The sequence below is a fragment of the Capricornis sumatraensis genome, chromosome 5, assembly GCF_032405125.1.
Source record: "Capricornis sumatraensis isolate serow.1 chromosome 5, serow.2, whole genome shotgun sequence".
NCBI lineage: Eukaryota > Metazoa > Chordata > Mammalia > Artiodactyla > Bovidae > Capricornis > Capricornis sumatraensis.
In genome coordinates, this window is record NC_091073.1 from 33,147,493 (window position 1) to 33,291,671 (window position 144,179).

Here is a 144,179-nt window from a genome sequence, read left to right on the forward strand (position 1 = left end):
TCTCATAGATTTCTTTTTCCTGTCTGTAATAATGTACGATATGAGGAAACATGTATGTGCGGTTTTTGTTTTTGAAGAGTGTGAGTAAAATGTACCTGCTAAAACTGTCTTGTTGAAAGCCTGACCTTTTCCAATTCTTATGCAATTACTGCCCCCTCCCCCAGGACATTTCCTGAGGGCAGGAGATTTTACAGTCCACAGGCCTTGTGAGTTTTAAGCGTCCCTGAACCCTCCTAGTTTTATAGTTGTTACACAACATGGCCACAAGGCGGCAGCATTTCTTTGAGCTTCACTGTTTCTTCAGGAACCACAGCGGAGTGTAAGTGCTGTTCCTGGGCTGTAACTGGACATGGGACGTGAGTTTGTTTGCTTTTAGGAAATGAGTTACTTTCTGGCACATTTTAGATTCCACCTATCAGTGCTACTATAAATTTATCTTCCTCTATCTGACTTAATTCAAATGGCATTATTTCATGGTTTTGATGGCTGACTAACCTTCCATTGCATATGTGCGCCACATCTACTTTTTCCTTTCAACTCTCCAAACCATTCTGGTTGCTTCCAAGTCTTGGATCTTGGAAACTGTGCTACAGAAGGTTTGGGTACATGTGTCGTCTCCAACAGTAGTCTGATCTGGATGTGGCCCTAGTGTGGGAATCCTGGGTTATAGGATATCTGCGTCTTCAGGGTTTTAAGGACCCTCCATGCTGTGCTCCGCAGTGTCTGCAGTAACTTCCGTTCCCAGCACTGCTGGGGGAGGATTCCCTTTTCTGAAGGCCCTCTCCATCCCTGACTGTTTGCAGACTTTTTGATGATGGCCATTGTGATGGGTGGAAGGGCATATGTCTCATTGTAGATTTCATTTTCCTTTCTCTGATAATGTGCGATATGAAGAATTTTGCATGTGCATTATTTGTTTTTAAAGAGTGTGTGAAAAATGTACCTGATGAAACGGCTTTCTGAAGGCCTGCTTGTTTTCATATGCTTATTCGATTTTCACCCCAAAATTGTTTCTTGAGGGCAGGAGTCATTTACAGTCCCTAGGGCGTTGTGAAGGCGATGGCACCCACTCTAGTACTCTTGCCTGGAAAATCCCATGGATGGAGGAGCCTGGTAGGCTGCAGTCCATGGGGTCGCTAAGAGTCGGACACGACTGAGCGACTTCACTTTGACTTTTCACTTTTATGCATTGGAGAAGGAAATGGCAACCCACTCCAGTATTCTTGCCTAGAGAATCCCAGGGACGAGGGAGCCTGGTGGGCTGCCGTCTATGTGGTCGCACAGGGTCGGACACGACTGAAGCGACTTAGCAGCAGCAGCGTGTTGTGAGTGTAAAGTTCCTTTGAGCCCTAGTTTTAGAGTTGTTACACAAAATGGCCACAAGGCGGCAGCATTTCTGTGTGCCCCACTCTGGCTCTTGGGGCAACAAAGCTGAGGGCAAGTCCTGTTCTTGGGTTGTAAATGGTTGTGGAATGTGCCGGAACAGACTCCTGGGGCTTGTGCCTCATTACTTCTTCATCATTCTTCACTTCCCCACCTCAAACAAATCCCAAGCCCTGCAAGTCCTTCCTGGGATGACTCTAAGGAAGGAGGGTGAAGGTAAGCGCCCTAGCACCGCGAGATGCACAAGCCCTATGACTATTCAAAGGCCTTCCAGCCCAGAGTGTCCACCCTCCTTTGTGCACTAGGCCTGCAGTAGCTGGACGGGGACAGCCAGGTTCTCGAGAATGTGGTTTCATCCAGAGGGGACAAACCCTTCAGGTCCAGTGGGGAACCATCAGCTGGCACATCATTCGCAGCTCACTCATCCCAGGAGACTTCAGCCATGGGCTCGGAGACTGCTCAGGCTCCAGTTTGCAATAGGAGCTTGGGTCACTGAGAGCAGAGGGTGATATAGCTGTTCTTTCATTTTATTTGAAAAATTAATGTTTATTTTCTCGTGGCATATAGTTGATTTCCAATGTTGAGTTTGTTGCAGGGATCCAGCAACTTGGTTCAGGTATATATAGATGAATAGCCAATCTTTCTCGGGAGCTTTGCCCCTGTAAGATTTTACAGTGTTGAGTAGGGTCCCCTGTGCTATGCACTGGGTCCTTGTTGATGGTGTAGGTTCATATACTGAACTGTGCATATGTTAATCCCAGTGTCCTCACTGAAGCCTTCCTCCTGATATGACCTCTTTTGTAATACAAAGTGGCTTTTCATTGTCTGAGATTGTTTTTGTTTTGGAAATGAGTTCCCTTGTGTCACTACCTGGATTCAGGTTATCAGTGATCCTATATTATTTCTCTTCTTCTTTCTGACTTACTTCCCTTAGTATGATCGTGGCTAGGTCCTTTTGTCTTGCTGCAAATGACATCATTTTATGCTTTTTGATGGCTGAGTAACATTCCCTCCAATACGTGTGCCTCGTTTTCCTTTCATCTGTCTGTGGACATCCTGGTTGTTTCCATATCTTGGCTCTTAGAAACAGTGCTTCAGTGAAGGTTGGGGTGCACATGTCTTTATCACTATTGTTTGATCTGGATGTGTGCCCATGAGTGGGATTTCTGGATCACAGGGTAATGCATCTTCAGGTTTTTAAGGAACCTCCATGCTCAACTCCAGCTGGCTGTTAGCAATTCCTTGACCAGCACCTACATGGGACGGTTTCCTTCTCTGTAGCATTGACTGTTTCTATACTTTTTGACTATGACCACTGTGATGGGTGGAGGATGCTATATCTCGTAGATTTCATTCTCCATTCTATAAAATGTACGATAAGAGTATCTTTATAGGAAGGTTCTTGTTTTTAAAGAGTGTGAGTAAAAGGTACCTTCTGAAATGATTTTGTGAACGTCTGTCTGTTTTCAATCTCTTATTCCATTCCCCAGCCCAGGGCTATTTCCTGAGGGCAGAGGTCATTTACAGCTCCCCAGGCCCTGTGAGTGTTAATTTCTTCTGAGCCTGTTTTACAGTTGTTTTTACATGAAACAGCCAGAAAGCAGCAGCATTTCTGTATGCCCCACTCTGGTTCTTTGGGCAACAAAGCTAGGTGCAATTTCTGTTCCTGGGTTGTAGATGGGCATGGTATGTGTCAGAATAGGCCCATAGACTTGTGTCTCAATACTTCTTCCCCATCATTCTTCCCTTTCCCACTGGAAAAAAATCTCAAGCCCTCCATATCTGCCCTAACTAGGGTGCTCTCATCTGCAAGTGTAGTTCAGCCTCTAAGTCATATCCCACTCAATGTGACCTAATGAACTACAGCACACCAGGCTTGCCTGTCCTTCATTTCTCTCCCAGAGTTTGCTCAAGCTTATGTCCGTTGAGTCAGTGTTGCCATCCAACCGTCTTATCCTCTGTTACCTGCTTCTCCTCCCGCCTTCAATCTTTCCCCAGTATCAGGGTCTTTTCCAGTGAGTCAGCTCCTCACATCAGGTGGCCAAACTACTGGACCTTCAGCTTCAGCATCAGTCCTTCCAGTGAATATCCATGGTTGATTTTCTTTAGGATGAACTGGTTTGATCTCCTTGCAGTCCAAAGGACTCTCAACAGTCTTCTCCAGCACCACAGTTCAAAAGCATCTGTTCTTTAGCACTCAGCCTTCTTTATGGTCCAAATATCACAACTGTATATGACTACTGGGAAAACCATAGATTTGACTATATGGACATTTGTCTGCAATGTGATGTCTCTGCTTTCTAATATGCTGCCTAGGTTAGCCATAGCTTTCCTTCCAAGAAACAAGCATCTTTTAATTTGATGCAGTCACTATAGTGATTTTGGAGCAAAGGAAGTAAAACCTGTCCCTGCTTCCACTTTTTCCCCTTCTATTTGCCACGAAGTGATGGGATGGATGCCATGATCTTAGTTTTCTGAATGTTGAGTTTTAGGCCAGCTATTTCACTCTCCTCTATCACCCTCATAAAGAGGCTCTTTGCCTTCTGCCATTAGCGTTGCATCAGCTGCATATCTGAGGTTATTTCTCCCAGCAGTTTTATTTCTCACCAGCAGGCTGGTGAGTCATCCAGCCTGGCATTTTGCATGATGTTCTCTGCATATAAGTTAAATTAGCAGAGTGACAATATACAGCCTTGATATACTGCTTTCTGAATTTTGAACCAGTACATGTTCTATGTTCGATTCTAACTGTTGCTTCTTATCCTGTATTCAGGTTTCTCAGGAGACAGGTAAGGTGGTCTGGTATTCTAATTTCTTTAACAATTTTCCATAGTTTGTTGTGATCCAAACAGAGGCTTTAGCATAGTCAGTGAAGCAGAAATAGATATATTTTTGGAATTCTCTTGCTTTTCTATGATCCAGCAAATGTTGGTTCTTTGATCTCTGGTTCCTCTGCCTTTTATAAATCAAGCTTAGCTTATATATTTGCAAGTTCTGGGTTCAGTCTTGAGGCTAGCCTGAAATATTTTGAACATTACCTTGTTGGCATGTGAGATGAATGCAATTGTGCAGCAGTTTGAGCATTCTTTGGCATTGCCTTTCTTTGGGATTGTAATGAAAACTGACCTTTTCCAGTCTTGTGCCACTGCTGAGTTTTCCAAATTTGCTGGCATATTGAGTGCGACATTTTAACAGCATCATCTTTTAGGATTTTAAATAGATCACCTGGAATTCCATTACCCGAACTAGCTTTATTCATAGTGATGCTTCCTAAGGCCCAGTTGACTTCGCACTCCAGGATGTCTGGCTCTAGGTGACTGACCACACCATTGTGGTTATCTGGGACATTAAGACCTTTTTTGTACAGATCTTCTGTGTATTCTTGCCACCTCTTCTTAGTCTCTTCTGCTTCTGTTGGGTTCTTGAACCCTGTTTATCCTTTATTGTGCATATCTTTATATGAAATGTTCCCTTGGTATCTCTAATTTTCTTGCAGAGGTCTCTAGTCTTTCCAATTCTATTCTTTTCCTCTCTTTCTCTACATTGCTCACTTAAGGCTCTCTTGCCTCTCCTTGCTATTCTCAGAAACTCTGCATTAGTTGGGTGTATCCTTCCCTTTCTCCTTTGGCCTTTTGCTTCTCCTCTCTTCTCAACTGTTTGTGAGGCCCTCCTCAGACAACCACTTTGCCTTGCATTTGTTTTTCTTGAAGTTTTGGTCACCACCTCCTGTACAATGTTATGAATGTCTGTCCATTGTTCTTCAACCACTCTGTCTACCAGATCTAATCCCTTGAGTCTCATCATCACCTCCACGATATGATCATAAGGGGTTTGATCTAGGTCATATCTGAATGGTCTCATTGTTTTCCCTACTTTCTTCAATTTAAGCCTGAATTTTGCAATAAGGAGATCATGTCTGAGCCACAGTCAGATCCAAGTCTTATTTTTGTGACTGTATAGAGCTTCTTCACTCTCCTCTTTCACTTTCATCACGAGGCTTTTGAGTTCCTCTTCACTTTCTGCCATAAGGGTGGTGTCATCTGCATATCTGAGGCTATTCATATTTCTCCCAGCAATCTTGATTCCAGCTTATGCTTTCTCCAGCCCAGCGTTTCTCATGATACAGTCTGCATATAAATTAAATAAGCAGGGTGACAATATGCAGCCTTGACGTACTCCTCTTCCTATTTGGAACCAGTCTGTTGTTCCATGTTCAGTTCTAATTGTTGCTGCCTGACCTGCATGTAGGTTTCTCAAGAGGCAGGTCAGGTGGTCTGGTATTCCTATCTCCTTCAGAATTTTCCACAGTTTATTGTGATCCACACAGTCAAAGGCTTTGGCATAGTCAACAAGGCAGAAATAGATGTTTTTCTGGAACTCTCTGGGTTGTTTGATCATCTTACGGATGTTGGCAATTTGATCTCTGGTTCTTCTGCCTTTTCTAAAACCAGCTTGAACATCTGGAAGTTCATGGTTCACGTACTGCTGAAGCCTGGCTTGGATAATTTTGAGCATTACTTTACTAGCATGTGAGACTAAAAAGTTTCTTGATGAAAGTGAAAGAGGAGACTGAAAAAGTTGGCTTAAAGCTCAACATTCAGAAAACGAAGATCATGGCATCCGGTCCCATCTCTTCATGGCAAATACATGGGGAAAGAGTGGAAACAGTGTCAGACTTTTGGGTTCCAAAATCACTGCAGATGGTGATTGTAGCCATGAAATTAAAAGATGCTTCCTCCTTGGAAGGAAAGTTATGACCAACCTAGATAGCATATTCAAAAGCAGAGACATTGCTTTGCCAACAAAGGTCCATCTAGTCAAGGCGATGGTTTTTCCAGTGGTCATGTATGGATGTGAGAGTTGGACTGTGAAGAAAGCTAAGCGCCAAAGGATTGATGCTTTTGAATTGTGGTGTTGGAGAAGACTCCTGAGAGTCCCTTGGACCGCAAGGAGATCCAACCAGTCCATTCTAAAGGAGATCAGTCCTGGGTGTTCTTTGGAAGGAATGATGCTAAAGCTGAAACTCCAGTACTTAGGCCACCTCATGCGAAGAGTTGACTCATTGGAAAAGACTCTGATGCTGGGAGGGATTGGGGGCAAGAGGAGAAGGGGACAACAGAGGATAAGATGGCTGGATGGCATTACTGACTTGATGGACATGAGTTTGAGTGAACTCCGGGAGTTGGTGATGGACAGGGAGGCCTGGCGTGCTGCAATTCATGGGGTCGCAAAGAGTCGGACACGACTGAGCAACTGAACTGAACTGAACTGAGAGGTTCTCCATCTTTGGCTGTAAAGAATATAATCGATCTGATTTTGGTATTGACCATCTGGTTATGTCCATGTGTAGAGTCATCTCTTGTGTTGCTGGAAGAGGGTTTGACTGCTATGACCATTGCGTACACTTGGCAACCCTTTGTTAGCCTTTGCCCTGCTTCATTTTGTACTCCAAGGCCAAAGTTGCCTATTACTCCAGGTATTTCTTGACTTCCTACTTTTGCATCCAATCCAAGATGATGAAAAGGACATCTTTTTTTGATGTTAGTTCTAGAAGGTCTTGTAGGTCTTCATAGGATCATTCAACTTCAGCTTCTTCAGCATTCATGGTTGGGGCATTGATTTGCATTACTGTGATATTGAATGATTTGCCCTGGAAACCAATGGAGATCACTCTGTTCTTTTTGAGATTGTACCCAAGTACTGCATAGCAACCCACTCCAATATTCTTGCCTGGAAAATCCCTTGGACAGAGGTGCCTGGCAGGCTATAGTCCATGGGGTTGCAAGAGTCGGACACAACTTAGAGAGTAAACCACCACTGCATTTTAGAGTCTTTTGTTGACTATGAGGGCTATTCCATGTCTTCTAAGGGATTCTTGCCCATAGTAGTAGATATAATGGTCATCTGAATTAAATTCACCCACAGCCATACATTTAAGTTCATTGATTTGTAAAATGTCAATGTTCCCTCTTGCCATCTCTTGCTTGACCACTTCCAATTTACCTTGATTCATGGACCTAACATTCCAGGTTCCTATGCAGTATTGTCCTTTATAACATCGGAGTTTACTTTTACCACCAGATACATCCACAACTGGCTCCATTTTCGTTTTGGCTCAACCTCTTCACTCCGTCTAGAGCTATTTCTCTGCTCTTCCCCAGTAGCATTTGGACACATGCTGACCTGGGGGGGGGTCATCTTTCAGTGTCATATCTTTTTGCCTTTTAATACTGTGCATGGGCTTTTTGAGGCAAGAATACTGAAATGGTTTGTCATTCCCTTCTCCAGTGGACGTTTTGTCAGGTGGGGCAACTCTAAAAATCAGGTCTAGAGGTAAGCACCCCAGCCCTGGGAGACATGCCGATATGATGACTTTTCACAGGTCCTCCAGCCCAAAAGGAACCCCTTCTTGTGAGCACTAGGCTTGCTGGAGCTCTGCAGGGATGCCAGGGTCTAGAGAATGCAGTTGGTCCATAGGGGACAAACACTCCAGGTCCTGTGGGGGCCCACCTGCTGGCACATCTTCTTAGCTCCCTCATCCCCATGACAATCCGGCTATGGGACCCAAGGCTCCAGTTTGCAAGAGGAGTCCCAGTCACTGAGCACGGAAGGGAATAGAGCAGTTATTTCATTTGAAAAATTAATGTTTGTTTTCTGTTAGTGTATAGCAGACTTCCAGTGTTGAGTTTGTTACAGGTGTCCAGCCACTTGATTCAGGCATGTGTGGATGAATATCCAGTCTTTATGGGAGCTTTACCTCTATAGGGTTTTACAGAGTGTTCAGTAGGTTTCCTATGCTATGCAGAAGGTCCATTTGGATGCTCTAGTTTTCTGTATTGAAGAATGGATATGTAAATTGCAGCATCCTGAGTTAACCATTTCTCCTGATGTTACCCCTTCTGTAACACTAAGTGGCCCTTCTAAATCTGAGTCTGTTACCATTCGGGAGATGAGTTCCTTTGTGTCCCTTTTATTTTCCACCTAAAATCTGTGTTACTTTTTAGATTCTACTTATCAATGATATTGCATATTTGTCTTCTTCTTTCTGACTTACTTCACCTAATACAATCATGGCTAAGTTCTTCTATGTTCCTGCAAATGGAATCATTTGCTTCTTTTTGATGGCTGAGTTACATTCCCTTCAATATTCCCTTCAAAAAGTGTACCTCGTTTCCTCTTGTCTTTCCCTGGACATTCTGGTTTCTTCCATGTCTTGGCTCTTGGAAACGGTGACACAGGTTTGTGCATGTGTGTCTTCTCCAACAACAGTCTGACTTGGATGTGGCCCTGGTGTGGGACTGCTGGGTCATAGGCTATCTGCAGCTTCAGGGCTTTAAGGAGCCTCCAGCTGTGCTCCAGTATCTGCAGTAACTTATATTCTCAGTACTGCTGGCGGAGGATTCCCTTTTCTGAATTTCATTGACTGTTCACCTTTCCATGATGGCCATTGTGATGTGTGAGGGTGATACGCTGTAAATTTTCATTTCTCTAATAACGTGATATGAGGCTCTTTGTATATGTGGTTGTTGTTGTTGTTTTTGTATTTTAAAGACTGTGTATACAATATACCTGCTGAAACTGATGACTGGAAAGCTTGCCTGATTTCAAATCCGTATTAAGTCACCCACTCCAAGGTTATTTCTTGAAGGCAGGAGTCCTTTACAGGCTGCTGGGCCTTGTGAGTTTGAAGTGCACCTGAACACCAGTCTTACAGCTGCTGTTACGTGAATGGCCACAAAACAGTAGCATTTCTGTATGTCCCACTCTGGTTTTGAGGGCCAAAGGCCGACTGAAAGTTGTTTTCTTGGGTTGTAAGTGGGCATGGAATGTGCCAGAACAGACACCTGTAGGCTTGTCTCGATATTTCTTTCCCATCTTTCTTCACTCCTCCGCCCTAGACAAGTCCCAGGCAGCCCTCCACCTCAGTCGTGCCTGGGTTGCTGTCATCTGCAGGTAGGGCAACTCTGAGGAAGGAGACTGGAAGTAAGCACCCCAGCGTCAGGCAGTCTGCAGGATCCCGTGACTTTTCAAGGATCTTCCAGCCGAAAGGGAACGCCCCCTCCTCGTGTGCACGACACTTGCAGGAGCTGTGCAGGGGCAGCCAGGCTCTCAAGACTGTGGTTTGATCTAGGAGGGGACAGATGCTTCAGGTCCAGTGGGGACCATCTGCTGGCGCATCCTTCTCAGCTCATCCCCCAGACGATCCAGACGTGGTCCCCAAGGCTGCTCAGTCTCCAGCTTTGCAACAGGAGCCCTGGCCACCAGGAGCATAGGGAATATAGCAGTTATTTCATTTTAGTTGGAAAATTAATGTTTATTTTCTATTGGTGTATAGTTGAATTTCAGTGCTGAATTTCTTGCAGGTGTTCAGCAACTTGATTCAGGTATATATAGATGAATATCCAGTCTTTTCAAGAGCTTTGCCCCTATAAGCGTTTACAGAGTGTCGAGTAGCTTTCCTTGTGCTTAATGATGCTCTAGGTTTATGTATTAAAGAATGTGTATGTTAATCCCAGCATCCTGATCTAACTTCTCTTGATGTGACCCAGTCTGTAGCCCTAAGTGACTTTTCAAAGTTTGTGAATCTGTTTCCTCTTTGGAAATGAGTTCCTTTCTGGCACTTTTTAGATTCCACTTATCAGTGATACTATACGATATGTGTCTTCCTCTGTCTGACTTAATTCACCTTCTATGATCATGGCTAGGTCCTGCTGCTGCTGCTGCTGCTAAGTTGCTTCAGTCGTGTCCGACTCTGTGTGACCCCATCAACAGCAGCCCACCAGGCTCCTCCATCCCTGGGATTCTCCAGGCAAGAACACTGGAGTGGGGGTGCCATTGCCTTCTCCAATGCATGAAAGTGAAAAGTGAAAGGGAAGTCGCTCAGTCGTGTCCAACCCTTAGCATGGACTGTGGCCCGCCAGGCTCCCTCGTCCCTGGGATTCTCCAGGTGAGAGTGCTGGAGTGGGGTGCCATCGCCTTCTCTGCTAGGTCCTTCTATGCTGCTGCAAAGGGCAATTCCCTTCTGTTTGGCGGCTGAGGAACATTCCCTTCCTTATGTGTGCCTCATCTACTTTTCCCTTTCATCTCTCCAAGAACTTTCTGGTTGCTTCCATGTCTTGGCTTGGAAATAGTGCTGCAGTGAAGGTTGGGGTTCACGTGCCTTCTCCAACTACAGTTTGATCTGGATGTAGCCCTAGTGTGGGATCACTGGGTCACAGGATAGCTGCATCTTCAGGATTTTAAGGAACCTCCATTCTGTGCTCCTCAGTGTCTGTAGCAATTGCCATTCCCCGCACTGGCAGAGGAGGGTTCCCTTTTCTCCAGGCCCTCTCCGGCACTGACTGTTTAGACTTTTTGATGATCACTGTGGTGGGTGGAAGGGGATCTGTCTCATTTCAGATTTCATTTTCCTTTTTCTAATAATGTGCAATTGAGGAAATGTGTGTCCGCACTATTTGTTTTTAGAGCGTGTATACAATGTACCTGGGAGAAGGCAATGGCCCCCCACTCCAGTACTCTTGCCTAGAAAATCCCATGGATGGAGGAGCCTGGTAGGCTGCAGTCCATGGGGTCGCTAAGAGTCGGAGATGACTGAGCAACTTCCCTTTCACTTTTCACTTTCATGCACTGGAGAAGGAAATGGCAACCCACTCCAGTGTTCTTGCCTGGAGAATCCCAGGGACGGGGGAGTCTGGTAGGGTGCCATCTATGGGGTCGCACAGAGTTGGACACGACTGAAGTGACTTAGCAGCAGCAAAATGTACCTGCTGAAATGGCTTCTGGTAGGCCTGCCTGTTCTCAGATTCTTTTTCGATTACTCACCCCAAAGCTATTTCTTGAAGGCAGCAGTGGTTTACATTCCCTAGGTCCTTGTGTGTGTAAAATTCCTCTGAAAGTGAAAGTCTCTCAGTTCAGTTCAGTCGCTCAGTCATGTCTGACTCTTTGCGACCCCATGAACCACAACAGGCCAGGCCTCCCTTTCCATCACCAACTCCAGGTGTTTACCCAAACTCATGTCCATTGAGTCAGTGATGCCATCCAACCATCTCATCCTCTGTCGTCCCCTTCTTCTCTTGCCCTCAATCTTTCCTAGCATCAGGGTCTTTTCAAATGAGTCAGCTCTTCTCATCAGGTGGCCAGAGGATTGGAGTTTCAGCTTCAGCATCAGTCCTTCCAATGAACACCCAGGATTGATCTCCTTTAGAATGGACTGGTTGGATCTCCTTGCAGTCCAAGGGACTCTTAAGAGTCTTCTCCAACACCACAGTTCAAAAGCATCAATTCTTCCGCGCTCAGCTTTCTTCACAGTCCAACTCTCACACTCATACATAACTACTGGAAAAACCATAGCCTTGACTAGATGGACTTTGTTGGCAAAGTAATGTCTCTGCTTTTCAATCTGCTATCTAGGTTGTTCATAACTTTCCTTCCAAGGAGCAAGCATCTTTTAATTTCATGGCTGCAGTCACCATCTGCAGTGATTTTGGAGACCAAAGTCAGCCACTCTTTCCCCATGTATTTGCCATGAAGAGATGGGACCGGATGCCATGATCTTCGTTTTCTGAATGTTGAGCTTTAAGCCAACTTTTTCACTCTCCTCTTTAACTTTCATCAAGAGGCTTTTGAGTTCCTCTTCACTTTCTGCCATAAGGGTGGTGTCATCTGCATATCTGAGGCTATTCATATTTCTCCCAGCAATCTTGATTCCAGCTTGTGCTTCTTCCAGCCCAGCGTTTCTCATGATGTACTCTGCATAGAAGTTAAATAAGCAGGGTGACAATATACAGCCTTGATGTACTCCTTTTCCTATTTGGAACCAGTCTGTTGTTCCATGTCCAGTTCTAACTGTTGCTTCCTGACCTGCATATAGGTTTCCCAAGAGGCAGGTTAGGTGGTCTGGTATTCCCATCTCTTTCAGAATTTTCCACAGTTGATTGTGATCCACACAGTCAAAGGCTTTGACATAGTCCATAAAGCAGAAATAGATGTTTTTCTGGAACTCTCTTGCTTTTTTTTGATGATCCAGCAGATGCTGGCAATTTGATCTCTGGTTCTTCTGCCTTTTCTGAAACCAGCTTGAACATCTGGAAGTTCACGGTTCACATATTACTGAAGCCTGGCTTGGAGAATTTTGAGCATTACTTTACTAACATGTGAGATGACTGCAATTGTGCAGTAGTTTGAGCATTCTTTGGCATGGCCTTTCTTTGGGATTGGAATGAAAACTGACCTTTTCCAGTCCTTTCATCTGTGTTCAACTGTTTGTGACCCCACGGACTATACAGTCCATGGCGTTCTCCAGGCCAGAATACTGGAGTGGGTAGCCTTTCCCTTCTCCAGGGGATCTTCCCAACCCAGGAATCAAACCCAGGTATCCTGCATTGCAGGAGGATTATTTACCAGCTGAGCCACAAGGAAAGCCCTAGAATACTGGAGTGGGCAGTCTATCCCTTCTCTGACCCAGGAATCGAACCAGGGTCTCCTGCATTGCAGGCGGATTCTTGATTCCCTGAGCTATCAGGGAAGCCCGAAGTTCCTCTGAACCCCAGTTGAAGAGTTGTTGTTACACAGAATGACCACCAGGCAGCAGCATTTCTGTATGCCCCACTCTGATTCTTGGGGCAACAAAGCTGAGTGCAAGTCCTGTGCCTGGATTGTAGATGGATATGGAATCTGCCAGAACAGATACCCAGGGCTTGTGTCTCATTATTTCTTCATCATTCTTCACTTCCCCACCCCAAACAAATCCCAGGTCCTCCAGATCAGCCCTCCCTTGGGTGCTGTCATCTGCACGTGGGTCGAATCTGAGGCAGGAGGCTGGAGGTAAGCACTGCAGCACTGGGAGGCCTGCAGGATCCTGTGACCCTTCACATGTCTTCCAGCCCGTAGTGTCCACCCTCCTTGTGTGCACTAGACTTGCTGTAGCTGTGCGGGAATGGCCAGGGTCTCGAAAATGCAATTTGATCCAGAGGGGACAAACACTTCAGGTCCTGTGGGGGCCCATCTGCTGGCACATCCTTCTCAATTCCCTCAGACTCAGGACAATCCAGCTGCAGGCTCCAAGGCTGCTTAGGCTCAGGATTTGCGACAGTAGCCCAGGTCACCAAATGCAAAGGGGAATATAGCAGTTATTTCATTTCATTTGGAAAATTAATGTTTATTTTCTATTGGCGTTTAGTTGACGTCCAGTGTTGAGTTTGTTGCAGGGGTCCAGCAACTTGTTTCAGGCATATTTAGGTGAATATCCCGTCTTTTGGGGAGCTTTGCAGCTATAGGATTTTACAGAGTGTTGAGTAGGCTTCCCTGTGCTATACACTAGGTCCTTGTTGATGCTATAGGTTCGTATATTCAAGACTGCATAGTGCTCACTTCAGCAGCACATATACTAGGTAAGTGTGCTTATATCAATCTTGGAAAAAGCGTGTGAAAGTGTCAGTTGCTCAGTCATGTCCCATTTTTTGCAACTCCAAGGAAGACAGCCCACGAGGCTGCTCTGTCCATGGAATTCTCCAGGCAAGAATACTGGAGTGGGTTGCCATTTCCTCCTCCAGGGGAATCTTCCCTACCCAGGGATTGAAACCAGGTCTCCTGCATTGCAGTTGGATTCTTTACTATCTGCCCACCAGGGATGTCCATGTTAATCCCAGCATCCTGATTTAATCCTTCTTTACAGTGTGACCCCTTTTGTAAAACCAAGTGCCTTTTCAAAGTCTGAGATTCTGTGTCTGTTTTAGAAATGAGTTCCTTTGTGTCACTTTTTAGAATTAACTTATCAGTGATCTCACATATTTGTCTTCCTCTGTCTGACTTACTTTCCCTAATATAATCATGGTTAGTCACTTCTATGTTGCTGTAAATGGCATTATTTCCTAATTTTTGATGGCTGAGTAACATTCCCTTCAATGTGTGTACCATACCTTTTTCATCTCTCAATGAATATTCTGTTTTTTCCATAGTTTGGCTCTTGGAAACAATGCTGTGGTGAAGGCTGGGCTGCGTATGTCTTTCCCAACCAGTTTAGGCCGGATGCATGCCCAAGTGTGGCATTTCAGATCACGGATCTGCAGCTTCAAGTTTTTAAGGAAACTCCATACTCAAGTCCAGCTGGCTGTCAGCAATTTCCATTCCCAGCAACAGGGCAGGAGGATTCCCTTTTCTGCAGGCCCTCTGCAGCATTGACTGTAGACTTTTTGATGATGGCCGTTATGATGGGTGGAGGTGATACCCCTCATAGATTTCATTTTCCATTCTCTAATGTTTGATACCAGGATCTCTGTAGGTATGATTGTCTTTAAAGAGTGTGTATAAAATATACCTGTCCCTTTTTGAATTCTTATTCGATTACCCACTCCAAGGCTATTTCTTGAGGGCAGGAGTCATTTACAGGCCCTGGCATCTTGAGAGCATGAAGTTCTTCTCAGACCGTTTTACAGTTGTTGTTACACAGAATGGCCACTAGGCAGCAGCATTTCTGTGTGCCCCACTCTGGTTCTTAGGGGAACAAAGCTGAGTGCAAGTTCTGTTCCTGGGTTACAAATGGACATGGAACGTAGCTGTGCACCGGTGGGAATGTGTCTGGGTTTGCGACTGGAGCCCGGATCATAGAGGGCAGAGGGCAGTATAGCTGTTAGTTTCACTTATTTGACAATTAACATTTATTTTCTATTGGGATATAGTCGATATCCAGTGTTGAGTTTGTTACAAGTGTCCAGCAACTTGATTCAGGTATTCATAGGTGAATATCCAGTCTGTATTAGGAGCTTTGCCCCTATAAGGTGTTATGCAATGTTGAATAGGGTCCCTGGTGCTATATACTAAGTACTTTTTGATGCTCTAGGTTCATATACTAAAGAGTTAATCTCAGGGTCCTCGTCGACCCCCTCCTCCTGATGTGACCTCTTTTGTAACACAAAGTGGCTTTTTAAAGTCTGAGATTCTGTTGCTTTGGAAATGAGTGCCTTTGTGTCACATTTTAGACTCCACCTAACAGTGATCCCATATATTTCTCTTCCTCTCTGACTTACTTCCCCTAGTATCACCATGGCTAGGTCCTTCTGGGTTGCTGCAAATGGCATTCTTTCTTTTTTTTGGATGGCTGAGTAACATTCCTTTGAATATATGGACCATATCTTCTTTTTCATCTCTCCATGGACATTCTGATTGCTTCCCTGTCTTGGTTCTTGAAAACAGTACTGTAGTGTAGGTTGGCGCGGATGTCTTTTCCGACTATAGTTTGATCCGGATGTACGGCCAAGAGTAAGATTTCTGGATCACACAATATCTGCATCTTCAGATTTTTAGGGAACCTCCATGTGCAATTCCATATGGCTGTGGCCACTTCCATTCCCACTCTAGCAGAGGATTCCCTTCGCTGCAGGCCCTGTGCAGCACTGACTGTTCGTAGACTTTTTGATGACCATCTGATGGGTAGAGGGGGATATATCTCCTTGTAGGCTTCCTTTCCCTTTCTCTAATAATGTGTGACAAGGGGATCTTTGGATCTTTTTGGTTAAAGTGTTGTGAGTAAATTCACCTGCTGCAATTGGCTTCTTGAAAGGCTATCCATTTTCCGATTCTTACTCAATTACCCATCCCAAGGCTGTTTCTTAAGGGCAAGCGTCATTTACATTCTCACTTTCACTTTTCACTTTCCTGCATTGGAGAAGGAAATGACAACCCACTCCAGTGTTCTTGCCTGGAGAATCCCAGGGACGGGGGAGCCTGGTGAGCTGCCGTCTATGGGGTCGCACAGAGTCAGACATGACTGAAGCAACTCAGCAGCAGCAGCAGCAGCAGGGCCTTCTGAGTGCAAAGCCCTAGTTTTAGAGTTGTTACACACAACGGCCACAAGGCGGCAGCATTTCTAAATGCCCCACTCTGCTTCTTGGTGCAGCAAAGTGAAGTGCAAGTCCTGTTCCTGCATTGTAAATAGGTGTGGAATATGTCAGGACACACACCCAGGGCTTGTGTCTCATTACTTCATCATTCTTCACTTCCTCACCCAAGGCAAATCCCAAGCCTGCCACATGTGTTCTGCCTGGAGTGATAACATCTACGAATGAGTGACTAAGATGCTGGGGGTAAGAACTCCAGCACCAGGAGGCATGGCTATCAGATGACTTTCCAAGCTATTCAGCACAATTGCTCTCCCGAGTCCCTGTGTGCTGATTGTTTTAGTCATGGCTAACCAGCCCTGGTCTGGAGAGGGCTGTTTCTTCTAGAACGGACAAACACTAGAGGACCTTAGGGGCCTCATTTCTTCGTCATCGCCCTCAGCTCCCTCAGCCCCAGGAGGGTCCAGCCTTGGCAGGCAAGGCTGTTCAAACTCCAGGAATGTGTCACCATCCCGGGTCACCGAGGCCTGAGGGGACTATGGTGGGCATTTCCTCCAGTTGTCAAATTTATGTGTATTTCGTGTTGGAGTACAGGTGATGTACCATGTTTGTTGGAGGTGCACATCTTGATTTAGGTATATGTAGAGGTACATATCCACTCTGATCCTGATGCTTTGGCCATACAGGTTACTACAGTGTGTTGACGAGTAGAGCTCCCTGGGCTGTACAGGAGCTCCTTGCTGGTGACCTAGTTTTATATATGTAAGTGTGTATACGTTAAAGCCAACCTCCTGACATATTCCCTCCCCTGATGTTGTCCCTTCTGTAACACTCAGTGGGTTTCTGAAGTGAGTCTGTTCTTCGTGAGTCCCTGCATCTCAATTGCTGATTCCACCTATCAGTGATACCGTGCGGTCTGTCTTTCTCTGCCTTACTTCACTTAGTTTGATCACTCATAACGTTCCCTTGTATATAGGTATAGCAGCTCCTTTACCCACTCACAGAAGTGGATGGACATCTAGGATGCTTCCCCATCTTGGGTATTGTGTATAAGACTGCCCTGAGCATGCTGCCTCTTCGATTTATGGTTTTCTCTGGGTATATGCCTGGTAGCGGGATTCCTGGGTCATACGGTAGTTTCAGTTTTTTAAGGAATCTCCATACTGTTCTCCACAGCAGCTGCACCAACTTAAATCCTTACCCACAGTGCAGGGGTTTTCTCTTTTCTCCACACTTTCTCAGCATTTATCGTTTCTAGACTTCTTAATGATGACCTCTGTGAAGTGACACCTCACTGTCGTTCTGATCTGTACTTCATCTGTATGCTTTGTTTGGAGAAATGTCTACCAGGTTTTCTGCCCATATTTTGATTGTGTTGTTTGGCTTTTTTTCATATTGAGTTGTATGAAGTGTTTGTATGATGTGGGTGTGACTGGGGTTGTGGGAAGCATAGCTCTAAATACATTTCAAACTTCTATTTCCAGTGATTATAAGGAACTGAAGCGAGGGTAAGAGGTTTAGGCTAGGCTAGAGGATTTTAATGAGCAAATTCCAAGACAGAAAAGCAAAAACCTAGATTAGTGTAGCATGTAAGAAATGTTTTGAAGGATATGTGGATGATACCATAATCAGAGGTTTCCATATCAGGTAAAATCTGTCACTGTTAGAGGCAAAGCAAATGACCAGTTCTGCTCCTGTCATTGTGAAAAACCACGGATAAATTTAGTTTCAAGTTCAGCATACTTTTTTCTTAAAAAATGTAAAAATAATATGTGAGAATTTATTTTGGTAAGCCAGGATGTATTTTGCTATGAATAGCATTAATTTAACAGCTTGCTTGGCCATTACCATCAGGAATTTAGAACTGTTTCACTAAACGTTAACTTTTAATATTAAGTCAGACATTATAAATCTTTTTCAAAGCATCCTTCAAACCAGTGCTCTACAAAACAAAGATAATACAGGCCTCAGATACAATTTTTAAATTAAAAAGTAAAAACAAAAACCAAAAAAGCCAATTGAATATTTATTTACTTCACTATACCAAAATATTATAGTCTCACCAATATACAAAACTGAGGTATTCTGCACTCTTTCTTTGTACACCTCCACAGTCTGATGTGTGTTTTATACTGACACCTCATCTCAATGTGGACTAGCCTCATTGTGAGGACTAAATATCCACATGAGCTTACTGGTAAGGAAGGACACCGGTGCACCCCTTCCCACCGTCTGGCACATGTGTTTGCAGACAAACGCCATGAACGACTCTCCCACTCCATCTTCTGTTGGCGCAGGCAGGAAACAGGAAGGGCCGTACTGCGTCTGACACGAGATAAATGGCAGCTGAAAGGGGCCGCCATGCATCACAGCAGTGGGAAAAGAGAACCTTTTTTCCTTTTAGAACTTTCCAGAATGAGTCATTCTCTGTCTTACTTGCATGGAATGTGCGCATCTGCTCCTCCTGTGACACTCCACGAGGGAAGGAACCATTCCTGCCTGGTTTGCCATTACACCCCCGACCTTAGGAGAATGACGGTCTACTACGTGTAACACAAGTACTCTGAATTTTGCTGAATGAATGAACACAACCTTGCACTGATTATCAGGCCGAACTCACCTCAGTTCCTTCTTCAGTGTTTTCCAATAGTGAAGACATATTCCACACTTTCTCAGTGAAAGCAGTGTATAACTGTTTTCCTAATAGTTTCCAGTAGCTTAACTCAGTTATGAAAAATAGGGAAATTCCCCACTAGTCAGAATCACCTTTATCCTGTCTTCATCAGACTCTTCCTCCAACACACAACAAGAGCAGAATGGTTGAGACAGAGAGAAAAGAGACCACCACACACGCACAGAGAAGGAAAGAACAGTCAGCACTGTTTCCCAACTCATGATCCACAGGTAGGGCTACGGGTCAAAGAGGGCAGTTTCTAAAGAGCTCTGAAAACTGCAGAAATACCTCTGACACACCATCCCAAGGTACACAACAAAACTACTGCAGTAGCCACGATTAAAACAAACAAAAAACCTAAAACTGGTAAGTGACTTAAATTTTAAACAAAACCTAATGGCATGGCATGTAACATTATGACTACATTCAAAACTTGTAACCACCATCCCCCCAAGCTCAAAACTCATTCTTTATGATAGACATGCTATCACTGCATTACACAAGTCCTTTTGTTAGTCTCAGGACTGTAGAAACCATTTTACTTAGAATGTATCCACTGGAAGCATGAGAGAATGAAGGCCGTTCTTACCTTTCTATTCTGTATACAAGAAGTGGCACTTTAATAACACTGGTGTTTTCCAAATCAATTTTAGTACCAAAAACTCAACTAATCAAAATGTTCCCGTTATGCAAAATACTGCAATACAAAACATTTCTTAATTTAAACTTTCGGCATCTACTGTGTATAAATCTTTAACAAACCAAATCATATTTAAAACGCACAAAAGAAAATTACTTCTCCCTTTTCTTTTTAGGTGCACGTTCCACAAGTGGCGTAGACTCAGCCTCCTCGCGCTTTCTTTTCTTTTTCTTCTTCGTGTGGTCACTCTGATAACCACTGGAGTCACTGCCTTGGTAGACAGGCTCTTGGTCCTGCTCTTCCTGGTGCTGCTGCTTCTTCTGCTTCTTCTTCTTCTTCTTCGGCTCTTCCTCCCAGAGGCCATTCACACTGTTACTAACGTGCAGGTCTGTCTCGTCCTTCATGGTAGCGTCTGCAAGTCCTGCTGGCTCTGTGCTGCCGCCTTGCACTTCACATGGCTCTAGGTCTTTCTTCTTTTTCTTTTTCTTCTTTGGAGGTTTTTTGACAGGCTCATCCACGCCAGTTTCTGGTGCTTCTTCAGGGACTGCAGAGCACTTGGTTTGTAAACTGTAAGAATTAAAAAAATTCATAGAGCATTAAGCAAAAATAAAAGAACTAAGATCAAGAATATTCCAACATGGTAAGGTCTTTCTAAATTATGACAGTAGTACAAAATAACATGACTGTCATAGAACATTGGTAGTCTTAGAAATGTTAAATTTTTTGTTTCCCGAGTATTTTTCCCAGACTGTTTCACACATAAAAATGACATAAAAAGTTTTGTCAAAACAGGGTTTCTGAATTTTAATATGGTTCAGAAAATGCTGAACCCTAAACATCACCACCCAGCCTTATTAGCCAAACCAGTAACATCTGATGGGGAGAAAACATACTTCTGGTATTTATCAAAATGTTGGAGTTCCCCATCTACTATCCCAATCCTTGTTCCATTGTTTTTCTTAAACTACACTGAAGCAGTATTAGATTCCCAGGTGGCGCTAGTTGTAAAGAATCTGCCTGCCAATGCAGGAGACCAGAAGAGACATAGGTTTGACCCCTGGGTCAGGAAGCTCCCCTGGAGGAGGGCATGGCAACCCACTCCAGGATTCTTGCCTGGAGAACCCCGTGGACAGAGGAGTTTTGTGGGCCACAGTCTGTGGGGTTGCAAAGAGTCGACATGACCAAGTGAGCACGCACGAAGCAGTATTATGCTGCAAAGCTCTGAGTATTTTATATAAGTAAATAAATATCAGTGAAGTAGGTCTCTATAGAACTGCTGTCCCTTGAATTAGCAACAGCCACATAGAACTATTTAAATTTAAGTAATTTCAATAAGGTAACGTTAAAAACCCACTTCCTCAGTGACATACTAGTCACACATTTCAATTCCTCAAGAGTGAGGCTACTATACTGCACGCATACAGCACACTTCTATCATTACAGAAAGTTCTGCTGGTCAGCTGCTCTAAAACTTTAGTCCACATTCTCATTTCTTAGCAACTTTTTATAGATTCTGCCTTGGTAACAGAGCAAGTATGACCCCTCAACTAGGCCCTGCCATAAAACCAGGGTCAGGATCAGAGTATTTCCTAAGAGAACTCCAAACAAGAAAAATACAGAAATTAAATGATCTACCTGGTATAATGACAATAATCAAATAATTTTTATTTTCAACTGTGTAAAAACAAAACACTAATAGTTATGTTAATATAATTAAGCTTCTAGTAGTCTCAAGTTCAAGGATTAACATTTTTTTTTTAAAAGATTAAGAACATGACAATACTTTGAAAAATTGAATTATTACAATGTAGACCACTTGGATGCAAAGCTTTAGAATATTCAATGCACTGTCATAACACTTAAGATTCGTATTTACATTGACTCTGTGGTTTGGAAGTACAAATAGTCTAATTAACTTTTAAAAGAGGGACTTATGTTTCCTAAATTCAGAATTAAGTAGAAATGACTAAGTATCAAAATGGTAATAATGTGCTTAGGAACTGACCTAGTGATACTTAGTTTTCCCCGAATGCAGAATACTCCAGCAGCATCTGAGTCTAAACGAAATACTTCAAATTCTAGTTCATCACCCACGTTTATCTGCAGCGCCTGCCACTGGTCAGCTGGCATCTGCTCAGGCTTAGGGATGGAGGCATTGAAGCACCTATGGACCAAGCAGCCAATGTGGCTCGAGGACACTTTATTAACTGTTCCCTGAGAAGAGAGAAAAAATGAGTATTACAGCAAGAAGAGCGCCAGGAAGATGAAATGAACCTCAGAGAAAATACCAAAATAATCGTATGATGTGATATCAAAAAAGCTGATCTTCATTTAAAGCTTACCGCATGTCACACTGAAATATCAATTTAGGAACACGAGAATTTTTTAGAAAGCTCACCTTGAGCATGGCTATTTTAACTAACACTTAACGTTATTAGAAGCTTTAAAAGTAAAATAACAATACATTCTATATGATTTTAAGGTTAAAATTTCCAAGTTTCCTATTCCCTTAAGAATCAACAAATATAAACTAGATGAATGAAAATCTGAAGCTTTTTTAAAAATCACCTTTTGAATTACAGAACTGTAAATAACATATATATACACACACAATGTGGTTTAGTATCATCAGCACCTCCTTCCACATGTGACAGAGTAAAACCTGTCTGTCATCATAAGGAGTCTGGAGTTCAGAATGGTACCTTCCAGGTGGTCCATACAAACTGGTACATCTATACAATGGAATATTATTCTGCAACAAAAATAAGCTATCAAGAAAAAGACATGGAAGAACCTTAAACATATAGTGCCAAGTGAAAGAAACCAATCTGGAAAAGTTACATACTCTATGATTCCACTATATGCTATTCTGGAAAAGGCAAAACTATGGAGACAATAAAAAAAAAAAAAGTAGTTGCCATGGTTTCCAGGGGAGAGAGGGAGCAATGAATAGGCAGACCACACAGGATTTTTAGAGCAGTGACCAATGATTCCACAGGAATACTATAATGTTGGATACATGTCATTCTACCTTTGTCAAAACCCACAGAAGGTACAATAGAAACAGGGAACTCTACTATAAACCATGGACTGTATTTAATGTATCAATACTGGCTCAACAATTAAAATGCACCACATCTTATCAATAAGAGAAACATTATGTGTGGTTTTTTGGGGGTGGGTAGAGTGAGATGTATATGAGAACACTATACTTTCCATTCAATTTTTCTCTAAAACTGCAAAGTTTATCAATTAAATACTCAATGAGGAAAGGAAAAACTATCAAAATTTTAGAATCATATAGAATATCTTCACAACCAAGAGGGAGCCAAGTTTCTTTGGTGGGGTCTAGAAAGCAGTAAGTATGAGAGTATAATATGATAAATTAGAGAAAAGTACCAATTCAAGATAGCAGCAATGCCTCTGAAATGAAAAGACCAGTAACCTAAAACAGTGTTGCACATACATGGACATACAGATGCCAAAAGGCCCACGAAGACGCTCAACATGGCTGATTCCTAGAAAAATGCACAGACGCCAATGCGACTGTCACCGCACAGATACCAGAACAGCCTCACCAACAAGTCCACAAACAATAAATGCCGGAGAGGACATGGAGGAAAGGGGGCCCTCCTCCACTGTCGCTGGGAATAAAAACTGGTGCAACCACTATGGAGAACAGTAGGGAGGTTCCTTAAAAAATTAAAAACGGAGTCCCATATGATCCAGCAATTCCACTCCTGGGCATATATCTAGAAAAGACAAAACTCTACTCGAAAGAGAGACGTGCTTCCAATGTTCACAGTAGCATAGTCACCAAGACATGGAAGCAACTGAAGTGCCCATCCACAGACGAATGGATAAGGATGTGTTATACATGCTGAATACACTCAGCCATGAAATGCCATTGACAGCCACGTGCCTGGACCTAGAGATGATCATCCTTAGTGAAGTTAAGTGAGACGGAGAAGAGCAGAGAAACACATGATATCACTTATATGTGGAATTTAAAACCACGACACAAATAAACTTATTTATAGAACAGAAATAGATTCACAAAGGACAAACTTACGGTTACCAAAGGGGAAGGCGAGAGGGGATAAATTAGGAGGTTAGGGTTAACAGAACAGCAACAGGGGTCTACTGTGTGGCACAGGAACTATGCTCAGTATCTTGTAATAATCTAACAGACAAGAATTTGAAATACATATATACACACGTGCCTAAACTGAATCACTTTCCACTTGAAACGGAACAATGCAAACCAACTACACTTCAATAGAAATTAAAAGCCTAAACTGAAAAGTTTTCTTTAAAAATGATTTTTAGTTACCTGAAATAACAATCCTTGTAAAATCCCAAAGTGCACAGTCTCTTAAATTTTTCCAAATTACAGAACTTAATAATTGTACAAAGAACAATAGGAAAAAAGATACATACCATAAGTTTTTGCCCTGGTTCAGGGCAAAAAATAACAAAATCTGCTTCAATGTTAAGATGAATGTGTCCTTGATCATCATAAATATCTCCTAATTCACCCACTACTTTGATGTTATCATAAGCAATGGGTACACCTAAAAGGCTATTTAAAGAAAAGGAAAGGAAAATGTTATTTATCCTTTTAAACTAGGCCATTATACAGATTCCAAGTCCAGAAAGTATACATCTCCTAATATAATCACACCCATGGTGAAAATATATACATATACAATAATATATGATTAGCCTGTAACAACTTTAGTGGTTCAATTTCACCCAAGGGTTCCAAAATAATGGCTAACTTAAAAATAATTATTCAAGGTAAATACCCAGAAACAAAATGTCCATTATACAAGAGCAATAAGTTGATCCTTCTTCCCTATTTGCTATCCATTTGAATTCTAGTTGTGCTAGAATGGGAGGTAAAAAATGAGACTTAGTAAGAAAAATGTTGTTATGTGACTATGACTGAACCACGGCAATTTTGGTATTACCCACCATTACTGAATATCTGTACTAGAGGGCATGCAGCAGGAGTGTTAGGATTCAAATCGAAGCCCTGAATTGTTAAAGCCAATAACTTGATGGAGAAAAATCCCCGAACTGCAACTGTTGCTAGTGTAAAGTGAAGTCGTGTCCGACTCTTTGCGACCCCATGGACTGGAGCCTACCAGGCTCCTCTGTCCATGGGATTTTCCAGGCAAGAGTACTGGAGTGGATTGCCATCTCCTTCTCCAGGGGATCTTCCCCGCCCAGGGATCGAACCCGGGTCTCCCGCATTGTAGACAGACGCTTTACCGTCTAAGCCAAGGAAGTAAGAAATAACAATTAGATTAGCTTTCGAGAACTGACTCTGACACTGTAATCCGGAGCGTGACAGTCAGGATTGGGGGGCACTACTATTTCCAAAGACAGGGAGGCCTGCTGTGCTGCAGTCCACGGGCCCGCAGGGAGTCTGACACGACTGAGGGACTGGACAACGACTATTTCCAAATCCCATTTCCAAGTTATTTAAAAATTATAACTAGTTAAGAAGGCTGAGCTGGTGGCTTCACTGCCACAGCCATTACCTGTTTCAGCAAGCTTCCCTGGCTCCCCAGGCAAGGCTGAAGCCACGCTGCCTCTACTCCTAAAGGACTCTGAGGAAAGCGTGCACGCTAAGTCACTTCAGTCATGTCGGACTCTGCGGCCCCAAGGACAGTAGCCTCCCAGGCCTACAACAGTCTGTCCCTGGGATTCTCCAGGCAAGAATACCGGAGGGGGTTGCCATACACTCCTCCAGGGCATCTGTCCTGACCCAGGGGTCACACCTGCTGTCTACTGCACTGGCAGGTGGGTTCTTTACCACTAGCGCCACCTGGGAACCCTGAGAAAGCTTATCGCTGTTCTTATTTATCTTTGCTTATATGTTTGGATTCTAGAGAGGACTCTTAGGTCTTTGAGAGCAGAGAACATTTTTGGTGAACTCAAACTTCTAGAATGGTTCACACAGAATAAAAGAAAGACTTTATACCTAGGAGCAGTTGTTTTAAAACAGCCAGGAGTCACTAGAATGCAACTTAATTACCCAGTTAGGAAATCCATGCTGCTGCTGCTGCTGCTGCTGCTAAGTCGCTTCAGTCGTGTCTGACTCTGCGACCCCATAGATGGCAGCCCACCAGGCTCCTCTGTCCCTGAGATTCTCCAGGCAAGAACACTGGAGTGGGTTGCCATTTCCTTCTCCAATGCATGAAAGTGAAAAGTGAAAGTGAAGTCGCTCAGTCGTGTCTGACTCTTAGCGACCCCATGGACTGCAGCCTACCAGGCTCCTCCATCCATGGGATTTCCCAGGCAAGAGTACTGGAGTGGGGTGCCATCGCCTTCTCCGAGGAAATCCATAAACACTGAGATTTAGTCCAGAAAGGCTTTCTTTGAATTACTAATTTCTGCATGTAGCTTTCCTAAACAGGAACTATACATCACTAAGACAATATTAGAGGCCCAGAAAACAGAGAGCAAGGAGGGGTTAAAAATAACTGCCATATCAGACAAAAAACAAAAATAAGACTTTGTTTCCCCAAATCAGTTTCCAGTGGGTGAATACTGCTGTCCCATTGGTGGCATTTGGGAGTTTGTGGGATAAATCATAGCTGTCACACCTGTGAAGGCCAGGGATGGGAGACATTCTGCCATATAAAAACAGCCCTACACAATGAAAAACTGTCCCCAGGTCTGCACGATTTAAATGAGTGGACAAGCCTCATTTTATAAATATTTATAAATAATTGATTATAGTACCTAACTTAATGTGTATACGTATGAACATAAAATGATCTTTGCATGGTTTCAATGTCAATTAAAATTTTCAGGAATATAACTAATATATAAATTCAAGAGTAGATTGTTTTGTGTGGCACTTTACTGAGAATTGCACATGATTTCAGAGGAGCATTTTACCACCATAGACACTGTATGTGATGTGAGTTGTCAGCTTAAAACCCCTGCATCACTCTACATTTGCAACTAATACTTTCACACGGATTCAAGGTATTGCTTCAGGAGGCATCTAATTACTTTATTCCTTCTGAGTAGCCATGCTTGAGCGTTATCACACTGAAATACATTTTATTGTATTCGAGTTCTAAATGAAATTTTTTTTTTCCCGATTGTGTTGGTAGATCATACTGGGTTGACCAGAAGGTCCATTTGGGTTTTTCTGTAATATTTTACATACAGAAAAACCCAAATGAATCTCGTGGCCAATCCAATATTATCTTTAAGTTTAATCTCAGTACAGTAAAGCATGTTTCAAGAGAGTGAATGGAGTTCTGCAGGGTTCAGAACTGCTACCTACAGCTTGTGTGAATTTTGGGCAGCAACTCATTGCATAAAATATAGTAAAAATTATCAGAGAGACAGATACCTCAACATTACATCTTTTCCTCTTTTGCTTTTCTGAAACCATCCTAAGTGTGCTTCCAGGCAGAGTGGTAGCCTCACTTGAGATATTGAGAGAGCAATCATATCAAGTTTAAGGGATCAGCAGATTGCATGCACACTTAAGACTTTTATATATTATACATGAGAATAAAGGGCCTCTGTACTGAAGATGGAGAAGGAAATGGCAACCCACTCCAGTATTCTTGCCTGGAGAATCCCATGGACAGAGGATCCTGGCAGGCTACAGTCCATGGGGTCACAAGAGTCGGACACAACTTAGCAACTAAACTACCACCTATACTGAAAAAGTTGAGTCAACACTGACTCTTCATGGAAACTGGTAGTTCATTTGTTCTTTGAGACATTTTGGAATTAATAAACTGGAACTACTGGGAGGGAACATATTTGCCATTTTCAAATAACTCAAGAGCTGTCATTAATGACCTCTTAAAGATAGAAATTTTAATGTGATTTTTAGAAACTACTTTCTCTAAGCAGATTTTTCAAAACTGAAATGCGATCATCTTTTAAAAAATTGTCACTGGGGAAAAGAAGGTGGACAATCTGTCAAATAGGGCTGCTGCTGAGATGACTAATGTAAGAGCCATTCTCAACTCTTTCCTTTCCTCATTTCTTAAACTGAGAAGCAGGTCCTCTCTGATGGTACAGGATGGCCCCAAAGTCTGGAAACAAACTATGTATGATAAATGGTTGATCAGTATTACAATTATTGATATGTTCAAATGTTTTGTCTCTCATTAATAATCTATGGTACCCCTTTTGCATAGAATAAACTGGAGTTTTCAGCACACCCCCAAAATAATGGGGTAAGGTGGGGAGCTCAGATTTGTTCAGAGTGCAGTTGAGGCCACAGGGCCACACTATCCCAATTCTGTTACAGAAATTATCATTATCCAATCAGCTCTTCATCTTTCTGGGGGTAATGGCTCCTATTCCCCTAGCCTGTCAAGTGGAACCATTAAGTGGTTACAGATCAAAGATTTGTTTATGATTCCAGATTTTATGACTACTTTCCATATCCTTAAATCTCCCAAATGCAAACTCTCATCAATTTTCTCTACACTTTGTAACAGTCTCTTAATTATAAACATGTTCTCCATGCTTACCGCCTCACCCTCCTTAAACCACCACCAAACTCTATCAAGTGGTTTCTTAAACTACAAATCTGATTATATCCCAGAGATACCACTGTCTCAAGAGTATGTCTAGTGTTTTCTGAATTGGAGGCTACCTAGGGGTAGCGACTGAGTGACTTCCCTTTCACTTTTCACTTTCATGCATTGGAGAAGGAGATGGCAACCCACTCTGGTGTTCCTGCCTGGAGAATCCCAGGGATGGTGGAGCCTGGTGGGCTGTGGTCTCTGGGGTCGCACAGAGTCGGACACAACTGAAGCAACTTAGCAGCAGAGGATGAAGTGGTAACCCAGTTTCCAGCTTAAGCAAACAGAAAAACAAGCAAAAAACCCAAAACACCTGGCAAAGGCAGGAAAGAAAGAGCAAAATACATCCTCTGAATCATCCTCCACCCCATCTCTGATCCACTCGACCCCTAAATGCCCAGCTTTTCAGCTGTACCCAATGTTTTTCTCCTGATTGATATATAAACTTTAGTTATAAAGTGCTCACAATTATCTGGTCAAAGTATTCTATTTCACAACCAGTATCCATTTGTTTATGCCACTCTTTTTGCCCAGAATGCTACTATCTCAGAAGTACCCTCCTCCTATCAAGTTGTTCTCAAAGGTCCTAAGATCCAATTCACCACTCTTGACTATAACTTAGATTTGTCAGATTTTAACATTTCATTGGATTTATCTGGACTACATCTCTTTTACTAGCGCTTATAACTCCTGAAATAAGGGTCTTGTTTGTTTCTTTGGTTTTATTCCCCAATTCTCTAGTATTCAAAATAGACCCACAAGTGAAAGTGTGTGCAGGTGCTTGGAGGAAGCTGTAAATTCTAAATCCTTAATCTGTGTAGGGTTCAGGATCCCTTGAGAAACTGCCCAAGTCATTTTCCAATATCTTACTTTAAATGTACTAGGTTTTTTTTTCAACTTCATCAGGCTTTCCTATTCTTAAAAAGGAAACACGGTTAATAGTATTTCTTCATCCCTGATCAGGTCCAAGAGAAAAAAACCATAGGAAAGAACCAGGGTCAAAACAAAACCAACCATCGTGGTTTATAAATAATTAAACGAAGTATTAACGCTTCGCGTATAATTTTCTATATAGTGAGAATGTTTTTAACTACTGCATTCCAAACGTTCATCTTAAAATGAGAAAACACAGAACTAGCCGGTCTCCAGACCCCTGGTCTATTTTTATCTTTACCTGTCTTGCAGCGAGCTTCTTTACCCCCTCCGCTGACACAATTCCTGTCACCGTAACGTTTTCTTTCCTGTCTACGAAACGGACTCGGCACAGATCTTGACCAGGGAGGCACTAGTCTCCTGAGGTGGACTGCGACTCCAGAATGCCCCGCGGCTAAACTCGCGGTAGCTGGTGCGACCTCGTTCTGTTGCCACTAAACGTCCCCCTGCTGCCCCGTCCCGTGCCCCAAAGGAGCGACAAGCAACGTTAAGATTATTAACGTTAACATTATGTCCGCTCTGGGAACAAAAAATGTAAGAGACCAGTACCTCTCGGAATAGCGCAGGAGCTCTGCATTGAGCTGTTCTCGAATACCAGTGCGTTTCTTGTTAAGATAGCGCGGCGATAAGGCGATGTGTCTTCGGTGCGGCCCCGCCACCAGGCAGGAGTAGCGGCTATTCACGAGCGCACAAGCAGCCGCGTAGGTAGGCAATTCGAGGCAAGGCAAGACGCCGGCCGGCCCTTCTGAGGCCGCCTTCGGCCGCGGAGCCACTGAGCAACCCTCAGCCATGCGGCTAGCTAGGTTTCCCACAGCGCGCACTAATGACGCAGTCAATAACCGCCTATCCGGACGCCGCCTTTTACGTCATCCACCAGCTACCACGCCCCGAGGAAGTTTCCTCTCCCGGGGCTGCAGTATTCAGTTCTTACCAGCAGGGAGCAACCGTTCCCCCACAACTTGAACCACCGTGAAGCTAGGAACCTGTGGTTAAGGATTGAGCATTCTTTAACCATCACCTCATCTCTTCAGGGAGCACAGCCTATGTTTTAGCTAACGCCCTCAATAGATTTAGAATGTAGATTTAATAAGGGTTCACACTGATCATATCCAGTAGTGAGGTGGTTTGGTAGATTTACAAGGTTAGACTGTGCAATTATAAATTTAAAAATATTTATGGAATGTATTTCCTGCAGAGAATCCAATCCTAAAAACCAATCCAGATGTCTCAAATGCAACCCTTCTGAAAACGAACCCTCCGTCTCTCTCCAGATGAGTTTCTCTCCTCATTCTGTAATCACTAATTCGGGAAATAATACATACACCTCTTTCCAAAGGGCTCTGTCCAGCTGTCATCCTTGGGGCCTCTCTGGTACCTTCAAACATCACACAAGCCCAAACACCTGTGGGACCCAAAGCTGACACGTCCCTCTGTTCGGACATTTCTCTCAGTCCGTGCTTCCAAAACTACAGAGTTGCGTGCGGAAGCTTAGTTTCATGGCCAAGAAGTGCAACCAGATCTCTGAAACACGAATATGACCATGACTTGCCTTGTTTAAAGCCCCACACAGGCGCATCATTTTCCAGCGGATAACCCAAACTCCTTAATCTGGCTATTAAATTACCAAGCCATTTTATGATTTGCACCCAGCATTTTCATTACCCACTCCTCACTTTACACACTCAGCTAGCCACACCCATGTTCAGTGACCCACTTCCAACCCACCTCTGCCCCTGCCCACACCTCTCTCATCCTTTCCCCTCCTCCCCCTCTTCCTCTCCTGCTCTTCAGTCTGACGCTGCTGCTTCTATCTGGGAATAGGGTAGCTTCTCTCACTGGGGAAATTTCAGCTTAGATTTTACATTCATTTCCCCTGCAGAGTTTGTGTTGCTAACCACATGGACTGTAGCCCTTCAGGCTCCTCTGTCCATGGGATTTCCCAGGCAAGAATACTGGAGTGGGGTGCCATTCCCTTCTCCAGGGAATCTTCCCAACTTTCGAACCAGGGATCCAACTGGAGTCGCCAGCATTGGCAGGAGATTCCTTCACCACTGAGCCACCAGGGAAACAGCAGCACCCCACCCCACTCCATCCCCGCCCCCCTGCATAGTGTGCTACCACAGTTCTCTTCCCCACCTAAAGATAAGGTAGCTCTCCATCTTTGTAAATTACCACCTTCAAGCTCTTGTTTTATGTTAATTTTATGTTAATTGCCTGGCCTTCTTCCCGTGCCTTCCATAGACCCCAGCTCACTAAGATTGGGACCCTGATATCAGTCTAGTTCACCACTGCAGCCCCCTTATGACTCAAAAAAAAAAAAAAAGAAAGAAAGAAAGAAAGAAAATTCATACTTTATGGCAAGACAAGAAAAATTTAAACGTAAGAATTTTCTCTGCTGGTTTGGGCTCCCTCCCTCCCCTTTAGTGTGTATTGCGCATGCCCAGTAACCAGACCTCCTTAAGAGATAACCTTCCACCGTAATCCTGTAAGGGGCCACGATGACTCCTTACTCACTTTGAAAGTGTGTATCTGGACTGTATAAACTGTCAGTGCATCATTTGATGTATAACCCTTTGTCTCAAAAACGTATAGTATATAATTGTGCTTTGCCCTCAACAGGGAGACCACTCCTCATGTTGTGGGATCCAGAGTCGCAAAACACAATGGAGTACAGCTTATTACGCCAGTGAGTCCAAGGGGAATCAGTTCCCAACAAGGACCCTGATGTTTCTGATGGGCCCAGCTTTATACACCCCCCACCCTGCCCACGTGACTGGTTACTTGTTAGCAACCTCTTTGTTGTATATGACTGAGCTTTACAAGTAGGTGCTAGGAGAACACACAATTAAGGTTAAAGAGGGAGGAACAATGATTATACATCAAAGGGGGATGTCTCCATGGTGAATCTAACGAGGGGCAGCCTGACCTCAACTACAATCTCCGTTTGCCATCTGTAGGGAAGGAAGTCTCGAGGAGACCTGGTTTTCACTAGCAACAGTTTCCTCACTCCTGGGCAGGGTTCAGGCCCAGCTCACATCCTGTCTGTAAGATGCATGACAGGCTTCAAGATGGAGTCTCTCCTGCTTTCCTCACACTGGCCCCAACACTCAGAGCTTTCTGAAAGGTGTCTCCCAGGTTTATAAACCTCAAATTGGCCTGAAAAAAATTTTCCATTTCTTCCTTAGATTGACTATTAATTTCTTGTCGACACCATGCATGAATGAATGTATAAATGCATAAACAAATGAATAAAATAACAGGTAATGAAGAGCTTTCAGACTAAGTGATGAAACATGCATCTAATACATGTTTATGCCTAGATCCTAAGTGCCAAGAGAAATGTATATCAATTAGTGGTATAACACCCTCCCATGTGCCCTAGGTACTGTGAAAATGTCTAATCTCTCGATACCTGTTTTCCACTTGTAAAATCAGTATACTATAGACATTATATAAGGTTTAAATAAGGTAAATAAAAAGCATTTTCTTTAGTACTTTTTAACTGACTCCAAATTTAGCATGAGATGAGAATGGGATAAAACTGCTCCCAAAGCCTAATGGTAAATATGTTACATTTGCAAATGATTACCTTGCCTTTACCTTGATTTTGTTGCAAAGCCCTGTAGCCTCCCTGCGCTAGACTCTGTAGTCCAGTATTCTCAACCCGGCAGAACCTTAAAATCCCCTGATGCCTAGGGGGCATTCCAGAGCAAGTTGGTCAAAACCTCTCTTGGAAGTGAAGATGTATCTAGATTGTCTGCTGCTGCTGCTAAGTCACTTCAGTCGTGTCCGACTCTGTGCAACCCCAAAGACGGCAGGCCACTAGGCTCCACCGTCCCTGGGATTCTCCAGACAAGAACACTGGAGTGGGTTGCCATTTCCTTCTCCATCTGCAGATGATAAAACATGAATAAAAACAATTTTTCCAAACACAATTTACTGAAACAACAATAACAACCACCAAAAAAAAACCCCAAAAAACAAACAAAAATAAAACCATTTGGACATCAGAACAATTAAGTCAAAACAAAACTTACCTGAAATCAACTACTCCGGTAATGATTTTACACAAACGTAAAATATGAAGTAATCTTGTAACTCTTTGGATATTTAAAGGCAATTTTCTTGTTTGACTTTGAAAATTTTTTTAGTTTTTAGTCTCTTAAATCTGCTTTGACTGTTAGCCACTATCCACATGTGTCATGATTTCAAGGGATAAAAGCATGTAAATGTTGACCACCATGGAGTGACTTTCCCAGATTAACCTGTTCTACCCACCACCCCAGGAAAGAAAAAAAACAAGTACCATGAGATCCCTCCTGTCGTTGAAGATTTTGGTTATTACACTTCAGTTCAGTCGCAGAGTCCTGTCCGACTCTTTGCGACCCCATGAATCGCAGCACACCAGGCCTCCCTGTCCATCACCAACTTCCGGAGTTCACTCAGACTCACGTCCATTGAGTCGGTGATGCCATCCAGCCATCTCAACCTCTGTCGTCCCCTTTCCCTCCTGCCTCCAATCCCTCCCAGCATCAGAGTCTTTTCAATGAGTCAACTCTTCACATGAGGTGGCCAAAGTTTTGTACTGTAAAGGTATGGAAAGTTGTGCGGATTAAAGGAGAAAATGACAGTGCAGTACTAAGCACAAAAAGTGTTTATACTAAGTGATTCTTGAGTCCATGACTGACGCTTCAGTTTAATATGTTTGATTCAGTTTCATTAAGATTGTAAAGCTGAACATGGGAGCAGAAGCTTATGATATTTTTGAATGAATAGCAATGCAAAGCCCAGCACTAAAGAGGAACTAAAAACTGGAAAATGCCTTGGCTCCACTGCTAGGAATATATATATATACATATATATATAGGTGTTAGCATGATTAATTTCAGCTCCTCTTCAATATACTGCCATTGTAAGCAATCTAATTACATAAACATTTGATTCAAGGTTAGCAATTAAAGATTTAAATATATCCTCTTAAAATAAAAAAATCTATTGATAAAATTCACTCTAGATATGAACTATGTATACTGAGATGACAAATTTATAATTTCACTTTGTTAATAGGAAAAATTAAAATAGTTTCAGTATAGACTAGCTGTTTGAAATAAATGTGTTCAACTTGGTAAACAGTTTTATTTTAGTTGTTAAATAAATTGTGAAATACATTACTTAGGGAAAATACATGTATAAAGTCACATATAAAATTTACCTAATGGTTTTTGGAAAGGAAAATACAAAACCCCCAAATCAGAACACAGTATATACCAACCATGCAGACAACTTGTAATTCACAAATGTGTCAGCAGATGGCAATCATGAGCTTTAAGTTTGTAAAGTTTTGCCTTAGCCCAAAGTACTGTCAGTACAGTTCAGTCACTCAGTCGTGTCCGACTCTTTGCGATTCCATGAATCGCAGCACGCCAGGCCTCCCTGTTCATCACCATCTCCCGGAGTTCACTCAGACTCACGTCCATCGAATCCGTGATGCCATCCAGCCATCTCATCCTCTGTCGTCCCCTTCTCTTCCTGCCACCAATCCCTCCCAGCATCAGAGTCTTTTCCAATGAGTCAACTCTTCACATGAGGTGGCCAAAGTATTGGAGTTTCAGCTTCAGCATCAGTCCTTCCCATGAATATTCAGGACTGATTTCCTTTAGGATGGACTGGTTGGATCTCCTTGAAGTCCAAGGGAGTCTCAAGAGTCTTCTCCAACACCACAGTTCAAAAGCATCAATTCTTTGGTGCTCAGCCTTCTTCACAGTCCAACTCTCACATCCATACATGACCACAGGAAAAACCATAGCCTTGACTAGACGGACCTTTGTTGGCAAAGTAATGTCTCTGCTTTTCAATATGCTATCTAGGTTGGTCATAACTTTTCTTCCAAGAGGTAAGCATCTTTTAATTTCATGGCTACAATCACCATCTGCAGTGATTTTGGAGCCCAAAAAAATAAAGTCTGACACTGTTTCCACTGTTTCCCCGTCTATTTCCCATGAAGTGATGGGACCAGATGCCATGATCTTCGCTTTCTGACTGTAGAGCTTTAAGCCAACTTTGTCACTCTCCTCTTTCACTTTCATCAAGAGGCTTTTTAGTTCCTCTTCACTTTCTGCCATAAGGGTGGTGTCATCTGCATATCTGAGGTGATTGATATTTCTCCCAGCAATCTTGATTCCAGCTTGTGTTTCTTCCAGTCCAGTGTTTCTCATGATGTACTCTGTATAGAAGTTAAATACACAGGGTGACAGTATACAGCCTTGACGTACTCCTTTTCCTATTTGGAACCAGTCTGTTGTTCCATGTCCAGTTCTAACTGTTGCTTCCTGACCTGCATACAGATTTCTTAGAAGGCAGGTCAGGTGGTCTGGTATTCCCATCTCTTTCAGAATTTTCCACAGTTTATTGTGATCCACACAGTCAAAGGCTTTGGCATAGTCAATAAAGCAGGAATAGATGTTTTTCTGGAACTCTCTTGCTTTTTCCATGATCCAGCAGATGTTGGTAATTTGATCTCTGGTTCCTCTGCCTTTTCTAAAACCAGCTTGAACATCAGGAAGTTCACGGTTCACGTATTGCTGAAGCCTGGCTTGGAGAATTTTGAGCATTACTTTACTAGCATGTGAGATGAGTGCAATTGTGCAGTAGTTTGAGCATTCTTTGGCATTGCCTTTCTTTGGGATTGGAATGAAAACTGACCTTTTTCAGTCCTGTGGCCACTGCTGAGTTTTCCAAATTTGCTGGCATACTGAGTGCAGCACTTTCACAGCATCATCTTTCAGGATTTGAAAGAGCTCAATTGGAATTCCATCACCTCCACTAGCTTTGTTTGTAGTGATGCTTTCTAAGCCCCACTTGACTTCACATTCCAAGATGTCTGGTTCTAGATTAGTGATCATATCATCATGACTATCTGGGTCATGAAGATCTTTTTTGTACAGTTCTTCCATGTATTCTTGCCACCTCTTCTTAATATTTTCTGCTTCTGTTAGGTCCAGACCATTTCTGTCCTTTATCGAGCCCATCTTTGCATGAAATGTTCCCTTGGTATCTCTAATTTTCTGGAAGAGATCTCTAGTCTTTCCCAATCTGTTGTTTTCCTTTATTTCTTTGCATTGATTGCTGAAGAAGGCTTTCTTATCTCTTCTTGCTATTCTTTGGAAGTCTGCATTCAGATGCTTATATCTTTCCTTCTTTCCTTTGCTTTTCGCCTCTCTCCTCTTCACAGCTATTTATAAGGCCTCCCCAGACAGCCATTTTGCTTTTTTGCATTTCTTTTCCATGGGGATGATCTTGATCCCTGTCTCCTGCACAGTGTCACGAACCTCATTCCATAGTTCATCAGGGACTCTAAGGAGATACCCCTCATCCAAGGTAAGGAGCAGCAGCTGTGCTTTGCTGGAGCAGCTGTAAAGAGATACCCCCACGTCCAAGGTAAGAGAAACCCAAGTAAGATGGTAGGTGTTACAAGACACACTGAAACCATACACACAGAAAACTAGTCAATCTAATCACACTAGAACCACAGCCTTGTCTAACTCAATGAAACCAAGCCATGCCTACGGGGCAACCCAAGACGGGCAGGTCATGGTGGAGAGGTCTGACAGAACATGGTCCACTGGAGAAGGGAATGGCAAGCTACTTGCCACTTCTTGCCTTGAGAACCCCATGAACAGTATGAAAAGGCAATATGATAGGATACCAAAAGAGGAACTCCCCAGGTCATTAGGTGCCCAATATGCTACTGGAGATCAGAGGAGAAATAACTCCAGAAAGAATGAAGGGATGGAGCCAAAGCAAAAACAATACCCAGCTGTGGATGTGACTGGTGATAGAAGCAAGATCCGATGCTGTAAAGAGCAATATTGCATAGGAACCTGGAATGTCAGGTCCATGAATCAAGGCAAATGGGAAGTGGTCAAACAAGAGATGGCAAGGGTGAATGTTGACATTCTAGGAATCAGCGAACTAAAATGGACTGGAATGGGTGAATTTAACTCAGATGACCATTATAGCTACTACTGCGGGCAGGAATCCCTCAGAAGAAATGGAGTAGCCATCATGGTCAACAAAAGAGTCCGAAATGCAGTACTTGGATGCAATCTCAAAAACGACAGAATGATCTCTGTTCGTCTCCAAGGCAAACCATTCAGTATCACAGTTATACAAGTCTATGCCCCAACCAGTAATGCTGAAGAAGCTGAAGTTGAACGGTTCTATGAAGACCTACAAGACCTCTTAGAACTAACACCCAAAAAAGATGTCCTTTTTCATTATAGGGGACTGGAATGCAAAAGTAGGAAGTCAAGAAACACCTGGAGTAACAGGCAAATTTGGCCTTGGAATGTGGAATGAAGCAGGGCAAAGACTAATAGAGTTTTGCCAAGAAAATGCACTGGTCATAGCAAACACCCTCTTCCAACAACACAAGAGAAGACTCTACACATGGACATCACCAGATGGTCAACACCGAAATCAGATTGATTATATTCTATGCAGCCGAAGATGGAGAAGCTCTATACAGTCAACAAAAACAAGACCAGGAGCTTACTGTGGCTCAGATCATGAACTCCTTATTACCAAATTCAGACTCAAATTGAAGAAAGTAGGGAAAACCGCTAGACCATTCAGGTATGACCTAAATCAAAGTACTGTAGGAATGGCAAAAACCAAGGCAACTATTTATTGACAGCTGGTTTTTACGTGTAATCCTTCAATAAAGGATGTAAGGTCAAGTTTTGACTCTGAAAGCGCTTCCTACTGGCTTCTTAGATTGTTGAACTAACAAATGTACACTGTGCTTGCAGTGAAGAAAAAGAAATAAAGCACATTTCATTACTTTTTATTGAATATAATAGATTTTATATTTTGCAAGCTATAGCTATTACTGAAATACTTAGAAATGCAATGACTCAAATACATCTGCCTAAAAGGTAAGACCTGACTGTTTTAATGAGGTTACATTTTATTGGTGGCCCTCAAAGTCTGGTCCCTGGCCCAGCAACAGCTCCATCCCCTGAGAGGTAGATGTGCACGTTCTTAGGCCACACCCAGGCCTAAGTAAAATCACAATTCTGGGATGAAGCCCAGGTGATCAAATACCTGCTGGAGTATGAGAACCAAAGCCTCTAAAGCAGCTTGAAATACAGAAGAGAGGCTCTGAATTTATGACTTTTGTTCAGGTGTAACTGATGTAAATAAAGTAATAATCAACCATGTAGTTGATTATTTCTTTCTTATTATTTAGTGCTCAAACACAGTTCTTTCAAATAAAGAACATGACTCAGAAGGTTAGAAGCCATGACTTAATTTCCAAGCACTTCTTACACCAAAAGAATTGCGGCTTATGTTCCCCTTTGCCTTATACTGAAAGGGATAACATTATGGTACATTTTGCATTACACCCTAATGAAACAAATACAAACTAAGTCAAGACAGGATTATTTCCCAGTAGAGAACAATCTTCATGAAGGAAAATACTTTTCTACAAAACATGTATTATTCTTATTTGCATCAATACATGTGTATGTTCTATTTTCTCTAAGGCAAAGCCAAATTTTCCTGCAATTTTGTCCCTGAGATAAGAGGGACATTTTAAATTAACAACAAATATACCCAGGCCCAATTTTTTTTTAAAAAGAGAAGATATACAAAATTTTTTATAGATGTGATAATTTTATCCTAAACACTACTATCACTGCTATGTTTCAATTCTCTTACTATTTGAATTATTAATTCAAAATTTATCAAAGAATACATAAGCTACCCTTCCATGAAAAATCAGCGTTTACTCAACTACTTCAGTACAGAGACAACTTTTTTCTCATCTGTAATATATAAACACAGTTTTAATAAATAGACTATTTATAAATCATATTAGGTGCTTATGAGGGTAATAACAAGAGCAAAAATCATAAGGATTCATTGTATTTTCACTCTCTAGAAAATGTAATTATTTGTGTCTGACTTTTGTGGTAACAGATATAATAGTGTTGAAACATTGTGATCTTTATGCTTAGTCTCCTGGCCATAGTTCAGACATTCTGACTATTATCTAGGGACATGTGTGTGAGAATTTCCTCTCTATATACATATGTGTAATATGTATGTGTGTATTTGTTTAAATGTGAACTTTAAAATATGGACTTGGGTAAAATGATGAAATCATATCAATCTTTTAGCTTCACCTACCTGAGGTTGCAAGTATCTATCTAGGTATCTATCAGTCATTACCAGGAAGGCTAGATGAAACATTCTAGCTGAAAAGGATTGGCTTAATTAATTCGGGGCATGCATTTGTGCGTGTGGGTGTACATGTGTAGCTGTGTGCACTGGTGACCACTGGGGAAGAGGTCAAGAAGGTATCAGAAAGGCTAGGTTACCTACTGAGGATTTGGTGCCTTCTTTATATAACGTACTATCCTTTGATGAAAAGGAAAGTCAGTATTTCTCTTAAGGCTCTATTTCCTTCTTAATTAGATGTCACTGTGACAGTTTCAACACCCCTCTTTCAAAGTTTTCAAATCTGAGGAATCTGGCCAATAAAATTAATCATGGTGATTGCAAGGGTGTCCATGGAAATTATCTATTTCCATCTGTCTTTAGCTTCCTGCAGAACATAAAGAAAACAGTTTCCCTCTCTGTTTTTTGAGTGGTACCTTAAAGCTGTAGTTTAATAAACCACTTGCTGGCTGCAGAGTTTGTGTAGGTGAGAACTTGCAGATCTTAGACATTAAATATATTCCAAAGAACATAGTGTGGAAGTTTGAGAGTAGAATGTAGATAAAATGAAATTTAAACATGGTGGATTTTAATATAGAATATACTTTCAAGTCATTACACAAAGTGCATATTAACATCATATTCTCCACTTCCTCTTATGACTACAAGATGCTCTTGATACTTTTGTGCTCTTTGCAAATTATTAAAGTAGTAAATTCATCTTTGTCCAGTGACAAAGTGGACTTTCCCACTTGTGAAAAAATGCAGCAGTATGCAGAATTTACAAGGGGAGATCGTACATAAAAGCCACATTTGTCAGCAAAATAAAACTCTGGAACTCCAAAATTCACGCTGAAATGAGTATTTTTGGGTAAGGAGGATAAAGGACTTACTGAAAGCATCTCTCTCCCCTTGTGTCTCACTTTCCCTTGACATTGCTTGTTGTGATTCCCATTGTCATGCACCATATTGGCTTTAGAATGAAACCTGCTGATAGTGTTAGCTCTGCTTGAATAAAACGTCTTTGATATTTTTTGGTACAGATGAGTAGGCCAAACTAGACACTGAAAAAGAAAAAGAAAGTACAAGAAATGAACAGAACTAACATATAAAAGCAGACTTTTGCTTAGTTTCAAATTAGTTTTCTTTATAGACTACTGGTCCAATGCCCTTATGAAGCTTGGGGATGGTGGGGTGGAGCAGAAATGATCTCACCTTGGTTTCTCACTTACAGCTAGCTCCCAGCCTGTCTCCGATGACCACCTAGATTTCTCAACCTTTTTACATTCAAAGTATAGAGAACTCAAGCTTTCCTTTTACTTACGTGAGATCCTTCCTCTGAATTCCTGTCTTTAGTTTGAGCACATGCTTGTTTGCCAGGAACCTAGTTTGTTGAAGTCCTGTTTGCTGAGAGTGAAGTCAAAGCTTGACAACCAGAGAGATAGTCTCAGGGCCTAGTGCAGGAGCCAGAAACTGAAATCACCACAGAGCAGATACTTGGATCGAAATCAGAAGCAGCAGAACAGGTCAAGGGGAGTGGTTCATATGGGGTGGACTTGTGGTTTGGATTTTAGACCTAAGTGTATGTAAGTTGCATGATTTGGTTGAATGACTAAGATTCATGGGTATAGCCAGATATGATCTCACCTTTCAGGTGAAATATTGATGTCTTCCCACCTTTTCCTTATTTTAAATAGAGTAAATACTACTAGTACGATAGAGGAATATTCACATTTATAGCCAGTGGACAGGATAATAGCCCTTCAGAAATGCTGCGCCACCACAGGTTTTACTCACAGATAGCAAGATGCTAACATCGCCTATTAGGACTTGAAAACTTTCCTGCAATTTGTTGTACTATAAAGGACACAGAGCCTTTCTTTCATTCTTTTCTATTTTTCTCAGATATTTATGTGAAAGTATTAATATACTTAAGACAGAAAAAAGATATGTCCCAATCATAAAATCTTTGGGGATGGTGATGGGGGCAGCGGACCTCTAGCAGCCTGGAGGGAGCACTTCGAGTCTTTGGAAGGGAATAAGATTCAGTGTTACCTCTTTCCTTGGCTGACTGACCATTACGGACAGAGTGAGGGACAGCGTTGGCTGATCCAGCCACCCACGGAAGAAACTGTGGCTCTTCTTTCCTGGGCAGTAAGCTTGGAGGCCGCAAGGGATTTCTTCCAGCCCCAGCTCCAGATGTTGTTGAAGGACGATTGAGGTCCTGTGTCTTAGTGAGTAGGTGGGGACCAATATCCTAAGAATAAAGTAATCAACAAGAGACAATGCAAATTTGACAAGATTTAGGGTTTTTCGGTGAAGCTCCCAGAGTCTCTCTAGCAATTTTTAGTACCACAATACATTTTGGCTGGGGGAGGGGGAGGCGCCGCAGGGTTTGCTACACCTTGTGTGGGAACAGAAGCGGAGTCTTTGGATGTTAAGGTAGGAAAACCTTTGAAATCACTAAGTCTTCAGCTCATGAAAAGGAAAGTGAAAAATGTTCCTAGTTTTAAAGATTCCTAATTAAATGAATGTGACCTACCTATAATTAGTTGATGCAGATAATTCTAAACTATTAAATAGTGCAACACATTTTTTTAGATCTAGAATTTGACTTTTCACAATATATTTCTTGGGAAATACATCCCTAATAAGAGATTATGTATTCAGTAGATAATTTTCCTGGCAAAAAGAGTTTTAAAAAATACTTTACTAGGCATCCACATTTCCAGCAATTTCTGAATTAGTTTCCTCTGCTATGAGTAACTGACAACCTGTGATTTATGGACTTGGAATAATTGAATTTCTTGGCTGTCAGATACTTTGAGTAAGAAATATTACATATGTTTCCAGAAAAATGATTTAAGGGAGAAAAGAGTGAAGTGATGCCAAGTTCTGAAACTGTATTTGGAAACTGTGTTCTAACCAAATGGTACTTAAGATGCTCTCTCTAAGTTTCTGAAATGTGTTTGCTAAATAATGCTTGAAAATGCAGTTCTAATCATGCTGCTTTCCAGCTAAGTCAATGAAACCAGTGGAGAGCAACTTATTGTTCTCACCTTCTCAAGCCCATGAAATGCAGAATTTGTCAGTGACACATGGTGAGGAGCTGAGTCAATTTCTTCAAGAACAGGAGTTACACAATATCTTATTTTATCTGTCAAATATAAAATATTGACTGATTTAGTGGAATCATTGCAGGAACAGATTTTTTTAAAACGTTACATCTCTACCACAACTTCTCAACTTTACTGTGTGTTTGACTTACACTGGATTTTGGCTAGTTTCGTCCAGTCTTTGACTTTAACCAGTTCATCAACTTCAAATTTCATGGAGTGTTTACCAACCCTTGTCACATTCTATTATAATGATAATTGGCTGACTAGGGAAGAAATTTTTAGGTACTGAGGGTGAGGACCAGTTCTCTGAGTGCTTTTGACTAACTCAGTCCAATAGGAGTTTCTGAGATGATGGAAATATTCTGTAACTGTGGTCCATATGTAGCTGTTCAGCACTTGGACCATGACTAGCTCAACTGAGAAACTTGAGTATTTGATTTTGTTTTAACTAATTTATATTTATATTTAAATACTCATGTGGATAGGATTGTGGCTACTGTATCAGATAATACAGTAGACCTTAGAACAGTGCATTTATGACACTGGGCAATTCAAGTCTACACTTGTGGGTAGCACTAACATTGGTTGCTTGGGATCATATTCATGGGTGTTCCTCAGTGGTTCTAAATTAGGGGGTAATACTTCCCTAATTTGGGGCTTCCCTGGTGGCTCAGAGGGTAAAGCGTCTGCCTGCAATGCAGGAGACCCGGGCAGGGAAGACCCCCTAGAGAAGGAAATGGCAACCCTCTCCAGTATTCTTGCCTGGAGAATCCCATGGATGGAGGAGCCTGGTAGATTACAGACCATTGGGTCACAAAGAGTGGAACACGACTGAGCGACTTCACTTTCATTTCCCTAATTTAGAGAGGTGTAAATTTGTTAGGATATTTGTTATTGTTACAACTGAAGTGTCCTCCTGGCGTTTAGTGGGTGGTGGCCCGAGATGCTTAATGCCTTGAAATGTATAATACAGTCTGCACCATGAATTACTGCTGCTGCTGCTGCTGCTAATTCGCTTCAGTCATGTCCAACTCTGTGCAACTCCATAGACGGCAGCCCACCACGCTCCCCCATCCCTGGGATTTTCCATGCAAGAACACTGGAGTGGGTTGCCATTGCCTTCTCCAACAATGAATTACTGTCCACCCCAAATGCCAGTAGGAACCAATGTGACAAATCCAAATAGGTCAGCCAAGCTCTCTAAATATTTCAGCTGAAGGATTCATTTGTGAGATCTGCAATCTCAGTGCTGCTGCTGCTGCTAAGTCACTTCAGTTGTGTCTGACTCTGTGCGACCCCATGGACAGCAGCCCACCAGGCTCCCCCATCCCTGGCATTCTCCAGGCAACAACACTGGAGTGGGTTGCCATTTCCTTCTCCAATGCATGAAAGTGAAAAGTGAAAGTAAAGTCGCTCAGTCATGCCCAACTCTTAGCGACCCCATGGACTGCAGCCCACCAGGCTCCTCCGTCCATGGGATTTTCCAGGCAAGAGTACTGGAGTGGGGTGCCACTGCCTTCTCCAAATCTCAGTGCTATCTATAGTTAATTCTATCTCCTATGATCTGTATCATATTTCCTCCTGCCTCCTCAAGGTTCTTTTATCATGCTAATTTTGTTCTGTATCCTCAACCACTTCCTGTCTATATTTGAACATACTTTAATCTTTCCAAATTATGTCAACTAGGAAAAACTAAATACCGTTTCTTAATTTCACGTCCTCTAGCTGCGACTGTCTCTGCCTCATTCACAGCATCCTGTCTCCTGCCAGTCTGAGAACTATACATTTACTCATCTAGCTGTAGGGAGAGGAGAAGGCAATGGCACCCCACTCCAGTATTCTTGCCTGGAAAATCCCATGGATGGAGGAGCCTGGTGGGCTGCTGTCTATGGGGTCGCACAGAGTTGGATATGACTGAGTGACGTAGCAGCAGCAGCAGCATCAGCAGCTATAGGGAGAAGGGACTATTTCTTGTATTGTGATGGAAAGAATGTTCACACCATATGTAAGTTTCAAAACACACCATTTATTACACAGACAAATCAATAGAGTTATCATACCATGTTCCACTTCTAAACAACTGTATATATGTATGTGTAGGGACACACACACATATGTCGAAAATTTTTAAACAGAGTTCACTTCTTTTATGCTTATAATTACTGGACCTTGTAGTATCTAGTCTCTATGGCACACTACCATATTAGTGTCATATCTTATTTTTCTAATTTAGTATCACATCACTTTTTCCCAAGGGCAGGGTCATACTAAAACTGTACTCCCTTAAAATATTCTAGTTCAAAGTTTTTTGAAAATTTAATTTTCAAATACTTGACAAATGTCTTCCTAACTTCCCCTACTTACCTCAAAAAGAATCACTGCACATCCCAAATAAATGATTCTAAATAACTGAGTCCTGAAAATGTTGGACTAAATATTAAAATAATTAAAGGTCTATCTATACTTGGCTAAATACATTGTAGACTACTTGGATAACTGTGATGATGGCATCTCTTCTTAACTCTATGTCAAAGCAGTCATGTGCCTGCTTTTGTCCTTTATGGGTGATTTCTTTATTATTTCAAAAGGCATTAAAACATCTTACTGATATATTATAACTCTGTACTGTGCAAACATGTCTACAAAGAAATGCCACCTAAAATGAAAGTTGGTAGTTATTCAGTACAAAACCACATCCTTGCATAAATTCAGTAGAACCGTATTTACACAAATACCTGTATTATATAATTCAGATTTTCAGTGTTTAAAAATCATTCATAATTATGGCATCAAATAAACAGAAGTGAATTGCCACAAGTTATATTCTCATAAATATTTTCAAAGACCATGCTGTTTTCTCTCCAATATATAGTATCATAGGTTAATATTTTAACATTCCTTTATGGAAGTGAAGGACTGAGTCTAGCTATTTAAACATAAGCCTATCTTTTAGCTTCCTTCTACAGAGATCTCTTTCAGGTTCTTTGGGTATAGGCATTCTTGAGAATGATCTGTCTGTATTTTTCCATGTGAATTGTAAAACAAAACAAAAATCCTAAATTAAATTCTAACAAAGCTAACTATAACTTCATCTTTTGGGCATACATCATTTGTCCTTTTATATAATTTTAACTGGGCTATAATGTATTTGAAATATAAGTGTCATGAATAATTGCAAGTAATTCTATCTATATTTATAAACATGGAAGTATCTGAATTAAAGCTGTTATGTTTATAAATCAATAATAATTGTTCTTACATAAATACCAAAATAATAGATTGCCAAATAATTAAGCAGTTTGTCTTGATACTATTCAGACCACTTCACCCCATAAATTTCAGCCACAGTGGTATTTACACATAACAGACATAATAAAAGAAATAAAACTAAGAAAATTTAGTTGAAATTAAATGTGACTCTGTGGGCACAGAAAAGTCTAAAAAACCACTTTTTCCATTTCTATGGGAATAGAATCTTGATAATACTCCCACAGCATCACAATTTCTTTTCTACTACATATTTACATCCATGAATGTTATAAATATGCGCTATATATATTTTCTATATTTACAAATATACACATACACACAAACATACTTTATTCTTAGGCTCATTCACAAACATGCATGTCAATCTGCACAGTGTAATCAAAAGATACTTCTTTCCTTAAGTGATATTCATTTATAACTCTTTGCTCTTTTGTGCAAAAATATCATACAGATTAATATTTTCTCTCTCTAAAAAAACCCTTTTTTTATGTTTTATGTTTTGTTAATTTACAAGAAAATTATGAAACATAGTTCATTCACAAATTGAAAATAATTACAATGTTTTTACAACAAGGCATTGCTGAGGTTTTAAATTGTGGCATTCTTTGAAGCCATCGTCTTTCAGAACAAAGACATTGGTAAGTTTTTTGTTATTTCTTGATATTTGCACTTTTTAATTACTTATATGAAATATGTCATTACAAGTCTAACATTCATGCTAGTCAAATAGTGTTTGTGTAGAATATGAATCTTTCTATTTTATCTATTTTTTTTTCCTGGAAAGTCTTTTATAGAATGGTTGGGAAAGTTGATTGAAATTACTGTATTAGAATATTTCTGGAAAGTTTTTCACCAGTAAGAAAAAAAAAAAAAAGCTGAAGAAATAAAGTGAGGCAAAATTGAAGAAGAAGAATTTCAGCAAGTACTCAGGAGAGATAACAGCAAATGCAAGCGCTATTTTAACTTATCTCCTAGTCCTCTGGTATCTCTTTGCCTCATGAAAAATGTTCAGTTCTTTAAAATATCGATTATACTCTTCCATTAAATATCAGCTGTGGTCCTCCATTGCTCATGTTGTCTGTCATTTCCTGTTAGGAAAATAAAATTAATTAAAATTCACTTTCAGAATAAGACATTAATTTGGTTAATTTGTTTACAAAACAGAAATTTCAAGCCATTGAAAAACTTTCTGAGTTTGGGGGAAGGACAAGGATTAATATTGCTGATTTTGAGAAAATGAAATTTCAAGCCATCTTGGAACCCACGAAAATGCTGAAGTGACAGTCTCTTAGACCAAAATCTTCTACCCACAACAAGAGTTTACTCTCTCCTCAGTCCCCTCAGTTTCCCCTACCATTCCTCATCTCTGTTTTGGAAAGACCTCGCCTAGATAAAAGATGCTTAAATACCCAAGTTTTTCCACTGTATAGGTTTGTCTGTTGAGCATATCAACAAAATGCCAACAGATGCCAAGGGGTTACCTTTACTGTGTAGAAAACTCTGTGGCCTTTTCTGAAGAACTGAAAAAGGCAACAGAAGGACTGCCTGTCTGTAACTGAGCAACACTAATAATTCACAGTGGGACATACTGCTTTTCACGGCATTGTCACTCATACACTGAAACAACAAACTGTAAAAGCTCTTAACATGTTTTTTAAGAGATCAATTACTCAATAGTTAAAAAGGAAAGCTACATGAGAAGGCAACAGGAATTTTAGTAAAAACGATGAACTTACTCAAGTTTCATTTGTAATTTTAGAAAATATATTAATTTAAGAAAAATTCAGATGCTTTGAATTCCTATGTTTTGTTGAACATTAAACTCTTCCCTACACAATGAAAGGTAATAAGGAGATGTGAGGCCCATTCACACTTATAATGGTTAGTGGATCATATTATAAATAGTATTTAGGCAGAACTATCTAAAAATAGATGAAAATATTCCACACTTGAACAAGCCTATTTGCAAAAGTGCTGTAACAAAGACTCCAGTAGAAAGAGGTTTTCTCAATGATCTCAAGCCTATCAGGTATGTCTAATGTCTGTGTCTGGGTAAAAAAAAAAAAAGAAAGTAATGTGTTTGCTTTTGTAAACTTTAGAAATTCTTCCAAATCTTTATTTCAAAAATGAAAAGATATCTATGCCTCGTTTTTATTCTCTTTTTGAAAATTCAGTACAGGAGAGATAAAGTAAAATAAAGATGTTTACTTCTTGTCTTTGGTGGTTCTGGAAGTAGCTTAGGAGAGTCAGGGAGGGACTGGAAGGTAGGAATGGGTTTGGTTTTGGAACTATGCTTTTGAAAACTTTGGTGTCTTTTAGAACATCAGGTAGAGTGTCATCCAAAAAAATTCTGAGAAAGAAGACAATATACAAAGAAGACCCTTCCTCTTCTCACATCAAGACCCATCCCCGTGTAAAGTGCCTGGCCCCTTACAGGCCATAGGGGTTGTCTTATAAGTGGGTATCCATTATATGTACCCTGATTAAGTGCTGAGGAATTGCCTGAAGCCTAAAAACTTAAACCAGGTTAGGGCTAAGTCTCCGATAGAAAGTGAAGTTCTTTAGGTGCCAACAGTCTGCCTTCATGTCTGGCAGTGGCTCAGTCTCACTGAGAGCCCGGCTTTTGCTAGAGATATGCTCACAGAAGTAGGTCTACAAAAACACTGGGGTTACTGGGATGAGGTTTAGGTTATTGATGAGATACATGATTTGAAGTTCATTTTAGAACTCACTATTGGTGGCAAGAAAAATGGAACTGTCTCTCCAAAATGATTTTTAACAAAATCTACTCATCCACCTTAGCTCTTCCTTCTAGTAGGACAAAAACTATTTTCTAAGGAATTTATAGAAGTAGGATTCTTAGATGACTTTTCATCTCCTAAAATAGGTTTGCATTCAAAAAGTGTCTTAAAAATAATAAAAACTTAATCTAAGGTATAATCATTTATTGCAGGATTAAGAAAAAAAATCAGTTTTTAAAAATCTTACAGAAAAAATTTTCTTAACCAAATTCACCCTAATATGGACACAGTGAAATCACTGATAGGAAAAACAGTTAAAATTGGTTTTTAAATGGATGAGTATCTTCAGTTTATTTGCAAATAGGCATGTCCACTTTGGCAAAAGATTATATTTTAAATCTGGCAGGATTAAATGACTGTTGGCAAATGGATATACTTTCTGCAGTTGGGCCATATTATCTGTGTAACTTCTTATATTTCTTATTATAGTATTTAACCAAAGTAAGAATGGTAACTATTTTAAGAAATCTGAAATATATGAAATAAATATGAACTGTCTTATACCAAGTAAGTTCACAGGAAGAAAGCTTCTACACATAAGGTTAATTGTGTTAGTGTCAAACTTAGGTTATCTACCCATGCGGCTTTGGCATGAGAGCGATACAAAGTTTGCCTTTATCAGACACATCTATCATTAAAAGCAAAACTCTAGTCTGTGAACGATGATACAGAGTCAGTCATGACATGGCAGAGAATAAAGAAGTCATGAATCATCCAAGCAGGAATGTGTTTGGATGCTTACAGGCAGGCTGAATATTTTAAATACTCAGCCAACTTGCACATTGCAAGACTCTGCCATGTTGGTTTATGTCAGGCCCTCAAAGTAGCTCTCACAGAAGCAGTACTTTGAGGAGCAATATCACAGCATCAGTCCAGACTGATCTGCTGCCATCATGGCTTCCTTGAAGAGGCAGTGCTTCCTGCAGTGACATTACAACATGGTAACTCCCTAGAAATCAGCGTACCTTGTAGGTAACTCTGGTGTCGGGGGCACCACCGGGCAGCTGGGCAAGTCGGTTATTTCAATAGCCCTCAATCTCTAATGTAAATATAACAATCATACAATAAATATTGTACAAACATACATACAAAAACCTAAATCACACTAGTATAAAAATAGACACACAAAAGAACCATTATCCAAATATATAATGATCACCTCTTTTTAACAATCCATTAAATTACCAGTCCTGCTCTTTGGACTATGAACTCTTTTTGATGGACACGTGTAGAGCTGTTGAAAACTGCCTTCTTGGAACATTTCAAGAGCATCTATCCTCCTTATTTGAGTGTATAGATTGTATATGAAAGGGAAACGCATAAACCACAGAGTATTTTTTTCCTCTGAAATCACACTGTAATTGTACAGTGTGTAGGATGCAAGCAGTTGTATACTACCAGTAACTCTTGCTACTCTTCCTTCTGTTCTGTTGTTATGCAGTTTTATTTCCATGATATCCAGTAAAATATGACGTGGCCATTAGCTTAGTGAGTTTATTTTACAGTTGTTCTATCCTTTCTTTAACAGATCCCGTAAGCAGGGACTGAATTCAGAAATATGGGCCAAATGTAGAAGAAATACACCGTGTGTGCATACTCAGTCGTGTCGGACTCTCTGTGACCTCATGGGCTGTAGCCCACCAGGCTCCTTTTTCCATGGGATTTCCCAGGCAAGAATACTGGAGTGGGCTGTCATTTCCTACTCCAGGGAATCTCCCTGATGCAGGGATCAAACCTGTGTCTCCTGCATTGGCAGGTGGGTTCTTTACCACTGAGCCCCCTGGAAAGTCTCAGAAGAAACACACACAGCTCATTGTATCATTTGTCCTTTGATGCAATAATTATAACTCCTTGTTTGAATGAGTTTCATGAAACAGTGATGCGGGGGATACAACAGTTATAAAACAGTTATTTAAATGTTCATATACAGGCAGAGCTACCCAGATATGCATGAAATTTAGACGAGAATTAAATGAAGCTTTATGTGTGTTATAATATCTGCACTGATAGGCAGGGCTTTTTGTTGCCTTATTACAAGATCCCTTTATGCTTGCAAACCTAATTTACATAATCAAATGCATCTACTTACAGGCACAAGGGGTAAGTTTAGAAAGGAAAACTCATTGGATTTTGAAATCTGGCATTATTCAGAGTGGTTTTAGTTTATGTTTTTCCTCAGTATAATACATAAAAATCCAAATCTATAAGACATTCAATACTTCATGAGTTCTATTTTAGGAGCTTGTTTTTACCTAGAGGCTACAAAATTATGTTGAAAACAGGTGTACCCAGAATTACAGGGAAAAAATAATAAACTCCTATTCTTAATCCAACAGGGCCAAACTTTTACAAAATCCAATACCTCAAGTTCTCATCTAAAGCTGCAAGTTGATCACCTAGATGTGACTGCAGTCTTCATCACGTGCTAGCAGTGAGAGGAAAAAGTACAAAACTCACTTTCTCAGCCATTTCATGAGAGTGATGCAGAGAATGCTCCCTTTCTGAGAACATCCTCCTCTGTTCATAGCTGGCTAGTCGACACGTGAGCCACGAAGAGAGGGTGCAGCCTCCGATCCCAATGCACGCGAGAGACATGGAGGCGAGATGCAGGGGGTAGAGGGAAGAGGTCTTCTTCGTCACTGCCCGGAGGAACTGAAAATTCAGGATGCCCCCAATGAGCCCGCAGATGCAGCAGGCGGAAAAGAGGATCATCTGGTGAGAAAAAGAGGGGCCGGGGGGTTAAAGTGGAGGAGGTGAAGCTGATGAGCACACGCTGCACATCAGGATGGCTGAGCTACGATGAAGAGAAGGCGCTCTGGATGCTTCTTGGAGCACAGAGGCCATGTTTTTGCCCGGCTTCTCTGCACTCTGACTCAGTGGAGAGGGCCTGCCCTGCAGTGTCTCAGGAATTCATAGCCAACTATATAAAGGCCAGGGATACAGCTTATGAAAATTCTGAAGTAAGTAAAGTTTATCTGATAGTAGATTCAGATTTAAAGAATATTTGATATCTATAGTGTGCCGCTATGCCAGGAATGTGAATAGGTAGAATCTCAATTAACCTACCCACTAATCCTGAGAGGTAACGTACATTTGGAAAACGAGTGGTAAGCAGTTAACACTGTAGTTCAGGGACTGAAAATCCAGATTTTCAGACTCAAAATCCAAACGTCTTCTCACTGAATTGTTATTAGTTCCACTTAGCTTCAAAACTTTGTACTCCTCTAACTGTGTGAGCTTAGGGAAGTTAGTTAACTCCTTTTTTTTTTTTTTTCATTTATAAGAATTTGATTGGTTTAGTATCTGTTTTCTCAACAGGCAAATTAGGGACCCGCCGTCCCCCCCCCCACCCCGCCGCCGAACTGGCTCTTTATTTTTCAAATCTTGTTACTCTGTGACACCGCCCAGAAGATATAACAAAATACTGTTTGGTGGATTGCTATGGAGAAACGCAGGATGTGGCTTTGCTTTTGATCCTACTCTTGGTTTGCTCTGGGTCTCTATTAATAGAGTTTGGGGGATTTTATTCAACTTATCGCAGGATCCCTGGCAGAATCAAGCAAAATGCCTTCTGTGTAGTAAATGTTCTGTGCATCTTTAATAAATTCAATTGAGTATTTTAATAGCTTTAATGGCTTTATTATGTAATTTTTATCTGGGTTCAATCCTCCTATGGCTTTCATGATACTTTTCAGTGTGATGCTAATTTAACAACCAACCCTATTCCATCTTTCTCTGGGATACAGTCTCTATTCTGGTCACCTCCCTGGTCCCTCAGTAGAGCTTGTTCATTCCTGCCTCAGTGATATTTTCATTTCCTGGAAACTATTTTGCTTCTTGCTTGGCTCCTTAAATGGAAGACTAACTCTTACTTCCTCAGAAAACATTCCTGGACATCTCCTCTGGCATAAGTCCACAGGGCAAACAGCTATATAACTTTAGTATTTAATTTGAGATCATTATATATTATTTTCTGTCGATAGTTAGTTGAATTTAGCAGTTACTGAGCACCTAGCGTCTATTAGGCCATGAGTGAGGCAGCAGCTGTCATTACAAGAAAGAACAGCTCATAGTTGTTCCTCTTGAGTACGCTGCCGTGCAGGCTAAGAGAAGATCCAACATTACAACATGGTATGTCAAATAGTAAGAAAGAAGGATGAAAGGCTGCCCTTGGAGCAGGGAGGAGGGGAATTCAGCCCAGTCGGGGGTTTCAGACAAAGCTTCCTTGACAACTTATCATCTAGGCTAAGTGCATGTAGTTCCCAGCAAAGGGTAAGTAAGACTGGATGTGTGATATAGCACGATGGGCAGAAAGAACTGCTAGTTTGTTTTGTTTCTCTAACTTAATTCAGCATTTCTGATTGTGTCAGTCTTATAGTACTTATCACCAAAACTGAAAACCTAGTGATGGATGAGTATAATCTTTTAATAATTGATTAAATACAACACTAAACGTTAATTACCAAACAAACGAATCCTCCTCAGTGGGAAACTGTAGCTCACAATTTCAAATAGAATCAATCAGTTCTATTTCCTTTTAAAGTATATTCAAATGGCATGCGGTTACCTGGGAATATATTTTGGTGTTTACTCATTCTCAGAAAATATGGAAAGATATTACATCCTAGCCTTTTAATAATTACTGTTAATTAATAAACAACAAATGTAAAGGATTATTACAGGAAAACACTCTCTCCTGTTATTGCCATTAATTCCTTAAGGACATGATACTTCATTAACAAATACAGATAAAACATTTTTACTCAAGAATTAAAATGTTAAAATATGTACCAAGTTTTTAACCATCTACTATTTTCAATCTGAGATATGTCGAGTGAAGAAAGTCTCACATAATTTGATTAAAGTGTGGGGAATCTTTGACAGTTAATGTCTTCTATGGAAACCCCAGATGGTACAGGAAGATAAAGTAGATGGTAATTCCTAAAAAACTCAGATCTTATAATTTTTTAATAACTTAGAATTAGAAAAACAGAAGATCTGTTTTAAAAAAAGACACACCTGTTTTTCAAAAAACAAACAAACAAAATAAAACAACTTCCTTTTTCTTCTACTATGAATTGAGTGCTTGTGTCCCTCCAGAATTTACTATGCTGAAGCCCAATCCCTAGTATTAAACAGTATTTGGAGGCAGGACCTTTGGGAGATAATTAAGTCAAGACAGTGGAGCTTCAGGAACCAGGTCCATGTTTTTCAAGGAGATTCTAGAGAGCTATATTCCAGGAGAACACAGCCAGAAATGTGTAGCACAGAAGAGAGTCTTATTAGAACCCAACTGTGCTGGCACCTTGACCTGAGACTTCCAGCCTCCAGAACTGTGAGAAATGAATTTCTGTTCTTTGTGAGCCTCCCAATCCATGGTGCTTTGTCAGAGCAGGCCAGGCTGACCTCCATGTCTCTCCCCCGTGCTCCCCACCCCCACCACTTTAAAGGGCTTCCCTTTCCTTCCCCCACTTTCTTTCCTTCTTTCTTTTGTTCCTTCTCTCCTTCCTTCCTTTCTTTCATTTTGTTTTATCCATGTTCCAAGAAATCGTTAGTATATAGCCATAGAGAGACTTGATAGAGAAAAAATGTAGAAAGTAAGAAAACCATGGGAAAGAGTGATGGGGGAATCACAAATGCAAATTACAAGCCTCCAAAAAATGTCTATCTAAACATTTCCTTAAAATAATTTTTAAAAATCACACCTCACATTTTTGAAGCAATGGGGGCTTCATCCTTTTTGTTGCAATAGGTACCCTCACTAAGAGAACTATGATTAGAAAAAGGAGTTAAATAAAGGACTGCATAGTCCCCCTTCCCTGGCCTTCTCCTTTTTTTAGTCTCAAAGACCACTTTCTAGGGTCCATGTACAATAGTAATGTTGCCAACTTATAAAGGCCTATGTCATTTCCTATTGTCCTCAATAAAATAAACATGACTTTTTTTCTACTTTCTAATTCTAAAAAAAATGTCAAGAAAGACAGGGGGATCCATACTTCAGCATGCTGGAATCCTTCTCTAGTTTACATCAGAGTTAACTGGGAGCACCCCTCAAGACACAAGACAGTACCATAAAACTTCTGAGAATGCTGACATTCACATTCATAGTCATAAGGTAAAATTAAATTTAACAAATCTTTGGGAATTAACTGCAACTATAACAACACAGCTGTTTTGCTGCTTTGCACAATGAATTTCACAGTCACAGCCAGCAATCTTTAGGCTCACTTCCATATCTAAACAGTTAAATTTCCCATGAATTCAAGCTCTGTCTTTTTTAGCTCGATGAAGGATTCCTGTGTCTGGAAGTCTACAAATGAAAAGTGGAGACTTCCATCCACAGAGGTCATTAAGGGTTGCAGATTCATGTATTTAAGTGTATCAAAGCTTTTCTTTCTCTTTTGTCACAGTCTGTAATAATCTTGATGGTTTTCTTTGAAAAGAAAAAAAAGTCAGAATTTATTTGTCAGTCTTCTTTTTATCTTAAGTGAGTAACATTCAGGATATGAAAGTTGGCTAGCCATCATTTCCCTTTCTGAGTTCTTACATTTCAAACAGTTCAGTGCACAATACAAACATGGCAAAAACTTACGACAAGTCCAGATTTTTTTTTGGCGCACAATATTCCACATATGCCACAAAGAAGAAACTGAAAAGGAAAAGAAGAACAATTATTTCACATCCCAAGACAAGAGGACTTCCAGTTGTCAGCTTATAGTTCACTCATTCACTTGTTTCAAGGAAGCTTGAAAATTTTACATTCCCATCAAAAGCTGAAAAGAAAAATACCTCATTCTAGGATAGTAATGGATAAAAATGCAAACGCTAATGGAAGTTTTGTGCAAAGTTGATATAGGTGATTGTGGAATTTAAGAAAAACCAGAATCTGCTTTACCCCCAGGCAAAATGATGAAGTAGGTGAGTTTAGAGTTTCGTTCCTCTTGTCTGCTTTCACTGTCTTCTTATCCCTTTCTGTTTTCTCAGGGAAAAGGTGAGATGGTACATTCATTCATACTAAGTTATGAGAAATCAGTGGGCTGTGCTATAGGAAGCGAATGTATCACACATAAAAGGACAAGGCCCCGGACAGGAGATATTTTTCTTCAGAAATATTCTTTGTACATCTTAAACTATGTCCGGTAAAATAGCTGCCTCCTCATTCTAACAGAAATACTGTCCTTGTGGATATGTCAGAAGAACACAGGGGATGAAGCTGTCAGTGGGATGTAATTTCTTGTAAATAAGCACATTGATGACATAATTGCTTTGCAAAAGCAGCTGCATCAAATAGTCTACCAGTGACACACTAGTATACATTTGGGTTATCAGAAAGTGGTAAACTGCCTAGTTTGTAGAGAAACGTTTAGGGCCATTTGTGCATACTTTTGCTGGAAGTCAACCATAGAAGTAAAACAATACATTCATTAATAAATAATAAGGGCTTTCAGATTAGCAAAGGAAACAATGAATATGGTTACGCTTGTCTTCATTTGATTTTTCTTTTAAATGTTATTATTTCAAGTTGGAACTAAGAATATAAGTGGTTTTAACTGAGTTTAAACTGTTAAACTCTGAACATATTTTAAAATATACACATCAAAATACTCTAAGGATTACCTGAAATATGTAATATGTTAAACACCAACAAAATTTGATGAAAAATAATTGGTAAGAAAAATTTACCTTTGCAGATAAATTTCCACGCAAGAGAACAAAATGATTATAAAGCAGGCAAAGATGCAGCAAAATAGTTAGATCAGGTAACACAAGGATATATAAGAATTTGGTGTATAACTAAACACAGCAGCAAAGTCACAGACCAAAATAGAAAATACAAATACTAATACATATAATTATGATTTTGATAGTAAAAGATACTTTATTCTGTGCCTTTGCTCTCAAAGGCACAAAATAAACTGGGATTATATTCAGAAAGCATATAATAGGCAAAGGGTCATCATACTATATAAATAAAGCTAATAAAATAATTTTAATTCCATTAAACCATGAACCGAAAGAAACTCACAACTTTATAAACATTGCATACTTGCAGAATTTTCAGAAGCCTTATAAAGCAAATTCTGAGTAACAATTTCTAACCTCCTCTACGTTCTAGGTCTTGATGATCTTGTCCTCACATGGACCCTTTCTTACTGATCTCATCTCTGACCTTTAAAGGTTATGCTCAAGTCATTCCAGTTTGGACCAATTCTGTTCCTCTTAGTGGTTCCAAGCTTCCAATCAGAGCTTCAGATGTCCTACGTCTGCTCCCCTGACTAACCCATTATTACCCTGAAAGTCCATCAAGGAGAACTCATTCTTGAAATAATTTGAAAGCAGTGCAGTTTTGTGTTCCTTTGATCTTTTTGAAATCTATAAACATTGCCATGATTTATCCACAGCAAAGCCCAAGGGGACCTCGGGACCCTAAGCAGAGCTCAACCTAACTCTCCATTCACTGGGTTGGGACAATTTAAGTGCAATAAAATTGCTTCTTCCTAGTGTACCTCTAAGAAACAGAAGGTCAGATTTGGGAGGGAGAAGATAGAGAAGGAAGGGAATCCAACAACGTTTCTCCACTCTCTTGCAGGCCTGCAGCGTAAATACTGCTGGTAGAGAATCCAAAATCCACTCTCTTTAGAGGAAACTGTAACCTGAGCTGAAACTCCAGTACTTTGGCCACCTCATGCGAAGAGTTGACTCATTGGAAAAGACTCTGATGCTGGGAGGGACTGGGGGCAGGAGGAGAAGGGGACAACAGAGGATGAGATGGCTGGATGGCATCACTGACTCGATGGACATGAGTTTGAGTGAACTCCGGGAGTTGGTGATGGACAGGGAGGCCTGACGTGCTGCGATTCATGGGGTCGCAAAGAGTTGGACACGACTGAGTGACTGAACTGAACTGAATGGGAAGGAAAATAGATCATGCAATTCTGAGGCGGGTTTAAGGGACCCTGGCTTAGGTTTAGCCATCACAGGTTATAGAAAAGAGTTAAAGAACAAAAAGCAGTGAATAATCTTTTCTTTTATTGGCCAGCTTTATTCCAAGTCATAGCACCAGAAAGGATCTTAAAAGATGACTTAATTGAGCCCTTGCAGTCTGCACATAAGAAATGAGAGGTCCAGACAGGTTTAGTCATTTACTCAGGGTCATACATCAAGGTTACAAATCGCACATAAAATCAAAGGCTTAAGTGCCTGAAGTGAAGTGACGTGAAGTGAAGTCGCTCAGTCGTGTCGGCTCTTTGCGACCCCGTGGACTGTAGCCTACTATGGTCCTCCATCCATGGGATGTTCCAGGCAAGAGTACTGGAGTGGGTTGCCATTTCCTTCTCCAGAGGATCTTCATGACCCAGGGATCGAACCCAGGTCTCCTGCACTGTAGGCAGACGGTTTACCATCTGAGCCACCAGGGAAGTCCTGATTAAGTGTCTAAGTTAACTTATTTCTAATAATGCAACGGGAAGTGAAAGTGAGTCACTCAGTCATGTCCGACTCTTTGCAACACCATGGACTATAGCCCACCAGGCTTCTCTGTCCATGGAATTCTCCAGGCAAGAATACTGGAGTGGGTAGTCAGTTCCTTCTCCAAGGGATCTTCTTGATCCAGGACATAACCCAGGTCTCCTGCATTGCAGACGGATTCTTTGCATCTGAGCCACCAGGGAAGCCACGTAATGTAAAGGGAATGCTTTTCAAAAGGACTTTTCAGTGTTAGTGAGACTACATTACACTAGAAGACCTAACCAGAAGCATTCAATGACACCTCACCGTCTATAACTGCACTCTTTACCCTTGCCGTTTGTTAATTTTTATTGTAATAAAAATAATTATAAGATTAGCTGATTGTACTACAGTCTAAAATTAAGTCTACCTTACTATATAAAGAGTCTAATATTTTAAGGTACTATTTTTAGTCCACATAACCTTATCCAGGATGCAAAACATTGACCTATATTGTAGAAATTATAAAACAAGTGAAAAACTGATTAGTTTTTTAAAAAAGAAAAACTGATGGTTGGATATTTATGTCTATATCATATCTACATCCTGAATTAGATATATAATTTTACATGAGAATATATAATTTTATATCTGAGAAGTTAGGCTATTTAAATCCAGGGAGAATTATTTGCTTTGTTCTTACTAGGAAGTTATGTAAATGAAGCAATCTAATTGTAGGACATCAAGGGCAACTATGTAATAAAACTTGTTGTCCTCCAAGTGAAATTTGTTTGATTTCAGTTAAGATTAAATTCAGTAGATAACTAAGGCTGTGAATCATTGTAGGATGAAATGGAGCTGTTATGCAATAACATTCTATATTTTGAGTGATTTTCTTAATGAAGGTCCATGGAGCCTTCTGCTGTTGCTTAGGATGTAGAAACGCTAAAGAAATGCTGGTTTAACAGTAAGAAAAAGTGAATAAACTGCAGACTGAGAACTTTTCGGTAAGTGAGCAGGAATGATGGAAAGCTGAGGGTGAGGCACTGACAAGGGTGAGAAGTTCAGGTGACCACACCCCTCCATTAATGGAATCTGAAAACATGCACCAAAGACAATCATTGTAACAGTGAAATCAGTTCCTCATCAGAATGGCTCCACTTTTCACAGTAACATCCTAAAAGAAGATATTAAGATAAAATACAAGATTTTGAAAGAGTATCTTTTGAAATTGTGCTGAACATTCAGCCAATCTCTCATTTACAAAAGAGATTACAAAAAAGATATGCTCATTAGGGCAAAAGAACACCAGGATCCATACATCCTAATCTCTACCATCCATAATGTTTCCTTATAGGCACAAAAGCCTTGTGCAGATGTGATTAAACTAGAAGAATCTAAAGATGAGAGGATTATTGTGGATTATTCAAGTAGGTGTTAGATATAATCACAAGGTCCCTTAAGAGGAACACAAGAAGGTCCAAAGAAAATTATCCGAAGATGCAGAGACACAGATACTTGAAGAGGCTACACTGCTGCCTTTGAAGGTGATGGAAGCGAGCCATGAGGCAAAGGATGTGGATGGACTCGGTGATGGAAAGGGTAAGGAAATGGGATTCTCTCCTGGAACCTATAGAAAGAGTGTAGCCCTGTAGGCCCATTTTAGACTTCTACCCTCCAGCATTGTGAGAAAGTAAAGTTCTGTTATTTTAAGTCACTAAGTTTATGGTAATTTGTTCTAGCAGCAAGAGAAAACTAATATAGGCTCCAAAGCATTATTTCATCTGACAGTCTCAAAAGAATTAGTCACTTTGAAAGAACTAGAAGCTGTTCTTAGGGAAAACAGAGAAACAAACACATGAGTTAAGAGAGAAATACAGAGCAAGAGCACAAAATAAAGCAAAACAGTAAAATTTTAAAATAGAAACTATTGATTAGAAATGGAAACTGAGAAAATTCATTTGTGGGGGCTCCAAAATCACTGCAGATGGTGACTGCAGCCATGAAATTAAAAGACGCTTCCTCCTTGGAAGAAAAACTATGACCAACCTAGACAGTATATTAAAAAGCAGAGACATTACTTTGCTGACAAAGGTCCATCTAGTAAAGCTATGGTTTTTCCAGTAGTCATATATGGATGTGAGAATTGGACCATAAGGAAAGCTGAGCACTGAAGAATTTATGCTTTTGAATTGTGGTGTTGGAGAAGACTCTTGCAAGTCCCTTGGACTGCAAGGAGATTAAACCAGTCCATCCTAAAGGAAATCAGTCCTGAATATTCATTGGAAGGATTGATGCTGAAGCTGAACCTCCAATACTTTGGCCATCTGATGCAAAGAACTGATTCATTGAAAAAGACCCTGATGCTGGGAAAGACTGAAGGCAGGAGGAAAGGGGACGACAGAGGATAAGATGGTTGGATGGCATCACCGACTTGATGGATATGAGTTTGAGTAAACTCCGGGAGTTGGTGATGGACAGGGAAGCCTGGTATGTTGCAGTCCATGGGGTCGCAAAGAGTTGGACATGACTGAGTGACTGACCTGAACTAATTGATTAGAAAAATTAATATCTCTTTAGAATGAATATGCCAGATGATGCTGGCATGAGAGATGGCAGGTTGGAGACAAAGATGTGTGTAAAATATTCTAAGATTCTTGTATCATTTAGCAGAATAATAGAAGAGCTAATGTGCTAGATATTAATGAAAAAGTTCAAGTTTAAATGTGTGCATTAAAAAATCAAAGACTAGAAAATAAAAATGAACAGAAAAAATACAGCAACAACAATAAAGATTGAACCAACAGATATCAGGGAAGTCTGAAAAAGGTAAGGAAATAAAGTGATAGTAAAACAATAAAATAAGTTGCTGTAAATAATTTCACTAATGTAAGCAATCAGAACACATGTGAATGTGTTCAGTTTCTCTAATAATAGGGAAAATGGAGAGAGGGAAACACTCTGCTAGGTAAAGAAGAGATATGTTAAAACTTCACTAAAATGAATGCAAACCTCTTTCCTTACTGGTTTTCTCTCTCTCTCTCAGCCTTGACCTAGATACTAGTTAATGACTTCCTTATTACTATTTCTTTTTGTCCAAGAAAGATTATTTTGATGAAGGACTAAGAGTTAAAAAGGCTACTGTCGAATTTCTATTTAAATTATGTAATAGAAAATTGGGAACCATAGTTGTCATGGAAACACATAAAGCAGTGGTTCTATCGGCTGGCTAGGAGAAGAAGCAAGTGCTGGGCAGATGGGATTATGAAAGACAGTGGGCCAATCATAGTTTAAGACCGTTTTCAAAAATTTTTCTCATGTAACATTTAACCCATCAAGTGAATTAATTTTCACTGAAATTCACTAACCATTAACGAAGATACATTCAAAAATAGAAATGGTTACTTTTTTCCTGCTTCAAGATAATGAGATGAACCATAAATTGAACTTAATGGTTTGGTAACAGTCAATGATTTATACAGTTTCATCAAAATTAGGTTCTTTAAAACATGCAGAAAAACAGAACACACACAAAAATGTTGAGAAATTGATTCAAAGAAATCTATCTCTAATAAAAAGGGTGTATTTCTCCCTGTATCTGGGTTAAAAAATGGATGATTTGTTACCTCCAGTTCTTGAATATTTTCACTCTACTTCAATCATCTGTTCAAGAATAACAACTGAAGTTTCTAAAAGGATTATTTTGTAGTTTAGCTCACAAAATGCTAGTATGCCACAGTGGTTCATATTCTTCTTAATACTGTGCCAATATGACTTTGACCTTCTTATATGACACCAGGCTAGACTCCTAAGGATGTCCTCTCTGTCACGGGCTTCTTTGCCTTTGGGATCATCCCATTTCTTTAGTGAGTCCAATACCAATTACGTGTTGAATGAAGGAAGTTTATCAGGTTGGAAAGCCTGTCTGAAAGCAGAGACTCCCAAACCTGGCTGTGTATTAACTTTTACAATTCCTGCTACCTTGACTAAGTAAGAACCAGACTGGGCTGGGACTCGGGCATCAGCATTTCACATCTTCCCAGATAACCCTGAAGTGCTTTCATGGTCTGGAACTGCACGTGAGGTGTGCACCTGTGCTTTGCCGGTAGGCCTACTCATCTTAGAGCTTTTCAGTGGAGCACTGATATTCTTCTTAATCACTCTCCGTGAAATACCAACAAATATGAGGCCAAGAAAATGCTCTTCAAGAGAGAAAGGCAAAGTCCTCGTTTGTAACGTAAGTTCAGAGTGTCAGAGCTGTTTGCTCTCCCGTGGTTCTTAGAAACAGAGACATTATTTCATGATGTTTAAGCTTATTCTCCTCAGCGCCTTCATCATTGCTAAAAGATGTCTCTCTTAGGCTCCTAATCGTCCCTACATTTTCTGTGTTTTGTTTTAGTTAACTAGATCTAGAATTGGGCCTGATAACACTATTATCTGGAAGAATCTGACTAATTTTGTGTCAGGAATTAAGAAAATAGGCATCATAAAGACTTTGATACAAATAATGATCATTTTTAATGATCGTTGTAAAAAATATTGGGAGGAAATATGTTGAAATAAGAATATGATCAACAATAAAAACAAACAAGCAACTGAATTAACACTTGGGCAAAATATCTGAACAGACATCTGTCCAAAGAAGATCTAAGGACAGTATGTATGAAAGATATTCAGTGTCATTTGTCATTAAAAAAATCATGAATTTAAACAGCAATGAAATACCACTATGTAGCTATTAGAATAGCTAAACAAACAAACAGAAACAAAACTGGAAATACTAGTTGTTGGTAGTGTGGAAAAACAGACATTTTCATTCATTGCTTAATAAGTATGGAAAACGATACAGCTACTTTGAAAGATCTAATGGCAGCTCTTACAAAGCTAAACATAGTCTTTACATGTGATCCAGCAATTGTACTTTGAGTATTTAATCATCTAATTTGCAACTTTATAGCAGTTGTTCATCAATTATAAAAACTGGAAGCACCCAAGATGTCCTTCAATAGGTGAATGGATAAGCCAGATACATCCATGCAATGAAATACTATTCAGTGATAAAAATAAATGAGGGATCAACATACTCAAAGACATGTATGAAATTTAAATGTATATTGCTAAATGAAAAACCCAGTCTAAAAAGACTGCATACTGTATGATTCCAATTATATGAAATTCTTAAAAAAGTAAATAAAAGAGATACTGAAAAGTTCAGTAGTTTCCAGGGTCTGGGAGAAGGTAGAGGAAGTTGAATCAGTAACTAGGGGATATTTTTAAGGCAACATTGTGATTATGGTTACAAGACACTACACATTTGTCAAAACACATAGAACTGCATAGCACAAAGAATAAACCTTAATGTATGTAATTAAAAAATCACTTAGAGGCTCATGAAATCACAAGATGGAATGCAGAATATGACAAAGCAATCTACTATGTAACACATTTATGAAATTGTTTCACTGAAGGAAGTGAAAAGATACTGACATGAGTAACTTTGGAAATGAATGGAGTCTATAACCTAAAGGCAAAATAAACTGTATGTAAGCATCATGATCTGTTTGACAAAGTGGCTTCCTATAAGGTTACTGGTTAATAATTCTGATCCTACTAAAATGGAACAGTGGATTAAATGGATGAGGGATGGTGGGAGGTAGGTTTCTTAGTATTGGAGTGAGAGTTTACTTATAACCACGGGGAACAGCCTAGAATGATCTATATGGTAATGGATTAGAGTTGTAGATATTTAGCTTAATATATATAAATATGGTTGCATAAAAGAACTATTTATAGCTCTGTTTATATACACATTAGTATTAGCTTTCTTGCTCTGTCAACTGAGAGGGCCTAGATGCAATGATACTAGTAGCAAGAAACGCAATCACTCAGCTCTTGGTTTCTAAAACTGTTCTCCAGTAAAAGGAATCATAAATCCTTAGAGATATGTCTGTCCTTGGAATGCAACAGGGAAAATATGATACCAGCCAGGAGCATGCTATTGTGTCAGAAAGTATGGAAGTGCTCAAAAAACAAACAAAAACCCACATTAACTGAGGTCCGTCAGAGGGATGCAGAAGCCAGCTGAAAGAGCACCCAGTGATTAAAGCTGGAACAATCTGAGCTGCACAATAAAGTAATATTGGAATGTGAACAGTGAGTAGAATAAATACTCATGGGGCCATCTTGATGGACATAAATGATGGATAAATAAGTAAACACATAAATAACTATGGAGAAGAGACAAATTTATGCAGACCAAATATTGTATGTAGCTACTTAACTCTCAGAGAGGTGTGGTCTACGTATAAAGACTTCCTTCCAAAGAGGGTCATATGGAAAAGGGGTTAGAGGAGTCACTTAGAGGAGAGATTTTACAAATACTTTGGCCACCTGATGCGAAGAGTTGACTCATTTGAAAAGAGCCTTATGCTGGGAAAGATTGAAGGCAGGAGAAGGGGACAACAGAGGATGAGATGGTTGGATGGCATCACTGACTCAACGGACATGGGTTTGGGTTGACTCCGGCAGTTGGTGATGGACAGGGAGGCCTGGCGTGCTGTGATTCATGGGGTCGCAAACAGTTGGATACGACTGAACTGACTGACTGACTGACCTCAGCCAGGTGACTATGGTTGACACCAGAAGCAATAAATCATGTAGAGAGTATGTGTCATTGATATGATGTGATGAAAACAGCAAGAATACCTAGTGTCACTTTTCTTGACTATTGGAATGGAGCTACTATACAACATAATTAGTTAATAGAAAGGGATTTAAGGTATTACAATTGGAAAAAAGGAGATAAAACTATCTTTGTTTGCAGACAGTATGATTAACACATGAAATTTTCAAGAGAATTAGCTCTAACATTAATTACAAAAAATAAGATGATTTAGTAAAGTAGTAAGGCACAAATCAATATATTGAAACTATACACATGTTATTTCATGTATACAAATAACATCCTACTGGAATCTGTAAGGGAAGAAATCCCATTTTCAATAAGAAACTTGATTATAATCAAGTATTAACTGATAAAGATAATCCCTAAGAACATTAATAAATAAGATAATAGAATATTTTTATAAATGGAAAAATATATGATCTTGGATAAAAAGTTTTAACCTAAAAATTATGCTTATACTTCATAATATAATTAGTAAATTTAACATAACTCAATAAAAACAACAAAAATATCAATTTTTAATTGGAAATATGATGTTAAAATTAATGTAAAAGAATAAATACCTAAATTTTGTCAGTAAAACTCTGGCAAAGATGAGAAATGAGGGCACATGTTGATATCAAACATCAAAACATATTATAAAGCCTCAATAATTAATACCGAATGACACTGACACATGAGTAGAAAAATTGAACAGTAGAATTACAAAGCCAAGAGACAGAATGTATATGAGATATACTATGTAATAAAATGGTATCTCTAAATATTTATGAGAAACAGACATCTGTGTATCCATCTGGAAAAATAAATGAAACTAGATATATACTTTATATCACATAACAGGGTAGTTGCCTAATGTCAGTTCAGTTCAGTTGCTCAGTCATGTTCGATTCTTTGCGACCCCATGGACTGCAGCACGCCTAATGTACTTAAATTTAAAACAAAATCATAAAAAAGTAGAAGAAAGTATAATCTTTTATTATTTTGAAGTTACAAAGATCATTTAATTATAATTTAAGTTCATGAAATGAAAGACTGATTTGCTCAAAAATTAAAGCAAGAAAATAAGCCAAAAAATTGCTGCATGGCAGAAAATTGTCATGAACAAGTTCAAAATGACAAACTGGGGAAAATATTTGCAATTTATAAACAAAAGACTAATCTCCCTAAAATAAAATGAACTCCTGGAAATCAGCAAGGAAAAGGCTAGCAATCTGACAGAAAAATAGGCAAAGGATATGAACAGATAATTCCCTGAAATACAAATGACGGCTAAACTTGAAAATGCTCAACTTCATCAATAGTGAGACAAATGTAATTTCAAATGAAATCAGATACATTTTTTTCATCTATCAGATTGGCAGGAATCCTAAAACTTGATAACCATGGCAAGGATATGGGGAACCAAATTGTCATATATTGCTTGTGGAAATATAAATTGATATAGCCTCCACTAAGAGGAATTTAGCAAAGATTATTAAAATTACATATATATGCATACACATATTCACACACACAAACACACACACACATACATATATACCAGGGCTTTCCTGGTAGTACAGCTGGTAAAAAATCCACCAGGAGACCCCTGGTTCAATTCCTGGGTTGGGAAGATCCCATGCAGAAGGGATAGGCTACCCACTCCAGTATTCTTGGGCTTCCATGGTGGCTCAGATGGTAAAGAATCCACCTGCAATGTGGGAGACCTGGGTTTGATCCCTGGGTTGGAGAGATCCCCTGGAGGAGGGCATGGCAACCCGTTCCAATATTCTTGCCTGGAGAATCCTCATGGACAGAGGAGCTTGGCGGGTTATAGTCCATGGAGTCACAAAGAATCGGACATGACTGAGCGACTAAGCACACATATATACATGTACACATACAGACATGCATATAGAACACTTGCACTAGGGCATGTTAAGTTGCTTCAGTCATGCCCTACTCTATGTGAACCCTATGGACTGTAGTCTGCCAGGCTCTTCTGTCCATGGGGTTCTCTAGGCAAGTATACTGGAGTGGGTTGACATGCCCTTGTCCAATATAATACACACACACACACACACACACACACACACATATACATACATGCATGTAGTATACACATAGACACACATATATACATGCATATATATATATATATATACATAATTTGCCCCGTAACCTGCATTTAAGAATTTATCCAACTGTTATGGCTGCAAGTGTACAAAACAATCTAGTGTCAAATTATTTATTCTATAAGTGTTAGTAATGATACAAGAGGAGCAATCTCAACTGTTAGTAGAGAATTGATTAAATTCAGTTGGAATGTCTCAAAGTTCCAGGCTCCTTATGAGTATTAAAAAAAAAACTAACAAAACTCCCCAGTCTATGTGTTTTCAGAAAGTATATTGGAAAGGAGGATGGCAGCACATATTCTGAAGTCAAGGAGCTGTCCTAGTATCTCTTCAGTCACAACACTAAGGCCATCATCTTGCCTGCTTTTACACAAGGATGCTTTTGCATGTTGAACTGAGTTTGGAACCTGCCGCAGTCAGAGCTTTCAGGCACAGATCCAGAAATGCCACAGAGCAGTTTACAAGGATTGAGTTCAGTCCTTTTGAAATAAATGAAACCTATCATGGAGAACTGTGATTGAAGGCTGGATGTAGTTTTATTCTCAGTTAAATATGATGAGTCAAACCACTGTGTATTAAAGTAAATACAGCTTCACCCTCAATGACCACCATATCTCATCTTTATTTAGGGAAAGGTTTTGTATTTCTACTTAATCATAATAGTAGATGAAATAATATTTGTATTTTTAAAAGCATTTTGATATCTCTTAATCCTCTAGAAAAATAGTGGATTGAAAAAGGGAATTTTCCTCCATAATGGGCAAGTCAATGAAGAAAAGAAATAACACAGCAGAAAAACAGCTTTGAACCTCATATTACTACAAAAATGGAATTGGATGTATTATTTCATTTGCCATTATGGGTACTCTTAGAGTGAGTGAGTGAAAGTCACTCAGTTGTACCTGACTCTTTGCAACCCAATGGTCTCTGCAGTCCATGGAATCCTCTAGGCCACAGTACTGGAGTGGGTAGCCTTTCTCTTCTCCAGGGGATCTTCCCAACTCAGAGATTGAACCCAGGTCTCCCACACTGCAGGCAGATTCTTTACCAGCTGAGCCATCAGGGAAGCAAAAAAAATACTAGAGTGGGTTGCCATCCCGTCCTCCAGGGGATCTTCTCAACCCAGGATCATCTATTTTTATATTTGACTTTGCCAGCTCCTAAGACAAAGCTGTGCTATTGAAATAAAGTTTCTAGATGACATAATGGAATTTCAAACTGAATGAATGAATTAGTATGGATGCATGAATGTATTTACAGTATGCTGAGGAGGGGCAAAAATTTAGCCAATTCCAAGATGTAGAACCCTATAAAAAGTATGAAAAGGCAAAAAGATATGGAACTGAAAGATGAACTCCCCATGTCAGTAGGTGTCCAATATGCTACTGGCGAAAAGCAGAGAAATAACTCCAGAAGGAATGAAGAGGCTGAGCCAAAGTGGAAACACCCAGTTGTAGATGTATCTGGTGGTGAAAGTAAAGTCTGATGCTGTAAAGAACAATACTGCATAGGAACTTAGAATGTTAGGTCCTTGAATCAGGATAAACAGGCAGTATTCAAACAGGAGATGGCAAGAGTGAGCATCACATTTTATGAATCACTGGACTAAAATGGACTGGAATGGGTGAATTTAATTCAGATGATCTATATATCTACTACTGTGTGGGTAGTACATTTCTCCCTTGGGAAAAATGGATTAGTGGGCATAGTCAAGGAAAGAGTCCAAAATGCAGTTCTTGGGTGCAATCTCAAAAATGACAATGATCTCGGTTCATTTCCAAGGCTAACCATTCGGTATCACAGTAATCCAAGTCAATGCCCCAACCACTAATGCCTAAGAATTTGAACGGTTCTATGAAGACCTACAAGACCTTCTAGAACTAACACCCAAAAAAGACGTCCTTTTCATCACAGGGGACTGGAATGCAAAAGTAACAAAAGATATCTGGAGTAACAGGCAAGTTTGGGTTTAGTGTACAAAATGAAGAAGGACAAAGGCTAACAGTTTTGCCAATAGCACATACTGGTCATAGCAAACACCCTTTTCTGATAACACAAGAGACTACTCTACACATGGACATCACCAGATGGTCAGTACTGAAATCAGATTGATTATATTTGCAGCTGAAGATGGAGAAACTTTATACAGCCAGCAAAAACAAGACCGGGAGCTGACTGTGGCTCAGATCATGAACTACTTATTGCAAAATTCAGACTTAAATTGAAGAACATAGGGAAAACCATTAGGCCTTTTCATATGACCTTAATCAAATCCTTTGTGATTATATAGTGGAAGTGAAAAATAGACTCAAGGGATTAGATCTGAGACAGAGTACATGAAAACTATGGATAGAGGTTCTTGACACTGTACAGGAGACAGTGATCAAAACCATCCCTAGGAAAAATAAATGCAAAAAGGAAAAATGGTTGTCTGAGAGGCCTTAAAATAGCTGAGAAAAGGAGAGAAACTAAAGGCAAAGGAGAAAAGGAAAGATAAACCCATTTGAATACAGAGTTCCAAAGAAGAGCTAGGAGAGATAAGAAAGCCTTCCTAAGTGAACAATGCATAAAAATATAGGAAAATAATAGAACGGGAGAGACTAGAGATCTCTTCAAGAAAATTAGACATAGCAAGGGAACATTTCATGCAAGGGTGGGCACAGTAAAGTACAGAAATGGTATGGACGTAATAGAAGCAGAAGATACTAAGAAGAGGTGGCAAGAATACACAGAAGAACTATACAAAAAAGATCTTAATGACCCAGATAACCATGATGGTGTGATTACTCACCAAGACCCTGACATCTCAGAGTGTGAAGTCAAGTGGGCTTTATGAAGAATCACTATGAACAAAGCTAGTGGAGGTGATGGAATTCTAGTTGAGCTATTTTAAGTCCTAAAAGCTGATGCTGTTAAAGTGTTACACTCAATATGCCAGCGAGTGTGGAAAACTGGGCAGTGGCCACAAGATGGGAAAAGATCAGTTTTCATTCCAATCCCAAAGAAGGGCAATGCCAAAGAATGTTCAAATTACTACACAGTTGCACTCATTTCACATGCTAGCAAAGTAATGCTCAATATCTCCAGCCAGGCTTCAACAGTACATGAACTGAGAATTTCTAGATGTTCAAGCTAGATTTAGAAAAGGCAGAGGAACCAGAGATCAAATTGCCAACATCTGCTGGATCATTGAAAAAGCAAGAGAATTCCAGAAAAACATCAACTTCTGTTTCACTGACTACACAAAAGCCTTTGACTGTGTGGATCACAATAAACTGTGGAAAATTCTTAAAGAGATGGGAATACCAGATTACCTTACCTGCCTACTGAGAAATCTGTATGCAGGTCAAGAAGCAACAGTTAGAACTGGACATGGAACAACAGACTGGTTCCAAATTGGGAAAGGAGCATGCCAAGCTGTATATTGTCACCCTACTTATTTAACTTATATGCAGAGCACATCATGCAAAATGCCAGGCTAGATGAAGCACAAGCCGAAATCAAGATTGCTGGGAGAAATATCAATAACCTCAGATATGCAGATGGCACCAGCCTTATGGCAGAAAGTGAAGAGGAACTAAGACCTCTTGATGAAGGTGAAAGAGGAGAGTGAAAAAGCTGGTTTAAAACTCATCATTCAAAATACACACACTGTGGCATCTGGTTCCATCACTTCATGGCATATAGATGGGGATAAAATGGAAATAGTGATAAACTTTATTTTCTTGGGCTGGAAAATCACTGCAGATGGCTACTGCAGCCATGAAATTAAAATATGCTTGCTCCTTGGAAGAAAAGCTATGACAAACCTAGACAGTGTACTTAAATGCAGACATTACTTTGCTGACCATCATCTGTCTAGTCAAAGTTATGGCTTTTCCAGTGGTCATGTATGGATGGGGAGGTTGGACTAAAGAAAACTGAGCAAGAAGAATTGATGCTTTTGAACTGTGGTATTGGAGAAGACTCTTGCGAGTCCCTTCGACTGCAAGGAGATTAAACCAGTACGTCCTAAAGGAAATCAGTCCTGAATATTCATTGGAAGGACTGAAGCGGAAGCTGAAACTCCAGTACTTTGGCCATTTGAGGCGAAGAATTGACTAATTAGAAAAGACCCTGATGCTGGGAAAGATTGAAGGTAGGAGGAGAAGGGGATGACAGAGGATGAGATGGTTGGATGGCATCACCAAGTCAATGGACATGAATTTGAAGAAGCTCCAGGAGATGGTGAAAGACAGGGATGCCTGGCGTGCTGCAGTTCATGGGGTCACAAAGAGTCAGACACAAGGGAGCAACAGAACAACATCAACAACTGCAAGATGTATAACTGGGTGCAGTTAGTTTTTTACTGAATAAATTCCAATTAAACATAATTTATTTCCAATTAAATTTATTTCAAAATACTCATGTTTGATCAGATTAGGTTAATTCTCTAAAAAAATAATTTAGATGTGTGGACTTTTTAAATGTCACAACTTAGCTTTGTGGGTTTCAAAAATTTCCTTATCAAGCCTCAGATGGTCTAGAGATGTCAGTATAAGTAGACCTTGCTACAAAAATAAAAATAAGAAACTAAACAACAAAATACCTTGGAACTGAGTGATAATTACCAGAAGATTCTTTTTAAAGATGATAAGGTGCTTCTGGAATGAAAAAGTGTGTTCTTTAAAAATGTTTGATTAATTTTTAATTGCACGATAATTTATGTATAACATTACATGAATTTGTACTTTTGGTTTTGTAAGAGAGAAATAGATTTAGGAAAGTTACCAAGGAGTGTATATCCTAGCTGTTGATTCATTTTCTCTCAGAACACCAAGCTTGGCTTCAGTATAGACCCAGAACAGTTTTTTCCCCTTTGGTGAATTAAGAATCTGGACAGTGCCTCAGTACTTTCAAGTGAATGCTACTATCCATATCCACTGATCTGATCAATAGTAAACTATTCTGAGTGATGATGGTCTAATCTCAACTTTCAGTTCAGTTCAGTTGCTCAGTCATGTCCGACTCTTTGAGACCCCATGAATCACAGCACGCCAGTCCTCCCTGTCCATGATCAACTCTGGGACTTCACCCAAACTCACGTGCATCGAGTCGGTGATGCCATCCAGCCATCTCATCCTCTGTTGTCCCCTTCTTCTCCTGTCCCCAATCCTTCCCAGCATCAGAGTCTTTTCCAATGAGTCAACTCTTCGCATGAGGTGGCCAAAGTACTGGAGTTTTAGCTTCAGCATCAGTCCTTCCAATGCACACCCAGGACAGATCTCCTTAGGATGGGCTGGTTGGATCTCCTTGAAGTCAAGGGACTCTCAAGAGTCTTCTCCAATACCACAGTTCAAAAGCATCAATTTTTCATTGTTCAGCTTTCTTCACAGTCCAACTCTCACATCCATACATGACTACTGGAAAAACCATAGCCTTGAGTAGATGGACCTTTGTTGGCAAAGTAATATCTCTGCTTTTTAATATGCTGTCTAGGTTGGTCATAACTTTCCTTCCAAGGAGTAAGTATCTTTTAATTTCATGGCTACAATCACCATCTTCAGTGATTTTGGAGCCCCAAAATAAAGTCTGACACTGTTTCCGCTGTTTCTCCATCCATTTTCCATGAAGTGATGGGACTAGATGCCATGATCTTCGTTTTCTGAATGTTGAGCTTTAAGCCAACTTTTTCACTCTCCTCTTTCACTTTCATCAAGAGGTTTTTTAGTTCCTCTTCACTTTCTGCCATAAGGGTGGTATCATCTGCATATCTGAGGTTATTGATATTTCTCCTGGCAATCTTGATTCCAGCTTGTGCTTCTTCCATCCCAGCGTTTCTCATGAGGTACTCTGCATATAAGTTAAATAAGCAGGGTGACAATATACAGCCTTGATGTACTCCTTTTCCTATTTGGAATCAGTCAGTTGTTCCATGTCCAGCTCTAACTGTTGCTTCCTGACCTGCATACAGGTTTCTCAAGAGGCAGGTCGGGGTTCTGGTATTCCTATCTCTTTCAGAATTTTCCACAGTTTATTGTGATCCACACAGTCAAAGGCTTTGGCATAGTCAATAAAGCAGAAATAGATGTTTTTCTGGAACTCTCTTGCTTTTTTGATGATCCAACAGATGTTGGCAATTTGACCTCTGGTTCCTCTGCCTTTTCGAAAACCAACTTGAACATCTGGAAGTTCACAGTTCACGTATTGCTAAAGCCTGGCTTGGAGAATTTTGAGCATTACTAGCGTGTGAGATGAGTGCAATTGTGTGGTAGTTTGAGCGTTCTTTGGCATTGCCTTTCTTTGGGATTGGAATGAAAACTGACCGTCTCCAGTCCTGTGGCCCCTGCTGAGTTTTCCAAATTTGCTGGCATATTGAGTGCTGCACTTTCACAGAAGCAGGACATTAAGAAGAGGTGGCAAGAATACACAGAAGAACTGTACAAAAAAGATGTTCACAACCAAGATAATCACAATGGTGTGATCACTCACCAAGAGCCAGACATCTAGAATGGGAAGTCAAGCGGCCCTTAGAAATCATCACCACAAACAAAGCTAGTGGATGTGATGAAATTCCAGTTGAGCTATTTAAATCTCCCCTTTAGCTATCCTTTAATCTTAATGGACTCTATCTCAATCCCATTCAGAAATTTTCTTCTAGAAGTACAGACACTTTTCAGTCAGTCAAGATCAAATAATGAAAAACAATGAAAGGACATCACAGAAAGCTTCAGGACTTCAAATGATAAGAACACAATTTTTTAAACCATCATCAGGTCAATTGCTCTGTTATTCTGTGGTTAAGCCATCAGGTACTATACAGGCAAGCCAAGCTTGTCTGAAAGCAGAGATTCTTAAGCTTAAAGAGTATCTCACTTTCCGATTAGAAGCAATAGGCCGTCTTGAAATGCCTATGACTAAAGGTATGTAATTAGCAAGACTATCTTTTTGTGTTTCTTTTGGGGAAAAAGAATACAATGGCAGGCAGAGTAGGATCCCTAAAATCAGCTTCATCCAACCTTAGGGCTTATCATATTCAAAATAATCTTGACTTTATGGACTCTACTACAAAAGGTCTTTGTTAAGATCTCACTCAAAGTAATGGGAGCACTCCCCAGTTAAGGACATATGTTTCACATAAAAGTCTCATCTGAAAATGTATCTATCTAGCTTGAAGTAACAAGTTTTCCCCAAACACTGTTTGGATTTAGGCACTATATAAAACTGCTCACACCACACCCTTTTTCTTCTCCAAGGACAGTCTTTGAGAATATGCTTTTGGCTGTCTTAACAACTGGACACACTTTAGCCCAAATGACCTGAGTTACAAAGCACTGGCAAGAATTTTCCCAAGAATAAGAACCATAAACCATTTTTATCTAGTAACATGGATATACTTGTTATAAATGCAGTCATGAGCCCCTCTTGAATTAAATTTTGGTGGTATAGGATTAAAAAAATCCATATCTTGGGTAAATTCCAAGGTAACTGTTAACCCTTCCTATAATTTGAGAACCTTAGCTGTAAAATCAAAAGAATGGTTTAACTCCCTAGTTTGGCTTAGATGAGCAGACCCAACCAGGAGCTGGCCAGCTCTGGAACCTAGCACAGGAGTGACAGCCCTGAGGGGAGCAGGAACGGATGTCTAATAGCAGACTCTGAAGACCCCCTAGGCTTATAAGGTAGAGCAAGCTGCTTCCAGTTGACAGAAGAATTCTAGCGGGGGTAAGAGTGTCTTGTCCATACATATCATCAGCCACTGGGAGAGGAAGGTGATGTTGCTTTCTCTAGAGCCTACTGTAGATACTTTATGCCTTTGCATGAAAAGCTTGAAGTGGTTTATCGTTGCAAGATTCATTGTTCCCATCAAGAAATGGTGGTATATTTGGGCTTGTAAGGTCTTTTAAGCTTCCCCCCCCCCCCCGTGTTGCCCTTAAAGGTGAATCATTTCTAGTGATCAGAACACTTAGACTGAAGTGAAGGTGGGGCTATCAGTATTCCACAAAGAGCCTCAAAGAAATGACAGAATTGCTTCTCTACAGGGCATTAACAAAAGGGAAGTTTTTCTTGCCCAGCTTCCTCTGTTCACCTGTTTGTCTGTTTCCCTCTCTCTTTTAAGAGAGTCTGGAGCAGTTGATTAATCTTGCGCAATAAACACAGAGAATGTTATTCCACTCTGTGGTTCAGTATTATAGTTTATATTACTCAGCCAGGCATTCTGTTCGCCACAGTTCTCATAATGAATATTTTGGATCAATTAGGAAATTACAGTTTTATTCCTCAATATATTTATGCCAGAATGTTTCAGTATACATAAAAGGACTATGAACTTTGCAAGCCTGGAAAGAGTGAACTAAAATAAGGTGTTTTCATAAACCATGGGTAACCAATGAGTTGCAAAGCACTATCAATAAGTTGCTATTAATGAGTTCAGAAGGTGAAGTGTCCCTTCTCTCCACACACCTATTTAGTTAACTTCAAACAGGTTTTAAATGATGGCAATCATGCATTACATCTTTCCTATACCTGGTTCAGTTCGATTCCCAGAGAGCCCTAAAACCTTGACAAGGTAAATAGGGAGACTTGTACATCAATTGTACAGCAATTCTCAAAAAAGGTCATTAGGAAACTTATAAAATTGATAAAATTATACATTTTTCATTGCCTTAAAAATTTTAAGTACAAGATCACATAAGAACATGATTCAGGTTGTTCAGGGATTCTGGGAAATGAATCTGGAGAGTGAGGTTTTTGAAGACCACAATTTGGAAGGAATCATTGTAATTGAAGTGTAATATGGTAGAGAAGATTTATTAACTTAAGCTAATAGAAAACTCAGGGAAGATGCCGAGTTTCTGAATGGCTTCTGAATAGTTCTGAATTGTGGTTTCTGAGCTTCATTGATTTATGCTATAAATGGGATGGCTTTCAGCTTTCTCTGGATAAAGAAGACCATCATAAAATAATTTCGAATTATTTTAAATCAAGTCATCCACTGATTCATTTCTTTATTACTCAGCAAGTTTATTATGCCAGCAGTGGCAGGGACACTTACATGTCTTTGTGGTATTATGATACCACTGTGAATAAAAATATAACCTAAACTCTCAATACAGCCAGACAACCAGGTAATGGCTCTTCAAGTAGCAGAAAAGCTAAGCCTGATAGATTTGCTATTTCCTGGAGTTAAGGTATGCTTTTACTGAAAACACCACAAAGATTACAGGAAGAAATAATAATGTGGCAAAAGAAATAATTTTGGAGCACTAAAAAAAATGGGTTATAGGCTTTGGAGAAGATACTAAATGCTGCACTGCCCATCAATAGCCTTCAGTTCAAAGACCAAGCCTTACTGGAAGACAGTTTCCAAGCAGATGAACCTTTACCCTCATCATCCAGTCTCTTTATTTTGATTCCTGTTAGAGAACCCCAAATGGAAACAGTTTCTTAAGTATTCTGTTGGTATAAATCCTCAAATTTCCACAGTTTACTTTTTCAGAAGTTTGCAACACTTACTATTTGGGTTCTCTCTCCCAGTATTTCTGGGAAGGCTGAAAAAACTCCTAATATTTCCATTTTGTGGATAGAGGAATAAGATGCCAAAAAAAAAAAATTATACAGGAAGTCAGTGGCAGAAGTTCAATGAAAACTGAAAATCGGGGTACCCAAATCATCTCTTCTTGTACACTCCACCCCATTTCACATTTGCTTCGAGTATATTAGAAACACCTTGTCAAAACAGACAAGTCATAAAATGTTCCCAGGGGAAAGTTTTTAAAGAGAAATCTCCATGATAGGGAGGACAGCTATACAAATATGACTACCACTTCAGCTTTACCCCTCTCCTTGAAATTTCTTCTCTTTCCCTCAAAGGCACTATCATCCTTAGCTTGAGGTTTCCAGCTGTATCTCCAGCCCAGTTGTAAACAAACCCTAGCATAAAACAAATTCCTTTGGATTTTATCCCAACACAACTAAAATAAGCTGATGTTTTCAAAGGAACTTGATTAAAAAAAAAAAAGAAAACAAAGGGATACAAGAGCAAAATTAGCAAAGAAATTATGAGATGCATGGAAACGGCCCACTTGTTTGTACATAACTCATTTAATATGTAGGCTGGGTTCCATCCCACATCCTGTTTGAAGGACCCCATACTGATGATTCCAAAAGCAGATCCAGTCTTAGGAGACAAAGGGCCAGAGGCCACTTCTGCGGTCATCTGCTCCCAATTGAAATCATCCTTTGGATTACTCTGTGAATTGATTTAATAAAAATGATGACTCTTTTGCATTTCATTTGATTCTAGTCAGAGTTTTTATAAATCAGATAACTCAGAGGATCTTAATTTTTATTTCTTTTAAACTGCTGAGACCATTAAAATCCCCATCCATGACACTGCATGGTTGTTGAAAGGTAAGTTACACAGAACAGGTACCTTCTTACTGTAGGATATGCATATTTATACGGTGAAGCTAGTACTATTCAAAATTCTGACCTTTAGCCTCTCTGGGAATGACCATAGCCTAAAATGTTGCCTATTATTTTTAGATTTCAATTCTAGAGCCAGGAATAATGGATATGAGTAAATATGGATGGAGATTTCCATGCATTACCAGGAAATATTTTCTAATGAACAGACCTGTCCACAGAGTAAGCTTAGGCTTCCTCATAACATTAATGAGGTCCCTCTAGAAATGTTCGGTGGAGTGACTGTACGACCACCTCTTGGGTTGCAGGGAACTAGTGGGTACAGCTTTGACAAGAGTTTGAAGTAGGATTCTAAGAAACGTAGTGACATTTTAGGTGAGAGAAATATACTGCATGGCTAGATGGTCAACGTTTAAAGAACTGGAGCTCAGTGACAAACATGTGACACCATGCTGTCTTTAAGGAAAGAGAAGACATTTAGTCTCCTCAGTGCCTTGACCTATTTATTGTCATGAGTTACTGAAGACAATGTATAAACTGACTGATTACTTGAGGTTACTGAATATAGAATGCCAGACAACCATTTACTGTAACTGGAAAAACAGCCATGCTATTTTTACCATTTTATTTAAGCTTAATAATAGAGGACTATGGTTTCTAGTGTATAACATTATAATTGGCATCAAATAGGGATTTTGTATCTTAGGCCACTTTCTTAAACATTACTAAAACCTCCTATCCATTAATATCTGTCCAAAAATGTAATACAACCTCAGCAGGAAGGACAAACCACCAGATCTAGACTGAATGAATATTTCTGCATTCCTGTATTTTCACCCTTGTTCTCTTTGAAAGTGTTAGTCAGGCAGTCAAGTCCGACTCTTTGTGATCCCATGGAGTGTAGCCCACCAGGCACCTCCGTCCATGGGATTTTCCAGGTAAGAATACTGGAGTGGGTTGCCATTTCCTTCTCCAGGGGATCTTCCAAACTGACCCAGGGATCGAACCCACATCCCTCATGTCTCCTGCATTGGCAGGTGAGTTCCTTACTACTAGTACCGTCTGGGAAACCCTTTATCTTCTTAACCGAAAACTTTTTAGGGCTGGGTTGAATTATATTATTACTAGCTGTCATGACAATAAACATTTATTTAGGATTAGGGAAAGGAGATAGTACAGGATAATACTATACTGCAATGTAGTGTAGTGTGGTGTTAGTTGCTCGGTTGTGTCTGACTCTTTGGGATCCCATGGACTGTAGCCCCCCAGGCTTTTCTGTCCATGGAATTTTCCATGCAACAATAACTGGAGTGGGTTGCCATTCCCTTCTCCAGGGGATCTTCCCAACCAAGGGCTCAAAGTCAGGACTCCTGCATTGCAGGAAAATTTTTTACCATCTGAGCTGCCAGGGAAGCCCATAAATGTTGTATATAGTCATACAATTATAATGTACTCTAACAGTCATAGTAATAAAAAGAACTGGTCATCATTTATTGAGCACTGGAGGATATCAGTCTCTAGGCTAAACATTTCACATATATATCATGTAATCAAATCCTCATAGTCAATTAAGAAAACAGATCCTATGACTAATTTTTTTTTCACATCATATATCTGGTAAGTGGCAAAGCTCAAGTATCCATCTTTCTGAACTACAGTAGGATTTTTCCATCATGATTTTATCCCAACTCTCAGTGTTCATTGTGTTTATATTTTTCTTTCTGTATTGGAGAAAGCTCCTGGGACAGACAGCAAAATAAGCCTTAAGTTTTCTTTTTGAACAGAAAGATACTTTGGTAGTGTGGTAATATAAATCAAAGACAGATGAGCATCTAATGAAGATCAGGTTCTGGGTGGTTATTATGCAATAGGAAGGGATGAAATAAATTCAGGTCCACGGTTAATTACTAAATTGTGATAAGGAAGCTTTTCCCCCTAAAGGCTATTGGAGCCTTATCTTTGAACAAATATTTTCCTACCACTTGGTGGCAGCAGCTACCAATTAATTTACAGGATTGTTTTTCAATTTACAACAGAAATACTGGTCTTTAGCTGGGAGTGACCTTTTTTTTTTTTTTTAACTTTCTCCCTTCAATTAATTAACCTTCTCATGGAATGAATTTATTTCTATCAGTTATTCTCCGATGTAGCTTTACGATAATTATAATGATATCTTGGACATTATTTGGATGTCCTTCTGCCTTCCTAAAAGTCCTTTGATTTCCCTTTAGAATAAAGACTATACATAATTACTACATAGAGAAGTTTCCTCTGTTCAGCCTTATAGTTTTCAAGGTACTTATTGTGTAGCTGACCAAAACAGGATGATGACAGAGCTAGGTAAGAATAGATAGGAGGTTTCATCAAAACATAAGTGGAAGGAAACTTATTAATACAAACATTGACTTATTAACTTATTCACATTGGTTTAGAGTAATAAAGAAATATTAAACATGTTTTAGTTCACAAAACCAGTCTATTTTACATAGAAGAACCTGAAGTTGAGAGAAATATGTGATCTTTTCCAAGCTATGTTTGGATGGTATATAAAGTTAACGAATGGCAGAAATATATAAAATGTATGTGCTGTGCTTAGTCACTCAGTCGTGTCTGACTCTTTGTGACCCCCTGAACTGCAGCCCGCCATGCTCCTCTGACCATGGAATTCTCCAGGCAAGAATACTGGAGTGGGTTGCCATGCCCTCCTCCAGGGGATCTTTCTGACCTAGAATTGAACCCAAGTCTCCTGCGTTGCCAGATCAGGATTCAAATACAGAACCGGGAGCCGCTATGTCATGCACACTCTCCACTGTCTCATGCTGACTCTGGTAACAGTACAAGCATGTCTAAGGAAAGAAGCAGTTATGAAAGACTTTTAAGTTTCAAGATTAAAAAGAAAAGTCAAAATTCTAAGGATGCTTAATTCTCTGATGTAGAGACAAAAAGATATCAGTTTATTTGTTAAAGAAGACATTTTGAAGTCAGGTAGAAAGTTGGAATGCTCTGCTAAGATCTCCAAAGAAGGCTTCAGCAATACATGAACCGTGAACTTCCTGATGTTCAAGCTGGTTTTAGAAAAGGCAGAGGAACCAGAGATCAAATTGCTAACATCCATTGGATCATCAAAAAAAGCCAGAGAGTTCCAGAAAAACATCTATTTCTGCTTTATTGACTATGCCAAAGCCTTTGACTGTGTGGATCACAATAAACTGTGGAAAATTCTGAAAGAGATGGGAATACCAGACCACCTGACATGCCTCTTGAGAAATCTGTATGCAGGTCAGGAAGCAACAGTTAGAACTGGACATGGAACAACTGACTGGTTCCAAATCGGGAAAGAAGTATGTCAAAGCTGTATATTGTCACCCTGCTTATTTAACTTATATGCAGAGTGCATCATGAGAAATGTTGGGCTGGATGAAGCACAAGCTGGAATCAAGGTTGCCAGGAGAAATATGAATAGCCTTAGATATGCAGATGACACCACCCTTATGGCAGAAAGCGAAGATTCGTGATGAAAGTGAAAGAGGAGAGTGAAAAAGTTGGCTTAATGCTCAACATTCAAAAACCTAAGATCATGGCATCTGGTCCCATCTCTTCATGGCAAATAGATGGGGAAACAGTTGAAATAGTGATGGACTTTATTTTTGGGGGGCTCCAAAATCACTGCAGATGGTGACTGCAACCATGAAATTAAAAGACTCTTACTCCTTGGAGGAAAAGTTATGACCAACCTAGACAGTATATTAAAAAGCAGAGACATTACTTTGCCAACAGATGTCTGTCTAGTCAAGGCTATGGTTTTTCCAGTAGTCATGTATGGATGTGATGGGTGGACTATAAAGAAAGCTGAGCACCGAAGAATTAATGCTTTTGAACTGTGGTGTTGGAGAAGACTCTTGGGAGTCCCTTGGACTGCAAGGAGATCTAACCAGTCCATCCTAAAGAAAATCAGTCCTGAATATTCATTGCAAGGATTGATGCTGAAGCTGAAACTCCAATCCTTTGGAGTCCCACCCATCAACAGAAAATTGGATTAAAGATTTATTGAGCATGGCTGTGCCCACCAGAGCAAGAAGACCCTGGTTTCCCCTAAGCCTTTGACTCATTTGAAAAGACCCAGATGCTGGTTAAGATTGAGGGAAGGGGGAGAAGGGGACAACAGAGGATTAGATGGTTGGTTGGCATCACTGACTCAATGGACATGAGTCTGAGTAAACTCTGGGAGTTGGTGATGGACAGGGAGGCCTGGCGTGCTCCAGTCCATGGGGTCACAAAGAGTCGGACATGACTAAGGGACTGAACTGAACTGAAAGCAAATATATTTTAGGAGGTATAGATAATATTAGTCTTAAGTAAATGTATGAAACCATCTGGAAGCAGAACACTGGACCAAAGAACTGAACTTTAGTCTTTAAAACTGGGTTTACTTGGCATAGGTTATAACATTATTTTAAGTTTAACAAACAGTGGAAAGCAAAAAATTTATGCACATTGCTTATATTACAAACATTATTATTTTCATATGAAGGTAAGGCAATATGTCACAATACAAGCAGTGAATAATCTCTGAGTGGGCTTCCCTTGTCACTTAGCTGGTAAAGAATACGCCTACAATGCAGGATACATGGATTCAATTCCGGGGTTGGGAAGATCCCCTGGAGAAGGAAATGGCAACCCACTCCAGTATTCTTGCCTGGAGAATCCCATGGACTTTAGCCTGCCAGGCTCCTCTGTCCATGGGGTTGCAAGAGTGGGATAAGACTTAGCCGCTAAACCACTACCACCGATCTCTGAGTGGTGGAATCTTTGGTGGTTTCAATGTTAGTTTTCCTCTTCTGCATTTTCCCAATTCTCTACAGCGTGTGTGTGCTCAGTCGTGTCCGACTCTGCAACCCCCTGGACTGTAGCCTGCCAGGCTCCTCTGTCCATGGGATTTCCCAGGCAAGGATACTGGAATGGGTTGCCATTTCCTTCTCCAGGGGATCTTCCTGACCCAGAAATTGAACCTGTGTCTCCTGCATCTCTTGCATTGGCTGGCAGATTCTTTACAACGGCACCACCTGGGAAGCCCCTCTGTACAGTAAAGTCATACAAAATAGTCTAATACTTTAGCATTTAGAGGAATTAATGAACAGGAAAAAGATGGAAAATAAGATGGGAGAGCTTCTTAAAGACAGAGAAAGATCTACTGATAAAGTGTGATACAGCCCAGTTCAGTCGCTCAGTCGTGTCCGACTCTTGTGACCCCACAGACTGCAGCACGCCAGGCCTCCCTGTCCATCACCAACTCCCAGAGCTTACTCAGACTCATGTCCATCGAGTCAGTGATGCCCATCCAGTCATCTCATCCTCTGTCGTCCCCTTCTCCTCCCACCTTCAATCTTTCCCAGCATCCGGGTCTTTTCAAATAAGTCAGTTCTTCGCATCAGGTGGCCAAAGTATCGGAGCTTCAGCTTCAGCATCAGTCCTTGCAGTGAATATTCAGGACTGATTTCCTTTAGGATGGACTGGTTACGGAAGGAAGTAGTCAAAGCATTTCCCTCCTTGACTTTAAGTCCCCACCAACTGAATGATATATTTGAATTAGGTCACAAAGTACTGAAGGGCATCAATTTAAATTTCAAGTTACAACTTGGGTGGGTTTTACATGCAAAAAGAAAAAAAAATTAGAACCCATATAGGAAAACACCATTTTATTGATATATATATATATATATATATATATATATATATATTAGAACCCTTGGTGATAATCCAGAACAGTACTCAGCGTCCTGGAGAGCTCTGTTTCTGGTGAAAGAGGAGGTCATGGCGTTTTGTGAGCTTTGTGTTCCTGAACACCTCCTCCAGATCTTCTCTTGTTTATCTTCCTGCTTCCAAGTAAACAACGCTTACAAACAGTCCTCCTATTTACTGGGTCTAAACTCAATCTGTTGCTCTGAAACCTAGGATGTTAGTGCATCATTCGGACGTAACATGCCCAACCAACATAATTCTACTATTTGCATCCCTTGCTTGACAAAAGTGTTTACAGTTTTGGATCAATCTGTTCCATCAAGAATCAGCCTTTTTCATCATTAAGTGACTCAACTTGTCAGAGAGTTCTTTCTTTCAGTAAGCCTGAGGGCTTTATCTCTGTGGTATCATCCCACTATCCACATTTTAAGACAAAGACCCCATTAACTCTGTTTCCTCTAGGGGCAAACAAGCTCTGGCTCCTCAGCCCTGCTCCTGGTCACTCTCTCCTGAATGTTCTGAACACTCTCTCCAGAATGTTCCTTCTCTGATAGCAATGGAACTGCCTAAGAAACAATGTATATTGGCAGGTCTTATTTTATCCAGGAGAGGATTTCTTTCCAGCAGATTTTCAGATCACTGGTGTCTCTCATTATTATTAGGTGGTACTGCTGGCATAAGTACCTTTTAAGGAGGCTGCCATTACCACCATTACCCCTATCATTGTTTGGCCTGGGGCCAAAGTACAGGGAGGGAACACAGTCCCACCCATCAACAGAAAATTGGATTAAAGATTTATTGAGCATGGCCATGCCCACCAGAGCAAGAAAACCCTGGTTTCCCCTAAGCCAGTCCCTCGCATCAGGAAGCTTCCACAAGCCTCTTCTCATCCATCAGAGGGCAGAAAGAATGAAAACCACAATCACAGAAAACTAACCAAACTGATCACATGGATCACAGCCTTGTCTAACTCAGTGAAACTATGAGCCACGCTGCATAGGGCCCCCCAAGATGGACAGGACACGGTGGAGAGTTCTGACAAAACATGGTCCACTGAAGAAGGGAATGGCAAACCACTTCAGTATTCTTGCCTTGAGAATGCCAAGACCAGGATGAAAAGGCAAAAAGATATGACACAGAAATATGAACTCCCCAGGTTGGTAGGTGCCCAATGTGCTACTGAATAAGAGTGGAGAAACAGCTATGGAAGGAATGAAGAAGCCGAGCCAAAGTAAAAGCAACACCCAGTTGTGGATGTGTCTGGTGACGGAAGTAAAGTCCACTGCTGTAAAGAAAAATATTGCATAGGAACCTGGAATGTTAGGTGCATGAATCACGGTAAATTGGAAGTGGTCAACCAGGAGATGGTGAGTGAATATCGACATTTTAGAAATCAGTGAACTAAAATGGAGTAGAATAGGCGAATTTAATTCAGATGACAATTATATCTACTATTGTGGACAAAAATCTCTTACAAGAAATGGAGTAACCCTTGTAGTCAACAAAAGCATCTGAAATGCAGTACTTGGGTGGAATCTCAAAAACAACAGAATGATCTCCGTCTGTTTCCAGAATGATCTGTTTGTTTCCATTCAGTATCACAGTAATCCAAGTCTATGCCACAACCACTAGCATCAAAGAAGCTGAAGTTGAATGGGTTCTATGAAAACCTTCAAGACCTTCTAGAACTAAGAGCAAAGAAAGATGTTCTTTCATCATAGGGGACTGAAATGCAATAATAGCAAGTCAAGAGCTACCTGGAGTAACAGGCAGGTTTGGCCTTGGAGTAAAACATGAACCAGGGCAAAGGCTAACAAGAGTTTTGCCAAGAGAATGCACTGGTCATAGAAAACACCCTCTTCCAACAACACAAGAGACAACTTACACATGGACATCACCAGATGGTCAACACTGAAATCAGATTGATTATATTCTTTGCAGTCAAAGATGGAGAAGCTCTATACAGTCAGCAAAAACAAGACTGGGAGCTGACTGTGGCTCAGATCATGAACTCCTTATTGCCAAATTCAGACTTAAGTTGAGGAAAGTAGGGAAAACCACTAGGTCATTTGGGTATGACCTAAATCAAATCCCTTATGATTATACAGTGGAAGTGGCAAATAGATTCAAGGAATCAGATGTGATAGATTGCCTGAAGAACTATGGATGGAGGTTTGTAACACTGTACAGGTGATGGTGATCAAAACCATCCTTAAGAAAAAGAAATGCTAAAAGGCAAAATGGTTGTCTGAGGAGGCTTTACAAATAGATGAGATAAAAAGAGAAGTGAAAGGCAAAGGAAAAAATGAAAAATAAACCCATTTGTATGTAGAGTTACAAAGAAGAGCTTGGAGAGATAAGAAAGCCTTCCTCAGTGCACAATGCAAAGAAATAGAGGAAAACAATAGAATGGGAAAGACTAGAGATCTCTTCAAGAAAATTAGAGATACCAAGGGAACATTTCATGCAAGGATGGACACAGTAAAGGACAGAAATGGTATGGACATAACAGAAGCAGAAGATATTGAGAAGAGGTGGCAAGAATACATAGAAGGACTATACGAAGCAGATCTTAATGACTCAGATAATCACAATGGTGTGATCACTCACCTAGAGCCAGACATCTTTGAGTGCAAAGTGGGCCTTAGGAAGCATCGCTACAAACAAAGCTAGTGGAGGTGATGGAATTCCATTTGAGCTATTTTAAATCTTAAAAGATGATGCTGTGAAAATGCTGCACTCAATATGCCAGCAAATGTGGAAAACTGGGCAGTGGCCACAGGATTGGAGAAGGTCAGTTTTCATTCCAGTCCCAAAGAAGAGCAATGCCAAAGAATGTTCAAACTACTGCACAGGTGCATGCTTTCACATGTTAGCAAGGTAATACTCACTATTCTCCAAGCCAGGCACATGCCTTTCACATGTTAGCAAAGTAATACTATTCTCCAAGCCAGGCTTCAACAATACTGAATGGATAACTTCCAAATGTTCAAGCTGGATTTAGAAAAGGCAGAGGAACCAGATATCAAATTGCCAACATCTATTGGATCATAGAAAAAGGAAGAGAATTCCAGAAAAAACATCTACTTCTGCTTCATTGACTACACAAAAGCCTTTGACAGTGTGGATCACATCACATTTTGGAAAACTCTTAGAGAGATGGGAATACAATATTACTTTGGCCTCCTAAGAAACCTACATGCAGATCAACAGTTAGAACTGGACATGGAACAACAGACTGGTTCCAAATTGGGAAAGGAGTACATCAAGGCTGTAAATTCTCACTCTGCTTATTTAACTTACATGCAGAGTACATCATGCAATATGCTAGGCTGTAGGAAGTATAAGCTGGAATCAAGATTGCCAGGAGAAATATCAATAGTTTTCGATATGCAAATATCACCAGCTTTATGGCAGAAATGGAAGAGGAACTAAGACCTCTTGATGAAGATGAAAGAGGAGAGTAAAAGAGCTGGCTGAAAACTCAATATTCAAAGACCAAAGATCATGACATCCAGTCCCATTACTTCATGGCAAATATATGGGAAAACAATGGAAACAGTGACAGACTTTATTTTCTTGGGCTTCAAAATCACTGCAGATTATGACTGCAAACATGAAATTAAAGGCTGCTCTTGGAAGGAAAGCTCTGACAAACCTAGACAACATATTGAAAAGCAGGGCATTATTTTGCCAACAAAGGTGCGTCTAGTCAAAGCTACAGCTTTTCCAGTAGTTATGTATGGATATGAGAGTTGGGCCAAAAAGAAAACTGAGCACCAAAGAATTGATGCTTTTGAACTGTTTTGTTAGAGAAGATTCTTGAGAGTGCCTTGAACTGCAAGGAGATCAAACCAATCAATTCTAAAGGAAATCAATCCTGAATATTCATTGGAAGGACTGATGCTGAAGCTGAAGCTCTGATACTTTGGCCACCTGATGCAAAGTGTCAACTCATTAGAAAAGACCCCGATGCTGGGAAAGATTGAAGGCGGGAGGAGAAGGGGATGACAGAGGACAAGATAGTTGCATAGTATCACTAACTCAATGGACATGAATTTAAGCAAACTCCTGGAGATGGTGAAGCATGGGGAAGCCTGGAATGCTGCAGTCCATGGGGTCACAAAGAGTCAGGCAGGACTGAGTGGCTGAACAACAACAGCAAAGGTGTCTCTAGTCGTAAGGAACCTGCCTGCCAATGTAGGAGATGCAAGAGATGAGGGTTTGATCCCTGGGTTGGGGAGATCCCCTGGAGGAGGGCATGGCAACCCATTCCAGTATTTTTGCCTGGAAGATCCTCATAGACAGAGGAGCCTGGGGGGCTTCTGTCTGGTCCATAAATTTATCTTACCTATTGTTATTTGTATTGCAGAATAATTAACATTTAGCAATCTTAAATGGATGGAAATTTGCTGTTGGGTGATAGATACTTCTGGCCTTCTTTGTCTATTCCAGGCCATTCTGCACTCAAACAGAATAACAGATGAAAACATATGGGGTCTTCAATGCTTGTCTGTGCTCAGTCTGTCTGCCTCTCTGCGACCCCATGGAATGCAGTCCACCAGGCTCCTCTGTCCATGGAATTTTCCTGGCAAGAATACTGGAGTGGGCTGCCATTTCCTTCTCCTGGGAATACTCTTGACCCAGGGATCAAACCCACGTCTCCAGTGTCTCCTGCTTTGGCAGGCAGATTCTTTACCTCTGAGCTACCTGGGAATCCTTACAATGTTTTGAAGTTTTAAACAAACACTACCCATAATCCAATAATTTTAAAGTTTTATACTTTACACAGCTCAATAAAAGTAACATTAATCTCTCAGAAGTAAAGTGGGGCTTCCACAATTTATCACCAAGATACAGCTTCAGAAGCTCTGAGGGAGAAATGTGTTTTATGCTCTTTTTAAATATTTGTTGTAGAGGTTATAATTTCCCAATGCTCATTTCCTTGAATAATGTTTTGTTTCCAAAAGTGTCTGTGAGAACTAACTGTAATACTTGGGAGAAATTGAGGGGAATTGTGAAAAATGAAATGCAATTTTAAGTTTGATTTCTGGAGGAAAAAAATAAGAACATCTAATTTGAGGAAAAAGATATCATGGTTATTATTATTATTTTTAATGTGAAGAATTAGGGAAACGCAGGTTTCATGGTTTCTCTGTTAAATGACATGAAGAAGAAACACAAATATTGGAAGAAAAAATAATCTAGTTCTCTTGACAAGACAGCATGATGGCTGTGTGTCAGCTGACAGAAGAGAATTACAAGGGGAAGAAAGGTATCTGCAATGCCTTTTCAAGCTGAACTGCCAGCCACCCTGAGGAACTGTTGGAGCTGTGTTTATGTTTCAAGACATTCCTCATTCTAGGAAATGATTAACCAATGGGTGCTCTTCACTAAGGTCTGGGGTATAGAACCAGTGCTGCTTTATATAGCCAGAGCTTGGAAAAAATGGATGGAGTATAGCGTTAAGGGCACAGACTTTGGAGTCAGGAAAACATGGGTTTTAAACCTGGTTATGCCACATGTTAGTGAGACTTATAGCAACTACCTTAACTCTGAATCTCAATTCCCCATCTGTAAAATTGATGGGCTTCCCAGGTGGCATAGCAGTAAAGAAACCACCTGCAATGTCAGAGACACAGGAGATCTGGGTTCAATCCCTGGGTTGGGAAGATTCCCCTGTAGGAAGAATTGGCAACCCACTCCAGTATTCTTGCCTGGAGAACCCCATGGACAGAGGAGCCTAATGGCTACAATCCACGTGGTCACAAAGAGTTGGACATGACTGAGTGACTAAGCATGCACACACATTAATAAAATGGATACACTACTACAGATATCCTCATCTTGCTGCTGCTAAGTCACTTCAGTCATGTCCGACTCTGTGTGACCCCACAGACAGCCACCCACGAGGCTCCCCCGTCCCTGGGATTCTCCAGGCAAGAACACTGGAGTGGGTTCCCATTTCCTTCTCCAATGCAGAAAAGTGAAAAGTGAGAGTGAAGTTGCTCAGTCGTGTCCGACTCTTAGTGACCCCATGGACTGCAGCCCACCAGGCTCCTCCATCCATAGGATTTTCCAGGCAAGAGTACTGGAGTGGGTTGCCATTGCCTTCTTCAATCCTCATCTTGCAGTGGTTTTAAAATAATTAATGACATAATGCTTATGGTGTGTTTGATGCTTAGTGTAATTTCTAATACCCAATAAACCATAAGCAATTGGAGGTATTCATAATTGTTAAAATAATAATACTTCTGAGTATTATAATTGATGAGTATAGTCCAGTGTCTGAATTCCTGATAGGAACTATAAAAAAATTATACATCCATTCTTTGATATTATTTTATCATAAAATCTTGTCTTATGCCAAAACTGTATGTATATTTGCCCCTTTATGGATGTGGGTTCAGTTCAGTTCAGTCGTTCAGTCGTGTCTGACTCTGCAATCCCATGGACTACAGCACCCCAGGCTTCCCTGTCCATCACCAACTCCCAGAGTTTACTCAAACTCATGTCCATTGAGTCAGTGATGCCATCCAGCCATCTCTGTTGTCCCCTTCTCCTGCCACCTTCAATCTTTCCCAGCATCCGGATCTTTTTCAATGAGTAAGTTCTTCGCAGCAGGTGGCCAAAGTATTGGAGCTTCAGCTTCAGCATCAGTCCTTCCAATGAATATTCAGGACTGGTCTCCTTTAGGATTGACTGGTTGGATCTCCTTGCAGTCCAAGGGACTCCCAAGAGTCTTCTCCAACACCACAGTTCAAAAGCATCAATTTTTTGGTGCTCAGCTTTCTTTATAGTCCAACTCTCACATCCATACATGACTACTGGAAAAACCATAGCTTTAACTAGATGGACCTTTGTTGGCAAAGTAATATCTCTGCTTTTTAATATACTGTCTAGGTTGGTCATAACTTTTCTTCCAAGGAGCAAGCATCTTTTAATTTCATCATTGCAGTCACCATCTGCAGTGATTTTGGAGCTCAAAAAAATAAAGTCTGTCAGTGTTTCCATTGTTTTCTCATCTATTTGCCATGAAGTGATGGGACCAGATGCCATGATCTTAGTTTTCTGAATGTTGAGTTTCAGCCAACTTTTTCACTTTCATCAAGAGGCTCTTTAAGTTCTTTGCTTTCTGCCATAAGGGTGGTGTCATCTGCATATCTGAGGTTATTGATATTTTTCTTGGCAATCTTGATTTCAGGTTGTGCTTCCTCCAACGCAGCCTTTCTCATGATGCCCTCTGCATATAAGTTAAATAAACACAGTGACAATATACAGCTTTGACATACTCCTTTCCCGATTTGGAACCAGTCTGTTGTTCCATGTCCAGTTCTAACTACTGCTTCCTGACCTGCATACAGATTTCTCAAGAGATAGGTCAGGTGGTCTGTTATTCCCATCTTTTTAAGAATTTTCCAGTTTGTTGTGGGCCACCCAGTAGGACTTTGGCATAGTCAATGAAACAGAAGTAGATGTTTTTCTGGAACTTTCTTGCTTTTTCAATGATCCAAAGGATGTTGGCCATCCTCTGCCTTTTATAAATCCAGCTTGAACATGTGCAAGTTCATGGTTCATGTACTGTTGAAGCCTGGCTTGGAGAATTTTGAGCATTACTTTGCTAGTGTGTGAGATGAGTGCAATTGTGTGGTAGATGGAGCATTCTTAGGCATTGTCTTTCTTTGCGATTGGAATGAAAACACACATCAAATCAGTATGTACTCAGGGCACTATTGTTCTCTCAGAGTTCTAGTCCTGATATGCTGAGCTGCAATGAACAACACTTCAGAGTTTGTCCGTGGACTACATTCTAGTAAGTAATTATCAAAAGTACTAATTTCTATTTGATGCAAGGGCAGTATTCTAAGTGTTGCCAACAATATTCCCTTCTGAACATGATGTTTTGAAATAAAATGTCATGTGTAAAGTGGGCTCATGTTCCAAGAGACCAGAGAATAACTTATGATATTGATCATCATGAAAGCTTCATCTGTTTTTCACTCAGCTTACAATCATTGTGCAATTCAGTGTGCTCACAACCAGACACGTGGACATCAATGAAAGAGATTCAGCAGAGATACTCACACAATGAGTCTTCAGTCTGCTTTCATTCATCACTTTACTATTTCTATCACTCTTAATACTATTCTTTAAAACTCAGAGGCACTTCTGATTTTTCCTCCTTCCCATATCACTTTTATCAAATCAATGACCATGTGCTATTAATTCTACATTCACAATGAACCTCTGATTTTGTTCAGGCCCTTCCCATCCTCCCCTGGATTATCTAAGAGCTTTCCGGAGAGTCCCTTTGCCTTCTGTTTCTCCGGTGTCATCTGAAGTTCTTTCTAAGCATGATTTTTAGTACCTCACACTTTTTTTTTTTCCTTTCCACTGGAGGAAGCCACTCTCCACAAAATTCTCACCCTGTCATGAGGGCCCAGATGGATAGTTCTAACCTAATTTGTGAGCTGATCTCCTACTGATATCCTAACAACCAAAGCAAACTTAATAATCCCTGGGAACTCTCAGTTTATTGTTTTTGCCTGTATTTACTCCTCTGCTAACAAAATTTTCTCATTCTTACCTATACTCCAGGGTCCATCTCTAATCACAGCAGTTGTGATTCCATCTTCTTTCCCCGTGAATTCTCATAGTTACTTTATGTACCTCTTTTCATGGTCCTTATTATATTTCTCTTGTATTATACATTTGTTATCTATATCACTAGACAGTAAGCTCTTCAAGGAAGAGACTATTTTTTATTCTGGTTTATAACTACCACCAGCACCTTACTAGAAAAGACCCTGATGCTGGGAAAGGTTGAAGGAAGGAGGAGAAGGGGGCGACAGAGGATAAGATGGTTGGAGGAAATCATCAATTCAATGGACATGAGTTTGAGCTAACTCTGGGATATAGGGAAGGCCAGGGAAGCCTAGCGTGATGCAGTCCATGGGGTCACAACTGAACATCAACAAAGTACCTTACTCCCACCAGAAACCTGGCATGGGACCTGGTTTATATTACACACATACTAAATTTTTGGAATGGAAGAGCAAGGTGCTTGACCATAGTGCTTAACAATCAGTGTGTGCTCGGTCATTTCAGCCAGGTCCAACTCTTTTTAAGACCCCATAGACCACAGCCTCAAAGATCCCTCTGTCCATGGGATTCTCCAGGCAAAAATACTGGAGTGGGTTGCCATGTCCTCCTTGAGGGGATTTTCCTGAGACAGGGATAGAAACTGTACCTCCTGCATTGCAGGTGGATTCTTTACCACTGAGCCACTGGGGAAGCCCACCAGTCAGTAAGTTCTAAGTAATTATGTGTTGTATAAATAAAGTAGTCCATATAGCTTTACTCCCACACTTCACTAAAGTTGCCCATTCAAAGATTATCAGTGCCACTTAATTGGTCATTCCTTCATTTTTAAATGGTCTCTCCTCACTGGATTCCATGACATTGAATTCACCAGCTGTCCTCTTACTTTTAAGCACCTCTTTTTAATGCTCCTTAGGGGCCTCGTAGGCTGCAGTCCACGGGGTCGCTAAGAGTAGGACACGACTGAGCGACTTCACTTTCACTTTTCACTTTCATGCATTGGAGAAGGAAATGGCAACCCACTCCAGTGTTCTTGCCTGGAGAATCCCAGGGATGGGGGAGCCTGGTGGGCTGCTGTCTATGGGGTCGCACAGAGTCGGACACTACTGACGCGACTTAGCAGCAGCAGCACGGCATTGCTTATTATGTGTGGTGGTAGAAAGCTGCTATTTTGCTCTTCAGAATGTATTTATCCACCTTCCGGCAATTACACTTCATTTTTCTGCGAGAATACCATCCATCCCTCACTGTTAGGCATGTGCTTCTCATCCCCTACAGACCTGTGATCCAGGTTTAACAAATTAGCAGGTTCTGTCCTCTTGTCACAGTGATTGCTTAGATGTGACCACAAGATACAAGTAAGGTCAACTGAGAAAAAGAGAATGAAGTTAGACATTTCGTTTCATCAGCCAGGTAGCAGACCATCTTTTCTACTGGCCTACATCTGATGATGATATGACCTGAGAACTACTGGGGGCCACAATGTGAAAAACTAAGAATGATGACAACTAGAAGAACTAGGTGCTAAGGTGTCTCATGAAAATGCTTTACACTCAGAATGTCCTAATCATCTTCCCCTGAAAATACTGTGAGACCGTGAGCGTATTCTCCTGAAAGCTTCACCCTGTCATCTTCACCCTGAAAATGTTTTTCTCTTCCAATATTTCTCACTTCTGGAAATAGCACAGACATGCACTCAGCTCTCATTCTTGACATCTGGGAAGGCCTTACTGACACCTCCTTCCTACCTTCATGTACCACGAGTCAGTGAGCCACACTTTTTTTTTTTTTTTTGTCTCCAGAATATACTTCTACTCTCTTTCAAACCACTATCATCTCTCATCAGTATTACAGCAAAAACTTTTAAATTGTCTTTTTCACCTTGCCTTCATAAATCCACTCGTGTCTGAACTTGTTTCTTTCACATTTCGCATCGGTTAATGCTATCACATTGCCTTTTTAAGAAAAAGTAAAAAAAAAAAATTCTTTATATAGTTTACAAAGTGTTTCATGATCTGCCTTCTTCTACAGTGTCAACCTTCACTGGTATCTCTCTTAACTTCTTGGAATTTATCAGATCCCTTCCCACTCAAGGAAACGGCTTGAAATATGCTATTTCCTTAGCCTGAAATCAGGCCATTCTTCTCAGACTGGCTGAAGACTATTCCTGATTTAAATATTACCTAACTGCTTAAATTAGTACTTCATGGAAGGATTCCTGAATTTTCTGGATTCAGTTCCCATGAAGGTCTGATGGCATCCTTCCTTTGTAGCCCTGTAATTAAATACTTATTTCTATATTTATTTGTTTACTGTCTGTCTCCCTACCATAGACTGTAGGTGTCCTCTAGGCAGGGACCTTATCTTCTTGTTCTTTACTGTATTTCGAGGATATAACACAAAGTCTATTGTAAACTCATGCATGCGTATTTCATGAATAAATGACTTAACAAAGCACAACTTGTCTAAACTTAATTTTGTTTTCTTGCCTTCCACATATGCCTCCATTTTTGCTTTCCAGATCTCAGGGAAACTCTCTCATTCTCTTCAACTCAGGCAGAAAAGAAGCCTTAATTTCCAATCTCTTCTACCCTCATTTTTTTATAACCTGCTTCCCACCAAGTTTTGTTATCATTTAACTCCATAAAGCTCACATATGCCCTTTTGATTTCCATTCCTATTGGTATTATCTTCATTTTGATTCCAAATTTTAACACAAAAGATTGTCATAATCCCCAGGCTTTAATTCTTCAAACTGCTTCTAAGGTGATTCTTCCTAAAATACATCAATTCTTGTTGTTTCCTTCCTCAAAACCTTTAAAACGTTTTTAGTACCTGTCCATTTCTTTAAAACTGTAAGTTCACATCCTATAGTATAATACTGAGGTTTCTAACAGCTCAAGCCAATCTCTTTAGACTCTCTTCTTTCTGAACATTCTGGGCTCTGAAACCAACATCCTCTACCACCCTCAAGCTCTCCACAGACCATGTCTCCACCAACCTGAAATGCTTTTCTCTCCTCACCTCCCATCAAGCTCTCCCTACTTTATTTTTTTCCCAGACTTTGCCACCAAAACACATCCTCCTTGAGGTCATCTGTCTCCCAGTTCACTTTTGTATTCACAGAATATTCATACTCTGCATTCTGTATTTATTTGGATGAGTAGGAGTCAGTTAGTTTAGAGATTAAGAATGACTGCTTTAGAATCAAGTTGGCTGGGTTTGCATCATGGCTCCAATCATTTTCCAGCAGTGAGACTTTGAGAAAGTTATTTAAATACTTTGCCACAGTTTTCCCTTTAATTAGATACATAAGAGAATATACTTCATAGAATTGCTATAAATATTAGATAATATAATAGGGGTAATGCACTTAGATGAATATGTATCCAATATCTGTTATTATTAATATTTACATACATTTTCCCACCAGCTATAAAGCCCCTGAATCCAGAGTCCAGATAATTATCTATCTTCAGATTCTCAGCAAAGCACTTCATTTAAAGTAAGACCAGTAATTATGTCAAGCTGATTTCCTGGGAAGCTCAAGGTCCTGTGTATATCTTAAAGCCCTATATTAGTATTAGCACAACTATCTCAGTAAGACCAGTTCTGTTCTTCTGTTAAAGGAACAAGTATTCAGCAAAGCAAGGAAAGAGGAGAGAAAATCATCAGGATTTCAAAATTGGAGAAATCAGTGAAAAATTATCAATATTGTAACTGTGACTCTAAACAGTAGAATACAGAAAGGAATTGAGTACAAACAAGCTGAAAAATTGCAGTGAACAATGAGCAGTAAATGATGCATTGTTATCAAAGCTTGCTCCTGAGAGAATTGTTTCCTGTAGTCATGGGTTTAACAAGCTGTGAAAGTGTTAGTTGTTCAGTTGTTGTCCTACTCTTTGTGACCCCATGGACTATAGCCCGCCAGACTCCTCTCTCCACGGAATTCTCCAGGCAAGCATACTAGAGTGAGTAGCCATTCCTTTCTCCAGGTGATCTTCCTGACGCAGAGATCAAACCCAGGTCTCCTGCGTTGCATGAGGGTTCTTTATCACTGAGCCAGCAGGGAAGCTGTGACCATCCACTATAGGGGGTCAGGGAAGCAGGGAAGGTGTGCACTTCAGAACAGAAGCCCTAGGCTCTCATTCAATCTTCCTTTGTCATTTAATTATATTAGGTGAGTCAACTGAATTCTCTGGGCTTCATCTTTAAAAGGAAAGAGTTTAATTGGATGGGCTTTGTGCTGTTCTCCCTCCTCAGACATTCTCTGATCAGTAATCTCAGCAACCTTGTTTTTCCTCCACTCATTTTAAGCAGACACTTCTCCAGTATTGAACGTATGTACCAGCTGTTTCTCCAGCATCTACCATGACACATATCACAGCTCTCTGACACTGAAAATACCATTTATAATAAACTTTCATTTATAATAAAAAGACATTCTCCCTCCTTCTGTAAGAATGAGGAGACTAATATAACATGAATTAAGAACATGTGGAATTAAGAGACAACCCACATGCTAGTGCTTAGTCTTGACTGTGGCACATGGTAAGCGCCAATAAATATTTTCTCCTTTTGGAAAATTATTTTTTTTTAATATAAAGATCCATTATTTGTGAAGCCTTTCAATCCATCTATGTACTCCTAGCTAGGATCTAACAAAAATATTATACTCATGTCTGTTGTAACGCTGATGCACTGATTATATTTTATGGTAATTGTCCACTATATATCTGTCATTCTAAAAGTTCTTGAACTCCTTCTTGAGTTCAAATGTTATGTTTTAATCTTTAAAACTTTAGCACTAAAACAGGACCTCACACATACAAAAAATTCACTGAATATTTGTTGAATAGATAAATGAAAAAATGGATTTCAGGTTATTACAGGAAGTAGGAAAAGCCTCTCCTCCCCAAAAACATATTTAAAATCCCTTTAACAAAAAGTCACACAGAGTCTGATTTCACCATTTAAAAACCTGAGGCCAAAAGGCTTGTGTCATAGGAGCAGGCAATTTAAGTGTCCGTTTTGGCTGTTTCTAGTATCTCTACCAGACAACTCAGCCAACTCAGCCTTCCCAATTCACTAATAACTCAAATTATCTTAAAGACTTTCCTCATCTATAGTTCATGTTTTAGGCAGACAAAGCATGAGCTTCTCTTGACCAGCTAATGACATTTTTTTTTTAATTAGAAAAATGTATCTAGATGAGAGCTGTCTAATAGAAATCTAATGTAAGCCACAGATGTGGGTCGATACATAATTGCATTTTCTAATAGTAACATTCCCTGGAGTAGGAAATGGCAACTCACTCCTGTATTCTTGCCTGGAGAATTCCAAGGACAGAGAAGCCTGGTGGGCTACAGTCCATGGGGTCACAAAGAGTCAGACATGACTGAGCACAATAGTCATATTAAAAAGGTGAAAATTTTAATGATTTAATTCAATATATTCATGCTATTATTTCTCCATGAAATCAAACTTCTAAGAAACTTGAGATACTTCATGTTCTTTCATATACAGTCCTTGAAATCCAGTGTGTACCTTATACTTATTAATATATATAAAGTCAGGCTAGCTACATTTAAAGTTCTCAGTAGCAACATGCGGCTAGTAGCTGCTCTCTAAATCTAGAGAACACCTAATTCTTGCTATGGTCCCAAGTAAAAGAAAAGCAAGTCCCCCCACCCCCTGCCTTGCCCCACCCCAAATATCACCCAGGCGATACAATAATTTCCTAAATTAGTTCATTTCCATATGTTAGAGCTCTAGAGACTCTTTGCTCTCTATTGGGCCACTTTTCCTGGTAACCTGTTGCATGATGTCTGCCAAACTTGAATCTTCAATGCAGTAGATACTTTCAATTTATTATTTCATAAACTCCTAAGTAGCCCTATAAGACACTATTTAGCTGAAAAGACATCAGCAAAAAATCACCAGTTAAAGTTGCACCTCTTTCTTCAAAAAAACTGTTCCTTTGAGAAAATTTTTTCTTCGACTACTAGTAACGGGGGGTAAAAAGGTGGCAAAAATTGCTAATATTTCATAATATTTTAATTTCTTAATGTCACACTAGAAAACACAGCTTATCCTATCACTAGTAAGTACACTGTACTATATTCATGGCCAAGGATATATTTACAAAAAAGAGCCCCCTTTTTTTGTGTGTGTGTGTGTCCCTTTAAATGAATTTATCATTACAAAATACTTTGACAATTCTTACAACAGTGTTAGATCAAGACATTATATGTGTGTGTGCACACACACATATTGTTTCCAGCTGCTTCAGGCAAACTGTGTACTAAATCTCAATTTTGATTTCTAGATGTTTGAATTAAAAAGAAAAGCCTCAGACAGAAAATATTAGAACTATAGGAGTTTGGCATTCCCTTTCCAAGCTCTTCAAATGTGTAAAGCTTGAAAAATGAGCAAATGAGCTTTGGATTTTGTTTTTAAAGTCTTCTTAAGGGCACTCTGCTTACTTACCTAAATTGATCACTAGCTTTTGTGGGTTTGGAAATGCTAGTAACTTCTAAAAATTAGCTTTGATTAATTTCCCAGTTACTTTGGAAAAGCACCAGGGAGAACACATTACAATTTCTATGGAAAGCTGTTTCCTTGAAACTCCAAACTGGGAGGGAACTCCTGAAATCTGTTAAAGTAATTATTACATCTCCATGATAGTTAGCAGTGCCAGTGATTTGAGATCATTCCTGTTCAGTTTGGGGCAGTAGCCAGATAACTTTATTATCCTTTTGGCTGAACACTTATTTTAAGGATACTTGATGTCTTGAGGTGTCTGTGGAAATAGTGTTAGACCAGGAATTAGATGACCTGACTCTTGTCCTGGTTCTACAGTGCTAACTCTGTGGGCTTCAGTTTAGTTACCTGTAAAATCATACGTTTGGGATAAATTATGTCCCTTTTCTGTTCATATCGTGACTTAATTATGATTCTCAACCAAGAGAAAGGCATTTTGATCATGTTATCAGAGTCAACCAGACTTTTGTTTATTCTTTACCTTTAGCTATTGACAGGTCTCAAATTAGAAAACACATAAGCCAGCAGAGAATCCTTTCTCCATTTGCCATTAGGTGTGACAAACTCTGAATCTTCACTCATATGATCTTGCCTTATTACAAGAAACAAAGATAAAACTTACCAACACAAAGCATCCATTTTAGCTGTTAGTTCTATCACCCTTCATTTACTCAAAGTCTTTTTCTCTCCTTTTATATCTCTCTCATTCTACTCCATTATTCACATCAGCTTGCCAAAGTGTCCCAAAATCTTCCTTAAAAAATGAAAACCTCCTTCACTCCACATCTTTTTACATTGATTGCTGTATCTCTCTACTCTATTTTCCCTTTACTGCCAAGCTTCTACACTTAACTCTTTCCATGTTCTTACTTCCTTTTCTCTCTCGGACTCCAGACTGGCTTCTAAACCCTCTGTTTCGACTTCATCAACTCTTGCTAAAATAAGTAACGACTTCCACATTTCAGTCCTCATCCTACAAGGAACCCCTCTCCTTTGGGCTTCTCTGATACCACACTCTCCTGGACTTGGACTTATTTTTTCTCATCACAGCTTCTCAGTCTCTTTTTTCTACTCCTGAATATTATGGTTAATTCTGAATGTCCAGCTTCTGAATATAATAGTAATTAAAGGCATTGTTTTGGATGTTTCAACAAGTCATGTGGCTTTAAATACCTTTAAATGTATTTAATACATTTTTAGATTTCCAGCATTGATCTCTAGACCCATCTAATAGCCCACAGCATCTCCATTTAGATAACTCACAGGCCCCTCCAACATCACAGATCACAAATAAATCCTTGATCTCTTCCCATGCTACACCCGTTGCTCCCTACACACACACACACACGCACACACACGTGCATGTGCACACGCGCACACGCACACACACACACACACACACACACACACACGTTTTCCTCCTCTAATCCTCTAGTCTCAAAGAGTAAATAGGATCCTCTTAGATGCTCAGTTCTGAAATGTGAAACTCATTCTTAATATTTTACAGTGGCAGCTCATGAAACAAAATCTTGTTAACTCTGTATCTCAAGTATCTGTTCTTCTTCTGTTTTTATTTTATTCCTTAACTCTCATCCATGTAACCACTGTATCATACAGCCCAGTAGCCTCCTAAATAGACCTGTAACTTAATTTGTGACAAGAACTTGTCTGACTCCAAAATACTTTTTAAACTGCAGCCCCAAATGAGCTTCTTTAAATGCAAATATAATCTTGTCATTGTCCCACTTAAAATCTTTTGGTGGCTATTATAATTAGGAGAAAGTAAAACCATTGTATCATGTCTATAAAGCCTTAAGTGATTTTTACACCGTTTGTTTCTTCACCTCACCTGGAGCTTTCTATCTCCTTCTAGCCATTGGTCATCCTCCAGTCACCTGGCCTTCTTTCGGTTGCTCAAGCATATGAAACATTTTCTATCTCAGAGTCTTTACACAAGATGTTCCCCCTGGTTGGGACAATGCTTTTTTCCTCTTCATCTGGGAAATACCTCATCATCCTTCAGAAATGTTGCTTCCTTAGAGATGCATTTTCTGATTCTCCCATTATTGATAACTGTTATAATCTGCATAAGCCTATATTTCCCCTATTTACCAGGTACAGACTTCAATTGTTAATTTGTGCCTTATTTGTTCATTATCTATATTCCTTTTTATTTTTTTAAATTATTTGTAATTGAGGATAATTGCTTTACAATACTGTGTTGGTTTCTTCATACATCAACATGAATCAGCTACCGGTATGCATATGTCCTCTCCATCTTGAACCTCCTTCCTTCCTCCCACCCTTTCCCACCTCTCTAGGTTGTTACAGAGCCCCAATTTGAGTTCCTTGAGTCATACAGTAAATTCCCATTGGCTTTCTATTTTATATAGGGAAGTGTATATATTTTCACGCTACTTTCTCCATTCATCCCACCGTCTCCTTCTTCATATTCCTTTTTAAATTAAGCTTCTGAAGATCAGGGACCATTATAGTTTTATTAACTGCTAAGTTCTCAGAACCTAACTCAGAACATAGAATGTTGTAACTGTGGAATCAATAGTTATTAACTAAATCTAATGGGGAAGCGAACTGAGGAAAATGAGCATCTGGCTTATGAGAACAGGAACAGGAACTCGACTCTCCTGATTTTCCACAGCTCATTCCTATTCTTGACTCATCCAAACCCAGTGTAAACCTTGCAGCTCTCTGTCATTTACCTCAACATTGATTTGGCCCCATTTTCATAAGCCTAACCCCTGGGAGTCCTAGGACCTGACTGTGCTATCTGACAATTCAGTTTCCTGGACTTTTTCAGCCTTTATTAGATTTATAGATCTCATCAATGGCCTCTCTTTCCCCTTTCCCAGTTCTTTTGCATTTTTAGCAAAGTGTTCATTTTAAAAATAAATCACTTTTATACTTTCCTGTTTATATTTCTTTTTTTTTTCCTTAGTCAATGGAAAACCCTGCTAATTATGCAGTGTTCTTTTTTCCCCTTAAGCTAGATCTAATTTCTTATTTTCCATCCCAAAACAGAACACTGAAATAAAGCAAGGCATTTTATATATATTGATCCATATACTATGTTTCTTCCAGGAAAATTTGAAACCTAAAAAAAAATTACAATTTAACTGAGAAAGGATAAATGTACATATTTTTTTTTCAATAGAATCATGAGCTCTCATAATTATAATCAACTTTATAGGAAATATCTAGAGGATAAAATGTACCAGAGATGTGTTGATGTGATGAGCAAGCAATCCTCCATTAGCACAGGCCATCTTGGTAGCTTAACAGATGGCATGGAATAAGAGGTAACCATAGCAAATAAAGAAATTAAACCAAAGCACTCAAGGGGGAAACGGAAGGAAAACCCTACAGTGGCAAATGCAGATACACAAGCAGTGAAAGAAGCGTTTGCAGAGACTGTAACTGAATGAAACCAACATCACATAAGTGTGAATTTCAGAAGAAAGCATTAAACATAGCATGCCACTGACTGGCAAGTCAGACTCCTCTAAATGAACCAAAGTCCAGAAATCTCAGAAACTTTCCAATGGCCTGGGACCCAGATCCTTCAGGGTGGAATTCTTTTCTTCAGAAAGAATCAGCCTGGATTCTCAGAATGCCATTCATCCCTTCACTCCGCCACTCAGTTCCTGTGATTTAACCAATTATGCGCTGTATTCTATTACAATTATGCTTTGTGATAGTTTTTCTTTTCAAAAAATTATCTGTTGAATATTTTGAGTGTGCTAAGTAAATAAGGCTTTTTGATGTTTAAGCCATTTCTGCTCCCTAAGTAGCAAGGAACATTTTAACTAAACTTGTAAATTTTCATCAAGAATCTGCAGTATATTTAAGTGACAATTGTCCAGCTAAATCTTAGGTACAGGGACTCCAGAGGAATAAAGAGTAGAAGTTATGCTCTTCCTAAGAATTGTCAACACATGCACAAATATCCATCCAACGTGCCTGGCTGTTTTCAAAAGCCAGCCAGTTATGGAAATAAGAGGCAGCTGACAGAGGGCTCACAACATTTTGAACTGCCCCCAAATCAGGGCAAAAGAAGCCTGAATGTAGCTTATATTGCGTATCAGCAACAGTTATCAACTTCCTTCTAGGAATTACTTATTTTTTCATCTCCACTGCACATGTATGAGCCCCTGCATGGGTGCACGTGCATGCACACACACACACACACACACATACACACACATTCTTTCTTCAAGTGATTTAGGTTTCTATCTTGCTCCTGTAACTGATTTCACTTTCTGATCTTAAGTCACTAAATCCTAAATCCTTTAGGTTCTTATACCTTAGGTGAAGAAACTCACCTGCTAATATAAGTGGATAACAAAAGCAGGTGGAATTCTTAGGCAACATAGAATATTGTAAATATAAACTGCTACTGCCATTATTTATGTCATCATCATTATCATTAATTATTTTAATTCCTCAGAGTTATCCATATAGGAAATTAACTGGCAGAAAAAAGTCATGAAAGAACTAAAAATTCCAATAACCCAGCAAAAACAATGAGAAAATCAAGAACACATCTGTATTTGGTAGAACAAACAAAAAACACACCTCTTTATCTCAATGTTGACCTAGATATTATTCCTGTGATCCTGGAATAAGCACACTAAGTCACAACTGTTACTATACCTAAAACTAGGTATGAAAAGTACATGTTTTCTAAGACCGGGTATATGACCTAAATGTTACTTCGTTTTGAGTCCAAGGTCAATTTCATCAACAGTCTTACAATAAACCTCCCCTTTAGGAATGTGTAAAAACAGAATGTCTGTAATACACAACAGAAGCCACATACAGGAAATGAATTTTCCAGAAATATAGCAAAAGCATGTGGTCATTATTGTGGACAGTCACAGTTACTGAATACCTAACATTTATCAAGCCGTTTATATAAATACTATATTTAATTTTTAGAAAACTCCATGAAATAGTTAGTAAAATTGCTATTTTATGGATGAGTTAGCTGACTGCTCAGTGAGATAATTTAACTCATTCAAACTTAAACAACTAGAAACTGCTAGAGCTAGAATTTGACCCCAAGTCTCAATACTTCTAAAACCTGTTTTCATTTATTTGTATCATGCCAATACCACCAATTATACAAATGAACTCTTATATGTCAGGCAGCTGTAAGAATAATTGAGCATAAGGAACTTATGATCTTACAAATCTACCATCAACAATAGGAAAGTCATTTGAAGTTGGAGTTCGGTTTGTGATGTAAGATTTTCACTTCCCTCAAGTCTCAAAGAGGCTTTCCAGGTGGTGCTAGTGGTAAAGAACCAGTCTGCCAATGTAGGTAGATAAGAGATGTGGATTCGATCCCTGGGTCTGGAAGATTCCCTAGAGAAGGAAATGGCCATCCATTCCAGTATTTTTGCCTGGATGAGTCCATGGACAGAGGAGGCTGGTGAGCAATAGTCCATGGGGTTGCAAAGAGTCAGACACAACTGAGTGACTAACACACACACACACATCTCAAGATTCCTCTCAAGTCTTTCTTTTGATCCCACGTACACATCTGGGAACCAAGGGCTGGTGTTTTGCCTTGAAATTGAGCAGGAATACATTGGCCTCAAGCCCATCACATTCTAAAAAGCAGAACTTACAAAGTTTAGCTGGGAATCAAGAGCAGACAAATCTTGCGATTCTTTCAGGACCCTTTTGAAGCTGGCCACATCCTATTCAGGTGAGGTAGAGCTTCACTTACCAGTTTTTCTTTGAACATATCTTTGCTCTCACAAGTTTGGTCTCCTCAATCCCCGCCCCCCCCCTCAACTCTCCATTTTACTGTCCCTTCCATGACTTGACACATGTTAATAACTTTGCTTAGCACATTATCTTCTTCCCTTTGCTGCTGGAAATCTGCCTGATCTACAAGGCCTGGGTAAAGTTCTTCCTCTGTGAGGATGGATATCCTTGATTATTGATACCTCTCACTTTGAGTGTATTTAAACAAATATGTCATTTTGTGTCTTCCTGATTGGCCTTATAATATTTAATGATTATTTGAGATGCATTATTTAGCTTTATTTTTCAATGCTAAAGCTTAAGATTTATGGGTAGGAACAATTTAATCTAGTATCTCACACTCTTTTGAGAACATGGAGTTGCACGGTTGATCAGGTGACTTTATCAGTCTCTTCTGGAAAACAAACAGTGATCAGGACTTGGCCTTTATGCCATCCTGCCTGGCTCATAGATTGAAGTTGGGAGCAAATAATGAGGTCAGGCCTCAGTGAACGACTTTTTCACTTCATGAAAATTTCTCATGTTTCACACAAAGAAATTTTCTCTATTGATTATGAAATAAGACTGCCCTGGCTTTAAATACTAACTCACCTAATTAAATAATGGTGTACTCTAGTTAAGTTCTTTTTCCTATATAAATTTTACAAAACAAAACATTGCTTATGAAGTTGTTATTATTAGAAATAAAATATATATGAAAGCATATGGACCATAGTTAACTATTAATAAATCATGCCTAGTATTATTTCTATAGGACAAGTAACTCTGTCCTCCACAGTAATATGCTTAACCACTAATTTTATTTCTGCCTTATTTTTTCCCAGTATTTAATAACAGATCAAGAACTCATGGAAGTTTCAATTGCTTCTTGAGTTGCATTACTGCTAAAAATCATGGTCACTAAATAACATGAGAGTTAGTTATGTTTTAAAGGCTATTTGGGTAGTTCAGGCAAAACCATACAAATTTCCAGGTTATTGAGTATCTTTGTCAGAAGTGTTACTCTGCATTTTTATTCTGACTTTATAACAATAACTTCTATTGTTTTACATATGTGTTTTGAGGACTTCATGGTACAAAAGTAGTTATCATATCCCCCCTGTTTGACTTGCCTAATTTAAATAACTGTCTAATTTATCTGATTATCAAATATTTTCATCATAGAGCTTCCACTAACCTCTCCACCTCCAACAGAAAAACAGACAGAGACAAGTGTCTTACAATGGCAGCTGTTCCCCCATTCAGTTTTAAGCTGCATATCTACATGACTCTTCCAATGTAAATATTTTGGTATATTTTTGTAGTTGCTAATGTATAATGTATATCAATTCAGTTCAGTTCAGTCGCTCAGTCGTGTCCGACTCTTTGCAATCCCATGAATCGCAGCACGCCAGGCCTCCCTGTCCATCACCAACTCCCGGAGTTCGCTCAGACTCACGTCCATCGAGTCAGTGATGCCTTCCAGCCATCTCATCCTCTGTCGTCCCCTTCTCCTCCTGCCCCCAATCCCTCCCAGCATCAGGGTCTTTTCCAATGAGTCAACTCTTCACATGAGGTGGCCAAAGTACCGGAGTTTCACCTTTAGCATCATTCCTTCCAAAGAAATCCCAGGGCTGATCTCCTTCAGAATGGACTGGTTGGATCTCCTTGCAGTCCAAGGGAGTCTCAAGAGTCTTCTCCAACACCACAGTTTAAAAGCATCAATTCTTTGGTGCTCAGCCTTCTTCACAGTCCAACTCTCACATCCATACATGACCACAGGAAAAACCATAGCCTTGACTAGACGGACCTTAGTCGGCAAAGTAATGTCTCTGCTTTTGAATATGCTATCTAGGTTGGTCATAACTTTCTTCCAAGGAGTAAGCATCTTTTAATTTAATGTATATAATGTAAGTCAAAAACTAACTAGATGCTATACCTGAAAATGCAGGGTCCGTAGCTCAGTTGGTAAAGAATCTGCCTGTTATGTAGGAGACCAGGTTCAATCCCTGAGTCAGGAAGATCCCCTGGAGAAGGAAATGGCAACCCACTCCAGTATTCTTGCCTGGACAGTCCTGTGGACAAGAGGAGCCTAGCAGGCTACAGTCCATGGGGTCACAAGAGTCAGACACAACTTAGTGACTAAACAAACCAACCAACAATACATGAAAAGAAAACCAAAAGCAAAAATGAGGAGTCAAACTAGAGTTGGTTAGGGATGTTGGAGACATATTGAGAACCAGTGTATCACTAGTAGGTTATAGGTCCTGGTTGTCATGGAGCTGAATAGGGCAGTAGAAGTAAGGAGCAGCTAATGTTCACTGTGCAGTTACTTCTGGCCAGGCTCAGTATTGACAGCTTTATAAGCATTGCCTTAGCTTCACAATAACTTCACAGTAACCCAATAATAGGTACTGTTATTCCTCTCCCTGACTTAGTGATGTATGAATCCCATATACCATTTATAATGAGTACAGTATACATACAGATTAGATCTGCATTCATGAGAAGGATTGCAAGGCTTTATACATCACAGAGAAAGGTAGTAGCATAACTTTTTTTTCCCTCTTTCTCTTTTTCTGCTAGAAAGATGCTCAATGAGTCTGTCTATACTATTACCTATTTATTCTTCCATTGTCCATGTACTTCAGCAACTCTGTGCTCAGTCATGTCCAACTCTTTGCAACCCTATGGACTGTAGCCCACTAGGCTCCTCTGTCCATGGTGTGTACACATACACCAAAATCTATTCTAGTTTTTACTGAATTTTAAAGACAGGCATTTCAGTTTGGATGGCTGGGTTATATCTCCCAACTACTAATATAATTAAGTATGATCTGAGGGCTGAGTGAATATTCAGGAAGGTTAAATTGCTTAGCTATATTCAAAGCACATAATGTATGACCTGGCTAACAAGTCAATATAGAGATCTAACTTGAACATTTTATGCAAAAACATCCAAATTAAAGATATGACTATACCTAGATCATGTTTGTATGAAGCAAACTGTCAACAAATAGGTGATTGATGCCATTATTATCATTTTTCCCCTAATATGTCTATGGCAAATTCTTCAAGACCACTTTTACCCTTGAATAAGGGCCAAAATCCTGAAACAGACTTTATCATGTGTTCTGGAAAGAAATTTCAATGCATGACACTTTCAATATGGGTGAAATATTGACTAAAACAAACAAACAAAAACTATTGTCAGATAATGACAAAATTCACTGTTTTCCTCCCATCATGTCATTATCAATCAACCCCAGAAATAGGCATTTTACTTTTTTTTTTTGGACAGAGTATGGTTCCTTGAAAAATAACTACATATTCCAACTGTTTAGCTTGTCTAACTTATCTAATTGCTACTTATTTAATTGCCCTGATTCCAGTAGATAACAAGTAGCACTTGAGAATAAGAGTATGACTCAGATAAAGAAAATATTCTTTACCTGGGCTCTAGATAGCCATGAGGGGGCTTTATTATACCCAGAGACTTGATATAAAAATTAGTCTGTATGTTCAAAAAATAATATGTATGCATGGAGAAATATCTGTGAGGTTGTACACTAAATTTATAATGTTGGCTAATTTTGATGATGTGGTAGGGAAGAGAACTTCAGTTTTGATTTTTTTAACCCTTTGCAACAGGAATTATAAATTACTTATATAATTAAAATTAATTTAAAAATTGGATATAAATGTACAGTTGTAGTTTTTTTCTGAGGATGGGGCACTGTTTTCATCTCATGATAAATAACATGAGTCCTTTATGTTATATATTCTAACTTTGGCAAAAATGATGCATTATCTAGCCAGAGACATACTAGCTTCAAATTTTGTACATTTGAAGTAACTGTTTGAGGGGTTTCTTTCACTTTGTCTTATTTTTTTTCCTTAAATGAACTGAATAGACTTAAATATTAGAAATAACATTTTGGAGCAACTATCATTTATATACAGCACTTCATTTCTTTTGCTCTGGTATGGATTAGGATGTACAGTAGGTGAATTTCAACACAATCTTACAGTTGGCTGAGTTGTTGCCATGGTGAATCAGGAATCCACAATCAGAAATCCACATACTAAGTATGTGACTTGACTAGGCTATAAGTTTCATTAAAATATCAGATTTTTGAAGCAGATAAAGTTACGGTGTACAAATTAAGAATGCTCCAGAAGAAATAAAATCACTCAAACTTTATGATTTTGTTAAGAAAATTGTGAATAGTTTAAAAGATTATTTTATATGCGGGGTAAAGGAGCTTAAGGAAAGTTCTTTTAGTACATCTATAGTATGAATATCAGATATACATGGATGGAATTTAGCACGGTATGTATAAAATAAAACTCTATCAGATGTTTTTCTGGACACCACCATTTGAATCTTTAGATTTCAAAATGCCAATTTAGAGCAACAAAATAAATTTTCCTTGGATCTGTGTACCACTGAATACGATCCATTCACATTATAGATGATGTACTGAAGACTGAGAAAAATGGTGATCCTACAGCCGCTTGGAGACACAGTCCTGCCTAACTCCCTGTCAATGTATCTTACACATCGATTATATTTCACATGCCTATGTCTTCTCCAAAGCAGTTTATTCAATGGTTCATTTATTGTTATCTAGTAGTAATGTGTTATTTCATGTTTTCAAACTACAACAAAGAATCAAGAAGAGGCCAAAATCCTATAAGGCACTTATAGCTTTCTTTTGCTATGAAATTATAGTTTAAATTTTTTTTCCTTCTAATTGCCCACATCTTTTAGACTGGTCCCAGGTGCCATAACAACCATTTACCTTATTATGAAATAGTGACTGGAAATAATCGTATAAACATCCATCTTATGGATTTTAAGCCCCTTTTCTTCGTACTGTTTTATTTTCAAGCCACTTAAAATTTTGGTCCAGTAATTTATACAATAATCCAAAAATATCCAATAATAATTTAAGTCCAAATAATCAAAATAGTTGCCTAAATTGTTAGTGCATTTGATCTAGATTAAAAGCTTATGATGTTGAGGTCCATATATAATAAGCAATCCCTTCATAGTACAGTTTTTATTTCTATTGGCTTCTAAAATTGAAAGCAAAATCTGGTAATAATGATATTTATGTATTGAAAAAAACTTCGTGGCACCAATCAAAATACACTCTGATTATGGATTATGACCTGAAAAGTTAATAATTATACAATCCCATCTAGTGTTTATAAATAACATAAGATTTTTAATTCGTATAATACCAAAGAGATGAATACTTATCAGTGTAGTTTTCTACTGCATATTCCTGGGGTCTCTTTGGAAATTAAGAATTGTTACTATTATTATTTTATTAAAACTATGAGGAAATAATCTGAGACTGGCACACAGCCTCTCATGGTTTGGTCCCTACCATTCTTTCCGTCCTTATCTATCCCTCACACACCTAAGCCTCAGAAAAAGATAAGAGCTTATTCTTCCTGAAATACAACCCATCCTGTCCGTTTTTTGTTTTCAACCTTGCTGCCTAGAAGGTTTTCTTTCTCAGGCATTCACTGCCATTCTGTGCACCCAAAACTAGCTATGTGCATTTACTCAGTGCGTACCACATATCATACATTTTACTAAGAACATGATTTTACTTGTGCCGTCTAACAACCCTACTTGACAGAGTATGAGGAAACTTTGGCTAGTCAACCAGATAGTAAATGGCTAAAAGCTGACCTGAAATCTACACCCAGGCAGACTCCAGATTTCATACTATGATACATTCCTTCCAAGTTTCAATAAACTTTAAAGATCAAGAGAAAAATAATACTTCTTCCAAGGTTATTTCTTCTCTCCCCTGTATCTGTAACTCCTTGAAGTCAAACTCTAATTGCTCACCACTGGTAAAGAAAATGACATATCCATCTTACTTCCTCAGCTTGGCATTCTGATTCATCTTAATAGTCTCTGTGTTAAACAGTAAAATGCTTTGCATGTGGCAAGCCCTCTATAAATATTGGTTACATGAATTCATCGTCAGAATTGTGATAATCCAGACTGTATCACAAATGACCTCTGAAAAATTATTTTAATAAGTTAGCAAGACTATAATTTGATAAACAATGGTCAAATTTAGACATTTGTTTCTTTGCAAATGTGATTTATTGAATTTATAAAAGTTACCAACTCTTTTAGCACTCAAATTTCAAATCGGTTCATTCAATCACATGGACTTATTTTTAAACTTTTTTTTTTTTACTGAAACAGACAATAGAATTTGAACCTATTATTTCAGAATCATAAGTGAATCTGGTTACTCTGCAAAGCAAAATGTTTAAAAAAGAAAGAAATATTTATGATAATGACTGTGCTTTACTATTTTGCTTTTCACTGAGCTGCTTCAATTTTTTTTTTTGTACATACACATGTCAACTCATCTAGATAATTGGTAAATAGCCAAGAAAGAGAGAAAAAAATTAAAAAAATTTTTTCTTAAATGACACCAAGCAAATGCAACCATCTTTTTATTCATGAAGGTAAACTGGATACTTAAATGGTATTTTGAGACAACCTACATTCACTTACTCAATTTTCTGAACTTCAGAGGGAAATTAATTTGAAGACTATTTAAGTGTTCTTCCTCACAAGCCACCAAAAGATCACATTTTCTCCCACTTGATTTAAATGTTGACATTACATTTCATTTTGAAAACTGTTTGGTAGAAGTTTTCAAGTTTATTTATGTTTAATCAAATAATAATGCGAACTACAACTCTCAAAATAATCACTACTACATATAAGATGTAAAATAACTAGCTTTAAGATTTGCCTTTTATTTAGTCTTTCATACTTATAATATAGCAAAAGGTAATTATTTATGGTTGCTGGGACTTACTGAATTTAAAACAAGGATTCTTAGAAGAATCCAGCGTTAGAACTGAATACCATTTTTCTTTTAATTTCTGCAATTTAAAAACATTCTCCTCACTTAGAAAAGTAAAAGTATAAAAACTAATTTTCTAAAGCATAATTATGCCAGTTTAAAGAATGCTAGAACTTCACTTAAAAATGAATTGCTTCAGAATTACTCTTGAACTCATACATTATCATTTTTTTCCTCAGACACCTAAAGCATAAATAACTAAGCCATGATTGTTAATTATACTAATTATCAGTGACAGAATAACATCTTATTAAATTATCTTACAAAATAGAATCAAGCTAAAGATCCAGAAGGCTATGGATAGAAGAGCTATATAACTTAAAGGAGAAGAAAAACTGATTTTCACAAGTAGGTTCACACTAGGAATAGTGCTGAGTTATTTTATTGATCCTGGGTGGAAGGAATGGGTCTTTAAGGTTTTCCTGGAGATCCACCCACAGTAAATAAACTCGAAGCTCCCTGGGTCTGCTGTCTGACCTAAAGGAAATTATGACATTTTCTCTGACCATTAGTTACTCTTTAAGCTGAGTTATTCTTGAATCAGAATGTTGCTACATATCATTTGTTGTTTACCTTATTCCCTAGAACTTACAAAAGAGTTTTATAAAGGGAAAATTAAGAGCAGTGTTTTCTGGGATGAAATCCTCCTTTCATACTCACATCATATTTCTCTTTATGACATCTGTGTTGTCTTTAGTGTACTTTGGGCACTGTTACCGAGAAATAAATGCATAACTCTACCCTTGCTTGTTGGTGGTGTAAGAAAATGATGTAACACTTTCATTTTGATTTTCCTTGTGAAAGTATGGAGGCTGAGCCTGCCCTTGACAGGTGTGACCCCCGCCCCCACCCCCCCCAATCAGCCCCACTGGGCAAGCTTTTGCAGATTCAGCTAGTGGAAACTGCCCTCCCCCAACTTTAAACAAAGCCATTTAATTTGGTGTCAAGTCAAGGTAAGCAAAAAAAAATTACTAATAATTAAAGGACAACATACAGAGGCATAGCCTGCGACATGAACCTACACCCAAGCCAGAGGAGATTCATGATTTTCAACCCCAGGGAGGGAGTGACTAACGCGCGCGCACACTGACCATCATCGTAAAGAGGTAAAGAGAGAGTGAAATGGCTCAACGTACACACACCCCGCTCCATACCGGGGACGAGTCTCCAAGCTGCGGCTTGTGCTCTCGGAGGGCCAGGCTGAAGCTGACCGCCCCCACTGCCACGCTGGACGCCCCCAGCCCTATCTCCAGCACGGAGAGCACCAGGAGGCTCCCAATAATCTGGCCGCTGGTGCACATCCTTCTTCGGTCATCATTCCTTCCAGGTCAGAGAGGGAAGCCGACCATCCACCTTCTTCCTTCCACTCTCCTCCTTATCCCCTCTGCCCGCTACCAGACCCCAAAACTTTTCTTTCTTCACCAGAGAAGCATTATCCACAAGGACTGGATTTCCTGAACCGGAGACCCTCTTCCCTGACCGGGTCAGAAGCAGAGTTGCTCCACCCGTGGCACGTTCAGACAGGGATCATAGAAGGATTTTTCCCGGTCGGTGGTCGGAGTCCAGGAGAGGAGAGCACACTGGCAGAAAGGGCTTTCAATAAGGAGCCAGAAGCCTGGGGGAGCCAGGGAGCTGGGAGCCCTGCTCTGGAGTCGAGGCGCTGTCCAGAGTTCTGCCGCGTCCCAAGTCTCCGCAGGGAAATCCTGTTCTCTCCTCTGCTTCCGAGACCCTTTCAGGCTCCCTTTTCTTTCCCCGCAAGTACATGAGCTTTGCTTCCCCAGATCCTAAGCGGGACTGCTCAGAGCATCTCTCGTCCTCTCGCTGGGTCTCCTTTCCTTTGTTTTCGTGGTAACACGAAGTGCTTCTACGAGTCCCTCGGTCCCCAGGCTGAGCGGGCGGATGATATTCAGCACCACGCTCCTCACAGTTGCTGTGTCGCCAGAAAAAGCGACCTTGTCTGATGGCCTTTTCCTGTCTGGATTTCTTCTCCCTCGTCGTCGTCGTCCTCTTTCTCTCCCCCTCTCTGGATCTGATTCTCTCTCATTGCAGTGACCTCATTGGGATTTAAGAGGTTGATGGAGGAGGGAAAAGCTTGATGTATTTGTGGGTGCAGGACCAATACTCTTGACTGACCCTTGCTCGGCCCCACTTGGGGACCCTTACCACAGAGATCCAAGCGATACCTTCCTTCGCACTCTCCCACCCACCCCCCACCCACCCCGCCCCGTTTGCTGCCTCCTGGGCTTCTGTCCAGATGGGAGGGGAGGTGATGCCTGTGTCAACACGGGGCTCATTCTGTGTGAAACTTTCTTTTGCGTGTACACGGGGTGATATGGGAGCGCAGTGAGTGAAGAAAGGCAGAGAGAGCAAAGGGGATGGAGAAGGTACAGACTCCTAAATTCAACAGGACTTCCAAAGGACCTTCACGGAGGAACTCCCCTCTCAAGAAGAGTTACTCTCCAGCATGTTTTAAGGAGCTGCCATGACCTGTCATCCTCCCTGTTGAACGTGGGGAAGATGCAGTTGGCTGGGGCCACACTTCTCCAGGGAAGTGGCCGTGGTTCCTCCTCAGCTGGCAGACCCAACTCTCTCTGAGCACGTTCTGGGTTGCATCACCAGACCACACGCCTGGGACCAGGCGTTCTCACTCAAATTCAAGAGATGTGTACATTTAAGAACTAAATAGAAACAACATTGTTTTTTTAAGAAAACAAAAACAAAAATCTGCCTCATTGCACACGTTATGATAGTTGGCATTCATCAGAATCTTTAGAGCAAGGGCCAGCCATGGTTCAGGTATTTTGGGTTTGTAATCGGATGCACATGGGACTCTAGAAGTCTGGGAATCACTGAGGCTGGGCTCAGTTTCACATTCCTGATTTGATTTCATGAAAAATCCCAAGGTATTCCATCAGGAAGATGCAAAGAGTGGGGAGTGGGGGATGATAAGTGTCTGTGGGTCATCTTTGTCAAAAACTGGTTTCTGGGGAATTTGGAAATGGAGTGAAGGGAAACAGAAGAAAAGGGGACTGAGAACACACTGCACAAGATCAGGGAATCTCTGAATGCATGTAGACTAGAGCGGTAGTTACTTCTGATTAGAAGTTTTTTCCTCTTTTTTTTTTTAAACCCCAGTGCTGGGAACATTAAAGTTGAGTGATATACAACCTATATAATAAGTGCCAGTTCTATATTTCTTAAATTTCAGAACTTGTTTCATTGTTTACATTCAACTGTACAGTATAATTTACTTTCCTTATGATATATTTATATTCCATTTTTTAAATGGAATCTTCTTCCCTTAAAAAAAGCAAGGAAGGAAGAATTATAAAGTATTAGAAACTTAATAAGTCTTAAAGAGTCTTCAGTTATTGTGGTATTTGGAAAAGAACTCAAGTATTTTCAATGATTGGTGAATTTACCTTCCACCCCTTAAAACACTCAGGCCACTAACAATCATTCATAGAGTTTTTTATTTTAGGGAAGAATAATTTATTTTATTTAAATCTTACAAAAGTCATTTAATGATCCAATTCATATATATAAATAATGGAACACCTAGGTTCTCTTACTTTTTGTGTATCTTTAGTCATTGCTTTCCTTTTTTCATTCTTCTCCATCAAAAAGAGAAATTTATAGTCACTGCTAAAATAGATTGGTTAATGCAGCCATATAAAAAGAAGTGTAACTTACAGGAAGGGAAATTAATTTTTAGAGGTAATGTTAGCAACGGATAAATTTCCCAGAGAGAAAGAAAGGGATGTTATGTATTATGATTGAATTTTCGTCTTTGAATGTAATAGGTAGAAATGTGTTTTCTTATAACCCCAAAGCCTAATCATATGTTTGAATATAACCAATTTTCATTTTTTGAAAGTCAAATATACATATATAATATCACTTATACATAGAATCTTTTTTTAAAAAGAGGTACAAATGAACTTATCTACAAAACAGAAATAGAGTCACAGATGTAGAAAATAAACATGCTTATCAGTAGGTAAGAGGTGAGAGGACTAAACTGGAAGATTGGGACTGACATATACATACTACTCTATATAAAATAGATAACTAATAAGGATCTACTGTATAGCACAGGGGACTCGACTCGGTACTCTGTAATGGCCAATACGGGGAAACAATCTGAAAAAGAGTGGATATATGTATAGCTGGTTCTCTTTGCTGTATACCTGAAACTGACATAACTGTAAATCAACTATATTCCAATAAAAATAAAGAAATAAATTAAATCCATCCTCACTTACATATGACTAACAAAAAGTCACCCCAACACGGAACTATTTATAGAAATAAAATAAAAACAATCATCACCACAAATTACTGTTTATATTTAAAAACATGAAGATCAATGTTATTAGAACTTTAAAAAAATCTTATATTACTTATTATGGGAGACAAAATGTATTTTGCATGCCCTTTAAAATGTTGGAAAGATCTCCACCTCCAAGTAAACACAAGACCATTACATTTTGCTCTTATTTGTGGAAATCATAGCAAAAAAATAGGTTCAGTCGGCATCCTCCCTCAAAATTATTTATCAGGGAAAGAATCATAGGAAAAACAATAAATCTAGAGAAAAACAAAAAGACAAAAAATACATTGGTATCCTAACACCAGTGGCTCTACAATTGGAGATTTTAATTTTTCTTATGCTATGGTACACCAAGAAAGTGAAAGTGAAGTCACTCAGTCTTGTCCGACTCTTTGCGACCCCATGGACTGTAGCCTACCAGGTTGGTCCATCCATGGGATTTTCCAGATAAGAATACTGGAGTGGGTTGCCATTTCCTTCTCCAGATCTCCCCAACCCAGGGATTGAACCCAGGTCTCCTGCATTGTAGGCAGATGCTTTACCATCTGAGCCACCAGAGATGTCTACATATATAGTATAGTATAGATATATATAGAGTTCATTCAGTACTTATACTTCCTCAATAGGAGCAATAGTACAAAAACTCTCAAGTTTGCCACCTTCTGGTTCATATAGGACACAATGAATATGAATTTTGCAACTCAAAATAATTCTCATTAAATTTATTAGCTAATCAGAAAAAATCCTCCATAATTGCTTTCTTTAAGGACCTAAGTCTGCCAATAAGTATTTAAGTATTCTGAGATGTTCACAGACCCATCTACCCAAATTAGATTTATCTGTCAGTTCAGTTGCTCAGTCATGTCCGACTCTTTGTGACCCCATGGACTGCAGTACTCCAGGCTTCCCTGTCCATCACCAACTCCCAGAGTTCACTTAAACTCATGTCCACTGAGTCAGTGATGTCATCCAACCATCTCATCCTCTGTCATCCCCTTCTCCTCTTGCCTTCAATCTTTCCCAGCATCAGGGTTTTTCCAGTGAGTCAGTTCTTCACATCAGGTGGCCAGAGAATAGGAGTTTCAGTTTCAGCATCAGTCCTTGGAATGAATATTCAGGACTGATTTCCTCTAGGGTGGACTGGTTGGATCTCCTTACAGTCCAAGGGACTTTCAAATGTCTTCTCCAACACCACAGCTCAAAAGCATCAATTATTCGGTGCTCAGCTTTCTTTATAGTCCAACTCACATCCATACACGACTACTGGAAAAACCATACCTTTGACTAGATGGACCTTTGTTGGCAAAGTAATGTCTCTGCTTTTTAATAAGCTGTCTAGGTTCATAAATAAGTTAGATTTATAGAATTGTTTTATTAAATTATAGTTAACATACAACATTATATTAGATTTAGGCAGACTACATAGTGACTTGACATTTATCTATATTATGAGTTGACTACCACAAATCTAGTAATCTTTCACCATACAAAGGTATTATAATATTATTGACTATATTCCCTGTGCCATATATAGAAACTTTAATACATGGATAAAGGAAAATCCAGGAGCTGGGAAATAAATTCCACCTGTCTTAATATGGTCAAGTAAGTTGCTGAAATAATCAGTCTAGTCTTAATACAAGGTTAGTAAATGAAAAGGTCAAAATTTAAACTGATTAATTTTGAAAATTGGTTTAAAGTGTTCAAGCTATTATAAATTTTTCAGTTTTGTGATCTAAAGTCACAAAAGTTACAAGATCTTTGATCTAAAGATTAAAGATCTAAAAACTATAGTTTGTACTAATGTGATCTTAGACCTGTACTGAATGACCAAAGCAGTACACACGATTAAGAAAAATAAAAAATAAGAAATCACAAAATTATTACAAACCATTTAGCAGTTCTTAAAGTGCTACAAGCCTATATAATATTTCCATACTCTAGTCAGTGTGGCTAAAAGTAAAGACTTAGTTAGGATTTTATAGAGTAATTCTGCTTTAAAAGGGGAAAAAACTGGTGAGGATTTTTTCCTTATTTAAAGCTCAAGAAGAAGAAGTAATTAAACCTGAATTTATCTTCTGCCTTTTGTCTTCTAGTGTTAATATCTACTAGTAACTTCAGTTTCTATGAAAATTAGAGAAATTATAGTACTTAGCATTATATTTATCACAATTTTCCATTTATGTCTGAAATATCTTTTGATTATTACTGATTTTAAGCATGTATAAAACCTCAATTGTGTATTTTTTACTGATACCGACTTTTTAATAAAGAATGTGAGTATTTATACTCCTAACCTGTATGGAGTACTTGGTCCTGGGTTTACTCTCCTACCACATATGTTTAAATAAACAGTGCACGAGAGACAGTGCAGAAGTGTAATCCCTGTGAGAAGACAAGCAAGGTTTTCTCTTGTGGTCTGTTTGACTACAGGCATCTAACAAGCTGTTTCACAAGAAGAGTATGAAGCAGAGCACAGTAATCTTAACAGAATTCATGGGACAAACAGCAGAGTTCTTGGAGGCTGAGGTCACCAGTATTTTCAGGACAGAGTACTAGAGAAGAGGATGTTTCATAAAGAGATCCATAAATCTCCAAAAAGTGTTATATGGACATAAGTTGTAGAAGAATAGGTATGTAAAAATGAATTTAAGTAAAAATGACCAATTATTTTCTATATTTGATGTAAATGACAGACACATATATCCAAGGAGCTCAATAAACTGTAAATAGAATAAACACAACAAGTCATACCACAATCAAATTTCTGGAAAATAGTGGTAAGAATTAAAAATTAAAAGCAGGAAAAAGGATGGGAAAAGGATGCACTATATATAGAGAAAAAGAGGCAAGGATGCCAGGCTTCTCATCTAAAGTTATTCAATCAGATGACAAGTGAATGATAATTTAAAGTACTGAAACTTAAAAACAATAAAAAATCTATTAATCTAGAATCATATTCCCAGCAAAAATACCATAAAAAGTGAAAGAGAAACAGATTGTCAGAGCAACAAAAACTGAGACAATTTGCTTAGTAAATTTACTCAGTGAAGACATGAGATCTTCACTTTAATAGGTATTAAAAGAAATATTCTTCAAACAGAATTAAAATACATTAGAAGGAAACAGACCTACACAAACAAATGCTGAGCATCATAATGCAACACAGAAGAGTAACCATGAACAGTATTTTTTCTCAGTTTTAGTCTCAAATAGAGTAAGAAACATGTACTGAAAACAGAGCTGCCATGCAAGAAACAGTCTGCAGTTCCAGCACAGCCAAAAGAAATTAACAGCGGAAACAAAGGATATAATGTTTACAGAAGAAAAAACACAGAATCTAGAATCTTTACAACTTAATATTCTTATCCTAGATATGATAAAAACATTATCCAAAATATGATGGACCCCCCAAATAAATTTCTTTCTCTCAACAGAGAGAGAAAAAAACAAGTCTGACCAGAAAATGAAGCAGATGTTGAAACTAACAGATAAGGGTTTTAAGACAGCACTTACAATTATCTGCAATGAACTAAAAGAAAACATTTTTAACCAATGAATATTTCAGTAGAGAAATAGGAAATCTTAGCAAAGATTTAAATATAAATTTAAATAAGGAAATTCTAGAAGTAAAAACTACAATATTTGAAATAAAACAGGAAGGACTAAGCTCAATGAACATGACAGAGAAGAGTAAGTTAGTTTGAATAAGGATAAATAAATATTAATAATTATAGTAAATGATGTAGTAATAGTTATGGTAATTATAGTGATTAATAATTATAGTATTTAATACAATAGTTACAGTAATGATTATAGTAAATAATACTTAAAGCAAATAATGATAATTATATAAATAATACATTACAGTAAGTAAGACTTCCCTGGTAACTCAGCCAGTAAAGAATCTGCCTGCAATGTGGGATACCTGGGTTGGGAAGGTCCCCTGGAAAAGGGAATGGCTACCCATTCCAGTATTCTTGCCTGGAGAATTCCATGGACAGAGGAAGCTGACAGGCTACAGTTCATGGAGTCGTGGAGTGTCAGACACAACTAAGCAACTTTCATTTTCATAAGTAATAGAAACTTTCAAAAATAAATGGTGGTAATCAACTTGCCTGACTTCAGGCTCTACTACAAAGCCACAGTCATTAAGACAGTGTGGTACTGGCACAAAGACAGACATATAGATCAATGGAACAAAATAGAAAGCCCAGAGATAAATCCACACACATATGGACACCTTATCTTAAACAAAGGAGGCAAGAATATACAGTGGAGAAAAGACAATCTCTTTAACAAGTGGTGCTGGGAAAACTGGTCAACCACTTGTAAAAGAATGAAACTAGATCACTTTCTAACACCACACACAAAGATGAACTCAAAATGGATTAAAGATCTAAACGTAAGACCAGAAACTATAAAACTCCTAGAAGAGAACATAGGCAAAACACTCTCCGACATAAATCATACCAGGATCCTCTATGATCCACCTCCCAGAATACTGGAAATAAAAGCAAAAATAAACAAATGGGATCTAATTGAAATTAAAAGCTTCTGCACAACAAAGGAAAATATAAGCAAAGTGAAAAGAGAGCCTTCTGAATGGGAGAAAATAATAGCAAATGAAGCAACTGAAAAACAACTAATCTCAAAAATATACAAGCAACTTATGCAGCTCAATTCCAGAAAAACAAATGACCCAATCAAAAAATGGGCCAAATAACTAAATAGACATTTCTCCAAAGAAGACATATGGATGGTTAACAAACACATGAAAAGATGCTCAACGTCACTCATTATTAGAGAAATGCAAATCAAGACCACAATGAGGTACCACTTCACACCAGTCAGAATGGCTGCGATCCAAAAGTCTACAAGCAATGGATGCTGGAGAGGGTGCGGAGAGAGGGGAACCCTTTTGCACTGTTGGTGGAAATGCAAACTAGTACAGCCACTATGGAGAACAGTGTGGAGATTCCTTAAAAAATTGCAAGTAGAACTGCCATATGACCCAGCAATCCCACTGCTGGGCATACACACCAAGGAAACCAGAATAGAAAGAGACACGTGCACCCCAATGTTCATTGCAGCACTGTTTATAATAGCCAGGACATGGAAACAACCTAGATGTCCATCAGCAGATGAATGGATAAGAAAGCTGTGGTACATATACACAATGGAGTATTACTCAGCTATTAAAAAGAATACATTTGAATCAGTTCTAATGAGATGGATGAAACTGGAGCCGATTATACAGACTGAAGTAAGCCAGAGAGAAAAACACCAATACAGTATACTGACACATATATATGGAATTTAGAAAGATGGTAATGATGACCCTGTAGGCAAGAGAGCAAAAGAGACACAGATGTGTAGAGCGGACTTTTGGACTCTGTGGGAGAGGGAGAGGGTGGGATTGAAACATCTATACTATCATGTAAGAAACGAATCGCCAGTCTATGTTCAATGCAGGATGCAGGATGCTTGGGGCTGGTGCACGGGGATGATCCAGAGGGATGATGTGGGGTGGGAGGTAGGAGGGGGTTTCATGTTTGGGAGCTCATGTACACCCGTGGCAGATTCATGTCAATGCATGCCAAAACCAATACAGTATTGTAAAGTAAAATAAAGTAAAAATAAAAATTTAAATAAAAAAATAAATAAATGGTGGTGCAGGACCTTGCTAAATGATAGCAAATGATAGCAAATGGTCAAAAACAGGTATAGCTGGACTAGAAGAAGGGGTAAGAGGATTGAACAGAAAAATCTTCCAAAACACAATGGCTAAAAGTTTACAGTTACGAGAGGGAGAAAATCATATATTTGAGATGCTAAATCAATACGCAGAGAAAACATAAAAACGTTACCAACAAAGCATGACAAATCAAAGTCAAAGAGCTGAAATCCAAAGATAAAGAGCATTTTAAAAGCAATAAGAGAAAAAAGTTATATGTATCAGAATCAGGAAGAGACATAATAAAAGAATAAAACAGTTACATTAACAAATAGATTGTGGTAGTTAGCTTCTGACAATGATTCTCACAATGATTTCTGCTTACTAGTATTCCAATGCTTGTATATTCCACTCCCCTTGAATGTATACTCCCCTTCCCTAGACCTAGTGACTTACTTCTAACGAATAGAATTTGATAAAATGACGGGATGCCACCTCTGTGACAAGGTTTTAAAAGACTCTGACTACCACTTTATGATAATCTCTATTGCCTTCTCTGATTATATACTTTTAAGAAAGCATACTGATACGTTGGGAGGCCCACAAGACAAGGAATTGAGGGCAGCCTCAGAGCAATGGTCAATGAGGAATTAACACTTTCAGTCCAACAACAGGAGGAGGGAATGAACCCTGCCCACAAAGTGAGTGATCTTGGAAGCTGATCCTTGACCACATAAGTCTTGAGATGACTGCATACCTAGCCAATACCATGACCTCAAGAGAGGAACCACCTAAGATGTGTGCACATTTCTAATTTCCAGAACTGTGAGATAATAAGGCTGTTTCAAGCCATTGAGTTTTGGCATTATTTTGTTTTTACAGAACAATAGACTAATACAAAGGTATAACAATCATAAAAGTGAAAACTCCCAACAAGAGACTGCCAAATCATGTAAGACAAATGGATGGAATTTAAAAGATAAATTAAAAATTCTACCATATTTGGAGATTTTAAATACCCAGTTGATAGAACAATTTGAGGAAAAACTCAGCAAATACACAGAAGAAATAAACAAAACTATCAATTGACTGTCCTAATCAATAAACCAGGGATAATAATATCTGCTGAGATTTGTTCTACCATATAAAGAACCAGCTGCTTCACTATTGAAGTTCAATGAAATGCAGTACTCCCCAAGTTTTGCTGCCAGAATACAGTTTTCACACCTATTTCTGATTTTTGTTACTCTCTTAAACAACTTCTGAGTGTTCAGATATCTAATAATCATTTTGTTATGCATTCATTAACTGAGCAACTATCTACATAATTATTTCAGAGACAAACTGATGAGAGAAAGCTATTAGGTTCCATTAACAAATACAAGAAGTAGGCTAGGACTTTCCTGGTAGTTCAGTGGTATAGAATCCACCTGCCAATGCAGGAGACTCCTTGGTCCAGGAAGATCGCACATGCCACAGAGCAACTAAGCCAATGGGCCACAAGTATTGGGCCTGCACTCGAGAGACTGGGAACCACAACTGAGCACATGTGCTCCAACTACTGAAGCCTGCAAGCCCTTGAGCATGTGCTCTGTATGTAACAACACAAGCCAGCAGCAATGAGAAGCCTGCACACCCCAGCTGGAGGGTAGCCCCGGTTCACTGCAACTGGAGGCAAGCCCGTGCAGCAATGAAGACCCAACACAGCCAGAAATTAAAAAATAGAATTATTTTTATTTTATTGTCTGTGCTATTTTATTATTATTTTTTATCTGTGCTAGCACAGAATGATAGGTTTGATAGGACCATAAGAATCCCTCTTGTTAGATTACATCTATATTTAAATCCTTTCTACCACATTTCTGACCTCTTCTTAATTCTTCTGGTGACTAGGAACACACTGCATTAAAAACCTAAGTATTTTTTTCTATTTATATTTTTGTGAATTCCATCCATCGCACTCAGTTTTATCTTTTGGAAAACAGAGAACATGGAAAACATATTTTTGTTATCACAGGTGTTCAAATAGTTTACAATTTTCATGCCTTGTGAAAATTTGTTCAACATTTACAGGAGAAATTTCTAAGTTCCTTAAAGATCATAGGAAGTGGTCCAGATCACTGATCCTGAGTCCTTTATTAAGTTGATTTTAATTGGAGGATAATTGCTTTATAATGTTGTGTGAGTGTCTGCTTTACAGCAATATGAATTAGCTCTCAGTATTCATATATCCCTCCCCTTGGAGCCTCCCTCCTTCTCCATCGATCCCACCTGTGTGGGTCATTGCAGAGCACCGAGCTGAGCTCCCTATGCTCTACAGCGGCGTCCCACTAGCTATCTGTTTTGAACATGGCAGTGTATAACACATACAGCAATACTTCTTGCTCGATGCATCGCTGCCTCCTTCCTTCAGTGTGTCTACAACTCCGTTCTCTACCTATACTCGTGAGTCTTAACTTGTCCCTGTTTCTCTAGAGTAAAAACACATATCTATGTTAAAAAAAAACAGAAAAGAAAAGAAAAAACACAGGTGTGTTATAAGGGCTAAGTACTGAAGGACCATTATCTCTGTGATTCTGTATTTTTGTAAATGTGCCCTACAATGATTGTGGCCACTTTCTGATTGCATTCTGAATGATCAGTTCATACTTAATTTTCAAAAAATGAAAATCCTGGAATATTTTTCCTGTAGACTCTCCTGTTTCCCTAATCTTACACTTGTACAGTTGATTTTTTTTAACCTAAGGACAGGTTGATTTGTTTATCACTATCTAATTTCATCCTGTTAGCTCTGGCCCTTTCTTCTTTCCTGTAGAGATCATTTTGAACCCTCTCTCATCCCATGCGTTAGCTATTCTTTCTAGTATTATGTATGTCATATCCCCAAGCAATGGGCCTATTCTGGCCTCATTTTTCTTGTTCTGAACATTCCTAAAGATGTAATTTTTATTGTCTTTGGCATTTTTAACAAGGCTCTGCTCATTTATGTCTCTTGCTTCTGCTTCTGCATTTCCAGATTCCTGTCACTCGATTTATCATCATGTGTAAAATCCTTCTTTTAGCTTTTTGCAATTCCCTCAAAATACATGCCTATCTGAGTAGTTCCTGGGAAGACACAAGACTTAATAGTTTTTAATCTTTTTATTTTCCCCCAAATGAGGAATTTATAGTTATAATCACAATGTTGGTTTTAAGAGAATCCTGTCCAGTTCGGCCATCTTACAACCAGAGTATCTGACCAGTGCCTCATCTTATGTATTCTAGCGATTTGGGTGTATATTTTACTATATCAGTGCTTGTTTGCTGTATTTTGAGTTGATACTAACTTGTAAACATACTGAACAAATAAATAATAAATACCTGTTTAACAAATATGTGATAACTTAAAATAAAGAATTGATGAAGAACTGAGATAAAATGTTATTTTTCCAAGATTATCTACTTCAACTTCTTCAACTACTTATAGTTAGTTATAAAAAAAATAATCTGATCATCATGGTGACTGCTGCCTCTCCTTGCTTCCTTCACTGATTCATTTAGGATAAAATAAAATAATTACTTGAGGAAAAAAGTGAAACATTTATGATAAAGTCTTCATCTTCACATATAAATACCCGTTTCAAATAGAAAAGAAAACAACCTGATTAAAAAGATCACAGTGTATGAACAGGCACTTTTCACACTAAAATGAAATACCACAAGTGGCTAGTTCACATCTTTACAAATGTTCAGACTCAATAGTAAACAAAATGTGCAAGTGGTCATTAATTCTCCTGTTAGACTGACAAAAATTTCTTTTAAAGTAGTAATTAATGTTACTGGGGTAAAGTTAAATGGTTAGTCTCATAAATATTATGGAGATAAAAATGGATACAATATTTTGAAAAGACATTTAATAATACATATTGAGTACTGGAAATGCTTATAAACTTTACCTCAGTGATAACTTTGTACTTTTACTCTAATAAAAAACTCATTGATGATCAAAAAGATTTACATATAAGAATGTTAACAACAATATTGTAGAAAAAAGATAAATTAGCTTAATCTTTCAATTAAAAACTAATAATGAGATAAAGAATCATAAAATTATAAGAGAATAATTCATAGTGATTAAGATCATATATTAAAATCATACATTATCTATTAAATAGCTATTAATATGATTTGAAGTATACTTTAAAATCATATAAGTAAACAAACCTAATTTTCTTTAAAAATATGAATATAAAAAACACTATAAGGATTTACACAATAATTTTATTAGTTCAGTTCAGTTGCTCAATCATGTCCAACACTTTGCAACCCCATGGACTGCAGCAGGACAGGCCTCCCTGTCCATCACCAACTCCCGGAGTTTACTTAAACTCATGTCCATTGAGTCGGTGATGCCATCCAGCCATCTCATCCTCTGTTGTCCCCTTCTCCTCCTGCCTTCAATTTTTCCCAGTATCAGGGTCTTTTCTTTTGTAAGCTTTCTTTTCTTTTTTTTTTCTTCTTTCTTTATTTTATTTTATTTTACTTTACAAATAAATGAGTCAGTTCTTCGCATCAGGTGGTCGAAGTACTGCAGTTTCAGCTTCAGCATCAGTCCTTCCAATGAATATTCAAGACTGATTTCCTTTAGGATGGACTCATCGGATCTCTTTGCAATCCAGGGGACTCTCAAGAGTCTTCTCCAACACCACAGTTCAAAAGCATCAATTCTTTGGTACTCAGCTTACTTTATAGTCCAACTCTCACATCCATACATGACTACTGGAAAAACCATAGCTTTGACTAGATGGATCTTTGTTGGAAAAATAATGTCTCTGTTTTTTTTTTTTTAATTAGTTTTATTAATTTTATTAGTACTCTAATGTTTTAGATGTTATGCTTTTCTCCTTTATGCTTTCTGTACTTTTCAGTTTGGGAACAAAAACTTGCATTAATTTTTAATCAGGAAAGCTATACAAATAAGAAATAGGAACTAAAAAGCACAGGAGCCTGTGATCACTTAACATGGGTAGGAAAATGCATGTGAATCTCAAAACCTCCAGAAGACATCATTTTGTGAAACTTCCACTTAGAAACTTAAGTTAAAAATGACAGTGTTTGGAAACTGAAGTCATGTTAAAAATTCCCAGCTTATGAAGCCAGGGGAATGAATTACAGATTTTAAAAATATATTTTTTTTAATCAGAAATTTTAAAGCTTGACAAAATGTATTTCTCAACCCTTAAGGGATTATAAGGGAAAATGCAAAATCCAATAATATGGAAGAGTTTATTCCTCCAGTGATAGACTTTAACTGTAGTAGATTATAGCTGCGGGCGTTGAATAAGCATAAAGTTTCTGAGATTGCAAAGGAAACTCTTTCTGCTCCATCAACACTATCTTTTCTCAGCAAAGATGCCAATTATTAGAGTAAACAAGGAAACACTGAAAGTTCTGTTCATTTCTCAGGCCATTTTGACCTGAATAAAATTAATATTTTATTTCCTGTATCTTCATTAAAAAAAATCTTGAGGAATAAAGGTAGCCTTTACATTTCCTTGCTAACTTAGGAATGGTTCTTAGTTCAGAACTCTGTACATAGCCAACAGTAACTAAACATTTGAGTGTTACTGATTGGTGAGATAGTGACATTGGCATTGTTCATAACAAAAGAAAGTTTAAAGAAGTAGGTCAAACTTTATTTTGAGGGCCCTGAATTAGAAATATATTACACATTACTTTTCAAGGTTTGATTAATTTTTATTCTGAATTTTTCTAATTAGTTTACCATCACCCACACCCACATCAGATCTTGACTTGGGGTTCTATGTATGGGCTGAGATTCCAGAAACATTTTCTGAGCAAAAGGACAGGGTAATACTTACTGATCCATGAGTTAATAGTTAAAGATGAACAATAGCTGATATTATGGACTGCTAGGGGCAGGAGAAGAAGGGGACGACCGAGGATGAGATGGCTGGATGGCATCACTGACTCGATGGACGTGAGTCTGAGTGAAATCCGGGAGTTGGTGATGGACAGGGAGGCCTGGCGTGCTGCAATTCATGGGGTCGCAAAGAGTTGGACACGACTGAGCGACTGAACTGAACTGAACTGACCATGTACCAGGCACTATTTTAGCCACTGAGGGTATCCCATAAATAATACAGAAACATCTACCCTAAAACAATTTACATTCTGTGTGGGACTTAACCAACCAAATCAACACATAATTATATAATTTCAGATAGTGAAAAATAAATTTAATTTCAGATAAATTAAGTCAAGTTATGGGAATGAAATGATAAATGGGTAATTTAGATAGTCTTTACAAGGTCACACATGATCAGAGATATAAAGTGAGCATGTGAACTCAAGGAAGAACTGGAGAAAAAGTATAGTAGACAAAGGGGAAAAAGGAGCATTAAGCATGAGAACAGCTAACACCTAGTGAGTTAGGGGGAAAAGTGGCTGGAAACGAAGTTGGAAAGATAGCCAGGGACTAGATTATTTAAGCCTGCCTGGCTGTGTGATATTTGCATTTCATTCTAAGTGGATAGATTGAGCATTCTTGGGAAAAGAAGTGACATAATATGATTTATATTTTAATAAAATCAGCTTCTTAATCTGCTGACTAGATACAATTCACTGAGGGATGGGGTAGAGATGGAAGCAACTGGAATCTATTGAAATTATAAATAAAACCTTGAACTAGAAAGGTGGTGTTGGAGGTGGTGAGAAGTACATTTTGACAATATAATACAAAGAAGAAATCTGAATTTTTTTTTTAAAGTAGAACATTCAGCTGCAATCTTATTTTATAGTGCTGGTCTGAGAAACTGAAACCATGCCAAGGAATAAAAGAGGAGACAGTTAGGAAGAGTGACTCTTGTAAAACTGCCTAAGGCAGAGGTTGGTACTGGTATTTCACCACTTTGCAGCACGGTAAACGTATTACCTATGTGCCAGGAAGTCTCTGTCTTCTCAGTCTTTAGAGTGCTTGTTAGGGTGGGGTGTTGGATAGAAATCCTTCCTCCGTTCGCTCATCACCTTCCATACCCACTGCTGGATACTTCCCACTGCTGAGTGAGTCTGCATTTGCGGCCGCAGCAGAATATTCAGTAAGTCCAGTACTTGCTGGTATGGCATGTGATAGTGAGCATTGCAAAGGAGGAGCTCTGTCTTTTGGACATCTATTTAATTGGCCAGGTGCAAACATATTCCCTAGGAACACTTACTTTAGGTACTAAGGATCAATGAAATACTACAAGGTGACAGTCAGGGAAAAGGAACGGTAGCCAAGCGGAAGCTTTGAAGGGTGCAGTTTTAGGTCATAGTGTGTTCATGTTTACTGGAAAATTCCTTTGGTGGCACTTGTGCCCTTGTAGTGCCATTAAAGCCAGTTGAAAGCAGTTTTACAATTACAGATAATTATTAGGAAATACTTGACATAAAAAAATCTACTTGAATTAGAGAAGCAGTCACATTACTGTAAGAAATTTCAAAAGTACACTTGCAAATTATAGAAATTAATGCAGATTTTTTACATTACAAATGTTATCATTTATGATCATTTATAGTAATGATTTAAAATTATCTCTTTTGTTTTATATCTAGTAGTTTATGCTTCTTAATCCCCTTCCCCTACTTTTCCTCCTGCCACCCCCTCCCATCTGATAACTGCTAGTATGTTCTCTATGTCTGTGAATCTCATTCTATTTTGTTATATTCATTTGTTTTACTTTTTGGATTTTACAAATAAGTTAAAACAAGCAGTATTTATTTTTCTCTGTCTGACTTATTTCATTAAGCATAATACCCTCTTAGTACTATCCCTCTTACAAATAGCAAAATTTCATTCTTTTCTGGGGGGGAGGTGTAATATTGCCTTGTGTGTGTGTGTGTGTGTGTGTGTGTACACACAAATACATACATACCACATCTTCTTTATTCATTCATCTACTGATGAACACTTAGGTTGCTTCCATATATTTACTATTATAAATAATGCTGCTATAAACATTGGGGTGGATATATATTTTATAAGATATAAAGATATATAGTATAGGGTTTATAGCCAATATTTTATGATAACTTTATATGGACTATAATCTGTAAAAATGCAAATCACTATGTTGTACACCTGAAACTAATATAATATTATAAATCAACTTTACTTCAATAAAAATTAGAAGCACATAAAAATAAAACATACAATTATTATTAACTGCAGATGGTTACTGCAGCTATGAAATTAAGACTCTTATTCCTTGGAAGGAAAGTTATGACCAACCGAGATAGCATATTAAAAAAGCAGACATTACTTTTCCAACAAAGGTCCATCTCGTCAAGGCTATGGTTTTTCCAGTAGTCATGAATGGATGTGAGAGTTGGGCTATAAAGAAAGCTGAGTGCTGAAGAAATGATGCTTTTGAACTGTGGTGCTGGAGAAGACTCTTGAGAGTCCCTTGGACTGCAAGGAGATCCAACTAGTCCATCCTAAAGGAGATCAGTCCTGAGTGTTCATTGGAAGCACTGATGTTTAAGCTGAAACTCCAATTCTTTGGCCACTTGATGTGAAGAGCTGACTCATTTGAAAAGACCCTGATGCTGGGAAAGATTGAAGGCAAGAGGAGAAGAGGATGACAGAGGATGAAATGGTTGGATTGCGTCACCGACTCAATGGACATGAGTTTGAGTAAAGTCCGGGAGTTGGTGATGGACAGGGAGGCCTGGCATGCTGTGGTCCATGGGGTCATGAAGAGTTGGACACAACTGAGTGACTGAACTGAACTGATCCAAATAAAGTTGTTTGTCAAGAAATTGAATTTTAGCAAAATTTTAATCAGGGATTATGCATACATGTCACGGAAAAAAAATTGGTACAATAGTATTTTCCATAAAATTTTTGTCAGATATCTAGAAATTTTATATAAATTCAAAATGTAATATTTTGTCGAACACTTTAAATGATTTTTAATCATAATTAAGCCATATAATAAGCATTCCATGGGGTTGCAAAGAGCTGGACATGACTGAACGACTGAACTGAAACCATATAAATGAAATGCAGTGAGTTTTTAAATAAATCGTATAGAGATGTCCCCAAATTCTCTAATTTTCTTCCAATGGGCCATACATCTTCCATGATTTTCTCTATGTGCCATGACTTGAAGAAGGTCTTGAAACTTAAGAATACTGGAAGGAATAGTTAGAAGCATGAAGCCAGTTCAGATATTCATGTCTATTCAGAGTAACTGAGAAATAATCTTGCCCTATTGCTCCTTAGGTACGTCAAGAAAGAATGAGAGGCAACTTCTATTTCTTCTCTCAAAAGAGCCAATTGATCTTAAGACTCCCTTTGCTCCAACAGAGCCAAGAGGCTTTGTTTTGATAGTGGGGAGAACTGGAGAACCCATGAAAGGGTTGAAAAAAGACTGCAGAAGACTGGATTTGCCAAGGTGAATAAAGGAGGAGTGATTTCTGAGTTAGGAAACCTGGGCCTTATGCTCATTAATGGGCCTGAGAGGTGGAAAGAGGCAGATCTGATGGAACTGTTATATACGATTGCTGGTACCGAGGCCTTGGAAATGTTGAAAAGTCCCTGTGGCTGAGAGAGGACTGGATGCTGTAAGTAGTCAAGGAATAGGCTTAAAACAGACCACATGGATTCAGACCACTTTTTTCCCAGCCAAGGCTCAACAAGAAAGTTATGCTTAACAAGACATGAACATTTTGTCAGTCCTCCCAGGGATGAATTATAGGTAGTCCTATTCTTGGAGCAAAGAAAAAAGTTAAATCATTATATACAATGAAATATTAATATTTAGGGCTTTGGACATAACATTTATGAAACCCTTGGTTGGGAAGTGTTGATCTGGATAATGACCTTCTCAGGGTGGAAGATGATGAATGAAGGACAAAAGGATTTTTCAGTTTTCTGAATTGTGTATGGTCTCTTGAACTCTTACACAACAATTTTTGGAAAAAACAAAAATCTCTCCCTAGCCCTCCACCATAATGAGTGTTATTAGAAACTCTGGCAATAGTGATGAAAGTCAAAGTGTATGAATTAAAGTACATTGTGAATCTGCTGGAGGAAAAAAAAATAAAGTACATTGTGATATTTCTTATATATAAGTTTTGAGGAGAATGATCATACCTATTTATAAATCAGAAGGCAGCGAAAGAGTAAACTAAAGCTTCTTCTATGAGAATTTAATTGTTGCATAAGGTATTAGCTGGTCTTAGAGTGTTACCATGATACTTTGCATTATATATACCTAATGCAAATGCATTATAAGCATTTGCTTACAGAAGGAGATTCAGAAAAATCCTGGCAAAACAGATTTCCTTCATGAGGTATCCCAGCAAAAATAGTAACTTGTCTATTTTACCTAGCATGGTTTTGTTTATACATTTATGTAAACAATAATATTCACAAAAAGGTTTGGTAAGTAGAGCTTGGTAGGAACAGAAATTCTTGTTATTTTTTTATTTCTAAATAGGAAATCTAATACGGTACTACTCTTTGACCTTAAAAAGATTTACGGGAAAAAAAAGACTAAATAATTGATTTCCAAATATATACGGATTGAACTTATTCCATGGCACTTAAATACCCTAACAGAGTCTAGGATTCAATATGGTGTGAAAAATTGAATTTGGCATGGCCTAATAATTTGTCCATTTTCTATTTAAATACTGAACATAATTTAGGTATATGTATTACCTTCTATGTTCAATCTTTTCATCATTTATCTAAAAAATATTTACTGCCTTCCTACAATGCACTGTTTTATGAGCTGAGAATAGAACAGAAAGACCTATGCTTCCCCCCCCACCAAACTTTAAAAAAAATCATTAGTTTTAATGCCACAACAGAAATATATTAACATATTCCATAATACAGATATTTTATCTTTCTTATCTTCCCACTGAGAGACAAATAACTGGAAACAAGACAAATTAAAGGCAAAATAAATATATCCAAACTCTGGCATCTCTTAGTATATGTTTAAATTAGACCAATTTCAGTACTTAAGATGCCAGACCCAAACTTATGGTTACTGGGGGGTGGGGTTGGGGGGGCAAACTGGGAGATTGGGATTGACATATACATACTACTGTATATAAAATAGACAACTAATGTATAGCACAGGGAACTTGTCTTAATACTCTGTAATGACATATACAGGAAATAAGAATGGATATATGTGCATGTATAACTGATTTACTTTGCTGCCCAGCAGAAATTAGCATAACATTTTAAATCAACTATACTCCAATATAACTGCTTAAAAATTTAAAAAATGATCTACACTCTATAAATATTTTCATAAATAATCATTTGATAAGGAAAAAAAAAAACTATGCTAGACCAAACTAAGTTCTTGTCAGGAAGTTACTCCCCATAACACCCTCTGTCTGCTTAGGCTGCTTCTGTTGGGACTGTCTTGAGAAATGAGGCTTACATTTCTCTCTTAAATGTACGTTCAGCTGAATTGCTGTTGCTCTAAGGAGACTTTTGTGTTAAACCGAAATTGTTCTTTAAAAAAATTATATCCTACTACTCAAAGATAGGGGGCTTCCCAGGTGGCATTAGTAATAAAGAACCCACCTGCCAATGCGGAAGGCATGAGAGACTCGGGTTCAGTCCCTGGGTCAGGAAGATCCCCTGGAGGAGGGAATGGCAAGCCGGGCGGGCTACAATCCATGGGATTGCAAAGAATCAGACGTGACTGAAGCGACTTAGCATGCACTCATAGACAGAATTTTTACACTTGATTTTAATCATTTATCCTTATCTTGATGGTGATTTAGTTGCTAAGTCGTGTATGACTCTTGTGACCCCATGGACTGTAGCCTGCCAGGTTTCTCTGTCCATGGGATTCTCCAGGCAAGAATACTGGAGTAGGTTGCTATTTCCTTCTCCAGGGGATCTTCCCAACCCAGAAACTGAACCCAGATTTCCTGCATTGAAGGCAGATTCTTTAGCAACTGAGCTACAAGGAAAGCCCTTATCCTTATTTTACCTTATCTTTTAGAATTTATACCTTTCCCATATTTATGAGCTACTATGTTCATTCTCACTGAAAAAGTGTAACTCTATGCATTTTAATTTATCATCTTTTTTTCTTTTTCTTACAGACATGGAACTTCATATTTCCTAGGCTTCCTACCACTTGCTCTACTTCTAGAGGCTCCTGAGGTACAAAAAGAAAAAAAAAATAGTTTTCAGGTGCAATCTTGACACAGTCATGTTGAAAGTGATAATAATCCTCTCACCATGACACAGTGCCCAAAATAGTACTGGCATTCTTTGACACCATGAGAAAGCATATTTTATTTTATTTCATTTTATGAAAACTTATAAAAACGGAACTTTCTTGATTACTGAGCTTGAGATAATCATTATCTGGATAAAGACTATAGGAAGTAATTGAAAGCGAGCAATATACTACTCATTTTGCCACCACATCACTCATACTGACAGTTCAGCAGTCTGAAGCCTGTTACAAAGGTAGCCATGGTTAACACTGATAACTTTCTTTGTTATACTTTCATATATTTCACTTACTCTTTATAATAACCTTATAATATATTGTAAATGGGTGTATTCCCTTTCAGAACTCAAGTAGCTCAGGTTTTTAGAGCTAGATACTGAAAGCTTCCAAATATGCAATGACCTTTATATGACTTCATAGTTTCTTTTGTGTTTTTAACATTTTTTGTAGTGTAATATACAAAGAGAAAAGTGCACTTAAATGTACAGACCAATAGGGTTTTGCCAATTGAACACCCAGACCAGGAGCCTCAGAGCTCCTCCATGCCCGTTTCTAGTAACAACTCAAAGTAACCAGAACCCTGATTTCTACCAACACACATTTTTGCCTACTGTTGTACTTCACATCAGCAGAATCATATATTCTACTCTTTTATATTTGACTTCTTTAACTTAACATTATATTCATGAAATTCATCCATACTGTTACATGCAGTTCTGTATCATTATTCCAATTGCGATATGCTGTTCCATAAATTATACATACATCACAATTTATTTACCCACTCCACTCTTGATGGGTATTTGGGAATTTCTAGTTTTGGGCTATAACAAATAGCACTATTATGAACATTTTAGTATATGCCATTTGCTGAAATATGAACCCATTTCAGAGATACACCCATATATACACATACAGATGTCTTCTGGAATGGGATTAATGAGGGATAGCTTGTACAAATATTCATCTGTGAAAGATACTGCCCAACAGGTTGCCAAAATGTTCTATACTGCCTAACTTTTGTTGTTATTAAATAATTACTGTTACTGATCATGTGTTCAATTATGATTCCCATCATCACCACTATCATTCTCTGAGTAATGATTATCATCCAGGCACCATGCTAAGCATTATATATTAAAAGTTATAAACATATTGCTGCTAAGTTGCTTCAGTCATGTTCGACCCTGTGCGACCCCAGAGATGGCAGCCTACCAGGCTCCACCGTCCCTGGTATTCTCCAGGCAAGAACACTGGAGTGGGTTGCCATTTCCTTCTCCAATGCAGGAAAGAGAAAAGTGAAAGAAGTCGCTTAGTCGTGTCCGACTCTTTGCAACCCCATGGACTGCAGCCTACGAGGCTCCTCCATCCATGGGATTTTCCAGGCAAGAGTACTGGAGTGGGGTGCCATTGCCTTCTCCAATAAACATATTACATGTAAGTATATATAATATTTACATAATATTCTCATTACACATTGTTACATATTAATTTTTCTTAAAGAACCTTTAAGATTTACTGTCTAGGGAAAACCGCTAGGTCATTTAGGAAGGACCTAAATCAAATCCCTTATGATTATACAGTGGAGGTAACAGATTCAGGGGATTAGACCTGGTAGACAGAGTGCCCAAAGAACTGTGGACGGAGGTTCATGACCCTGTACAGCAGGCAGTGACCAAAACCATCTCCAAGGAAAAGAAACAAAAGTAGGCAAAGTGGATGTCTGAGGAGGCTTTACAAATAGCTGAGGAAAGAAGACAAGCAAAAGAAGGGAGAAAGGGAAAGATAAATCCAACTGAATGCACAGTTCTAGAGACTAGCAAGGAGAGATAAGTCCTTCTTAAATGAACAATGCAAACAATAGAGGAAGACAACAGAATGGGAAAGACTAGAGATCTCTTCAAGAAAACTGGCGATATTAAGAGAACATTTCATGCGGGGATGGGTACAATAAAGGACAGAGACAGTAAGGACTTAATAAAAGCCAAAGAGATTAAGAAGAGGTGGCAAGAATACACAGAAGAACTATTCAAGAAAGGTCTTGACTTGGATAACCATGATGGCATGGTCACTCACTGTGCTAGACATCCTGGAGTGTGAAGTCAAGTGGGCTTCAGGAAGCATTGCTATAAACAAAGCTAGTGGAAGTGATGGAAGTCCAACTGAGTTATTTCAAATCCTAAGAGATGATGCTTTAAAGTGCTGCACTCAATATGCCAGCAAGTTTGGAAATCTCAGCAGTGGCCACAGGACTGGAAGACATCAGTTTTTATTCCAAGCCCAAAGAAGGGCAATGCCAAAGAATGTTCCAACTCTCTTCCTGGCATGGTTATGCTAAAAATACTTCAAGCAAGGCTTCAACAGTACATGAACCATGAACTTCCAGATGTCCAAGCAGGGTTTTGAAAAGGCAGAAGAACCAAAGATCAAATTGCCAGCATTCATGGGATAATGGAAAAAGCAAGGGAATTCCAGAAAAACATCTGCTTCTTTGACTACACTAAAACCTTTGACTGTGTGGATCACAGCAAACTGTGGAAAATTCTTCATGAGCTGGGAATACCAGACCACCTTACCTGTCTCCTGAGAAGCCTGTATGCAGGTCAAGAAGCAACAGTTACAACCAGACATGGAACAATGGATAGGTTCAAAATTGGGAAAGGAGTATGACAAAGCTGTATATTGTCATCCTGCTTATTTAACTTCTATGCAAAGCACATCAAGTGAAATCCTGGGCTGGATGAATCACAAACTGGGATCAGGATTGCTGGGGGAAATAACAACTCCAGATACATAAGTATCACTCTAATGGCAGAAAACAAAGTGGAACTAAAGAGCCTCTTGATGAAGGTCAAAGAGGAGAGTGAAAAAGCTGGCTTAAAACTCACCATTAAAAAACTGTGATGATGGCATTTAGTCCCACCACTTCATGGCAGACAGAAGTGGGGAAAGTGAAAGCAGTGACAGATTTTCTTTTCTTGGGCTCCAAAATCACTGTGGATGGTGACTGCAGCCATGAATTCAAAAGACCCTTGCTCCTTGAAAGGAAACCTATGACAAACTTTCCAAGGTTTAATATGCTTTATAATCAGCATATTAAAACGTAGAGATATCACTTTGCCAACAAAGGTCCATTTTGTTAAAGCTATGGTTTTGCCAGTAGTCATGTATGGATGTGAGAATCAGATCATAAAGAAGGCTGAGTGCCAAATAATTGATGTTTTTGAATTGTGAACGTGGAGAAGACTCTTGAAAGTCCCTTGGACTGCAAGGAGATTTCCTTTAGTCAACCCTAAAGGAAATCAACCCTGAATATCCTTTTGAAAGACTGATGCTGAAGCCAAAAGCTCTAATACTCTGGCCACCTGATACGAAGAGCTGACTCATTGTAAAAGACCCTGGTGCTTGGAAAGACTGAAAGTGAAAGGAGAAGCAGGGAGCAGAGGATGAGATGGTTGATAGCATTGCTGACTCAATGGTTATGAATTTGAGCAAACTCTGGGAGATAGTGGGAGACAGAGGAGCCTGGTATGCTACAGTCCATGTGACCAGAAACAGCCAGACATGACTAAGTAACTGAACAGCAATAGCAGTTGTTAACTACAATCGCCATGCTGTACATACTACCCCAGGACTTGTTTATCTTATAACTGGAAGTTTATATATTTTGACCATCTTCACTCATTTTGCCCACCCCCTTTCCACGGCCTCTGCCTCTGGCAACTACTAACCTGTTTTCTGTATCTACGAGTTTAAGATTCCACATGTGAAAACATACAGTATGTGTCTTGCCATGTCTGACACATTTCACTATGCATGTTTTTTAAAACAAGTTTTATGTAAGCTATTTCTCTTTGGAGGAAGCGCAGATGAGCATATTATCTCCTTAATAAGCAATTACAAGTAAAGTTTCTAAGTGTAGTAGAGGAAAGAGTAGTGGACGAATATCTGATCAAAGTAGTGTTACTACATATCAAGGGAGCAGATATGGATGAATCAGAAGTACTCTATGAAATGAATGAGCAAGTTCATTTTAGAAATATCAATACAGATGTTTTCTGTTTGTGGCAAACTCCCTTGAACATAGGCAAAGTCAATAAAGGAAGGCACACATTTAAAAATGGCTCTCATAAAATGTGAATTAGAGAAGAGAAGAAATAGCACATTATTTGTTGAGCTGAAGTTTGCACGGTAAACATTTCATCACTCATTCTATTCCCTTCACTCTCACTAAGCTCCTCCAGCACCCTTAGGAGGGAAAGCGCACTGAACGTACTATTTTTGTAACAGTCCAGAAAGCAATAAGCAGGTTACAGAAGAGTTTACAAATCAGCAGTGATCCGAAATGGAACACACAGTTTTTCTTTCCTTCAGCATTATTTCAACTCTCTGTCCTTACTGATATCTCATATTTTAAAACACAAGAATAATATATCCTGTCAGGTGCAAAGAATGGAGAAGTAATTCTTTTATCTCATTAGTTATTCTTCCCTGGAGCCAGACATGAGCCTTATGCTTGGACAAATAACAGTGCTGCCCTGTTGCAACCACAAACAAAGCAGGTTTTTTTCCGTTGTCTGGGAAGCCGTGTGTCTAGCAGGCTGTTATTGTGGGATCTACAGAGGTCATGCCTTGCTCTCAGCTGCTTGATGACTATGATGGCTTTCTACCACAGGGTAGAAGGCCCATTAAAAATAACCCAGTTAGGGATGTGTTGGAATATTGAGAGGGAGTATTTCACTCTTTCTGAAACCAGGTGGTGATTCAAGGCATATTTCAGCTCACTCTCCTTGACTTTTGCTCCATGAAATATTAAACCCTTGAATCACCCCATTCATGGATGCTTCAAATTATAGCAGAATGGACTATTAATAACTTATATTTACTTTTGAATGCTTGAAGTGGAAAATTTGTGTATGTGTATCTCAAGGGAGATTATTTATCATATCTGGTCATTTTTTTTTTCACTTCAGAATTCATTCCATCTCACTATTTTAATTCAGTAAATATTTCTTAATCATGGACTAGAACACGGACACTCTCCTGAGGTGTACAAGGTTCCTTTACATATGATCTGCAGGGGGAAAGACACATACATGACAAACTACAATGAAAGGCAGAATAGAGTACTGCACAATTTTTATACGTTTGTCTAGTTTGAGCTGCATAAAAGTCATAAAGCAAGCAAAAATGGCTAAAAACAGATCCTTTGGGAATGACTGTTTAAGGATTGTGAATTACAAGAAAAGGTCCTTCAAGAGAATTCCTCTGCAAGCTAAATTTTATAGGACATAATATCCTGAACCATTGTCTAAAGAAATTTTAACCCATTTTTTTCTCAAGGTTTTACATACATAAGCATGATGAAAATCAGCCACAATTATAAATTTGAGAGTAAAAAAAAAAAGAATTTAGAATAAGGTTAATAAAAAAGAATTACAGAGAAAATATATTGCTCATCTGTTTATTTTTAAACAAATTTCCCCTGCTTTGGACAATCTCTCTAGATCAGTCCATTGAAGTAGATCCTGGAGAAACAGGGAGAAGAGAACCAACATAGGGACCACGAGGAGTAAAGAATAGCATCCAGGATTGTGCCTCTGTGCCAGCAGTTGTGAGTCTCTAGGCATACGTTAATTCATCCTTATAAACACCTAAAGAGCAGGTGTTGTGATCTCTGCTTCCACAGGAGGCACCTATGAGAGCTGAGGGATTACCTGAGGACTTGTAGCTCTAAGCAGAGAACATGAAGTATAGGTCTCTCCAAAGTCCCTCCACTACTAACTGCATGCATCTTTCAAGATTCAAAATTTGTTATGGCAATTCAGTATAATTGTATACACTCAGTTGGGAATTTGGATGGAAGTACTGTTTATAAATTCTAGTGGAATACTGACAAGAGATTTGTTTCAGCTGGTCTGTATCAGAGCTGCCATTATGTTAGTTTATGTCTGAGCCTGATTGTTCAGTGGTCTTTTCTGACTGCTGCCATGCCATATCAGTGTGTATTTTGAACATTTCCTCTAGGAATCAGGAATATCATACAAGGTACTGAGTCTGGAGCGATGGATCTTCATAAAAGATCCATGTTACCTGTAGAGATGAAAGAAATTTTGTCTAAGATCTCTATTATGGAAATTCAAATGACAACTGATTGGATGATGCACTCCAGACTAATAAAATTTTATGAAAGAAAAACTGGAGGTTGAATTTACTGCATTTTCAATCACTGTCAGAGTGGGCAGACTATGCTTATTTTGGAGTCAGAGTACCCTGTGTTCAAATCTTATCTTTCTTAACATGTTAGTTTTAAGACAGAGAAACACTGATTTCATGTCTCAGATCCTTGGTTTCATTATGTGTAAAATTATTACAATAATACCATGCTTGTAGGAGACTTGTTATAAGAAATAAATGAAATGATATATGATAATAGCCTAGTAATTGTGTCTGAGATATTATAGACAATGAATCATGCTTTTTGTAATATTATTAAGAGTTGAAATTACTTTTTTGATAGCAGATATTTGGCATGAGCACGTAAACAAATTCCTACAAGAGAAGAAATGTCAAATAATTGAAGGTGATACATTCTTCTTCTAGTAAACTAAGATAAATAGGAAGTGAGTGAAGTGAAAGTCACTCAGTCACGTTCAACTCTTTGCAACTGCATGGACTATACAGTCCATGGAATTCTCCAGGCCACAATACTGGAGAGGGTAGCCTTTCCCTTCTCCAGGGTATCTTCCCAACCCAGGGATCGGACCCAGGTCTCCTGCATTGCAGGTGGATTCTTTACCACCTGAGCCACAGGGAAGCCCAAGAATGCTGGAGTGGGTAGCCTATCTCTTCTCTAGCAGATCTTTCTGACCCAGGAATTAAACCTGGGTCTCAGGCACTGCAGGATTAATAGGAAATGAGAATAAAGGATTGTGCAAATATTCCTTACCCTTTCTAATGCTGGCTTGAGAAGCATTCATCTTTGACACTCCTCTGAAGAGGACTGCTACATATTTAAAAGGGAACAGTACATATACTGATGTACTCTTTAGGGTAGTTGAGGACATGCTCAGTTGTGTCCAACTCTGCCACCCCATGGACTGTAGCCCGTCAGGCTCCTCTGTCCAAGGGATTCTCCAGGCAAGAATACTGGAGTAGGTTGCCATTTCCTACTCCAGAGGATCTTTCTGACCCAGGATAGAACCCAGGTCTCCTGCACTGTAGGCAGATTCTTTACCACTGAGCTATCTGGGAAGTCCATTCTTTAGGGTAGCTCTCAATAACATTTCTTATATGATTCTTATTTTAGTCACTGTTCCTGAATTACAGAACTAGACTTTCAATGCTACTCAAGGTCCTCTAAAGACTGGACCCAATACCTATTTCCAAATATTATCTACCATTGCATTTCAATCATGCTATGCTCTAAATTAACTGAGGCGTTTGCTCTTTTCTCTCTACACCCACACTTGCCCACTTTTATTCCTCTTCCTTTGCTCAAGTTGTTTCTTTCCTCTAATATAATTTTTTCATAACCCATACTTAAAGGCCTTGCTCAGGATTCCTGATCTACAAAGACTTCCTGCAAGCAGAAGTAATCCTCCCTGCTCTAAATTAATCTAATACTTCCCCTTTATCCCTCCGATGACGTTTGCCACGTCCTTTATTAGATTACATTTTAGTATTTTTCAGCTTCTCTGTGAGACATTATTAGCACCTAGACAGGAAGGATTGTAGCTGATTCACTTTTGCACTCCTCCAATGTTTACCACAGTGCCTGGATGCAAGAGAGAAAACAGAATCTTTTTTAAAAGATGGAAGAAATAATTTATCTAGGTTTCATTTTATATGTTGTATCCATTACCATTTGAACTTTATTTCTAGGACTTTGAGGTTACCTGTCGCTCTTAGGACATGCAACAAATGCTGACTCCATTTTTGGAGCGTGTATGCAATTTTTAAGCTTATGGAATCTTAAAGAGGCATATTGACTTTTCAGCTATCACTTAAGTTATACTGATATTGAGGAATTTTCAAGTCCTTGATTACACTGGCTGAAATTTGTTTTCGCTTTTGTAATATTGGGAGTAAGAACTTTCTCAGTATTATAAGAAATAACTTACAATTTTGAAAATTCTAAGTTTTCTTTAAAAATTTTTCTTTCAAAATGTGTTAATATTTCCTGTTTTTTTCTTTTCCCCACATTTTCAGTATTGTCTGATAAAAAAAAAACCCAATGTTTGAATATGTTATAGATGTATTTTAAAATACAGTCCTATGTGTTTCAAGTGGACTAGTGGTTCATTATCCCTCTAATGCAATCAAATCACACTTTTATATCTGATGTTTCCATCTGAAATTTAAAAATAGAGTACTACACTGATATGGTGGAGTAAAAGGACATGCACTCACCTTCTCCTGCAAGAACTCCAAAATTGCAACTCACTGCTGAACATCCGTCAACAGGAGAATGTTAGATCACACCAAAAAAAGATATCCCATGTCCAAGTGCAAAGAAGAAATCCCAACAAGATAGAAGGAGGGGTGAAATCTCATTTAGAATCAAATCCCATACCCACCCAGAGACTCCACAGAAACTTGAGCCAGACCTGCCTTTGAGTATTTGGATGTCTCCTACAGAGGCGCAAGCCAGCAGTGGCCTGCCACGGGGACAGGGGTTCTGGCTGCATCATACTTGGAACAGACAGCATGTGGCATTAAATCCTTGTAGAGGAGGTCGCCATTAGCCCCACCAGAAAGCCACAGAGCAGATGACCCACAAATTGGAGAACAATTATATGAAAGAAATTCTCACATTGTTAAGACAGTTCTAGGACCCACAATAGATTTCCCAACCTGGGGATTGGGCAAAGCCACTGAGAACCCCCGAGGAATTTGACTTTGGAGGCTAGTGGGATTTGATTACAGAACTTCCAACAGGACTGGGGAAACAGACTCTTGGAGGCACAAACAAAACCTTGTACACACCAGGACCGAGAAAGGAGCAGTGACCCCACAAGAGACTGAGCCAGACTTGCCTGTGAGTGTCAAGGAGGCTCTGGTGGTGTCGTGAGTCAACAGTGGCCTGCCACGAGGCCAGGGGCACTGAATACAAGAGTGCTGGCATGAATGCTTTTGAAGGAGGTCGCCATAACTACAACTAAAACTATCATAGTTTGGCCACAGGCCAAACAACAGGGAGGGAGCACAGCCCCACCCATCAGAACAAAACCCAGATTCCCCATAGCCAGTCCCTGGAAGATCAGGAATCTTCCACAAGCTTCTTATCCTTATATGTGAGAGGGCAGACAGAATGAACACCATAATCACAGAAAACTAACCAAACTGATCACATGGATCCCAGCCCTGTCAATGAAACTATGAGTCATGCCTGTGTAAGACCACCCAAGAGGGACGGGTCATGGTGGAGAATTTCGACAAAATGTGGTCCACTGGAGAAGGGAATGGCAAACCACTTCAGTATTCTTGCTTTGAGAACCCAAGGAACAGTAAGAAAAGGCAAAAAGAGATGACACTAAAAGATGAACTCCCCAGGCTGGTAGGTGCCCGATATGCTACTTAGGAAGAATGAAGAAATAACTCCAGAAAGAATGAAGAGACAGAGCCAAAGCAAAAACAATGCCCAGTTGTGGACATGTTTGGTGGTGAAACTAAAGTCTGATGCTGTAAAGAACAATATTGCATAGAAACCTGGAATATTAGGTCTAGGAATCTAGGTAAATTGGAAGTGGTCAATGGCAAGATTGAACATCAACATTTTAGGAATCAGTGAATTAAAATGGAACGGAACGGGTGAATTTAATCCAGATGACCATTATATCCACTACTGTGGGCAAGAATCCCTTAGAAGAAATGGAGTAGCCCTTATAATCAACAAAAGAGTCCGATGAAGTACTTGGGTGCAATCTCAAGACTGACAGAATGATCTCAGTTCATTTCCAAGGCAAACCATTCAATATCACAGTAACCTAAGTATATGCCCCAACCGCTAATGCCAAAGAAGCTAAACAGTTCTATGAAGACCTACAAAACCTTCTAGAACTAACACCAAAAGAAAAAAAAAATTCCCTTTTCATCATAGGGGGCTGGAAGGCAAAAGGAGGAAGTCAAGAGCTATCTGGAGTAACAGGCAAGTTTGGCCTTGGAGTACACGATGGAGCAGGGGGAAGGCTAACAGAGTTTTGCCAAGAGAACACACTGGTCATAGCAAACACCTTTTTCAACAACACAGCAGAAGACTCTACATATGGACATCACCAGATGGTAAATACTGAAACCAGATTGATTATATTCTTTGCAGCCAAAGATGGAAGCCAAAGATTATATTCTTTGCAGCCAAAGTTCTATATAGTCAGTAAAAACTAGACTGGGAGCTGACTGTGCCTCAGATTGGGAACTCCATATTGCCAAATTCAGACTTAAATTGAAGAAATTAGGGAAAACCAGTAGACCACTCAGGTATTACCTAAATCAAATCCCTTACGATGATACAGAGGAAGTGACAAACAGAATTAAGGCATTAGATCTGACAGATAGAGTGTCTGAAGATCTATGGACAGGAGTTCATAACATTATATAGGAGCTGGTGATCAACACCATCCTCAAGAGAAAGAAATGCAGAAAGGCAAAACAGTTGTCTGAGGAGGTGTTACAAATAGCTGAGAAAACAAGAGAAGCAAGAGGGAATGGAGAAAAGGAAAGATACATGCATCTGAATGTAGAGTTCCAAAGAACAGCAAGGAGAGATAAGAAAGCCTTCCTAAGTGATCAAGAAAAGATAGAGGAAAACAATACAATGGGAAAGACTACAGATCTCCTCAAAAAAATGAGAGATACCAAGGGAACATTTCATGGAAAGATGGGCTCAATAAAGGACAGAAACGGTATGGACCTAACAGAAGCAGACGATATTAAGAAGAGGTGGCAAGAATACACAGAAGAACTATACAAAAGAGGTCTTAATGACCCAAAGAAGCATAATAGTGTGATCACACACCTAGAGCCAGACATCTTGGAATGCAAAGTCAAGTGGGCCTTAGGAAGCATGACTACCAACCAAGCTAGTGGAAGTGACAGAATTCCAGCTGAGCTATTTCAAATCCTAAAAGAGGAAGCTGTTAAAGTGCTGCGCTCAATATCCAGCAAATGTGGAAAATTGGGCAGTGGCCACAGGCATGGGAAAGGTCAGTTTTCATTCCAA

General features: G+C 39.2%; 2 protein-coding genes across 2 annotated transcripts; both read right to left on the minus strand.

Moving 5' to 3' along the window:
- Positions 1-18,159: 18,159 nt before the first annotated feature.
- POLR1F (RNA polymerase I subunit F) lies at positions 18,160-29,834 on the minus strand. Its single transcript, XM_068973068.1, is given in 5 exon segments — positions 18,160-19,703; positions 19,705-20,098; positions 21,537-21,745; positions 23,972-24,113; positions 29,593-29,834. Coding segments are annotated over 5 exon segments (1,083 nt in total). The 3' UTR covers positions 18,160-19,607.
- Positions 29,835-46,684: 16,850 nt separating this feature from the next.
- TMEM196 (transmembrane protein 196) lies at positions 46,685-111,986 on the minus strand. The gene is made up of 4 exons (XM_068973371.1): positions 111,840-111,986; positions 55,050-55,106; positions 50,915-51,169; positions 46,685-46,744 (listed from the first exon to the last, which is right to left on the minus strand). The coding sequence occupies exons 1-4, from the start codon at positions 111,984-111,986 to the stop codon at positions 46,685-46,687; spliced, it is 519 nt and encodes a 172-aa protein (XP_068829472.1).
- Between the last annotated feature and the right edge of the window lie 32,193 nt (positions 111,987-144,179).

Bases quoted from the DNA above. Each gene is read 5' to 3' on its own strand.
- TMEM196 (XM_068973371.1), bottom strand. From the start codon at position 111,986: ATGTGCACCAGCGGCCAGATTATTGGGAGCCTCCTGGTGCTCTCCGTG. The intron at 51,170-55,049 runs GTAAGTTTTTGC...TTTTCTCACCAG, and splicing joins AAAAAAAATCTGGACTTGTC to ATGATCCTCTTTTCCGCCTG. The intron at 46,745-50,914 runs GTGAGTTTTGTA...TTTTCCTAACAG, and splicing joins CTCATGAAATGGCTGAGAAA to GAAATGACAGACAACATGAG.